Source organism: Pimephales promelas, chromosome 3 (assembly GCF_988280905.1).
Source record: "Pimephales promelas chromosome 3, fPimPro1.hap1.1, whole genome shotgun sequence".
NCBI classification, from domain to species: Eukaryota; Metazoa; Chordata; class Actinopteri; order Cypriniformes; family Leuciscidae; genus Pimephales; species Pimephales promelas.
Genome location: NC_142771.1, coordinates 17,244,070 through 17,388,248, shown reverse-complemented (window position 1 = coordinate 17,388,248; position 144,179 = coordinate 17,244,070). Strand labels below are relative to the sequence as shown.

The 144,179-nt window shown below is 38.9% G+C and overlaps 3 protein-coding genes across 5 annotated transcripts; all 3 read right to left on the bottom strand.

The window, feature by feature from the left end:
• Window positions 1–65,297: 65,297 nt before the first annotated feature.
• Window positions 65,298–107,008, bottom strand: rapgefl1 (Rap guanine nucleotide exchange factor (GEF)-like 1). The gene is made up of 15 exons (XM_039686809.2): window positions 105,919–107,008; window positions 89,323–89,401; window positions 86,229–86,379; window positions 84,902–84,999; window positions 84,114–84,226; window positions 81,956–82,123; window positions 81,655–81,752; window positions 80,699–80,821; window positions 79,431–79,609; window positions 78,664–78,754; window positions 78,245–78,295; window positions 77,094–77,181; window positions 74,008–74,072; window positions 72,340–72,394; window positions 65,298–67,392 (listed from the first exon to the last, which is right to left on the bottom strand). Exons 1-15 carry the CDS (start codon window positions 106,298–106,300, stop codon window positions 67,268–67,270), a joined length of 1,866 nt encoding a protein of 621 aa, XP_039542743.1. The 5' UTR covers window positions 106,301–107,008; the 3' UTR covers window positions 65,298–67,267.
• Window positions 107,009–120,779: 13,771 nt separating this feature from the next.
• Window positions 120,780–134,280, bottom strand: casc3 (casc3 exon junction complex subunit). 3 transcript variants are annotated; one of them, XM_039686546.2, is made up of 13 exons: window positions 134,072–134,280; window positions 133,223–133,247; window positions 132,962–133,017; window positions 131,202–131,396; window positions 130,415–130,560; window positions 130,137–130,313; window positions 127,537–128,366; window positions 127,377–127,438; window positions 126,555–126,663; window positions 126,298–126,414; window positions 122,255–122,460; window positions 121,434–121,595; window positions 120,780–121,072 (listed from the first exon to the last, which is right to left on the bottom strand). In XM_039686546.2, exons 1-13 carry the CDS (start codon window positions 134,255–134,257, stop codon window positions 121,034–121,036), a joined length of 2,310 nt encoding a protein of 769 aa, XP_039542480.2. In that variant the 5' UTR covers window positions 134,258–134,280; the 3' UTR covers window positions 120,780–121,033. The 3 variants fall into 3 exon arrangements, with proteins under 3 accessions (XP_039542480.2, XP_039542481.2, XP_039542483.2); XM_039686547.2 differs by having other exon boundaries at window positions 132,962–133,014; XM_039686549.2 differs by having other exon boundaries at window positions 120,893–121,072; window positions 121,473–121,595.
• A 2,790-nt stretch (window positions 134,281–137,070) lies between these two features.
• Window positions 137,071–142,696, bottom strand: msl1a (MSL complex subunit 1a). Its single transcript, XM_089128393.1, has 10 exons — window positions 141,556–142,696; window positions 141,213–141,333; window positions 139,868–140,607; window positions 139,498–139,697; window positions 138,919–139,163; window positions 138,760–138,824; window positions 138,111–138,178; window positions 137,892–138,016; window positions 137,728–137,800; window positions 137,071–137,619 (listed from the first exon to the last, which is right to left on the bottom strand). The coding sequence occupies exons 3-10, from the start codon at window positions 140,198–140,200 to the stop codon at window positions 137,529–137,531; spliced, it is 1,200 nt and encodes a 399-aa protein (XP_088984519.1). The 5' UTR covers window positions 140,201–140,607; window positions 141,213–141,333; window positions 141,556–142,696; the 3' UTR covers window positions 137,071–137,528.
• Between the last annotated feature and the right edge of the window lie 1,483 nt (window positions 142,697–144,179).

The following is a 144,179-nucleotide window of genomic DNA, read 5'->3' as shown; positions in this document are numbered from 1 at the left end:
TCTCAAAACTCTGGATTGTGATAGAGGGCCACAAGACTTTGACCTGAGTGCAAAAATGGAGGCTCTAGACCCTTCCAGAGCTGAGATATCGAAATTCAAAATTTCGACCCGAAAAAAAAACGACAGTGTTACCCCTTTCGTTTTTTTCCGTTTTCGGGCGAAAAATTAAGTTTCTCCAATCTTCTCAAAACTCTGGATTATGATAGAGGGCTGTGAGACTTTGACCTGAGTGCAAAAATGGAGGCTCTAGACCCTTCCAGAGCTGAGATATCGAAATTCAAAATTTCGACCCGAAAAAAAAAACGACAGTGTTACCCCTTTCGTTTTTTTCCGTTTTCGGGCGAAAAATTAAGTTTCTCCAATCTTCTCAAAACTCTGGATTCTGATAGAGGGCCACGAGACTTTGACCTGAGTGCAAAAATGGAGGCTCTAGACCCTTCCAGAGCTGAGATATCGAAATTCAAAATTTCGACCCGAAAAAAAAACGACAGTGTTACCCCTTTTGTTTTTTTTCGTTTTCGGGCGAAAAATTAAGTTTCTCCAATCTTCTCAAAACTCTGGATTCTGATAGAGGGCCACGAGACTTTGACCTGAGTGCAAAAATGGAGGCTCTAGACCCTTCCAGAGCTGAGATATCGAAATTCAAAATTTCGACCCGAAAAAAAAAACGACAGTGTTACCCCTTTCGTTTTTTTCCGTTTTCGGGCGAAAAATTAAGTTTCTCCAATCTTCTCAAAACTCTGGATTCTGATAGAGGGCCACGAGACTTTGACCTGAGTGCAAAAATGGAGGCTCTAGACCCTTCCAGAGCTGAGATATCGAAATTCAAAATTTCGACCCGAAAAAAAAACGACAGTGTTACCCCTTTTGTTTTTTTCCATTTTTGGGCGAAAAATTAAGTTTCTCCAATCTTCTCAAAACTCTGGATTCTGATAGAGGGCCACGAGACTTTGACCTGAGTGCAAAAATGGAGGCTCTAGACCCTTCCAGAGCTGAGATATCGAAATTCAAAATTTCGACCCGAAAAAAAAACGACAGTGTTACCCCTTTTGTTTTTTTCCATTTTTGGGCGAAAAATTAAGTTTCTCCAATCTTCTCAAAACTCTGGATTCTGATAGAGGGCCACGAGACTTTGACCTGAGTGCAAAAATGGAGGCTCTAGACCCTTCCAGAGCTGAGATATCGAAATTCAAAATTTCGACCCGAAAAAAAAAACGACAGTGTTACCCCTTTCGTTTTTTTCCGTTTTCGGGCGAAAAATTAAGTTTCTCCAATCTTCTCAAAACTCTGGATTCTGATAGAGGGCTGTGAGACTTTGACCTGAGTGCAAAAATGGAGGCTCTAGACCCTTCCAGAGCTGAGATATCGAAATTCAAAATTTCGACCCGAAAAAAAAACGACAGTGTTACCCCTTTTGTTTTTTTTCGTTTTCGGGCGAAAAATTAAGTTTCTCCAATCTTCTCAAAACTCTAGATTATGATAGAGGGCTGTGAGACTTTGACCTGAGTGCAAAAATGGAGGCTCTAGACCCTTCCAGAGCTGAGATATCGAAATTCAAAATTTCGACCCGAAAAAAAAACGACAGTGTTACCCCTTTTGTTTTTTTCCATTTTTGGGCGAAAAATTAAGTTTCTCCAATCTTCTCAAAACTCTGGATTCTGATAGAGGGCCACGAGACTTTGACCTGAGTGCAAAAATGGAGGCTCTAGACCCTTCCAGAGCTGAGATATCGAAATTCAAAATTTCGACCCGAAAAAAAAAACGACAGTGTTACCCCTTTCGTTTTTTTCCGTTTTCGGGCGAAAAATTAAGTTTCTCCAATCTTCTCAAAACTCTGGATTCTGATAGAGGGCCACGAGACTTTGACCTGAGTGCAAAAATGGAGGCTCTAGACCCTTCCAGAGCTGAGATATCGAAATTCAAAATTTCGACCCGAAAAAAAAAAACGACAGTGTTACCCCTTTCGTTTTTTTCCGTTTTCGGGCGAAAAATTAAGTTTCTCCAATCTTCTCAAAACTCTGGATTCTGATAGAGGGCCACGAGACTTTGACCTGAGTGCAAAAATGGAGGCTCTAGACCCTTCCAGAGCTGAGATATCGAAATTCAAAATTTCGACCCGAAAAAAAAAACGACAGTGTTACCCCTTTTGTTTTTTTCCATTTTTGGGCGAAAAATTAAGTTTCTCCAATCTTCTCAAAACTCTGGATTCTGATAGAGGGCCACGAGACTTTGACCTGAGTGCAAAAATGGAGGCTCTAGACCCTTCCAGAGCTGAGATATCGAAATTCAAAATTTCGACCCGAAAAAAAAACGACAGTGTTACCCCTTTTGTTTTTTTCCATTTTTGGGCGAAAAATTAAGTTTCTCCAATCTTCTCAAAACTCTGGATTCTGATAGAGGGCCACGAGACTTTGACCTGAGTGCAAAAATGGAGGCTCTAGACCCTTCCAGAGCTGAGATATCGAAATTCAAAATTTCGACCCGAAAAAAAAACGACAGTGTTACCCCTTTCGTTTTTTTCCGTTTTCGGGCGAAAAATTAAGTTTCTCCAATCTTCTCAAAACTCTGGATTCTGATAGAGGGCCACGAGACTTTGACCTGAGTGAAAAAATGGAGGCTCTAGACCCTTCCAGAGCTGAGATATCGAAATTCAAAATTTCGACCCGAAAAAAAAAACGACAGTGTTACCCCTTTCGTTTTTTTCCGTTTTCGGGCGAAAAATTAAGTTTCTCCAATCTTCTCAAAACTCTGGATTCTGATAGAGGGCCACGAGACTTTGACCTGAGTGCAAAAATGGAGGCTCTAGACCCTTCCAGAGCTGAGATATCGAAATTCAAAATTTCGACCCGAAAAAAAAACGACAGTGTTACCCCTTTTGTTTTTTTTCGTTTTCGGGCGAAAAATTAAGTTTCTCCAATCTTCTCAAAACTCTGGATTATGATAGAGGGCCGTGAGACTTTCACCTGAGTGCAAAAATGGAGGCTCTAGACCCTTCCAGAGCTGAGATATCAAAATTCAAAATTTCGACCCGAAAAAAAAACGACAGTGTTACCCCTTTCGTTTTTTTCCATTTTTGGGCGAAAAATTAAGTTTCTCCAATCTTCTCAAAACTCTGTATTATGATAGAGGGCTGTGAGACTTTGACCTGAGTGCAAAAATGGAGGCTCTAGACCCTTCCAGAGCTGAGATATCGAAATTCAAAATTTCGACCCGAAAAAAAAAACGACAGTGTTACCCCTTTCGTTTTTTTTCCGTTTTCGGGCGAAAAATTAAGTTTCTCCAATCTTCTCAAAACTCTGGATTGTGATAGAGGGCCACAAGACTTTGACCTGAGTGCAAAAATGGAGGCTCTAGACCCTTCCAGAGCTGAGATATCGAAATTCAAAATTTCGACCCGAAAAAAAAACGACAGTGTTACCCCTTTTGTTTTTTTTCGTTTTCGGGCGAAAAATTAAGTTTCTCCAATCTTCTCAAAACTCTGGATTATGATAGAGGGCTGTGAGACATTGACCTGAGTGCAAAAATGGAGGCTCTAGACCCTTCCAGAGCTGAGATATCGAAATTCAAAATTTCGACCCGAAAAAAAAACGACAGTGTTACCCCTTTTGTTTTTTTTCGTTTTCGGGCGAAAAATTAAGTTTCTCCAATCTTCTCAAAACTCTGGATTATGATAGAGGGCTGTGAGACTTTGACCTGAGTGCAAAAATGGAGGCTCTAGACCCTTCCAGAGCTGAGATATCGAAATTCAAAATTTCGACCCGAAAAAAAAACGACAGTGTTACCCCTTTCGTTTTTTTCCATTTTCGGGCGAAAAATTAAGTTTCTCAAATCTTCTCAAAACTCTGGATTATGATAGAGGGCTGTGAGACTTTGACCTGAGTGCAAAAATGGAGGCTCTAGACCCTTCCAGAGCTGAGATATCGAAATTCAAAATTTCGACCCGAAAAAAAAACGACAGTGTTACCCCTTTCGTTTTTTTCCATTTTTGGGCGAAAAATTAAGTTTCTCCAATCTTCTCAAAACTCTGGATTATGATAGAGGGCCGTGAGACTTTCACCTGAGTGCAAAAATGGAGGCTCTAGACCCTTCCAGAGCTGAGATATCAAAATTCAAAATTTCGACCCGAAAAAAAAACGACAGTGTTACCCCTTTCGTTTTTTTCCATTTTTGGGCGAAAAATTAAGTTTCTCCAATCTTCTCAAAACTCTGGATTCTGATAGAGGGCCACGAGACTTTGACCTGAGTGCAAAAATTGAGGCTCTAGACCCTTCCAGAGCTGAGATATCGAAATTCAAAATTTCGACCCGAAAAAAAAACGACAGTGTTACCCCTTTTGTTTTTTTTCGTTTTCGGGCGAAAAATTAAGTTTCTCCAATCTTCTCAAAACTCTGGATTATGATAGAGGGCTGTGAGACTTTGACCTGAGTGCAAAAATGGAGGCTCTAGACCCTTCCAGAGCTGAGATATCGAAATTCAAAATTTCGACCCGAAAAAAAAACGACAGTGTTACCCCTTTCGTTTTTTTCCATTTTTGGGCGAAAAATTAAGTTTCTCCAATCTTCTCAAAACTCTGGATTATGATAGAGGGCTGTGAGACTTTGACCTGAGTGCAAAAATGGAGGCTCTAGACCCTTCCAGAGCTGAGATATCGAAATTCAAAATTTCGACCCGAAAAAAAAACGACAGTGTTACCCCTTTCGTTTTTTTCCATTTTCGGGCGAAAAATTAAGTTTCTCCAATCTTCTCAAAACTCTGTATTATGATAGAGGGCCACGAGACTTTGACCTGAGTGCAAAAATGGAGGCTCTAGACCCTTCCAGAGCTGAGATATCGAAATTCAAAATTTCGACCCGAAAAAAAAAACGACAGTGTTACCCCTTTCGTTTTTTTCCGTTTTCGGGCGAAAAATTACGTTTCTCCAATCTTCTCAAAACTCCGGATTCTGATAGAGGGCCACGAGACTTTGACCTGAGTGCAAAAATGGAGGCTCTAGACCCTTCCAGAGCTGAGATATCGAAATTCAAAATTTCGACCCGAAAAAAAAAACGACAGGGTTACCCCTTTTGTTTTTTTTCGTTTTCGGGCGAAAAATTAAGTTTCTCCAATCTTCTCAAAACTCTGGATTCTGATAGAGGGCCACGAGACTTTGACCTGAGTGCAAAAATTGAGGCTCTAGACCCTTCCAGAGCTGAGATATCGAAATTCAAAATTTCGACCCGAAAAAAAAACGACAGTGTTACCCCTTTTGTTTTTTTTCGTTTTCGGGCGAAAAATTAAGTTTCTCCAATCTTCTCAAAACTCTGGATTATGATAGAGGGCTGTGAGACTTTGACCTGAGTGCAAAAATGGAGGCTCTAGACCCTTCCAGAGCTGAGATATCGAAATTCAAAATTTCGACCCGAAAAAAAAACGACAGTGTTACCCCTTTCGTTTTTTTCCATTTTTGGGCGAAAAATTAAGTTTCTCCAATCTTCTCAAAACTCTGGATTATGATAGAGGGCTGTGAGACTTTGACCTGAGTGCAAAAATGGAGGCTCTAGACCCTTCCAGAGCTGAGATATCGAAATTCAAAATTTCGACCCGAAAAAAAAACGACAGTGTTACCCCTTTCGTTTTTTTCCATTTTCGGGCGAAAAATTAAGTTTCTCCAATCTTCTCAAAACTCTGTATTATGATAGAGGGCCACGAGACTTTGACCTGAGTGCAAAAATGGAGGCTCTAGACCCTTCCAGAGCTGAGATATCGAAATTCAAAATTTCGACCCGAAAAAAAAAACGACAGTGTTACCCCTTTCGTTTTTTTCCGTTTTCGGGCGAAAAATTACGTTTCTCCAATCTTCTCAAAACTCCGGATTCTGATAGAGGGCCACGAGACTTTGACCTGAGTGCAAAAATGGAGGCTCTAGACCCTTCCAGAGCTGAGATATCGAAATTCAAAATTTCGACCCGAAAAAAAAACGACAGTGTTACCCCTTTTGTTTTTTTTCGTTTTCGGGTGAAAAATTAAGTTTCTCCAATCTTCTCAAAACTCTGGATTATGATAGAGGGCTGTGAGACTTTGACCTGAGTGCAAAAATGGAGGCTCTAGACCCTTCCAGAGCTGAGATATCGAAATTCAAAATTTCGACCCGAAAAAAAAAACGACAGTGTTACCCCTTTCGTTTTTTTCCATTTTCGGGCGAAAAATTAAGTTTCTCCAATCTTCTCAAAACTCAATATTATGATAGAGGGCTGTGAGACTTTGACCTGAGTGCAAAAATGGAGGATCTAGACCCTTCCAGAGCTGAGATATCAAAATTCAAAATTTCGACCCGAAAAAAAACGACAGTGTTACCCCTTTCGTTTTTTTTTCGTTTTCAGGCGAAAAATTAAGTTTCTCCAATCTTCTCAAAACTCTGGATTATGATAGAGGGCTGTGAGACTTTGACCTGAGTGCAAAAATGGATGATCTAGACCCTTCTAGAGCTGAGATATCAAAATTCAAAAATTCGACCCGAAAAAAAAAACGACAGTGTTACCCCTTTCGTTTTTTTCATTATTGGGCAAAAAATTAAGTTTCTCAAAACTCTGGATTCTGATAGAGGGCCACGAGACTTTGACCTGAGTGCAAAAATGGAGGCTCTAGACCCTTCCAGAGCTGAGATATCGAAATTCAAAATTTCGACCCGAAAAAAAAAACGACAGTGTTACCCCTTTTGTTTTTTTTCGTTTTCGGGCGAAAAATTAAGTTTCTCCAATCTTCTCAAAACTCTGGATTATGATAGAGGGCTGTGAGACTTTGACCTGAGTGCAAAAATGGAGGCTCTAGACCCTTCCAGAGCTGAGATATCGAAATTCAAAATTTCGACCCGAAAAAAAAACGACAGTGTTACCCCTTTCGTTTTTTTTCCATTTTTGGGCGAAAAATTAAGTTTCTCCAATCTTCTCAAAACTCTGGATTATGATAGAGGGCCGTGAGACTTTCACCTGAGTGCAAAAATGGAGGCTCTAGACCCTTCCAGAGCTGAGATATCAAAATTCAAAATTTCGACCCGAAAAAAAAACGACAGTGTTACCCCTTTCGTTTTTTTCCATTTTTGGGCGAAAATTTAAGTTTCTCCAATCTTCTCAAAACTCTGGATTATGATAGAGGGCCGTGAGACTTTCACCTGAGTGCAAAAATGGAGGCTCTAGACCCTTCCAGAGCTGAGATATCGAAATTCAAAATTTCGACCCGAAACAAAAAACGACAGTGTTACCCCTTTCGTTTTTTTCCGTTTTCGGGCGAAAAATTAAGTTTCTCCAATCTTCTCAAAACTCTGGATTGTGATAGAGGGCTGTGAGACTTTGACCTGAGTGCAAAAATGGAGGCTCTAGACCCTTCCAGAGCTGAAATATCGAAATTCAAAATTTCGACCCGAAAAAAAAACGACAGTGTTACCCCTTTCGTTTTTTTTCGTTTTCGGGCGAAAAATTAAGTTTCTCCAATCTTCTCAAAACTCTGGATTATGATAGAGGGCTGTGAGACTTTGACCTGAGTGCAAAAATGGAGGCTCTAGACCCTTCCAGAGCTGAGATATCGAAATTCAAAATTTCGACCCGAAAAAAAAAACGACAGTGTTACCCCTTTCGTTTTTTTCCATTTTCGGTCGAAAAATTAAGTTTCTCCTATCTTCTCAAAACTCTGGATTCTGATAGAGGGCCACGAGACTTTGACCTGAGTGCAAAAATGGAGGCTCTAGACCCTTCCAGAGCTGAGATATCGAAATTCAAAATTTCGACCCGAAAAAAAAAACGACAGTGTTACCCCTTTTGTTTTTTTTCGTTTTCGGGCGAAAAATTAAGTTTCTCCAATCTTCTCAAAACTCTGGATTATGATAGAGGGCTGTGAGACTTTGACCTGAGTGCAAAAATGGAGGCTCTAGACCCTTCCAGAGCTGAGATATCGAAATTCAAAATTTCGACCCGAAAAAAAAACGACAGTGTTACCCCTTTCGTTTTTTTCCATTTTCGGGCGAAAAATTAAGTTTCTCAAATCTTCTCAAAACTCTGGATTATGATAGAGGGCTGTGAGACTTTGACCTGAGTGCAAAAATGGAGGCTCTAGACCCTTCCAGAGCTGAGATATCAAAATTCAAAATTTCGACCCGAAAAAAAAACGACAGTGTTACCCCTTTCGTTTTTTTCCGTTTTCGGGCGAAAAATTAAGTTTCTCCAATCTTCTCAAAACTCTGGATTGTGATAGAGGGCCACAAGACTTTGACCTGAGTGCAAAAATGGAGGCTCTAGACCCTTCCAGAGCTGAGATATCGAAATTCAAAATTTCGACCCGAAAAAAAAACGACAGTGTTACCCCTTTCGTTTTTTTCCGTTTTCGGGCGAAAAATTAAGTTTCTCCAATCTTCTCAAAACTCTGGATTATGATAGAGGGCTGTGAGACTTTGACCTGAGTGCAAAAATGGAGGCTCTAGACCCTTCCAGAGCTGAGATATCGAAATTCAAAATTTCGACCCGAAAAAAAAAACGACAGTGTTACCCCTTTCGTTTTTTTCCGTTTTCGGGCGAAAAATTAAGTTTCTCCAATCTTCTCAAAACTCTGGATTATGATAGAGGGCCGTGAGACTTTCACCTGAGTGCAAAAATGGAGGCTCTAGACCCTTCCAGAGCTGAGATATCAAAATTCAAAATTTCGACCCGAAAAAAAAACGACAGTGTTACCCCTTTCGTTTTTTTCCATTTTTGGGCGACAAATTAAGTTTCTCCAATCTTCTCAAAACTCTGGATTCTGATAGAGGGCCACGAGACTTTGACCTGAGTGCAAAAATTGAGGCTCTAGACCCTTCCAGAGCTGAGATATCGAAATTCAAAATTTCGACCCGAAAAAAAAACGACAGTGTTACCCCTTTTGTTTTTTTTCGTTTTCGGGCGAAAAATTAAGTTTCTCCAATCTTCTCAAAACTCTGGATTATGATAGAGGGCTGTGAGACTTTGACCTGAGTGCAAAAATGGAGGCTCTAGACCCTTCCAGAGCTGAGATATCGAAATTCAAAATTTCGACCCGAAAAAAAAACGACAGTGTTACCCCTTTCGTTTTTTTCCATTTTTGGGCGAAAAATTAAGTTTCTCCAATCTTCTCAAAACTCTGGATTATGATAGAGGGCTGTGAGACTTTGACCTGAGTGCAAAAATGGAGGCTCTAGACCCTTCCAGAGCTGAGATATCGAAATTCAAAATTTCGACCCGAAAAAAAAACGACAGTGTTACCCCTTTCGTTTTTTTCCATTTTCGGGCGAAAAATTAAGTTTCTCCAATCTTCTCAAAACTCTGTATTATGATAGAGGGCCACGAGACTTTGACCTGAGTGCAAAAATGGAGGCTCTAGACCCTTCCAGAGCTGAGATATCGAAATTCAAAATTTCGACCCGAAAAAAAAAACGACAGTGTTACCCCTTTCGTTTTTTTCCGTTTTCGGGCGAAAAATTACGTTTCTCCAATCTTCTCAAAACTCCGGATTCTGATAGAGGGCCACGAGACTTTGACCTGAGTGCAAAAATGGAGGCTCTAGACCCTTCCAGAGCTGAGATATTGAAATTCAAAATTTCGACCCGAAAAAAAAACGACAGTGTTACCCCTTTTGTTTTTTTTCGTTTTCGGGTGAAAAATTAAGTTTCTCCAATCTTCTCAAAACTCTGGATTATGATAGAGGGCTGTGAGACTTTGACCTGAGTGCAAAAATGGAGGCTCTAGACCCTTCCAGAGCTGAGATATCGAAATTCAAAATTTCGACCCGAAAAAAAAACGACAGTGTTACCCCTTTCGTTTTTTTCCATTTTCGGGCGAAAAATTAAGTTTCTCCAATCTTCTCAAAACTCAATATTATGATAGAGGGCTGTGAGACTTTGACCTGAGTGCAAAAATGGAGGATCTAGACCCTTCCAGAGCTGAGATATCAAAATTCAAAATTTCGACCCGAAAAAAAACGACAGTGTTACCCCTTTCGTTTTTTTTTCGTTTTCAGGCGAAAAATTAAGTTTCTCCAATCTTCTCAAAACTCTGGATTATGATAGAGGGCTGTGAGACTTTGACCTGAGTGCAAAAATGGATGATCTAGACCCTTCTAGAGCTGAGATATCAAAATTCAAAAATTCGACCCGAAAAAAAAAACGACAGTGTTACCCCTTTCGTTTTTTTCATTTTTGGGCAAAAAATTAAGTTTCTCAAAACTCTGGATTCTGATAGAGGGCCACGAGACTTTGACCTGAGTGCAAAAATGGAGGCTCTAGACCCTTCCAGAGCTGAGATATCGAAATTCAAAATTTCGACCCGAAAAAAAAAACGACAGTGTTACCCCTTTTGTTTTTTTTCGTTTTCGGGCGAAAAATTAAGTTTCTCCAATCTTCTCAAAACTCTGGATTATGATAGAGGGCTGTGAGACTTTGACCTGAGTGCAAAAATGGAGGCTCTAGACCCTTCCAGAGCTGAGATATCGAAATTCAAAGTTTCGACCCGAAAAAAAACGACAGTGTTACCCCTTTCGTTTTTTTTCCATTTTTGGGCGAAAAATTAAGTTTCTCCAATCTTCTCAAAACTCTGGATTATGATAGAGGGCCGTGAGACTTTCACCTGAGTGCAAAAATGGAGGCTCTAGACCCTTCCAGAGCTGAGATATCAAAATTCAAAATTTCGACCCGAAAAAAAAACGACAGTGTTACCCCTTTCGTTTTTTTCCATTTTTGGGCGAAAAATTAAGTTTCTCCAATCTTCTCAAAACTCTGGATTATGATAGAGGGCCGTGAGACTTTCACCTGAGTGCAAAAATGGAGGCTCTAGACCCTTCCAGAGCTGAGATATCGAAATTCAAAATTTCGACCCGAAACAAAAAACGACAGTGTTACCCCTTTCGTTTTTTTCCGTTTTCGGGCGAAAAATTAAGTTTCTCCAATCTTCTCAAAACTCTGGATTGTGATAGAGGGCTGTGAGACTTTGACCTGAGTGCAAAAATGGAGGCTCTAGACCCTTCCAGAGCTGAAATATCGAAATTCAAAATTTCGACCCGAAAAAAAAACGACAGTGTTACCCCTTTCGTTTTTTTTCGTTTTCGGGCGAAAAATTAAGTTTCTCCAATCTTCTCAAAACTCTGGATTATGATAGAGGGCTGTGAGACTTTGACCTGAGTGCAAAAATGGAGGCTCTAGACCCTTCCAGAGCTGAGATATCGAAATTCAAAATTTCGACCCGAAAAAAAAAACGACAGTGTTACCCCTTTCGTTTTTTTCCATTTTCGGTCGAAAAATTAAGTTTCTCCTATCTTCTCAAAACTCTGGATTCTGATAGAGGGCCACGAGACTTTGACCTGAGTGCAAAAATGGAGGCTCTAGACCCTTCCAGAGCTGAGATATCGAAATTCAAAATTTCGACCCGAAAAAAAAAACGACAGTGTTACCCCTTTTGTTTTTTTTCGTTTTCGGGCGAAAAATTAAGTTTCTCCAATCTTCTCAAAACTCTGGATTATGATAGAGGGCTGTGAGACTTTGACCTGAGTGCAAAAATGGAGGCTCTAGACCCTTCCAGAGCTGAGATATCGAAATTCAAAATTTCGACCCGAAAAAAAAACGACAGTGTTACCCCTTTCGTTTTTTTCCATTTTCGGGCGAAAAATTAAGTTTCTCAAATCTTCTCAAAACTCTGGATTATGATAGAGGGCTGTGAGACTTTGACCTGAGTGCAAAAATGGAGGCTCTAGACCCTTCCAGAGCTGAGATATCAAAATTCAAAATTTCGACCCGAAAAAAAAACGACAGTGTTACCCCTTTCGTTTTTTTCCGTTTTCGGGCGAAAAATTAAGTTTCTCCAATCTTCTCAAAACTCTGGATTGTGATAGAGGGCCACAAGACTTTGACCTGAGTGCAAAAATGGAGGCTCTAGACCCTTCCAGAGCTGAGATATCGAAATTCAAAATTTCGACCCGAAAAAAAAACGACAGTGTTACCCCTTTCGTTTTTTTCCGTTTTCGGGCGAAAAATTAAGTTTCTCCAATCTTCTCAAAACTCTGGATTATGATAGAGGGCTGTGAGACTTTGACCTGAGTGCAAAAATGGAGGCTCTAGACCCTTCCAGAGCTGAGATATCGAAATTCAAAATTTCGACCCGAAAAAAAAAACGACAGTGTTACCCCTTTCGTTTTTTTCCGTTTTCGGGCGAAAAATTAAGTTTCTCCAATCTTCTCAAAACTCTGGATTCTGATAGAGGGCCACGAGACTTTGACCTGAGTGCAAAAATGGAGGCTCTAGACCCTTCCAGAGCTGAGATATCGAAATTCAAAATTTCGACCTGAAAAAAAAACGACAGTGTTACCCCTTTTGTTTTTTTTCGTTTTCGGGCGAAAAATTAAGTTTCTCCAATCTTCTCAAAACTCTGGATTCTGATAGAGGGCCACGAGACTTTGACCTGAGTGCAAAAATGGAGGCTCTAGACCCTTCCAGAGCTGAGATATCGAAATTCAAAATTTCGACCCGAAAAAAAAAAACGACAGTGTTACCCCTTTCGTTTTTTTCCGTTTTCGGGCGAAAAATTAAGTTTCTCCAATCTTCTCAAAACTCTGGATTCTGATAGAGGGCCACGAGACTTTGACCTGAGTGCAAAAATGGAGGCTCTAGACCCTTCCAGAGCTGAGATATCGAAATTCAAAATTTCGACCCGAAAAAAAAACGACAGTGTTACCCCTTTTGTTTTTTTCCATTTTTGGGCGAAAAATTAAGTTTCTCCAATCTTCTCAAAACTCTGGATTCTGATAGAGGGCCACGAGACTTTGACCTGAGTGCAAAAATGGAGGCTCTAGACCCTTCCAGAGCTGAGATATCGAAATTCAAAATTTCGACCCGAAAAAAAAACGACAGTGTTACCCCTTTTGTTTTTTTCCATTTTTGGGCGAAAAATTAAGTTTCTCCAATCTTCTCAAAACTCTGGATTCTGATAGAGGGCCACGAGACTTTGACCTTAGTGCAAAAATGGAGGCTCTAGACCCTTCCAGAGCTGAGATATCGAAATTCAAAATTTCGACCCGAAAAAAAAAACGACAGTGTTACCCCTTTCGTTTTTTTCCGTTTTCGGGCGAAAAATTAAGTTTCTCCAATCTTCTCAAAACTCTGGATTCTGATAGAGGGCCACGAGACTTTGACCTGAGTGCAAAAATGGAGGCTCTAGACCCTTCCAGAGCTGAGATATCGAAATTCAAAATTTCGACCCGAAAAAAAAACGACAGTGTTACCCCTTTTGTTTTTTTTCGTTTTCGGGCGAAAAAGTAAGTTTCTCCAATCTTCTCAAAACTCTGGATTATGATAGAGGGCTGTGAGACTTTGACCTGAGTGCAAAAATGGAGGCTCTAGACCCTTCCAGAGCTGAGATATCGAAATTCAAAATTTCGACCCGAAAAAAAAACGACAGTGTTACCCCTTTTGTTTTTTTTCGTTTTCGGGCGAAAAATTAAGTTTCTCCAATCTTCTCAAAACTCTGGATTATGATAGAGGGCTGTGAGACTTTGACCTGAGTGCAAAAATGGAGGCTCTAGACCCTTCCAAAGCTGAGATATCGAAATTCAAAATTTCGACCCGAAAAAAAAACGACAGTGTTACCCCTTTTGTTTTTTTCCATTTTTGGGCGAAAAATTAAGTTTCTCCAATCTTCTCAAAACTCTGGATTCTGATAGAGGGCCACGAGACTTTGACCTGAGTGCAAAAATGGAGGCTCTAGACCCTTCCAGAGCTGAGATATCGAAATTCAAAATTTCGACCCGAAAAAAAAAACGACAGTGTTACCCCTTTCGTTTTTTTCCGTTTTCGGGCGAAAAATTAAGTTTCTCCAATCTTCTCAAAACTCTGGATTCTGATAGAGGGCCACGAGACTTTGACCTGAGTGCAAAAATGGAGGCTCTAGACCCTTCCAGAGCTGAGATATCGAAATTCAAAATTTCGACCCGAAAAAAAAAAACGACAGTGTTACCCCTTTCGTTTTTTTCCGTTTTCGGGCGAAAAATTAAGTTTCTCCAATCTTCTCAAAACTCTGGATTCTGATAGAGGGCCACGAGACTTTGACCTGAGTGCAAAAATGGAGGCTCTAGACCCTTCCAGAGCTGAGATATCGAAATTCAAAATTTCGACCCGAAAAAAAAAACGACAGTGTTACCCCTTTTGTTTTTTTCCATTTTTGGGCGAAAAATTAAGTTTCTCCAATCTTCTCAAAACTCTGGATTCTGATAGAGGGCCACGAGACTTTGACCTGAGTGCAAAAATGGAGGCTCTAGACCCTTCCAGAGCTGAGATATCGAAATTCAAAATTTCGACCCGAAAAAAAAACGACAGTGTTACCCCTTTTGTTTTTTTCCATTTTTGGGCGAAAAATTAAGTTTCTCCAATCTTCTCAAAACTCTGGATTCTGATAGAGGGCCACGAGACTTTGACCTGAGTGCAAAAATGGAGGCTCTAGACCCTTCCAGAGCTGAGATATCGAAATTCAAAATTTCGACCCGAAAAAAAAAACGACAGTGTTACCCCTTTCGTTTTTTTCCGTTTTCGGGCGAAAAATTAAGTTTCTCCAATCTTCTCAAAACTCTGGATTCTGATAGAGGGCCACGAGACTTTGACCTGAGTGCAAAAATGGAGGCTCTAGACCCTTCCAGAGCTGAGATATCGAAATTCAAAATTTCGACCCGAAAAAAAAAACGACAGTGTTACCCCTTTCGTTTTTTTCCGTTTTCGGGCGAAAAATTAAGTTTCTCCAATCTTCTCAAAACTCTGGATTCTGATAGAGGGCCACGAGACTTTGACCTGAGTGCAAAAATGGAGGCTCTAGACCCTTCCAGAGCTGAGATATCGAAATTCAAAATTTCGACCCGAAAAAAAAACGACAGTGTTACCCCTTTTGTTTTTTTTCGTTTTCGGGCGAAAAATTAAGTTTCTCCAATCTTCTCAAAACTCTGGATTATGATAGAGGGCCGTGAGACTTTCACCTGAGTGCAAAAATGGAGGCTCTAGACCCTTCCAGAGCTGAGATATCAAAATTCAAAATTTCGACCCGAAAAAAAAACGACAGTGTTACCCCTTTCGTTTTTTTCCATTTTTGGGCGAAAAATTAAGTTTCTCCAATCTTCTCAAAACTCTGTATTATGATAGAGGGCTGTGAGACTTTGACCTGAGTGCAAAAATGGAGGCTCTAGACCCTTCCAGAGCTGAGATATCGAAATTCAAAATTTCGACCCGAAAAAAAAACGACAGTGTTACCCCTTTCGTTTTTTTCCATTTTTGGGCGAAAAATTAAGTTTCTCCAATCTTCTCAAAACTCTGGATTATGATAGAGGGCCGTGAGACTTTCACCTGAGTGCAAAAATGGAGGCTCTAGACCCTTCCAGAGCTGAGATATCAAAATTCAAAATTTCGACCCGAAAAAAAAACGACAGTGTTACCCCTTTCGTTTTTTTCCATTTTTGGGCGAAAAATTAAGTTTCTCCAATCTTCTCAAAACTCTGTATTATGATAGAGGGCTGTGAGACTTTGACCTGAGTGCAAAAATGGAGGCTCTAGACCCTTCCAGAGCTGAGATATCGAAATTCAAAATTTCGACCCGAAAAAAAAACGACAGTGTTACCCCTTTCGTTTTTTTCCATTTTTGGGCGAAAAATTAAGTTTCTCCAATCTTCTCAAAACTCTGTATTATGATAGAGGGCTGTGAGACTTTGACCTGAGTGCAAAAATGGAGGCTCTAGACCCTTCCAGAGCTGAGATATCGAAATTCAAAATTTCGACCCGAAAAAAAAAACGACAGTGTTACCCCTTTCGTTTTTTTCCGTTTTCGGGCAAAAAATTAAGTTTCTCCAATCTTCTCAAAACTCTGGATTGTGATAGAGGGCCACAAGACTTTGACCTGAGTGCAAAAATGGAGGCTCTAGACCCTTCCAGAGCTGAGATATCGAAATTCAAAATTTCGACCCGAAAAAAAAAACGACAGTGTTACCCCTTTCGTTTTTTTCCGTTTTCGGGCGAAAAATTAAGTTTCTCCAATCTTCTCAAAACTCTGGATTCTGATAGAGGGCCACGAGACTTTGACCTGAGTGCAAAAATGGAGGCTCTAGACCCTTCCAGAGCTGAGATATCGAAATTCAAAATTTCGACCCGAAAAAAAAACGACAGTGTTACCCCTTTTGTTTTTTTTCGTTTTCGGGCGAAAAATTAAGTTTCTCCAATCTTCTCAAAACTCTGGATTATGATAGAGGGCTGTGAGACATTGACCTGAGTGCAAAAATGGAGGCTCTAGACCCTTCCAGAGCTGAGATATCGAAATTCAAAATTTCGACCCGAAAAAAAAACGACAGTGTTACCCCTTTTGTTTTTTTTCGTTTTCGGGCGAAAAATTAAGTTTCTCCAATCTTCTCAAAACTCTGGATTATGATAGAGGGCTGTGAGACTTTGACCTGAGTGCAAAAATGGAGGCTCTAGACCCTTCCAGAGCTGAGATATCGAAATTCAAAATTTCGACCCGAAAAAAAAACGACAGTGTTACCCCTTTCGTTTTTTTCCATTTTCGGGCGAAAAATTAAGTTTCTCAAATCTTCTCAAAACTCTGGATTATGATAGAGGGCTGTGAGACTTTGACCTGAGTGCAAAAATGGAGGCTCTAGACCCTTCCAGAGCTGAGATATCGAAATTCAAAATTTCGACCCGAAAAAAAAACGACAGTGTTACCCCTTTTGTTTTTTTTCGTTTTCGGGCGAAAAATTAAGTTTCTCCAATCTTCTCAAAACTCTGGATTATGATAGAGGGCTGTGAGACTTTGACCTGAGTGCAAAAATGGAGGCTCTAGACCCTTCCAGAGCTGAGATATCGAAATTCAAAATTTCGACCCGAAAAAAAAACGACAGTGTTACCCCTTTCGTTTTTTTCCATTTTCGGGCGAAAAATTAAGTTTCTCAAATCTTCTCAAAACTCTGGATTATGATAGAGGGCTGTGAGACTTTGACCTGAGTGCAAAAATGGAGGCTCTAGACCCTTCCAGAGCTGAGATATCGAAATTCAAAATTTCGACCCGAAAAAAAAACGACAGTGTTACCCCTTTCGTTTTTTTCCATTTTTGGGCGAAAAATTAAGTTTCTCCAATCTTCTCAAAACTCTGGATTATGATAGAGGGCCGTGAGACTTTCACCTGAGTGCAAAAATGGAGGCTCTAGACCCTTCCAGAGCTGAGATATCAAAATTCAAAATTTCGACCCGAAAAAAAAAACGACAGTGTTACCCCTTTCGTTTTTTTCCATTTTTGGGCGAAAAATTAAGTTTCTCCAATCTTCTCAAAACTCTGGATTCTGATAGAGGGCCACGAGACTTTGACCTGAGTGCAAAAATTGAGGCTCTAGACCCTTCCAGAGCTGAGATATCGAAATTCAAAATTTCGACCCGAAAAAAAAACGACAGTGTTACCCCTTTTGTTTTTTTTCGTTTTCGGGCGAAAAATTAAGTTTCTCCAATCTTCTCAAAACTCTGGATTATGATAGAGGGCTGTGAGACTTTGACCTGAGTGCAAAAATGGAGGCTCTAGACCCTTCCAGAGCTGAGATATCGAAATTCAAAATTTCGACCCGAAAAAAAAACGACAGTGTTACCCCTTTCGTTTTTTTCCATTTTTGGGCGAAAAATTAAGTTTCTCCAATCTTCTCAAAACTCTGGATTATGATAGAGGGCTGTGAGACTTTGACCTGAGTGCAAAAATGGAGGCTCTAGACCCTTCCAGAGCTGAGATATCGAAATTCAAAATTTCGACCCGAAAAAAAAACGACAGTGTTACCCCTTTCGTTTTTTTCCATTTTCGGGCGAAAAATTAAGTTTCTCCAATCTTCTCAAAACTCTGTATTATGATAGAGGGCCACGAGACTTTGACCTGAGTGCAAAAATGGAGGCTCTAGACCCTTCCAGAGCTGAGATATCGAAATTCAAAATTTCGACCCGAAAAAAAAAACGACAGTGTTACCCCTTTCGTTTTTTTCCGTTTTCGGGCGAAAAATTACGTTTCTCCAATCTTCTCAAAACTCCGGATTCTGATAGAGGGCCACGAGACTTTGACCTGAGTGCAAAAATGGAGGCTCTAGACCCTTCCAGAGCTGAGATATCGAAATTCAAAATTTCGACCCGAAAAAAAAACGACAGTGTTACCCCTTTTGTTTTTTTTCGTTTTCGGGTGAAAAATTAAGTTTCTCCAATCTTCTCAAAACTCTGGATTATGATAGAGGGCTGTGAGACTTTGACCTGAGTGCAAAAATGGAGGCTCTAGACCCTTCCAGAGCTGAGATATCGAAATTCAAAATTTCGACCCGAAAAAAAAAACGACAGTGTTACCCCTTTCGTTTTTTTCCATTTTCGGGCGAAAAATTAAGTTTCTCCAATCTTCTCAAAACTCAATATTATGATAGAGGGCTGTGAGACTTTGACCTGAGTGCAAAAATGGAGGATCTAGACCCTTCCAGAGCTGAGATATCAAAATTCAAAATTTCGACCCGAAAAAAAACGACAGTGTTACCCCTTTCGTTTTTTTTTTCGTTTTCAGGCGAAAAATTAAGTTTCTCCAATCTTCTCAAAACTCTGGATTATGATAGAGGGCTGTGAGACTTTGACCTGAGTGCAAAAATGGATGATCTAGACCCTTCTAGAGCTGAGATATCAAAATTCAAAAATTCGACCCGAAAAAAAAAACGACAGTGTTACCCCTTTCGTTTTTTTCATTTTTGGGCAAAAAATTAAGTTTCTCAAAACTCTGGATTCTGATAGAGGGCCACGAGACTTTGACCTGAGTGCAAAAATGGAGGCTCTAGACCCTTCCAGAGCTGAGATATCGAAATTCAAAATTTCGACCCGAAAAAAAAACGACAGTGTTACCCCTTTTGTTTTTTTTTCGTTTTCGGGCGAAAAATTAAGTTTCTCCAATCTTCTCAAAACTCTGGATTATGATAGAGGGCTGTGAGACTTTGACCTGAGTGCAAAAATGGAGGCTCTAGACCCTTCCAGAGCTGAGATATCGAAATTCAAAATTTCGACCCGAAAAAAAAACGACAGTGTTACCCCTTTCGTTTTTTTTCCATTTTTGGGCGAAAAATTAAGTTTCTCCAATCTTCTCAAAACTCTGGATTATGATAGAGGGCCGTGAGACTTTCACCTGAGTGCAAAAATGGAGGCTCTAGACCCTTCCAGAGCTGAGATATCAAAATTCAAAATTTCGACCCGAAAAAAAAACGACAGTGTTACCCCTTTCGTTTTTTTCCATTTTTGGGCGAAAAATTAAGTTTCTCCAATCTTCTCAAAACTCTGGATTATGATAGAGGGCCGTGAGACTTTCACCTGAGTGCAAAAATGGAGGCTCTAGACCCTTCCAGAGCTGAGATATCGAAATTCAAAATTTCGACCCGAAACAAAAAACGACAGTGTTACCCCTTTCGTTTTTTTCCGTTTTCGGGCGAAAAATTAAGTTTCTCCAATCTTCTCAAAACTCTGGATTGTGATAGAGGGCTGTGAGACTTTGACCTGAGTGCAAAAATGGAGGCTCTAGACCCTTCCAGAGCTGAGATATCGAAATTCAAAATTTCGACCCGAAAAAAAAAACGACAGTGTTACCCCTTTCGTTTTTTTCCATTTTCGGTCGAAAAATTAAGTTTCTCCTATCTTCTCAAAACTCTGGATTCTGATAGAGGGCCACGAGACTTTGACCTGAGTGCAAAAATGGAGGCTCTAGACCCTTCCAGAGCTGAGATATCGAAATTCAAAATTTCGACCCGAAAAAAAAAACGACAGTGTTACCCCTTTTGTTTTTTTTCGTTTTCGGGCGAAAAATTAAGTTTCTCCAATCTTCTCAAAACTCTGGATTATGATAGAGGGCTGTGAGACTTTGACCTGAGTGCAAAAATGGAGGCTCTAGACCCTTCCAGAGCTGAGATATCGAAATTCAAAATTTCGACCCGAAAAAAAAACGACAGTGTTACCCCTTTCGTTTTTTTCCATTTTCGGGCGAAAAATTAAGTTTCTCAAATCTTCTCAAAACTCTGGATTATGATAGAGGGCTGTGAGACTTTGACCTGAGTGCAAAAATGGAGGCTCTAGACCCTTCCAGAGCTGAGATATCAAAATTCAAAATTTCGACCCGAAAAAAAAACGACAGTGTTACCCCTTTCGTTTTTTTCCGTTTTCGGGCGAAAAATTAAGTTTCTCCAATCTTCTCAAAACTCTGGATTGTGATAGAGGGCCACAAGACTTTGACCTGAGTGCAAAAATGGAGGCTCTAGACCCTTCCAGAGCTGAGATATCGAAATTCAAAATTTCGACCCGAAAAAAAAACGACAGTGTTACCCCTTTCGTTTTTTTTCGTTTTCGGGCGAAAAATTAAGTTTCTCCAATCTTCTCAAAACTCTGGATTATGATAGAGGGCTGTGAGACTTTGACCTGAGTGCAAAAATGGAGGCTCTAGACCCTTCCAGAGCTGAGATATCGAAATTCAAAATTTCGACCCGAAAAAAAAACGACAGTGTTACCCCTTTCGTTTTTTTCCATTTTCGGGCGAAAAATTAAGTTTCTCCTATCTTCTCAAAACTCTGGATTCTGATAGAGGGCCACGAGACTTTGACCTGAGTGCAAAAATGGAGGCTCTAGACCCTTCCAGAGCTGAGATATCAAAATTCAAAATTTCGACCCGAAAAAAAAACGACAGTGTTACCCCTTTCGTTTTTTTCCGTTTTCGGGCGAAAAATTAAGTTTCTCAAATCTTCTCAAAACTCTGGATTATGATAGAGGGCTGTGAGACTTTGACCTGAGTGCAAAAATGGAGGCTCTAGACCCTTCCAGAGCTGAGATATCGAAATTCAAAATTTCGACCCGAAAAAAAAACGACAGTGTTACCCCTTTCGTTTTTTTCCATTTTTGGGCGAAAAATTAAGTTTCTCCAATCTTCTCAAAACTCTGGATTATGATAGAGGTCCGTGAGACTTTCACCTGAGTGCAAAAATGGAGGCTCTAGACCCTTCCAGAGCTGAGATATCAAAATTCAAAATTTCGACCCGAAAAAAAAACGACAGTGTTACCCCTTTTGTTTTTTTTCGTTTTCGGGCGAAAAATTAAGTTTCTCCAATCTTCTCAAAACTCTGGATTATGATAGAGGGTCGTGAGACTTTGACCTGAGTGCAAAAATGGAGGCTCTAGACCCTTCCAGAGCTGAGATATCGAAATTCAAAATTTCGACCCGAAAAAAAAACGACAGTGTTACCCCTTTCGTTTTTTTCCATTTTTGGGCGAAAAATTAAGTTTCTCCAATCTTCTCAAAACTCTGGATTATGATAGAGGGCCGTGAGACTTTCACCTGAGTGCAAAAATGGAGGCTCTAGACCCTTCCAGAGCTGAGATATCAAAATTCAAAATTTCGACCCGAAAAAAAAAACGACAGTGTTACCCCTTTCGTTTTTTTCCATTTTTGGGCGAAAAATTAAGTTTCTCCAATCTTCTCAAAACTCTGGATTATGATAGAGGGCTGTGAGACTTTGACCTGAGTGCAAAAATGGAGGCTCTAGACCCTTCCAGAGCTGAGATATCGAAATTCAAAATTTCGACCCGAAAAAAAAACGACAGTGTTACCCCTTTCGTTTTTTTCCATTTTTGGGCGAAAAATTAAGTTTCTCCAATCTTCTCAAAACTCTGGATTATGATAGAGGGCCGTGAGACTTTCACCTGAGTGCAAAAATGGAGGCTCTAGACCCTTCCAGAGCTGAGATATCAAAATTCAAAATTTCGACCCGAAAAAAAAAACGACAGTGTTACCCCTTTCGTTTTTTTCCATTTTTGGGCGAAAAATTAAGTTTCTCCAATCTTCTCAAAACTCTGGATTATGATAGAGGGCTGTGAGACTTTGACCTGAGTGCAAAAATGGAGGCTCTAGACCCTTCCAGAGCTGAGATATCGAAATTCAAAATTTCGACCCGAAAAAAAAACGACAGTGTTACCCCTTTCGTTTTTTTCCATTTTTGGGCGAAAAATTAAGTTTCTCCAATCTTCTCAAAACTCTGGATTATGATAGAGGGCCGTGAGACTTTCACCTGAGTGCAAAAATGGAGGCTCTAGACCCTTCCAGAGCTGAGATATCAAAATTCAAAATTTCGACCCGAAAAAAAAAACGACAGTGTTACCCCTTTCGTTTTTTTCCATTTTTGGGCGAAAAATTAAGTTTCTCCAATCTTCTCAAAACTCTGGATTATGATAGAGGGCTGTGAGACTTTGACCTGAGTGCAAAAATGGAGGCTCTAGACCCTTCCAGAGCTGAGATATCGAAATTCAAAATTTCGACCCGAAAAAAAAACGACAGTGTTACCCCTTTCGTTTTTTTCCATTTTTGGGCGAAAAATTAAGTTTCTCCAATCTTCTCAAAACTCTGGATTATGATAGAGGGCCGTGAGACTTTCACCTGAGTGCAAAAATGGAGGCTCTAGACCCTTCCAGAGCTGAGATATCAAAATTCAAAATTTCGACCCGAAAAAAAAACGACAGTGTTACCCCTTTAGTTTTTTTCCATTTTTGGGCGAAAAATTAAGTTTCTCCAATCTTCTCAAAACTCTGTATTATGATAGAGGGCTGTGAGACTTTGACCTGAGTGCAAAAATGGAGGCTCTAGACCCTTCCAGAGCTGAGATATCGAAATTCAAAATTTCGACCCGAAAAAAAAAACGACAGTGTTACCCCTTTCGTTTTTTTCCGTTTTCGGGCGAAAAATTAAGTTTCTCCAATCTTCTCAAAACTCTGGATTCTGATAGAGGGCCACAAGACTTTGACCTGAGTGCAAAAATGGAGGCTCTAGACCCTTCCAGAGCTGAGACATCGAAATTCAAAATTTCGACCCGAAAAAAAAACGATAGTGTTACCCCTTTCGTTTTTTTTCGTTTTCGGGCGAAAAATTAAGTTTCTCCAATCTTCTCAAAACTCTGGATTATGATAGAGGGCTGTGAGACTTTGACCTGAGTGCAAAAATGGAGGCTCTAGACCCTTCCAGAGCTGAGATATCGAAATTCAAAATTTCGACCCGAAAAAAAAAACGACAGTGTTACCCCTTTCGTTTTTTTCCGTTTTCGGGCGAAAAATTAAGTTTCTCCAATCTTCTCAAAACTCTGGATTCTGATAGAGGGCCACGAGACTTTGACCTGAGTGCAAAAATGGAGGCTCTAGACCCTTCCAGAGCTGAGATATCGAAATTCAAAATTTCGACCCGAAAAAAAAAACGACAGTGTTACCCCTTTCGTTTTTTTCCGTTTTCGGGCGAAAAATTAAGTTTCTCAAATCTTCTCAAAACTCTGGATTATGATAGAGGGCTGTGAGACTTTGACCTGAGTGCAAAAATGGAGGCTCTAGACCCTTCCAGAGCTGAGATATCGAAATTCAAAATTTCGACCCGAAAAAAAAACGACAGTGTTACCCCTTTCGTTTTTTTCCATTTTTGGGCGAAAAATTAAGTTTCTCCAATCTTCTCAAAACTCTGGATTATGATAGAGGGCCGTGAGACTTTCACCTGAGTGCAAAAATGGAGGCTCTAGACCCTTCCAGAGCTGAGATATCAAAATTCAAAATTTCGACCCGAAAAAAAAACGACAGTGTTACCCCTTTCGTTTTTTTCCATTTTTGGGCGAAAAATTAAGTTTCTCCAATCTTCTCAAAACTCTGGATTCTGATAGAGGGCCACGAGACTTTGACCTGAGTGCAAAAATGGAGGCTCTAGACCCTTCCAGAGCTGAGATATCGAAATTCAAAATTTCGACCCGAAAAAAAAAACGACAGTGTTACCCCTTTTGTTTTTTTTCGTTTTCGGGCGAAAAATTAAGTTTCTCCAATCTTCTCAAAACTCTGGATTATGATAGAGGGCTGTGAGACTTTGACCTGAGTGCAAAAATGGAGGCTCTAGACCCTTCCAGAGCTGAGATATCGAAATTCAAAATTTCGACCCGAAAAAAAAAACGACAGTGTTACCCCTTTCGTTTTTTTCCATTTTTGGGCGAAAAATTAAGTTTCTCCAATCTTCTCAAAACTCTGGATTATGATAGAGGGCCGTGAGACTTTCACCTGAGTGCAAAAATGGAGGCTCTAGACCCTTCCAGAGCTGAGATATCAAAATTCAAAATTTCGACCCGAAAAAAAAACGACAGTGTTACCCCTTTCGTTTTTTTCCATTTTTGGGCGAAAAATTAAGTTTCTCCAATCTTCTCAAAACTCTGGATTATGATAGAGGGCTGTGAGACTTTGACCTGAGTGCAAAAATGGAGGCTCTAGACCCTTCCAGAGCTGAGATATCGAAATTCAAAATTTCGACCCGAAAAAAAAACGACAGTGTTACCCCTTTCGTTTTTTTTCGTTTTCGGGCGAAAAATTAAGTTTCTCCAATCTTCTCAAAACTCTGGATTATGATAGAGGGCTGTGAGACTTTGACCTGAGTGCAAAAATGGAGGCTCTAGACCCTTCCAGAGCTGAGATATCGAAATTCAAAATTTCGACCCGAAAAAAAAACGACAGTGTTACCCCTTTTGTTTTTTTCCATTTTTGGGCGAAAAATTAAGTTTCTCCAATCTTCTCAAAACTCTGGATTCTGATAGAGGGCCACGAGACTTTGACCTTAGTGCAAAAATGGAGGCTCTAGACCCTTCCAGAGCTGAGATATCGAAATTCAAAATTTCGACCCGAAAAAAAAAACGACAGTGTTACCCCTTTCGTTTTTTTCCGTTTTCGGGCGAAAAATTAAGTTTCTCCAATCTTCTCAAAACTCTGGATTCTGATAGAGGGCCACGAGACTTTGACCTGAGTGCAAAAATGGAGGCTCTAGACCCTTCCAGAGCTGAGATATCGAAATTCAAAATTTCGACCCGAAAAAAAAACGACAGTGTTACCCCTTTTGTTTTTTTTCGTTTTCGGGCGAAAAAGTAAGTTTCTCCAATCTTCTCAAAACTCTGGATTATGATAGAGGGCTGTGAGACTTTGACCTGAGTGCAAAAATGGAGGCTCTAGACCCTTCCAGAGCTGAGATATCGAAATTCAAAATTTCGACCCGAAAAAAAAACGACAGTGTTACCCCTTTTGTTTTTTTTCGTTTTCGGGCGAAAAATTAAGTTTCTCCAATCTTCTCAAAACTCTGGATTATGATAGAGGGCTGTGAGACTTTGACCTGAGTGCAAAAATGGAGGCTCTAGACCCTTCCAAAGCTGAGATATCGAAATTCAAAATTTCGACCCGAAAAAAAAACGACAGTGTTACCCCTTTTGTTTTTTTCCATTTTTGGGCGAAAAATTAAGTTTCTCCAATCTTCTCAAAACTCTGGATTCTGATAGAGGGCCACGAGACTTTGACCTGAGTGCAAAAATGGAGGCTCTAGACCCTTCCAGAGCTGAGATATCGAAATTCAAAATTTCGACCCGAAAAAAAAAACGACAGTGTTACCCCTTTCGTTTTTTTCCGTTTTCGGGCGAAAAATTAAGTTTCTCCAATCTTCTCAAAACTCTGGATTCTGATAGAGGGCCACGAGACTTTGACCTGAGTGCAAAAATGGAGGCTCTAGACCCTTCCAGAGCTGAGATATCGAAATTCAAAATTTCGACCCGAAAAAAAAAAACGACAGTGTTACCCCTTTCGTTTTTTTCCGTTTTCGGGCGAAAAATTAAGTTTCTCCAATCTTCTCAAAACTCTGGATTCTGATAGAGGGCCACGAGACTTTGACCTGAGTGCAAAAATGGAGGCTCTAGACCCTTCCAGAGCTGAGATATCGAAATTCAAAATTTCGACCCGAAAAAAAAAACGACAGTGTTACCCCTTTTGTTTTTTTCCATTTTTGGGCGAAAAATTAAGTTTCTCCAATCTTCTCAAAACTCTGGATTCTGATAGAGGGCCACGAGACTTTGACCTGAGTGCAAAAATGGAGGCTCTAGACCCTTCCAGAGCTGAGATATCGAAATTCAAAATTTCGACCCGAAAAAAAAACGACAGTGTTACCCCTTTTGTTTTTTTCCATTTTTGGGCGAAAAATTAAGTTTCTCCAATCTTCTCAAAACTCTGGATTCTGATAGAGGGCCACGAGACTTTGACCTGAGTGCAAAAATGGAGGCTCTAGACCCTTCCAGAGCTGAGATATCGAAATTCAAAATTTCGACCCGAAAAAAAAAACGACAGTGTTACCCCTTTCGTTTTTTTCCGTTTTCGGGCGAAAAATTAAGTTTCTCCAATCTTCTCAAAACTCTGGATTCTGATAGAGGGCCACGAGACTTTGACCTGAGTGCAAAAATGGAGGCTCTAGACCCTTCCAGAGCTGAGATATCGAAATTCAAAATTTCGACCCGAAAAAAAAAACGACAGTGTTACCCCTTTCGTTTTTTTCCGTTTTCGGGCGAAAAATTAAGTTTCTCCAATCTTCTCAAAACTCTGGATTCTGATAGAGGGCCACGAGACTTTGACCTGAGTGCAAAAATGGAGGCTCTAGACCCTTCCAGAGCTGAGATATCGAAATTCAAAATTTCGACCCGAAAAAAAAACGACAGTGTTACCCCTTTTGTTTTTTTTCGTTTTCGGGCGAAAAATTAAGTTTCTCCAATCTTCTCAAAACTCTGGATTATGATAGAGGGCCGTGAGACTTTCACCTGAGTGCAAAAATGGAGGCTCTAGACCCTTCCAGAGCTGAGATATCAAAATTCAAAATTTCGACCCGAAAAAAAAACGACAGTGTTACCCCTTTCGTTTTTTTCCATTTTTGGGCGAAAAATTAAGTTTCTCCAATCTTCTCAAAACTCTGTATTATGATAGAGGGCTGTGAGACTTTGACCTGAGTGCAAAAATGGAGGCTCTAGACCCTTCCAGAGCTGAGATATCGAAATTCAAAATTTCGACCCGAAAAAAAAACGACAGTGTTACCCCTTTCGTTTTTTTCCATTTTTGGGCGAAAAATTAAGTTTCTCCAATCTTCTCAAAACTCTGGATTATGATAGAGGGCCGTGAGACTTTCACCTGAGTGCAAAAATGGAGGCTCTAGACCCTTCCAGAGCTGAGATATCAAAATTCAAAATTTCGACCCGAAAAAAAAACGACAGTGTTACCCCTTTCGTTTTTTTCCATTTTTGGGCGAAAAATTAAGTTTCTCCAATCTTCTCAAAACTCTGTATTATGATAGAGGGCTGTGAGACTTTGACCTGAGTGCAAAAATGGAGGCTCTAGACCCTTCCAGAGCTGAGATATCGAAATTCAAAATTTCGACCCGAAAAAAAAACGACAGTGTTACCCCTTTCGTTTTTTTCCATTTTTGGGCGAAAAATTAAGTTTCTCCAATCTTCTCAAAACTCTGTATTATGATAGAGGGCTGTGAGACTTTGACCTGAGTGCAAAAATGGAGGCTCTAGACCCTTCCAGAGCTGAGATATCGAAATTCAAAATTTCGACCCGAAAAAAAAAACGACAGTGTTACCCCTTTCGTTTTTTTCCGTTTTCGGGCAAAAAATTAAGTTTCTCCAATCTTCTCAAAACTCTGGATTGTGATAGAGGGCCACAAGACTTTGACCTGAGTGCAAAAATGGAGGCTCTAGACCCTTCCAGAGCTGAGATATCGAAATTCAAAATTTCGACCCGAAAAAAAAAACGACAGTGTTACCCCTTTCGTTTTTTTCCGTTTTCGGGCGAAAAATTAAGTTTCTCCAATCTTCTCAAAACTCTGGATTCTGATAGAGGGCCACGAGACTTTGACCTGAGTGCAAAAATGGAGGCTCTAGACCCTTCCAGAGCTGAGATATCGAAATTCAAAATTTCGACCCGAAAAAAAAACGACAGTGTTACCCCTTTTGTTTTTTTTCGTTTTCGGGCGAAAAATTAAGTTTCTCCAATCTTCTCAAAACTCTGGATTATGATAGAGGGCTGTGAGACATTGACCTGAGTGCAAAAATGGAGGCTCTAGACCCTTCCAGAGCTGAGATATCGAAATTCAAAATTTCGACCCGAAAAAAAAACGACAGTGTTACCCCTTTTGTTTTTTTTCGTTTTCGGGCGAAAAATTAAGTTTCTCCAATCTTCTCAAAACTCTGGATTATGATAGAGGGCTGTGAGACTTTGACCTGAGTGCAAAAATGGAGGCTCTAGACCCTTCCAGAGCTGAGATATCGAAATTCAAAATTTCGACCCGAAAAAAAAACGACAGTGTTACCCCTTTCGTTTTTTTCCATTTTCGGGCGAAAAATTAAGTTTCTCAAATCTTCTCAAAACTCTGGATTATGATAGAGGGCTGTGAGACTTTGACCTGAGTGCAAAAATGGAGGCTCTAGACCCTTCCAGAGCTGAGATATCGAAATTCAAAATTTCGACCCGAAAAAAAAACGACAGTGTTACCCCTTTTGTTTTTTTTCGTTTTCGGGCGAAAAATTAAGTTTCTCCAATCTTCTCAAAACTCTGGATTATGATAGAGGGCTGTGAGACTTTGACCTGAGTGCAAAAATGGAGGCTCTAGACCCTTCCAGAGCTGAGATATCGAAATTCAAAATTTCGACCCGAAAAAAAAACGACAGTGTTACCCCTTTCGTTTTTTTCCATTTTCGGGCGAAAAATTAAGTTTCTCAAATCTTCTCAAAACTCTGGATTATGATAGAGGGCTGTGAGACTTTGACCTGAGTGCAAAAATGGAGGCTCTAGACCCTTCCAGAGCTGAGATATCGAAATTCAAAATTTCGACCCGAAAAAAAAACGACAGTGTTACCCCTTTCGTTTTTTTCCATTTTTGGGCGAAAAATTAAGTTTCTCCAATCTTCTCAAAACTCTGGATTATGATAGAGGGCCGTGAGACTTTCACCTGAGTGCAAAAATGGAGGCTCTAGACCCTTCCAGAGCTGAGATATCAAAATTCAAAATTTCGACCCGAAAAAAAAAACGACAGTGTTACCCCTTTCGTTTTTTTCCATTTTTGGGCGAAAAATTAAGTTTCTCCAATCTTCTCAAAACTCTGGATTCTGATAGAGGGCCACGAGACTTTGACCTGAGTGCAAAAATTGAGGCTCTAGACCCTTCCAGAGCTGAGATATCGAAATTCAAAATTTCGACCCGAAAAAAAAACGACAGTGTTACCCCTTTTGTTTTTTTTCGTTTTCGGGCGAAAAATTAAGTTTCTCCAATCTTCTCAAAACTCTGGATTATGATAGAGGGCTGTGAGACTTTGACCTGAGTGCAAAAATGGAGGCTCTAGACCCTTCCAGAGCTGAGATATCGAAATTCAAAATTTCGACCCGAAAAAAAAACGACAGTGTTACCCCTTTCGTTTTTTTCCATTTTTGGGCGAAAAATTAAGTTTCTCCAATCTTCTCAAAACTCTGGATTATGATAGAGGGCTGTGAGACTTTGACCTGAGTGCAAAAATGGAGGCTCTAGACCCTTCCAGAGCTGAGATATCGAAATTCAAAATTTCGACCCGAAAAAAAAACGACAGTGTTACCCCTTTCGTTTTTTTCCATTTTCGGGCGAAAAATTAAGTTTCTCCAATCTTCTCAAAACTCTGTATTATGATAGAGGGCCACGAGACTTTGACCTGAGTGCAAAAATGGAGGCTCTAGACCCTTCCAGAGCTGAGATATCGAAATTCAAAATTTCGACCCGAAAAAAAAAACGACAGTGTTACCCCTTTCGTTTTTTTCCGTTTTCGGGCGAAAAATTACGTTTCTCCAATCTTCTCAAAACTCCGGATTCTGATAGAGGGCCACGAGACTTTGACCTGAGTGCAAAAATGGAGGCTCTAGACCCTTCCAGAGCTGAGATATCGAAATTCAAAATTTCGACCCGAAAAAAAAACGACAGTGTTACCCCTTTTGTTTTTTTTCGTTTTCGGGTGAAAAATTAAGTTTCTCCAATCTTCTCAAAACTCTGGATTATGATAGAGGGCTGTGAGACTTTGACCTGAGTGCAAAAATGGAGGCTCTAGACCCTTCCAGAGCTGAGATATCGAAATTCAAAATTTCGACCCGAAAAAAAAAACGACAGTGTTACCCCTTTCGTTTTTTTCCATTTTCGGGCGAAAAATTAAGTTTCTCCAATCTTCTCAAAACTCAATATTATGATAGAGGGCTGTGAGACTTTGACCTGAGTGCAAAAATGGAGGATCTAGACCCTTCCAGAGCTGAGATATCAAAATTCAAAATTTCGACCCGAAAAAAAACGACAGTGTTACCCCTTTCGTTTTTTTTTTCGTTTTCAGGCGAAAAATTAAGTTTCTCCAATCTTCTCAAAACTCTGGATTATGATAGAGGGCTGTGAGACTTTGACCTGAGTGCAAAAATGGATGATCTAGACCCTTCTAGAGCTGAGATATCAAAATTCAAAAATTCGACCCGAAAAAAAAAACGACAGTGTTACCCCTTTCGTTTTTTTCATTTTTGGGCAAAAAATTAAGTTTCTCAAAACTCTGGATTCTGATAGAGGGCCACGAGACTTTGACCTGAGTGCAAAAATGGAGGCTCTAGACCCTTCCAGAGCTGAGATATCGAAATTCAAAATTTCGACCCGAAAAAAAAACGACAGTGTTACCCCTTTTGTTTTTTTTTCGTTTTCGGGCGAAAAATTAAGTTTCTCCAATCTTCTCAAAACTCTGGATTATGATAGAGGGCTGTGAGACTTTGACCTGAGTGCAAAAATGGAGGCTCTAGACCCTTCCAGAGCTGAGATATCGAAATTCAAAATTTCGACCCGAAAAAAAAACGACAGTGTTACCCCTTTCGTTTTTTTTCCATTTTTGGGCGAAAAATTAAGTTTCTCCAATCTTCTCAAAACTCTGGATTATGATAGAGGGCCGTGAGACTTTCACCTGAGTGCAAAAATGGAGGCTCTAGACCCTTCCAGAGCTGAGATATCAAAATTCAAAATTTCGACCCGAAAAAAAAACGACAGTGTTACCCCTTTCGTTTTTTTCCATTTTTGGGCGAAAAATTAAGTTTCTCCAATCTTCTCAAAACTCTGGATTATGATAGAGGGCCGTGAGACTTTCACCTGAGTGCAAAAATGGAGGCTCTAGACCCTTCCAGAGCTGAGATATCGAAATTCAAAATTTCGACCCGAAACAAAAAACGACAGTGTTACCCCTTTCGTTTTTTTCCGTTTTCGGGCGAAAAATTAAGTTTCTCCAATCTTCTCAAAACTCTGGATTGTGATAGAGGGCTGTGAGACTTTGACCTGAGTGCAAAAATGGAGGCTCTAGACCCTTCCAGAGCTGAGATATCGAAATTCAAAATTTCGACCCGAAAAAAAAAACGACAGTGTTACCCCTTTCGTTTTTTTCCATTTTCGGTCGAAAAATTAAGTTTCTCCTATCTTCTCAAAACTCTGGATTCTGATAGAGGGCCACGAGACTTTGACCTGAGTGCAAAAATGGAGGCTCTAGACCCTTCCAGAGCTGAGATATCGAAATTCAAAATTTCGACCCGAAAAAAAAAACGACAGTGTTACCCCTTTTGTTTTTTTTCGTTTTCGGGCGAAAAATTAAGTTTCTCCAATCTTCTCAAAACTCTGGATTATGATAGAGGGCTGTGAGACTTTGACCTGAGTGCAAAAATGGAGGCTCTAGACCCTTCCAGAGCTGAGATATCGAAATTCAAAATTTCGACCCGAAAAAAAAACGACAGTGTTACCCCTTTCGTTTTTTTCCATTTTCGGGCGAAAAATTAAGTTTCTCAAATCTTCTCAAAACTCTGGATTATGATAGAGGGCTGTGAGACTTTGACCTGAGTGCAAAAATGGAGGCTCTAGACCCTTCCAGAGCTGAGATATCAAAATTCAAAATTTCGACCCGAAAAAAAAACGACAGTGTTACCCCTTTCGTTTTTTTCCGTTTTCGGGCGAAAAATTAAGTTTCTCCAATCTTCTCAAAACTCTGGATTGTGATAGAGGGCCACAAGACTTTGACCTGAGTGCAAAAATGGAGGCTCTAGACCCTTCCAGAGCTGAGATATCGAAATTCAAAATTTCGACCCGAAAAAAAAACGACAGTGTTACCCCTTTCGTTTTTTTTCGTTTTCGGGCGAAAAATTAAGTTTCTCCAATCTTCTCAAAACTCTGGATTATGATAGAGGGCTGTGAGACTTTGACCTGAGTGCAAAAATGGAGGCTCTAGACCCTTCCAGAGCTGAGATATCGAAATTCAAAATTTCGACCCGAAAAAAAAACGACAGTGTTACCCCTTTCGTTTTTTTCCATTTTCGGGCGAAAAATTAAGTTTCTCCTATCTTCTCAAAACTCTGGATTCTGATAGAGGGCCACGAGACTTTGACCTGAGTGCAAAAATGGAGGCTCTAGACCCTTCCAGAGCTGAGATATCAAAATTCAAAATTTCGACCCGAAAAAAAAACGACAGTGTTACCCCTTTCGTTTTTTTCCGTTTTCGGGCGAAAAATTAAGTTTCTCAAATCTTCTCAAAACTCTGGATTATGATAGAGGGCTGTGAGACTTTGACCTGAGTGCAAAAATGGAGGCTCTAGACCCTTCCAGAGCTGAGATATCGAAATTCAAAATTTCGACCCGAAAAAAAAACGACAGTGTTACCCCTTTCGTTTTTTTCCATTTTTGGGCGAAAAATTAAGTTTCTCCAATCTTCTCAAAACTCTGGATTATGATAGAGGTCCGTGAGACTTTCACCTGAGTGCAAAAATGGAGGCTCTAGACCCTTCCAGAGCTGAGATATCAAAATTCAAAATTTCGACCCGAAAAAAAAACGACAGTGTTACCCCTTTTGTTTTTTTTCGTTTTCGGGCGAAAAATTAAGTTTCTCCAATCTTCTCAAAACTCTGGATTATGATAGAGGGTCGTGAGACTTTGACCTGAGTGCAAAAATGGAGGCTCTAGACCCTTCCAGAGCTGAGATATCGAAATTCAAAATTTCGACCCGAAAAAAAAACGACAGTGTTACCCCTTTCGTTTTTTTCCATTTTTGGGCGAAAAATTAAGTTTCTCCAATCTTCTCAAAACTCTGGATTATGATAGAGGGCCGTGAGACTTTCACCTGAGTGCAAAAATGGAGGCTCTAGACCCTTCCAGAGCTGAGATATCAAAATTCAAAATTTCGACCCGAAAAAAAAAACGACAGTGTTACCCCTTTCGTTTTTTTCCATTTTTGGGCGAAAAATTAAGTTTCTCCAATCTTCTCAAAACTCTGGATTATGATAGAGGGCTGTGAGACTTTGACCTGAGTGCAAAAATGGAGGCTCTAGACCCTTCCAGAGCTGAGATATCGAAATTCAAAATTTCGACCCGAAAAAAAAACGACAGTGTTACCCCTTTCGTTTTTTTCCATTTTTGGGCGAAAAATTAAGTTTCTCCAATCTTCTCAAAACTCTGGATTATGATAGAGGGCCGTGAGACTTTCACCTGAGTGCAAAAATGGAGGCTCTAGACCCTTCCAGAGCTGAGATATCAAAATTCAAAATTTCGACCCGAAAAAAAAAACGACAGTGTTACCCCTTTCGTTTTTTTCCATTTTTGGGCGAAAAATTAAGTTTCTCCAATCTTCTCAAAACTCTGGATTATGATAGAGGGCTGTGAGACTTTGACCTGAGTGCAAAAATGGAGGCTCTAGACCCTTCCAGAGCTGAGATATCGAAATTCAAAATTTCGACCCGAAAAAAAAACGACAGTGTTACCCCTTTCGTTTTTTTCCATTTTTGGGCGAAAAATTAAGTTTCTCCAATCTTCTCAAAACTCTGGATTATGATAGAGGGCCGTGAGACTTTCACCTGAGTGCAAAAATGGAGGCTCTAGACCCTTCCAGAGCTGAGATATCAAAATTCAAAATTTCGACCCGAAAAAAAAAACGACAGTGTTACCCCTTTCGTTTTTTTCCATTTTTGGGCGAAAAATTAAGTTTCTCCAATCTTCTCAAAACTCTGGATTATGATAGAGGGCTGTGAGACTTTGACCTGAGTGCAAAAATGGAGGCTCTAGACCCTTCCAGAGCTGAGATATCGAAATTCAAAATTTCGACCCGAAAAAAAAACGACAGTGTTACCCCTTTCGTTTTTTTCCATTTTTGGGCGAAAAATTAAGTTTCTCCAATCTTCTCAAAACTCTGGATTATGATAGAGGGCCGTGAGACTTTCACCTGAGTGCAAAAATGGAGGCTCTAGACCCTTCCAGAGCTGAGATATCAAAATTCAAAATTTCGACCCGAAAAAAAAACGACAGTGTTACCCCTTTAGTTTTTTTCCATTTTTGGGCGAAAAATTAAGTTTCTCCAATCTTCTCAAAACTCTGTATTATGATAGAGGGCTGTGAGACTTTGACCTGAGTGCAAAAATGGAGGCTCTAGACCCTTCCAGAGCTGAGATATCGAAATTCAAAATTTCGACCCGAAAAAAAAAACGACAGTGTTACCCCTTTCGTTTTTTTCCGTTTTCGGGCGAAAAATTAAGTTTCTCCAATCTTCTCAAAACTCTGGATTCTGATAGAGGGCCACAAGACTTTGACCTGAGTGCAAAAATGGAGGCTCTAGACCCTTCCAGAGCTGAGACATCGAAATTCAAAATTTCGACCCGAAAAAAAAACGATAGTGTTACCCCTTTCGTTTTTTTTCGTTTTCGGGCGAAAAATTAAGTTTCTCCAATCTTCTCAAAACTCTGGATTATGATAGAGGGCTGTGAGACTTTGACCTGAGTGCAAAAATGGAGGCTCTAGACCCTTCCAGAGCTGAGATATCGAAATTCAAAATTTCGACCCGAAAAAAAAAACGACAGTGTTACCCCTTTCGTTTTTTTCCGTTTTCGGGCGAAAAATTAAGTTTCTCCAATCTTCTCAAAACTCTGGATTCTGATAGAGGGCCACGAGACTTTGACCTGAGTGCAAAAATGGAGGCTCTAGACCCTTCCAGAGCTGAGATATCGAAATTCAAAATTTCGACCCGAAAAAAAAAACGACAGTGTTACCCCTTTCGTTTTTTTCCGTTTTCGGGCGAAAAATTAAGTTTCTCAAATCTTCTCAAAACTCTGGATTATGATAGAGGGCTGTGAGACTTTGACCTGAGTGCAAAAATGGAGGCTCTAGACCCTTCCAGAGCTGAGATATCGAAATTCAAAATTTCGACCCGAAAAAAAAAACGACAGTGTTACCCCTTTCGTTTTTTTCCATTTTTGGGCGAAAAATTAAGTTTCTCCAATCTTCTCAAAACTCTGGATTATGATAGAGGGCCGTGAGACTTTCACCTGAGTGCAAAAATGGAGGCTCTAGACCCTTCCAGAGCTGAGATATCAAAATTCAAAATTTCGACCCGAAAAAAAAACGACAGTGTTACCCCTTTCGTTTTTTTCCATTTTTGGGCGAAAAATTAAGTTTCTCCAATCTTCTCAAAACTCTGGATTATGATAGAGGGCTGTGAGACTTTGACCTGAGTGCAAAAATGGAGGCTCTAGACCCTTCCAGAGCTGAGATATCGAAATTCAAAATTTCGACCCGAAAAAAAAACGACAGTGTTACCCCTTTCGTTTTTTTTCGTTTTCGGGCGAAAAATTAAGTTTCTCCAATCTTCTCAAAACTCTGGATTATGATAGAGGGCTGTGAGACTTTGACCTGAGTGCAAAAATGGAGGCTCTAGACCCTTCCAGAGCTGAGATATCGAAATTCAAAATTTCGACCCGAAAAAAAAACGACAGTGTTACCCCTTTTGTTTTTTTTCGTTTTCGGGCGAAAAATTAAGTTTCTCCAATCTTCTCAAAACTCTGGATTCTGATAGAGGGCCACGAGACTTTGACCTGAGTGCAAAAATGGAGGCTCTAGACCCTTCCAGAGCTGAGATATCGAAATTCAAAATTTCGACCCGAAAAAAAAACGACAGTGTTACCCCTTTTGTTTTTTTTTCGTTTTCGGGCGAAAAATTAAGTTTCTCCAATCTTCTCAAAACTCTAGATTATGATAGAGGGCTGTGAGACTTTGACCTGAGTGCAAAAATGGAGGCTCTAGACCCTTCCAGAGCTGAGATATCGAAATTCAAAATTTCGACCCGAAAAAAAAAACGACAGTGTTACCCCTTTCGTTTTTTTCCATTTTCGGTCGAAAAATTAAGTTTCTCCTATCTTCTCAAAACTCTGGATTCTGATAGAGGGCCACGAGACTTTGACCTGAGTGCAAAAATGGAGGCTCTAGACCCTTCCAGAGCTGAGATATCGAAATTCAAAATTTCGACCCGAAAAAAAAACGACAGTGTTACCCCTTTCGTTTTTTTCCATTTTCGGGCGAAAAATTAAGTTTCTCCTATCTTCTCAAAACTCTGGATTCTGATAGAGGGCCACGAGACTTTGACCTGAGTGCAAAAATGGAGGCTCTAGACCCTTCCAGAGCTGAGATATCAAAATTCAAAATTTCGACCCGAAAAAAAAACGACAGTGTTACCCCTTTCGTTTTTTTCCGTTTTCGGGCGAAAAATTAAGTTTCTCAAATCTTCTCAAAACTCTGGATTATGATAGAGGGCTGTGAGACTTTGACCTGAGTGCAAAAATGGAGGCTCTAGACCCTTCCAGAGCTGAGATATCGAAATTCAAAATTTCGACCCGAAAAAAAAACGACAGTGTTACCCCTTTCGTTTTTTTCCGTTTTCGGGCGAAAAATTAAGTTTCTCAAATCTTCTCAAAACTCTGGATTATGATAGAGGGCTGTGAGACTTTGACCTGAGTGCAAAAATGGAGGCTCTAGACCCTTCCAGAGCTGAGATATCGAAATTCAAAATTTCGACCCGAAAAAAAAACGACAGTGTTACCCCTTTCGTTTTTTTCCATTTTTGGGCGAAAAATTAAGTTTCTCCAATCTTCTCAAAACTCTGGATTATGATAGAGGGCCGTGAGACTTTCACCTGAGTGCAAAAATGGAGGCTCTAGACCCTTCCAGAGCTGAGATATCAAAATTCAAAATTTCGACCCGAAAAAAAAACGACAGTGTTACCCCTTTTGTTTTTTTTCGTTTTCGGGCGAAAAATTAAGTTTCTCCAATCTTCTCAAAACTCTGGATTATGATAGAGGGCCGTGAGACTTTGACCTGAGTGCAAAAATGGAGGCTCTAGACCCTTCCAGAGCTGAGATATCGAAATTCAAAATTTCGACCCGAAAAAAAAACGACAGTGTTACCCCTTTCGTTTTTTTCCATTTTTGGGCGAAAAATTAAGTTTCTCCAATCTTCTCAAAACTCTGGATTATGATAGAGGGCCGTGAGACTTTCACCTGAGTGCAAAAATGGAGGCTCTAGACCCTTCCAGAGCTGAGATATCAAAATTCAAAATTTCGACCCGAAAAAAAAACGACAGTGTTACCCCTTTCGTTTTTTTCCATTTTTGGGCGAAAAATTAAGTTTCTCCAATCTTCTCAAAACTCTGTATTATGATAGAGGGCTGTGAGACTTTGACCTGAGTGCAAAAATGGAGGCTCTAGACCCTTCCAGAGCTGAGATATCGAAATTCAAAATTTCGACCCGAAAAAAAAAACGACAGTGTTACCCCTTTCGTTTTTTTCCGTTTTCGGGCGAAAAATTAAGTTTCTCCAATCTTCTCAAAACTCTGGATTGTGATAGAGGGCCACAAGACTTTGACCTGAGTGCAAAAATGGAGGCTCTAGACCCTTCCAGAGCTGAGATATCGAAATTCAAAATTTCGACCCGAAAAAAAAACGATAGTGTTACCCCTTTCGTTTTTTTTCGTTTTCGGGCGAAAAATTAAGTTTCTCCAATCTTCTCAAAACTCTGGATTATGATAGAGGGCTGTGAGACTTTGACCTGAGTGCAAAAATGGAGGCTCTAGACCCTTCCAGAGCTGAGATATCGAAATTCAAAATTTCGACCCGAAAAAAAAAAACGACAGTGTTACCCCTTTCGTTTTTTTCCGTTTTCGGGCGAAAAATTAAGTTTCTCCAATCTTCTCAAAACTCTGGATTCTGATAGAGGGCCACGAGACTTTGACCTGAGTGCAAAAATGGAGGCTCTAGACCCTTCCAGAGCTGAGATATCGAAATTCAAAATTTCGACCCGAAAAAAAAACGACAGTGTTACCCCTTTTGTTTTTTTTCGTTTTCGGGCGAAAAATTAAGTTTCTCCAATCTTCTCAAAACTCTGGATTATGATAGAGGGCTGTGAGACATTGACCTGAGTGCAAAAATGGAGGCTCTAGACCCTTCCAGAGCTGAGATATCGAAATTCAAAATTTCGACCCGAAAAAAAAACGACAGTGTTACCCCTTTTGTTTTTTTTCGTTTTCGGGCGAAAAATTAAGTTTCTCCAATCTTCTCAAAACTCTGGATTATGATAGAGGGCTGTGAGACTTTGACCTGAGTGCAAAAATGGAGGCTCTAGACCCTTCCAGAGCTGAGATATCGAAATTCAAAATTTCGACCCGAAAAAAAAACGACAGTGTTACCCCTTTCGTTTTTTTCCATTTTCGGGCGAAAAATTAAGTTTCTCAAATCTTCTCAAAACTCTGGATTATGATAGAGGGCTGTGAGACTTTGACCTGAGTGCAAAAATGGAGGCTCTAGACCCTTCCAGAGCTGAGATATCGAAATTCAAAATTTCGACCCGAAAAAAAAACGACAGTGTTACCCCTTTCGTTTTTTTCCATTTTTGGGCGAAAAATTAAGTTTCTCCAATCTTCTCAAAACTCTGGATTATGATAGAGGGCCGTGAGACTTTCACCTGAGTGCAAAAATGGAGGCTCTAGACCCTTCCAGAGCTGAGATATCAAAATTCAAAATTTCGACCCGAAAAAAAAACGACAGTGTTACCCCTTTCGTTTTTTTCCATTTTTGGGCGAAAAATTAAGTTTCTCCAATCTTCTCAAAACTCTGTATTATGATAGAGGGCTGTGAGACTTTGACCTGAGTGCAAAAATGGAGGCTCTAGACCCTTCCAGAGCTGAGATATCGAAATTCAAAATTTCGACCCGAAAAAAAAACGACAGTGTTACCCCTTTTGTTTTTTTTCGTTTTCGGGCGAAAAATTAAGTTTCTCCAATCTTCTCAAAACTCTGGATTATGATAGAGGGCTGTGAGACTTTGACCTGAGTGCAAAAATGGAGGCTCTAGACCCTTCCAGAGCTGAGATATCGAAATTCAAAATTTCGACCCGAAAAAAAAACGACAGTGTTACCCCTTTCGTTTTTTTCCATTTTCGGGCGAAAAATTAAGTTTCTCAAATCTTCTCAAAACTCTGGATTATGATAGAGGGCTGTGAGACTTTGACCTGAGTGCAAAAATGGAGGCTCTAGACCCTTCCAGAGCTGAGATATCGAAATTCAAAATTTCGACCCGAAAAAAAAACGACAGTGTTACCCCTTTCGTTTTTTTCCATTTTTGGGCGAAAAATTAAGTTTCTCCAATCTTCTCAAAACTCTGGATTATGATAGAGGGCCGTGAGACTTTCACCTGAGTGCAAAAATGGAGGCTCTAGACCCTTCCAGAGCTGAGATATCAAAATTCAAAATTTCGACCCGAAAAAAAAAACGACAGTGTTACCCCTTTCGTTTTTTTCCATTTTTGGGCGAAAAATTAAGTTTCTCCAATCTTCTCAAAACTCTGGATTCTGATAGAGGGCCACGAGACTTTGACCTGAGTGCAAAAATTGAGGCTCTAGACCCTTCCAGAGCTGAGATATCGAAATTCAAAATTTCGACCCGAAAAAAAAACGACAGTGTTACCCCTTTTGTTTTTTTTCGTTTTCGGGCGAAAAATTAAGTTTCTCCAATCTTCTCAAAACTCTGGATTATGATAGAGGGCTGTGAGACTTTGACCTGAGTGCAAAAATGGAGGCTCTAGACCCTTCCAGAGCTGAGATATCGAAATTCAAAATTTCGACCCGAAAAAAAAACGACAGTGTTACCCCTTTCGTTTTTTTCCATTTTTGGGCGAAAAATTAAGTTTCTCCAATCTTCTCAAAACTCTGGATTATGATAGAGGGCTGTGAGACTTTGACCTGAGTGCAAAAATGGAGGCTCTAGACCCTTCCAGAGCTGAGATATCGAAATTCAAAATTTCGACCCGAAAAAAAAACGACAGTGTTACCCCTTTCGTTTTTTTCCATTTTCGGGCGAAAAATTAAGTTTCTCCAATCTTCTCAAAACTCTGTATTATGATAGAGGGCCACGAGACTTTGACCTGAGTGCAAAAATGGAGGCTCTAGACCCTTCCAGAGCTGAGATATCGAAATTCAAAATTTCGACCCGAAAAAAAAAACGACAGTGTTACCCCTTTCGTTTTTTTCCGTTTTCGGGCGAAAAATTACGTTTCTCCAATCTTCTCAAAACTCCGGATTCTGATAGAGGGCCACGAGACTTTGACCTGAGTGCAAAAATGGAGGCTCTAGACCCTTCCAGAGCTGAGATATCGAAATTCAAAATTTCGACCCGAAAAAAAAACGACAGTGTTACCCCTTTTGTTTTTTTTCGTTTTCGGGTGAAAAATTAAGTTTCTCCAATCTTCTCAAAACTCTGGATTATGATAGAGGGCTGTGAGACTTTGACCTGAGTGCAAAAATGGAGGCTCTAGACCCTTCCAGAGCTGAGATATCGAAATTCAAAATTTCGACCCGAAAAAAAAAACGACAGTGTTACCCCTTTCGTTTTTTTCCATTTTCGGGCGAAAAATTAAGTTTCTCCAATCTTCTCAAAACTCAATATTATGATAGAGGGCTGTGAGACTTTGACCTGAGTGCAAAAATGGAGGATCTAGACCCTTCCAGAGCTGAGATATCAAAATTCAAAATTTCGACCCGAAAAAAAACGACAGTGTTACCCCTTTCGTTTTTTTTTTCGTTTTCAGGCGAAAAATTAAGTTTCTCCAATCTTCTCAAAACTCTGGATTATGATAGAGGGCTGTGAGACTTTGACCTGAGTGCAAAAATGGATGATCTAGACCCTTCTAGAGCTGAGATATCAAAATTCAAAAATTCGACCCGAAAAAAAAAACGACAGTGTTACCCCTTTCGTTTTTTTCGTTTTTGGGCAAAAAATTAAGTTTCTCAAAACTCTGGATTCTGATAGAGGGCCACGAGACTTTGACCTGAGTGCAAAAATGGAGGCTCTAGACCCTTCCAGAGCTGAGATATCGAAATTCAAAATTTCGACCCGAAAAAAAAACGACAGTGTTACCCCTTTTGTTTTTTTTCGTTTTCGGGCGAAAAATTAAGTTTCTCCAATCTTCTCAAAACTCTGGATTATGATAGAGGGCTGTGAGACTTTGACCTGAGTGCAAAAATGGAGGCTCTAGACCCTTCCAGAGCTGAGATATCGAAATTAAAAATTTCGACCCGAAAAAAAAACGACAGTGTTACCCCTTTCGTTTTTTTTCCATTTTTGGGCGAAAAATTAAGTTTCTCCAATCTTCTCAAAACTCTGGATTATGATAGAGGGCCGTGAGACTTTCACCTGAGTGCAAAAATGGAGGCTCTAGACCCTTCCAGAGCTGAGATATCAAAATTCAAAATTTCGACCCGAAAAAAAAACGACAGTGTTACCCCTTTCGTTTTTTTCCATTTTTGGGCGAAAAATTAAGTTTCTCCAATCTTCTCAAAACTCTGGATTATGATAGAGGGCCGTGAGACTTTCACCTGAGTGCAAAAATGGAGGCTCTAGACCCTTCCAGAGCTGAGATATCGAAATTCAAAATTTCGACCCGAAACAAAAAACGACAGTGTTACCCCTTTCGTTTTTTTCCGTTTTCGGGCGAAAAATTAAGTTTCTCCAATCTTCTCAAAACTCTGGATTGTGATAGAGGGCTGTGAGACTTTGACCTGAGTGCAAAAATGGAGGCTCTAGACCCTTCCAGAGCTGAGATATCGAAATTCAAAATTTCGACCCGAAAAAAAAAACGACAGTGTTACCCCTTTCGTTTTTTTCCATTTTCGGTCGAAAAATTAAGTTTCTCCTATCTTCTCAAAACTCTGGATTCTGATAGAGGGCCACGAGACTTTGACCTGAGTGCAAAAATGGAGGCTCTAGACCCTTCCAGAGCTGAGATATCGAAATTCAAAATTTCGACCCGAAAAAAAAAACGACAGTGTTACCCCTTTTGTTTTTTTTCGTTTTCGGGCGAAAAATTAAGTTTCTCCAATCTTCTCAAAACTCTGGATTATGATAGAGGGCTGTGAGACTTTGACCTGAGTGCAAAAATGGAGGCTCTAGACCCTTCCAGAGCTGAGATATCGAAATTCAAAATTTCGACCCGAAAAAAAAACGACAGTGTTACCCCTTTCGTTTTTTTCCATTTTCGGGCGAAAAATTAAGTTTCTCAAATCTTCTCAAAACTCTGGATTATGATAGAGGGCTGTGAGACTTTGACCTGAGTGCAAAAATGGAGGCTCTAGACCCTTCCAGAGCTGAGATATCAAAATTCAAAATTTCGACCCGAAAAAAAAACGACAGTGTTACCCCTTTCGTTTTTTTCCGTTTTCGGGCGAAAAATTAAGTTTCTCCAATCTTCTCAAAACTCTGGATTGTGATAGAGGGCCACAAGACTTTGACCTGAGTGCAAAAATGGAGGCTCTAGACCCTTCCAGAGCTGAGATATCGAAATTCAAAATTTCGACCCGAAAAAAAAACGACAGTGTTACCCCTTTCGTTTTTTTTCGTTTTCGGGCGAAAAATTAAGTTTCTCCAATCTTCTCAAAACTCTGGATTATGATAGAGGGCTGTGAGACTTTGACCTGAGTGCAAAAATGGAGGCTCTAGACCCTTCCAGAGCTGAGATATCGAAATTCAAAATTTCGACCCGAAAAAAAAACGACAGTGTTACCCCTTTCGTTTTTTTCCATTTTCGGGCGAAAAATTAAGTTTCTCCTATCTTCTCAAAACTCTGGATTCTGATAGAGGGCCACGAGACTTTGACCTGAGTGCAAAAATGGAGGCTCTAGACCCTTCCAGAGCTGAGATATCAAAATTCAAAATTTCGACCCGAAAAAAAAACGACAGTGTTACCCCTTTCGTTTTTTTCCGTTTTCGGGCGAAAAATTAAGTTTCTCAAATCTTCTCAAAACTCTGGATTATGATAGAGGGCTGTGAGACTTTGACCTGAGTGCAAAAATGGAGGCTCTAGACCCTTCCAGAGCTGAGATATCGAAATTCAAAATTTCGACCCGAAAAAAAAACGACAGTGTTACCCCTTTCGTTTTTTTCCATTTTTGGGCGAAAAATTAAGTTTCTCCAATCTTCTCAAAACTCTGGATTATGATAGAGGGCCGTGAGACTTTCACCTGAGTGCAAAAATGGAGGCTCTAGACCCTTCCAGAGCTGAGATATCAAAATTCAAAATTTCGACCCGAAAAAAAAACGACAGTGTTACCCCTTTTGTTTTTTTTTCGTTTTCGGGCGAAAAATTAAGTTTCTCCAATCTTCTCAAAACTCTGGATTATGATAGAGGGCCGTGAGACTTTGACCTGAGTGCAAAAATGGAGGCTCTAGACCCTTCCAGAGCTGAGATATCGAAATTCAAAATTTCGACCCGAAAAAAAAACGACAGTGTTACCCCTTTCGTTTTTTTCCATTTTTGGGCGAAAAATTAAGTTTCTCCAATCTTCTCAAAACTCTGGATTATGATAGAGGGCCGTGAGACTTTCACCTGAGTGCAAAAATGGAGGCTCTAGAGCCTTCCAGAGCTGAGATATCAAAATTCAAAATTTCGACCCGAAAAAAAAAACGACAGTGTTACCCCTTTCGTTTTTTTCCATTTTTGGGCGAAAAATTAAGTTTCTCCAATCTTCTCAAAACTCTGGATTATGATAGAGGGCTGTGAGACTTTGACCTGAGTGCAAAAATGGAGGCTCTAGACCCTTCCAGAGCTGAGATATCGAAATTCAAAATTTCGACCCGAAAAAAAAACGACAGTGTTACCCCTTTCGTTTTTTTCCATTTTTGGGCGAAAAATTAAGTTTCTCCAATCTTCTCAAAACTCTGGATTATGATAGAGGGCCGTGAGACTTTCACCTGAGTGCAAAAATGGAGGCTCTAGACCCTTCCAGAGCTGAGATATCAAAATTCAAAATTTCGACCCGAAAAAAAAAACGACAGTGTTACCCCTTTCGTTTTTTTCCATTTTTGGGCGAAAAATTAAGTTTCTCCAATCTTCTCAAAACTCTGGATTATGATAGAGGGCTGTGAGACTTTGACCTGAGTGCAAAAATGGAGGCTCTAGACCCTTCCAGAGCTGAGATATCGAAATTCAAAATTTCGACCCGAAAAAAAAACGACAGTGTTACCCCTTTCGTTTTTTTCCATTTTTGGGCGAAAAATTAAGTTTCTCCAATCTTCTCAAAACTCTGGATTATGATAGAGGGCCGTGAGACTTTCACCTGAGTGCAAAAATGGAGGCTCTAGACCCTTCCAGAGCTGAGATATCAAAATTCAAAATTTCGACCCGAAAAAAAAACGACAGTGTTACCCCTTTAGTTTTTTTCCATTTTTGGGCGAAAAATTAAGTTTCTCCAATCTTCTCAAAACTCTGTATTATGATAGAGGGCTGTGAGACTTTGACCTGAGTGCAAAAATGGAGGCTCTAGACCCTTCCAGAGCTGAGATATCGAAATTCAAAATTTCGACCCGAAAAAAAAAACGACAGTGTTACCCCTTTCGTTTTTTTCCGTTTTCGGGCGAAAAATTAAGTTTCTCCAATCTTCTCAAAACTCTGGATTCTGATAGAGGGCCACAAGACTTTGACCTGAGTGCAAAAATGGAGGCTCTAGACCCTTCCAGAGCTGAGATATCGAAATTCAAAATTTCGACCCGAAAAAAAAACGATAGTGTTACCCCTTTCGTTTTTTTTCGTTTTCGGGCGAAAAATTAAGTTTCTCCAATCTTCTCAAAACTCTGGATTATGATAGAGGGCTGTGAGACTTTGACCTGAGTGCAAAAATGGAGGCTCTAGACCCTTCCAGAGCTGAGATATCGAAATTCAAAATTTCGACCCGAAAAAAAAAACGACAGTGTTACCCCTTTCGTTTTTTTCCGTTTTCGGGCGAAAAATTAAGTTTCTCCAATCTTCTCAAAACTCTGGATTCTGATAGAGGGCCACGAGACTTTGACCTGAGTGCAAAAATGGAGGCTCTAGACCCTTCCAGAGCTGAGATATCGAAATTCAAAATTTCGACCCGAAAAAAAAAACGACAGTGTTACCCCTTTCGTTTTTTTCCGTTTTCGGGCGAAAAATTAAGTTTCTCAAATCTTCTCAAAACTCTGGATTATGATAGAGGGCTGTGAGACTTTGACCTGAGTGCAAAAATGGAGGCTCTAGACCCTTCCAGAGCTGAGATATCGAAATTCAAAATTTCGACCCGAAAAAAAAACGACAGTGTTACCCCTTTCGTTTTTTTCCATTTTTGGGCGAAAAATTAAGTTTCTCCAATCTTCTCAAAACTCTGGATTATGATAGAGGGCCGTGAGACTTTCACCTGAGTGCAAAAATGGAGGCTCTAGACCCTTCCAGAGCTGAGATATCAAAATTCAAAATTTCGACCCGAAAAAAAAACGACAGTGTTACCCCTTTCGTTTTTTTCCATTTTTGGGCGAAAAATTAAGTTTCTCCAATCTTCTCAAAACTCTGGATTCTGATAGAGGGCCACGAGACTTTGACCTGAGTGCAAAAATGGAGGCTCTAGACCCTTCCAGAGCTGAGATATCGAAATTCAAAATTTCGACCCGAAAAAAAAAACGACAGTGTTACCCCTTTTGTTTTTTTTCGTTTTCGGGCGAAAAATTAAGTTTCTCCAATCTTCTCAAAACTCTGGATTATGATAGAGGGCTGTGAGACTTTGACCTGAGTGCAAAAATGGAGGCTCTAGACCCTTCCAGAGCTGAGATATCGAAATTCAAAATTTCGACCCGAAAAAAAAAACGACAGTGTTACCCCTTTCGTTTTTTTCCATTTTTGGGCAAAAAATTAAGTTTCTCCAATCTTCTCAAAACTCTGGATTATGATAGAGGGCCGTGAGACTTTCACCTGAGTGCAAAAATGGAGGCTCTAGACCCTTCCAGAGCTGAGATATCAAAATTCAAAATTTCGACCCGAAAAAAAAACGACAGTGTTACCCCTTTCGTTTTTTTCCATTTTTGGGCGAAAAATTAAGTTTCTCCAATCTTCTCAAAACTCTGGATTATGATAGAGGGCTGTGAGACTTTGACCTGAGTGCAAAAATGGAGGCTCTAGACCCTTCCAGAGCTGAGATATCGAAATTCAAAATTTCGACCCGAAAAAAAAACGACAGTGTTACCCCTTTCGTTTTTTTTCGTTTTCGGGCGAAAAATTAAGTTTCTCCAATCTTCTCAAAACTCTGGATTCTGATAGAGGGCCACGAGACTTTGACCTGAGTGCAAAAATGGAGGCTCTAGACCCTTCCAGAGCTGAGATATCGAAATTCAAAATTTCGACCCGAAAAAAAAACGACAGTGTTACCCCTTTTGTTTTTTTTTCGTTTTCGGGCGAAAAATTAAGTTTCTCCAATCTTCTCAAAACTCTAGATTATGATAGAGGGCTGTGAGACTTTGACCTGAGTGCAAAAATGGAGGCACTAGACCCTTCCAGAGCTGAGATATCGAAATTCAAAATTTCGACCCGAAAAAAAAACGACAGTGTTACCCCTTTCGTTTTTTTCCATTTTTGGGCGAAAAATTAAGTTTCTCCAATCTTCTCAAAACTCTGGATTATGATAGAGGGCCGTGAGACTTTCACCTGAGTGCAAAAATGGAGGCTCTAGACCCTTCCAGAGCTGAGATATCAAAATTCAAAATTTCGACCCGAAAAAAAAACGACAGTGTTACCCCTTTCGTTTTTTTCCATTTTTGGGCGAAAAATTAAGTTTCTCCAATCTTCTCAAAACTCTGTATTATGATAGAGGGCTGTGAGACTTTGACCTGAGTGCAAAAATGGAGGCTCTAGACCCTTCCAGAGCTGAGATATCGAAATTCAAAATTTCGACCCGAAAAAAAAAACGACAGTGTTACCCCTTTCGTTTTTTTTCCGTTTTCGGGCGAAAAATTAAGTTTCTCCAATCTTCTCAAAACTCTGGATTATGATAGAGGGCTGTGAGACTTTGACCTGAGTGCAAAAATGGAGGCTCTAGACCCTTCCAGAGCTGAGATATCGAAATTCAAAATTTCGACCCGAAAAAAAAAACGACAGTGTTACCCCTTTCGTTTTTTTCCATTTTCGGTCGAAAAATTAAGTTTCTCCTATCTTCTCAAAACTCTGGATTCTGATAGAGGGCCACGAGACTTTGACCTGAGTGCAAAAATGGAGGCTCTAGACCCTTCCAGAGCTGAGATATCGAAATTCAAAATTTCGACCCGAAAAAAAAAACGACAGTGTTACCCCTTTTGTTTTTTTTCGTTTTCGGGCGAAAAATTAAGTTTCTCCAATCTTCTCAAAACTCTGGATTATGATAGAGGGCTGTGAGACTTTGACCTGAGTGCAAAAATGGAGGCTCTAGACCCTTCCAGAGCTGAGATATCGAAATTCAAAATTTCGACCCGAAAAAAAAACGACAGTGTTACCCCTTTCGTTTTTTTCCATTTTCGGGCGAAAAATTAAGTTTCTCAAATCTTCTCAAAACTCTGGATTATGATAGAGGGCTGTGAGACTTTGACCTGAGTGCAAAAATGGAGGCTCTAGACCCTTCCAGAGCTGAGATATCGAAATTCAAAATTTCGACCCGAAAAAAAAACGACAGTGTTACCCCTTTCGTTTTTTTCCATTTTTGGGTGAAAAATTAAGTTTCTCCAATCTTCTCAAAACTCTGGATTCTGATAGAGGGCCACGAGACTTTGACCTGAGTGCAAAAATGGAGGCTCTAGACCCTTCCAGAGCTGAGATATCGAAATTCAAAATTTCGACCCGAAAAAAAAAACGACAGTGTTACCCCTTTTGTTTTTTTTCGTTTTCGGGCGAAAAATTAAGTTTCTCCAATCTTCTCAAAACTCTGGATTATGATAGAGGGCTGTGAGACTTTGACCTGAGTGCAAAAATGGAGGCTCTAGACCCTTCCAGAGCTGAGATATCGAAATTCAAAATTTCGACCCGAAAAAAAAACGACAGTGTTACCCCTTTCGTTTTTTTCCATTTTCGGGCGAAAAATTAAGTTTCTCAAATCTTCTCAAAACTCTGGATTATGATAGAGGGCTGTGAGACTTTGACCTGAGTGCAAAAATGGAGGCTCTAGACCCTTCCAGAGCTGAGATATCAAAATTCAAAATTTCGACCCGAAAAAAAAACGACAGTGTTACCCCTTTCGTTTTTTTCCGTTTTCGGGCGAAAAATTAAGTTTCTCCAATCTTCTCAAAACTCTGGATTGTGATAGAGGGCCACAAGACTTTGACCTGAGTGCAAAAATGGAGGCTCTAGACCCTTCCAGAGCTGAGATATCGAAATTCAAAATTTCGACCCGAAAAAAAAACGACAGTGTTACCCCTTTCGTTTTTTTTCGTTTTCGGGCGAAAAATTAAGTTTCTCCAATCTTCTCAAAACTCTGGATTATGATAGAGGGCTGTGAGACTTTGACCTGAGTGCAAAAATGGAGGCTCTAGACCCTTCCAGAGCTGAGATATCGAAATTCAAAATTTCGACCCGAAAAAAAAACGACAGTGTTACCCCTTTCGTTTTTTTCCATTTTCGGGCGAAAAATTAAGTTTCTCCTATCTTCTCAAAACTCTGGATTCTGATAGAGGGCCACGAGACTTTGACCTGAGTGCAAAAATGGAGGCTCTAGACCCTTCCAGAGCTGAGATATCAAAATTCAAAATTTCGACCCGAAAAAAAAACGACAGTGTTACCCCTTTCGTTTTTTTCCGTTTTCGGGCGAAAAATTAAGTTTCTCAAATCTTCTCAAAACTCTGGATTCTGATAGAGGGCTGTGAGACTTTGACCTGAGTGCAAAAATGGAGGCTCTAGACCCTTCCAGAGCTGAGATATCGAAATTCAAAATTTCGACCCGAAAAAAAAACGACAGTGTTACCCCTTTCGTTTTTTTCCATTTTTGGGCGAAAAATTAAGTTTCTCCAATCTTCTCAAAACTCTGGATTATGATAGAGGGCCGTGAGACTTTCACCTGAGTGCAAAAATGGAGGCTCTAGACCCTTCCAGAGCTGAGATATCAAAATTCAAAATTTCGACCCGAAAAAAAACGACAGTGTTACCCCTTTTGTTTTTTTTCGTTTTCGGGCGAAAAATTAAGTTTCTCCAATCTTCTCAAAACTCTGGATTATGATAGAGGGCCGTGAGACTTTGACCTGAGTGCAAAAATGGAGGCTCTAGACCCTTCCAGAGCTGAGATATCGAAATTCAAAATTTCGACCCGAAAAAAAAACGACAGTGTTACCCCTTTCGTTTTTTTCCATTTTTGGGCGAAAAATTAAGTTTCTCCAATCTTCTCAAAACTCTGGATTATGATAGAGGGCCGTGAGACTTTCACCTGAGTGCAAAAATGGAGGCTCTAGACCCTTCCAGAGCTGAGATATCAAAATTCAAAATTTCGACCCGAAAAAAAAAACGACAGTGTTACCCCTTTCGTTTTTTTCCATTTTTGGGCGAAAAATTAAGTTTCTCCAATCTTCTCAAAACTCTGGATTATGATAGAGGGCTGTGAGACTTTGACCTGAGTGCAAAAATGGAGGCTCTAGACCCTTCCAGAGCTGAGATATCGAAATTCAAAATTTCGACCCGAAAAAAAAACGACAGTGTTACCCCTTTCGTTTTTTTCCATTTTTGGGCGAAAAATTAAGTTTCTCCAATCTTCTCAAAACTCTGGATTATGATAGAGGGCCGTGAGACTTTCACCTGAGTGCAAAAATGGAGGCTCTAGACCCTTCCAGAGCTGAGATATCAAAATTCAAAATTTCGACCCGAAAAAAAAAACGACAGTGTTACCCCTTTCGTTTTTTTCCATTTTTGGGCGAAAAATTAAGTTTCTCCAATCTTCTCAAAACTCTGGATTATGATAGAGGGCTGTGAGACTTTGACCTGAGTGCAAAAATGGAGGCTCTAGACCCTTCCAGAGCTGAGATATCGAAATTCAAAATTTCGACCCGAAAAAAAAACGACAGTGTTACCCCTTTCGTTTTTTTCCATTTTTGGGCGAAAAATTAAGTTTCTCCAATCTTCTCAAAACTCTGGATTATGATAGAGGGCCGTGAGACTTTCACCTGAGTGCAAAAATGGAGGCTCTAGACCCTTCCAGAGCTGAGATATCAAAATTCAAAATTTCGACCCGAAAAAAAAAACGACAGTGTTACCCCTTTCGTTTTTTTCCATTTTTGGGCGAAAAATTAAGTTTCTCCAATCTTCTCAAAACTCTGGATTATGATAGAGGGCTGTGAGACTTTGACCTGAGTGCAAAAATGGAGGCTCTAGACCCTTCCAGAGCTGAGATATCGAAATTCAAAATTTCGACCCGAAAAAAAAACGACAGTGTTACCCCTTTCGTTTTTTTCCATTTTTGGGCGAAAAATTAAGTTTCTCCAATCTTCTCAAAACTCTGGATTATGATAGAGGGCCGTGAGACTTTCACCTGAGTGCAAAAATGGAGGCTCTAGACCCTTCCAGAGCTGAGATATCAAAATTCAAAATTTCGACCCGAAAAAAAAACGACAGTGTTACCCCTTTAGTTTTTTTCCATTTTTGGGCGAAAAATTAAGTTTCTCCAATCTTCTCAAAACTCTGTATTATGATAGAGGGCTGTGAGACTTTGACCTGAGTGCAAAAATGGAGGCTCTAGACCCTTCCAGAGCTGAGATATCGAAATTCAAAATTTCGACCCGAAAAAAAAAACGACAGTGTTACCCCTTTCGTTTTTTTCCGTTTTCGGGCGAAAAATTAAGTTTCTCCAATCTTCTCAAAACTCTGGATTCTGATAGAGGGCCACAAGACTTTGACCTGAGTGCAAAAATGGAGGCTCTAGACCCTTCCAGAGCTGAGATATCGAAATTCAAAATTTCGACCCGAAAAAAAAACGATAGTGTTACCCCTTTCGTTTTTTTTCGTTTTCGGGCGAAAAATTAAGTTTCTCCAATCTTCTCAAAACTCTGGATTATGATAGAGGGCTGTGAGACTTTGACCTGAGTGCAAAAATGGAGGCTCTAGACCCTTCCAGAGCTGAGATATCGAAATTCAAAATTTCGACCCGAAAAAAAAAACGACAGTGTTACCCCTTTCGTTTTTTTCCGTTTTCGGGCGAAAAATTAAGTTTCTCCAATCTTCTCAAAACTCTGGATTCTGATAGAGGGCCACGAGACTTTGACCTGAGTGCAAAAATGGAGGCTCTAGACCCTTCCAGAGCTGAGATATCGAAATTCAAAATTTCGACCCGAAAAAAAAAACGACAGTGTTACCCCTTTCGTTTTTTTCCGTTTTCGGGCGAAAAATTAAGTTTCTCAAATCTTCTCAAAACTCTGGATTATGATAGAGGGCTGTGAGACTTTGACCTGAGTGCAAAAATGGAGGCTCTAGACCCTTCCAGAGCTGAGATATCGAAATTCAAAATTTCGACCCGAAAAAAAAACGACAGTGTTACCCCTTTCGTTTTTTTCCATTTTTGGGCGAAAAATTAAGTTTCTCCAATCTTCTCAAAACTCTGGATTATGATAGAGGGCCGTGAGACTTTCACCTGAGTGCAAAAATGGAGGCTCTAGACCCTTCCAGAGCTGAGATATCAAAATTCAAAATTTCGACCCGAAAAAAAAACGACAGTGTTACCCCTTTCGTTTTTTTCCATTTTTGGGCGAAAAATTAAGTTTCTCCAATCTTCTCAAAACTCTGGATTCTGATAGAGGGCCACGAGACTTTGACCTGAGTGCAAAAATGGAGGCTCTAGACCCTTCCAGAGCTGAGATATCGAAATTCAAAATTTCGACCCGAAAAAAAAAACGACAGTGTTACCCCTTTTGTTTTTTTTCGTTTTCGGGCGAAAAATTAAGTTTCTCCAATCTTCTCAAAACTCTGGATTATGATAGAGGGCTGTGAGACTTTGACCTGAGTGCAAAAATGGAGGCTCTAGACCCTTCCAGAGCTGAGATATCGAAATTCAAAATTTCGACCCGAAAAAAAAAACGACAGTGTTACCCCTTTCGTTTTTTTCCATTTTTGGGCGAAAAATTAAGTTTCTCCAATCTTCTCAAAACTCTGGATTATGATAGAGGGCCGTGAGACTTTCACCTGAGTGCAAAAATGGAGGCTCTAGACCCTTCCAGAGCTGAGATATCAAAATTCAAAATTTCGACCCGAAAAAAAAACGACAGTGTTACCCCTTTCGTTTTTTTCCATTTTTGGGCGAAAAATTAAGTTTCTCCAATCTTCTCAAAACTCTGGATTATGATAGAGGGCTGTGAGACTTTGACCTGAGTGCAAAAATGGAGGCTCTAGACCCTTCCAGAGCTGAGATATCGAAATTCAAAATTTCGACCCGAAAAAAAAACGACAGTGTTACCCCTTTCGTTTTTTTTCGTTTTCGGGCGAAAAATTAAGTTTCTCCAATCTTCTCAAAACTCTGGATTCTGATAGAGGGCCACGAGACTTTGACCTGAGTGCAAAAATGGAGGCTCTAGACCCTTCCAGAGCTGAGATATCGAAATTCAAAATTTCGACCCGAAAAAAAAACGACAGTGTTACCCCTTTTGTTTTTTTTCGTTTTCGGGCGAAAAATTAAGTTTCTCCAATCTTCTCAAAACTCTGGATTCTGATAGAGGGCCACGAGACTTTGACCTGAGTGCAAAAATGGAGGCTCTAGACCCTTCCAGAGCTGAGATATCGAAATTCAAAATTTCGACCCGAAAAAAAAACGACAGTGTTACCCCTTTTGTTTTTTTTTCGTTTTCGGGCGAAAAATTAAGTTTCTCCAATCTTCTCAAAACTCTAGATTATGATAGAGGGCTGTGAGACTTTGACCTGAGTGCAAAAATGGAGGCACTAGACCCTTCCAGAGCTGAGATATCGAAATTCAAAATTTCGACCCGAAAAAAAAACGACAGTGTTACCCCTTTCGTTTTTTTCCATTTTTGGGCGAAAAATTAAGTTTCTCCAATCTTCTCAAAACTCTGGATTATGATAGAGGGCCGTGAGACTTTCACCTGAGTGCAAAAATGGAGGCTCTAGACCCTTCCAGAGCTGAGATATCAAAATTCAAAATTTCGACCCGAAAAAAAAACGACAGTGTTACCCCTTTCGTTTTTTTCCATTTTTGGGCGAAAAATTAAGTTTCTCCAATCTTCTCAAAACTCTGTATTATGATAGAGGGCTGTGAGACTTTGACCTGAGTGCAAAAATGGAGGCTCTAGACCCTTCCAGAGCTGAGATATCGAAATTCAAAATTTCGACCCGAAAAAAAAAACGACAGTGTTACCCCTTTCGTTTTTTTTCCGTTTTCGGGCGAAAAATTAAGTTTCTCCAATCTTCTCAAAACTCTGGATTATGATAGAGGGCTGTGAGACTTTGACCTGAGTGCAAAAATGGAGGCTCTAGACCCTTCCAGAGCTGAGATATCGAAATTCAAAATTTCGACCCGAAAAAAAAAACGACAGTGTTACCCCTTTCGTTTTTTTCCATTTTCGGTCGAAAAATTAAGTTTCTCCTATCTTCTCAAAACTCTGGATTCTGATAGAGGGCCACGAGACTTTGACCTGAGTGCAAAAATGGAGGCTCTAGACCCTTCCAGAGCTGAGATATCGAAATTCAAAATTTCGACCCGAAAAAAAAAACGACAGTGTTACCCCTTTTGTTTTTTTTCGTTTTCGGGCGAAAAATTAAGTTTCTCCAATCTTCTCAAAACTCTGGATTATGATAGAGGGCTGTGAGACTTTGACCTGAGTGCAAAAATGGAGGCTCTAGACCCTTCCAGAGCTGAGATATCGAAATTCAAAATTTCGACCCGAAAAAAAAACGACAGTGTTACCCCTTTCGTTTTTTTCCATTTTCGGGCGAAAAATTAAGTTTCTCAAATCTTCTCAAAACTCTGGATTATGATAGAGGGCTGTGAGACTTTGACCTGAGTGCAAAAATGGAGGCTCTAGACCCTTCCAGAGCTGAGATATCGAAATTCAAAATTTCGACCCGAAAAAAAAACGACAGTGTTACCCCTTTCGTTTTTTTCCATTTTTGGGTGAAAAATTAAGTTTCTCCAATCTTCTCAAAACTCTGGATTATGATAGAGGGCCGTGAGACTTTCACCTGAGTGCAAAAATGGAGGCTCTAGACCCTTCCAGAGCTGAGATATCAAAATTCAAAATTTCGACCCGAAAAAAAAACGACAGTGTTACCCCTTTCGTTTTTTTCCGTTTTCGGGCGAAAAATTAAGTTTCTCCAATCTTCTCAAAACTCTGGATTGTGATAGAGGGCCACAAGACTTTGACCTGAGTGCAAAAATGGAGGCTCTAGACCCTTCCAGAGCTGAGATATCGAAATTCAAAATTTCGACCCGAAAAAAAAACGACAGTGTTACCCCTTTCGTTTTTTTTCGTTTTCGGGCGAAAAATTAAGTTTCTCCAATCTTCTCAAAACTCTGGATTATGATAGAGGGCTGTGAGACTTTGACCTGAGTGCAAAAATGGAGGCTCTAGACCCTTCCAGAGCTGAGATATCGAAATTCAAAATTTCGACCCGAAAAAAAAACGACAGTGTTACCCCTTTCGTTTTTTTCCATTTTCGGGCGAAAAATTAAGTTTCTCCTATCTTCTCAAAACTCTGGATTCTGATAGAGGGCCACGAGACTTTGACCTGAGTGCAAAAATGGAGGCTCTAGACCCTTCCAGAGCTGAGATATCAAAATTCAAAATTTCGACCCGAAAAAAAAACGACAGTGTTACCCCTTTCGTTTTTTTCCGTTTTCGGGCGAAAAATTAAGTTTCTCAAATCTTCTCAAAACTCTGGATTATGATAGAGGGCTGTGAGACTTTGACCTGAGTGCAAAAATGGAGGCTCTAGACCCTTCCAGAGCTGAGATATCGAAATTCAAAATTTCGACCCGAAAAAAAAACGACAGTGTTACCCCTTTCGTTTTTTTCCATTTTTGGGCGAAAAATTAAGTTTCTCCAATCTTCTCAAAACTCTGGATTATGATAGAGGGCCGTGAGACTTTCACCTGAGTGCAAAAATGGAGGCTCTAGACCCTTCCAGAGCTGAGATATCAAAATTCAAAATTTCGACCCGAAAAAAAAACGACAGTGTTACCCCTTTTGTTTTTTTTCGTTTTCGGGCGAAAAATTAAGTTTCTCCAATCTTCTCAAAACTCTGGATTATGATAGAGGGCCGTGAGACTTTGACCTGAGTGCAAAAATGGAGGCTCTAGACCCTTCCAGAGCTGAGATATCGAAATTCAAAATTTCGACCCGAAAAAAAAACGACAGTGTTACCCCTTTCGTTTTTTTCCATTTTTGGGCGAAAAATTAAGTTTCTCCAATCTTCTCAAAACTCTGGATTATGATAGAGGGCCGTGAGACTTTCACCTGAGTGCAAAAATGGAGGCTCTAGACCCTTCCAGAGCTGAGATATCAAAATTCAAAATTTCGACCCGAAAAAAAAAACGACAGTGTTACCCCTTTCGTTTTTTTCCATTTTTGGGCGAAAAATTAAGTTTCTCCAATCTTCTCAAAACTCTGGATTATGATAGAGGGCTGTGAGACTTTAACCTGAGTGCAAAAATGGAGGCTCTAGACCCTTCCAGAGCTGAGATATCGAAATTCAAAATTTCGACCCGAAAAAAAAACGACAGTGTTACCCCTTTCGTTTTTTTCCATTTTTGGGCGAAAAATTAAGTTTCTCCAATCTTCTCAAAACTCTGGATTATGATAGAGGGCCGTGAGACTTTCACCTGAGTGCAAAAATGGAGGCTCTAGACCCTTCCAGAGCTGAGATATCAAAATTCAAAATTTCGACCCAAAAAAAACGACAGTGTTACCCCTTTCGTTTTTTTCCATTTTTGGGCGAAAAATTAAGTTTCTCCAATCTTCTCAAAACTCTGTATTATGATAGAGGGCTGTGAGACTTTGACCTGAGTGCAAAAATGGAGGCTCTAGACCCTTCCAGAGCTGAGATATCGAAATTCAAAATTTCGACCCGAAAAAAAAAACGACAGTGTTACCCCTTTCGTTTTTTTCCGTTTTCGGGCGAAAAATTAAGTTTCTCCAATCTTCTCAAAACTCTGGATTGTGATAGAGGGCCACAAGACTTTGACCTGAGTGCAAAAATGGAGGCTCTAGACCCTTCCAGAGCTGAGATATCGAAATTCAAAATTTCGACCCGAAAAAAAAACGATAGTGTTACCCCTTTCGTTTTTTTTCGTTTTCGGGCGAAAAATTAAGTTTCTCCAATCTTCTCAAAACTCTGGATTATGATAGAGGGCTGTGAGACTTTGACCTGAGTGCAAAAATGGAGGCTCTAGACCCTTCCAGAGCTGAGATATCGAAATTCAAAATTTCGACCCGAAAAAAAAAACGACAGTGTTACCCCTTTCGTTTTTTTCCGTTTTCGGGCGAAAAATTAAGTTTCTCCAATCTTCTCAAAACTCTGGATTCTGATAGAGGGCCACGAGACTTTGACCTGAGTGCAAAAATGGAGGCTCTAGACCCTTCCAGAGCTGAGATATCGAAATTCAAAATTTCGACCCGAAAAAAAACGACAGTGTTACCCCTTTTGTTTTTTTTCGTTTTCGGGCGAAAAATTAAGTTTCTCCAATCTTCTCAAAACTCTGGATTCTGATAGAGGGCCACGAGACTTTGACCTGAGTGCAAAAATGGAGGCTCTAGACCCTTCCAGAGCTGAGATATCGAAATTCAAAATTTCGACCCGAAAAAAAAACGACAGTGTTACCCCTTTTGTTTTTTTTCGTTTTCGGGCGAAAAATTAAGTTTCTCCAATCTTCTCAAAACTCTGGATTATGATAGAGGGCTGTGAGACTTTGACCTGAGTGCAAAAATGGAGGCTCTAGACCCTTCCAGAGCTGAGATATCAAAATTCAAAATTTCGACCCGAAAAAAAAACGACAGTGTTACCCCTTTCGTTTTTTTCCATTTTTGGGCGAAAAATTAAGTTTCTCCAATCTTCTCAAAACTCTATATTATGATAGAGGGCTGTGAGACTTTGACCTGAGTGCAAAAATGGAGGCTCTAGACCCTTCCAGAGCTGAGATATCGAAATTCAAAATTTCGACCCGAAAAAAAAACGACAGTGTTACCCCTTTCGTTTTTTTCCATTTTTGGGCGAAAAATTAAGTTTCTCCAATCTTCTCAAAACTCTGGATTATGATAGAGGGCCGTGAGACTTTCACCTGAGTGCAAAAATGGAGGCTCTAGACCCTTCCAGAGCTGAGATATCAAAATTCAAAATTTCGACCCGAAAAAAAAACGACAGTGTTACCCCTTTCGTTTTTTTCCATTTTTGGGCGAAAAATTAAGTTTCTCCAATCTTCTCAAAACTCTGTATTATGATAGAGGGCTGTGAGACTTTGACCTGAGTGCAAAAATGGAGGCTCTAGACCCTTCCAGAGCTGAGATATCGAAATTCAAAATTTCGACCCGAAAAAAAAAACGACAGTGTTACCCCTTTCGTTTTTTTCCGTTTTCGGGCGAAAAATTAAGTTTCTCCAATCTTCTCAAAACTCTGGATTTTGATAGAGGGCCACAAGACTTTGATCTGAGTGCAAAAATGGAGGCTCTAGACCCTTCCAGAGCTGAGATATCGAAATTCAAAATTTCGACCCGAAAAAAAAACGACAGTGTTACCCCTTTCGTTTTTTTTCGTTTTCGGGCGAAAAATTAAGTTTCTCCAATCTTCTCAAAACTCTGGATTATGATAGAGGGCTGTGAGACTTTGACCTGAGTGCAAAAATGGAGGCTCTAGACCCTTCCAGAGCTGAGATATCGAAATTCAAAATTTCGACCCGAAAAAAAAAACGACAGTGTTACCCCTTTCGTTTTTTTCCGTTTTCGGGCGAAAAATTAAGTTTCTCCAATCTTCTCAAAACTCTGGATTCTGATAGAGGGCCACGAGACTTTGACCTGAGTGCAAAAATGGAGGCTCTAGACCCTTCCAGAGCTGAGATATCGAAATTCAAAATTTCGACCCGAAAAAAAAACGACAGTGTTACCCCTTTCGTTTTTTTCCGTTTTCGGGCGAAAAATTAAGTTGCTCCAATCTTCTCAAAACTCTGGATTCTGATAGACGGCCACGAGACTTTGACCTGAGTGCAAAAATGGAGGCTCTAGACCCTTCCAGAGCTGAGATATCGAAATTCAAAATTTCGACCCGAAAAAAAAAACGACAGTGTTACCCCTTTCGTTTTTTTCCGTTTTCGGGCGAAAAATTAAGTTTCTCCAATCTTCTCAAAACTCTGGATTCTGATAGAGGGCCACGAGACTTTGACCTGAGTGCAAAAATGGAGGCTCTAGACCCTTCCAGAGCTGAGATATCGAAATTCAAAATTTCGACCCGAAAAAAAAACGACAGTGTTACCCCTTTTGTTTTTTTCCGTTTTCGGGCGAAAAATTAAGTTTCTCCAATCTTCTCAAAACTCTGGATTCTGATAGAGGGCCACGAGACTTTGACCTGAGTGCAAAAATGGAGGCTCTAGACCCTTCCAGAGCTGAGATATCGAAATTCAAAATTTCGACCCGAAAAAAAAACGACAGTGTTACCCCTTTTGTTTTTTTTCGTTTTCGGGCGAAAAATTAAGTTTCTCCAATCTTCTCAAAACTCTGGATTATGATAGAGGGCTGTGAGACTTTGACCTGAGTGCAAAAATGGAGGCTCTAGACCCTTCCAGAGCTGAGATATCGAAATTCAAAATTTCGACCCGAAAAAAAAACGACAGTGTTACCCCTTTCGTTTTTTTCCGTTTTCGGGCGAAAAATTAAGTTTCTCCAATCTTCTCAAAACTCTGGATTGTGATAGAGGGCCACAAGACTTTGACCTGAGTGCAAAAATGGAGGCTCTAGACCCTTCCAGAGCTGAGATATCGAAATTCAAAATTTCGACCCGAAAAAAAAACGACCGTGTTACCCCTTTCGTTTTTTTTCGTTTTCGGGCGAAAAATTAAGTTTCTCCAATCTTCTCAAAACTCTGGATTATGATAGAGGGCTGTGAGACTTTGACCTGAGTGCAAAAATGGAGGCTCTAGACCCTTCCAGAGCTGAGATATCGAAATTCAAAATTTCGACCCGAAAAAAAAACGACAGTGTTACCCCTTTCGTTTTTTTCCATTTTCGGGCGAAAAATTAAGTTTCTCCTATCTTCTCAAAACTCTGGATTCTGATAGAGGGCCACGAGACTTTGACCTGAGTGCAAAAATGGAGGCTCTAGACCCTTCCAGAGCTGAGATATCAAAATTCAAAATTTCGACCCGAAAAAAAAACGACAGTGTTACCCCTTTCGTTTTTTTCCGTTTTCGGGCGAAAAATTAAGTTTCTCAAATCTTCTCAAAACTCTGGATTATGATAGAGGGCTGTGAGACTTTGACCTGAGTGCAAAAATGGAGGCTCTAGACCCTTCCAGAGCTGAGATATCGAAATTCAAAATTTCGACCCGAAAAAAAAACGACAGTGTTACCCCTTTCGTTTTTTTCCATTTTTGGGCGAAAAATTAAGTTTCTCCAATCTTCTCAAAACTCTGGATTATGATAGAGGGCCGTGAGACTTTCACCTGAGTGCAAAAATGGAGGCTCTAGACCCTTCCAGAGCTGAGATATCAAAATTCAAAATTTCGACCCGAAAAAAAAACGACAGTGTTACCCCTTTTGTTTTTTTTCGTTTTCGGGCGAAAAATTAAGTTTCTCCAATCTTCTCAAAACTCTGGATTATGATAGAGGGCCGTGAGACTTTGACCTGAGTGCAAAAATGGAGGCTCTAGACCCTTCCAGAGCTGAGATATCGAAATTCAAAATTTCGACCCGAAAAAAAAACGACAGTGTTACCCCTTTCGTTTTTTTCCATTTTTGGGCGAAAAATTAAGTTTCTCCAATCTTCTCAAAACTCTGGATTATGATAGAGGGCCGTGAGACTTTCACCTGAGTGCAAAAATGGAGGCTCTAGACCCTTCCAGAGCTGAGATATCAAAATTCAAAATTTCGACCCGAAAAAAAAACGACAGTGTTACCCCTTTCGTTTTTTTCCATTTTTGGGCGAAAAATTAAGTTTCTCCAATCTTCTCAAAACTCTGGATTATGATAGAGGGCTGTGAGACTTTGACCTGAGTGCAAAAATGGAGGCTCTAGACCCTTCCAGAGCTGAGATATCGAAATTCAAAATTTCGACCCGAAAAAAAAACGACAGTGTTACCCCTTTCGTTTTTTTCCATTTTTGGGCGAAAAATTAAGTTTCTCCAATCTTCTCAAAACTCTGTATTATGATAGAGGGCTGTGAGACTTTGACCTGAGTGCAAAAATGGAGGCTATAGACCCTTCCAGAGCTGAGATATCGAAATTCAAAATTTCGACCCGAAAAAAAAAACGACAGTGTTACCCCTTTCGTTTTTTTCCGTTTTCGGGCGAAAAATTAAGTTTCTCCAATCTTCTCAAAACTCTGGATTGTGATAGAGGGCCACAAGACTTTGACCTGAGTGCAAAAATGGAGGCTCTAGACCCTTCCAGAGCTGAGATATCGAAATTCAAAATTTCGACTCGAAAAAAAAACGATAGTGTTACCCCTTTCGTTTTTTTTCGTTTTCGGGCGAAAAATTAAGTTTCTCCAATCTTCTCAAAACTCTGGATTATGATAGAGGGCCACGAGACTTTGACCTGAGTGCAAAAATGGAGGCTCTAGACCCTTCCAGAGCTGAGATATCGAAATTCAAAATTTCGACCCGAAAAAAAAAACGACAGTGTTACCCCTTTCGTTTTTTTCCGTTTTCGGGCGAAAAATTAAGTTTCTCCAATCTTCTCAAAACTCTGGATTCTGATAGAGGGCCACGAGACTTTGACCTGAGTGCAAAAATGGAGGCTCTAGACCCTTCCAGAGCTGAGATATCGAAATTCAAAATTTCGACCCGAAAAAAAAAACGACAGTGTTACCCCTTTCGTTTTTTTCCGTTTTCGGGCGAAAAATTAAGTTTCTCAAATCTTCTCAAAACTCTGGATTATGATAGAGGGCTGTGAGACTTTGACCTGAGTGCAAAAATGGAGGCTCTAGACCCTTCCAGAGCTGAGATATCGAAATTCAAAATTTCGACCCGAAAAAAAAACGACAGTGTTACCCCTTTCGTTTTTTTCCATTTTTGGGCGAAAAATTAAGTTTCTCCAATCTTCTCAAAACTCTGGATTATGATAGAGGGCCGTGAGACTTTCACCTGAGTGCAAAAATGGAGGCTCTAGACCCTTCCAGAGCTGAGATATCAAAATTCAAAATTTCGACCCGAAAAAAAAAACGACAGTGTTACCCCTTTCGTTTTTTTCCATTTTTGGGCGAAAAATTAAGTTTCTCCAATCTTCTCAAAACTCTGGATTCTGATAGAGGGCCACGAGACTTTGACCTGAGTGCAAAAATGGAGGCTCTAGACCCTTCCAGAGCTGAGATATCGAAATTCAAAATTTCGACCCGAAAAAAAAAACGACAGTGTTACCCCTTTTGTTTTTTTTCGTTTTCGGGCGAAAAATTAAGTTTCTCCAATCTTCTCAAAACTCTGGATTATGATAGAGGGCTGTGAGACTTTGACCTGAGTGCAAAAATGGAGGCTCTAGACCCTTCCAGAGCTGAGATATCGAAATTCAAAATTTCGACCCGAAAAAAAAACGACAGTGTTACCCCTTTCGTTTTTTTCCATTTTTGGGCGAAAAATTAAGTTTCTCCAATCTTCTCAAAACTCTGGATTATGATAGAGGGCCGTGAGACTTTCACCTGAGTGCAAAAATGGAGGCTCTAGACCCTTCAAGAGCTGAGATATCAAAATTCAAAATTTCGACCCGAAAAAAAAACGACAGTGTTACCCCTTTCGTTTTTTTTCCATTTTTGGGCGAAAAATTAAGTTTCTCCAATCTTCTCAAAACTCTGGATTATGATAGAGGGCTGTGAGACTTTGACCTGAGTGCAAAAATGGAGGCTCTAGACCCTTCCAGAGCTGAGATATCGAAATTCAAAATTTCGACCCGAAAAAAAAAACGACAGTGTTACCCCTTTCGTTTTTTTTCGTTTTCGGGCGAAAAATTAAGTTTCTCCAATCTTCTCAAAACTCTGGATTATGATAGAGGGCTGTGAGACTTTGACCTGAGTGCAAAAATGGAGGCTCTAGACCCTTCCAGAGCTGAGATATCGAAATTCAAAATTTCGACCCGAAAAAAAAACGACAGTGTTACCCCTTTTGTTTTTTTTCGTTTTCGGGCGAAAAATTAAGTTTCTCCAATCTTCTCAAAACTCTGGATTCTGATAGAGGGCCACGAGACTTTGACCTGAGTGCAAAAATGGAGGCTCTAGACCCTTCCAGAGCTGAGATATCGAAATTCAAAATTTCGACCCGAAAAAAAAACGACAGTGTTACCCCTTTTGTTTTTTTTCGTTTTCGGGCGAAAAATTAAGTTTCTCCAATCTTCTCAAAACTCTAGATTATGATAGAGGGCTGTGAGACTTTGACCTGAGTGCAAAAATGGAGGCTCTAGACCCTTCCAGAGCTGAGATATCGAAATTCAAAATTTCGACCCGAAAAAAAAACGACAGTGTTACCCCTTTCGTTTTTTTCCATTTTTGGGCGAAAAATTAAGTTTCTCCAATCTTCTCAAAACTCTGGATTATGATAGAGGGCCGTGAGACTTTCACCTGAGTGCAAAAATGGAGGCTCTAGACCCTTCCAGAGCTGAGATATCAAAATTCAAAATTTCGACCCGAAAAAAAAACGACAGTGTTACCCCTTTCGTTTTTTTCCATTTTTGGGCGAAAAATTAAGTTTCTCCAATCTTCTCAAAACTCTGTATTATGATAGAGGGCTGTGAGACTTTGACCTGAGTGCAAAAATGGAGGCTCTAGACCCTTCCAGAGCTGAGATATCAAAATTCAAAATTTCGACCCGAAAAAAAAACGACAGTGTTACCCCTTTCGTTTTTTTTCGTTTTCGGGCGAAAAATTAAGTTTCTCCAATCTTCTCAAAACTCTGGATTATGATAGAGGGCTGTGAGACTTTGACCTGAGTGCAAAAATGGAGGCTCTAGACCCTTCCAGAGCTGAGATATCGAAATTCAAAATTTCGACCCGAAAAAAAAACGACAGTGTTACCCCTTTCGTTTTTTTCCGTTTTCGGGCGAAAAATTAAGTTTCTCCAATCTTCTCAAAACTCTGGATTCTGATAGAGGGCCACGAGACTTTGACCTGAGTGCAAAAATGGAGGCTCTAGACCCTTCCAGAGCTGAGATATCGAAATTCAAAATTTCGACCCGAAAAAAAAACGACAGTGTTACCCCTTTCGTTTTTTTCCGTTTTCGGGCGAAAAATTAAGTTGCTCCAATCTTCTCAAAACTCTGGATTCTGATAGAGGGCCACGAGACTTTGACCTGAGTGCAAAAATGGAGGCTCTAGACCCTTCCAGAGCTGAGATATCGAAATTCAAAATTTCGACCCGAAAAAAAAAACGACAGTGTTACCCCTTTCGTTTTTTTCCGTTTTCGGGCGAAAAATTAAGTTTCTCCAATCTTCTCAAAACTCTGGATTCTGATAGAGGGCCACGAGACTTTGACCTGAGTGCAAAAATGGAGGCTCTAGACCCTTCCAGAGCTGAGATATCGAAATTCAAAATTTCGACCCGAAAAAAAAACGACAGTGTTACCCCTTTTGTTTTTTTTCGTTTTCGGGCGAAAAATTAAGTTTCTCCAATCTTCTCAAAACTCTGGATTATGATAGAGGGCTGTGAGACTTTGACCTGAGTGCAAAAATGGAGGCTCTAGACCCTTCCAGAGCTGAGATATCGAAATTCAAAATTTCGACCCGAAAAAAAAACGACAGTGTTACCCCTTTCGTTTTTTTCCATTTTTGGGCGAAAAATTAAGTTTCTCCAATCTTCTCAAAACTCCGGATTCTGATAGAGGGCCACGAGACTTTGATCTGAGTGCAAAAATGGAGGCTCTAGACCCTTCCAGAGCTGAGATATCGAAATTCAAAATTTCGACCCGAAAAAAAACGACAGTGTTACCCCTTTCGTTTTTTTCCATTTTCGGGCGAAAAATTAAGTTTCTCCAATCTTCTCAAAACTCTGGATTCTGATAGAGGGCCACGAGACTTTGACCTGAGTGCAAAAATGGAGGCTCTAGACCCTTCCAGAGCTGAGATATTGAAATTCAAAATTTCGACCCGAAAAAAAACGACAGTGTTACCCCTTTCGTTTTTTTTTTTTCATTTTTGGGCGAAAAATTAAGTTTCTCCAATCTTCTCAAAACTCTGGATTATGATAGAGGGCTGTGAGACTTTGACCTGAGTGCAAAAATGGAGGCTCTAGACCCTTCCAGAGCTGAGATATCGAAATTCAAAATTTCGACCTGAAAAAAAAACGACAGTGTTACCCCTTTCGTTTTTTTTCATTTTCGGGCAAAAAATATAGTTTCTCCAATCTTCTCAAAACTCTGTATTATGATAGAGGGCCATGAGACTTAGACCTGAGTGCAAAAATGGAGGCTCTAGACCCTTCCTGAGCTGAGATGTTGCGATCCCACGTAGCATTTATCCCATTATAAACCACTATTTTTATAATGGGATAAACGCTACGCGGGATGTTCATATCTCAGCTCTGGAACGGTCTAGAGCCTCAATTTTTGCACTCGGGTCTAAGTCTCATGGCCCTCTATCAGAATCCAGAGTTTCAAGAAGATCAGAGAAACTCAAAATTTCGATCCCCCCAAAAAAACGACAGTGTTGTCCCTTTCGTCTTTTTGGGGGGGGGGTCGAAATTTTGAGTTTCTCTGATCTTCTTGAAACTCTGGATTCTGATAGAGGGCCATGAGACTTAGACCTGAGTGCAAAAATGGAGGCTCTAGACCCTTCCAGAGCTGAGATATTGCGATCCCACGTAGCATTTATCCCATTATAACCCACTATTTTCATAATGGGATAAATGCTATGCGGGATGTCCACATCTCAGATCTGGAAGGGTCTAGAGCCTCCATTTTTGCACTAAGGTGACTCAAAATGATTCAAGAACCGAGAGTAGGCTAGTAATAATACTCGAAGTTTGATAGTGCTGAATGATGATTCATAATTTAATGTCAATGTTTGAGAATCGTCATTTTAAAATCCCTATCTGTTGGCTACTTTGTAACATTTGCTCCCCAGAAAGCTTTTGTGGTTTTAAGCAATATAAAACTCAACATCATTATTGCACCAAATAAACACTGAGGCAGCGTCTCGAGTGCTCATCACAAGAGGCTTTATTTTAGATGCATCTTTGACGTATGTCAAGAAAAGGGGGCGGGGCAGTCTCTCCTGCCCCGCCCTCCGTGTTTTTCATTGGACATGTCTGAGTTTCAGAGAAATCGCACTGTAAACACGGACTTCTGTACAAAACCAAAAAACAACAAGATAATACCCGCTTTAAAAATATCAAATAAAAACAAAATGAGAAACTTTTACCAAATAAAAACAGCAAAATTCAACTAAACCACCTACATGCTGTACAATTCATCCATTTCAGACAGACAACGCAACAAAAAAAACTATGCAACCAAAACAGAGGATATGTACAAGTCATCTGTAATGGATAAGAAATGATATCAAACCGAAACAACAAAACCAGCCAATATGCTATACAATTCTTTCATCGCAAACCACAGACTCTGTCTGGGTCGTCCCTTTTAAACTGTACACATACTTTTTTTTTTTTCCTTAGATTTACAAAACAAATATTCTTCTTGAGAGTCCATCTCATAGCTCTTACATAAAATAGAATCATATTCATATTTATTTTGCTATTTACATGACATATGTACAGTGCAGCCTTACAGGCCGTCCCTTATATGACCTCAGGAGGAGATCCTGAGAGAGTCCAATCCAAGACAAGTCATCCAGACGGTACAGAGCCCATTTTGACTGATTAGCTTGGGATCGTTCAGGAGAAAACTTGGGTGCAAGTAAACACTTTTCTGGTCATGAGAATTAACCATTCCATTGGCCCTTTCAACATAATTCAGAGGCATATTGAAAACAAGTGCTTGACCAAGTAAAGCTCAACTTGAAACGAAGCAGGGCCATCAGGAACTACTAATATTGTGTCCAAACATCAGATAAAATACTGCATTTGGTCTTTTTTCTTTTTGGTCTGTTATTAATTGCTAATAAATTAACAGCAGTGAAAGTTAAATTTGGCTTCAAGACCACAACAAAATAATTATCAGTATTTTTGCTTGTTTTTCAGAACTAATATCTAAACATCCTTAAAACCATATACATTCAAATTTAATTTGAAAAGCAAAATTGCATAAGATATTCAAATTTCTTTACAAACAATAGTTTTCTCTTGTTTTACGTATAAATCTAACATAATGTAGTGTTCTTTATATATAATATTTAAAATATATATTAGATATATTACAATTGTTCAAATATTAAATGTATTATTATTATGCAATTTTGTTTAAAAAAAAGACGATTTAAAAAAAAAAAAAAAAAACAAGACAGAAATATCGATATAATACATTTTTGCAGTAAACGAGCTCCTGTACATTCACTTTAATGTCCAGTTAAAGCCAATTTCTTCTGTATTATGACTTCATCATTTACATTATTCAAGTTATTTATGAAAACATCCTGTACTTTGGAGCTGGTCTTGGATTCGGGACTCATTTGATGGCTGGGGATCCATATTGTTCAGAACACTAAGGTCTAATGACTGCAGCCAAGTTACACAGGGTTGCAGAAAGTGCCAATGTTGGCCGGGGAAGAGGGAAGACCAGAGGTCAGAGTTCAAGAGGTCAGATTGTCTCATGTATTTTAGGGTGATGAATAGTCAAAATGTAGTCTGTTTCTCAGAAGGCCCGGATGAAAAGCTTATTTCGGTTTGGTTCAGTTCAACTGATGGCAGTGCAATCAGGACAGGTTTCCCTTCAGTCGTGAACAGCCAATAACAAAGTAAAAGCAGAAATGAATCCAGATCTCTATGTGTGGTCATATTAACATTGACACAGAATCACTCGAAAGCACAAATCACACCATTTTCATGAGCAAATTTCCTCGCTCAGTGATTCGGAGGCGCAGCCTGAGATGATTGACAGACCAGCTGGGTTGATCTGTGACGATGGAGAATGAAGGATTGGGTGTCTGGATTTATTGGAGGGAACAAGAGGTTTTGTGGATATGGCTTGTAGGTACCCTTGGTCCCTTCACATGTCTTTTGGCTCCAGCTTGCTGGACATCTCAAAAAGCAGGTTCTGATTGTCGATGACCTGCAGCTGCCGAACATACGCTTTCGTCTGGAGGTGAGAGGGGGACGGCTCGACCTCCATTGCTGTGAGGAGGAAAGAAAGAAAGACAAAAACAAATCAATTAAAGTCACTGGAAGAAAGAAATCCAAAGAAATGGACATGTTTAGTCTCTTATGCTCACCGTGGCTGAATTTATTTGATCAAAAATACAGTAAAAACAGAAATATGAGAACATGCATGAGAACAGGGATGCACAAAGTTAAACTAGTAAACAGCATCAAGCTGCTCTTTTTATTATCTATATTGATAATGGGGTAATACTGTGACTGACCACATGGTGGCGTCGTAGAGCTGAGATCCCGGCCAGCACGTGCTCAGCTCACAAACGCTCATGTGCAGCTGACCTGACCTTACACACAGCATCCGTTGCTAAGACACTTTTTAAAAAGAAAGTGAGCGGAATAAAATTCCAAGAACAGAGACAGAGAGAGAGAGAAAGAAAAGGAAAGTAGCCTAGCTCTACTTTCAGCTAGCTGCACTTTGTCCTCTCTGATCAAGAAAAAAACAGTCACTCTGACTCTGCATCAGATTCTTTGAAAGGCGTTTTCTGCCTCAATGAAAAATAAAAACTGTATGCAAAATATGTGCCAAAATTGAGGCAAATGTGAAAAAAACTGCAGTAATATTTTTTTCTTTTACCAATAAGCTTACAATGTCCTACTCTCATGTGTAAAAGTAGCCTACATGACTGTCTCTTTCAGAAGGTTGTCCACTCACAAATATATATGTATTAGCATAAGTTTCAAAATATTAAATTTTTTCTGTACATTTTTTATTAAATAAATGCAGCCTTGGTCAGTATGAGACAAAAAAAATAAAAATCTTATAGTAGTGTTAGGCTACGTTATTATGTTGAGAATGTTAAAATATTCTTTGTACAAGACTGACTAACAATTTTGCAATATCTTGAAAAAACTTTTCATAGCTCAGGAAATTTAATGTTTAATTTATCACTGCAAAAAGTGATTAGTTAACTTAAAAAAAATTAGTAAACCCAGTGCCTTAAAATTATTCATGAACTTGACAGTTCAACATTACTTAAGTTTTTTGATTAAGAAGTTTATTTACTTAATAATTTTAAAGCATCAAGTTTCCTCAATTTTTTTAAGTTAAGTCAACTGATCACTTTTTATGGTGATGCAACTCAGGTTTCATCAAGGAACTCGATATAAACAAATATTAAATGTACATAGCAAAGCCCAAATAATGTGCTCTTGGACAATTTTACAGGCTATAAAATTTCACATTGAAATATGAGCATTCAGTTGAGCGTATCATTAATGACTTGGAGCAGCATTTGAGATTCTGAAATCATTTTCTTGGTGATTTTTTTTTTCTTTTTTTTTCCCTAACAGTGAAACCAGATGACAGAACTGATCTGAGATCATCAGCTTTGGGCTGCAGCATCCTTACTTTGACACGTTGACAGCAGGAGAGCATTAGAGACAATTACAGAGTCATTAAGTCTCACATCCGAGCAGCTCCCCCAAAGTTCAAACCCGCTCTAAGGGAAATGGAGTTGTGCATGGTCTTACAAATGTCAATGGCTGCAATTTGTCCATAGAAATTGCTGCCCCCTGGCCTCGGCACGTCACCCAAATGAGCCTCAGCCACCCTATAGAAATGTCATTGCAAATGGGGTCCGGTTGCAAGGGCGACAGATGGAATGTCACGTAACACCAGCATGAATTAACAGCGTCTGATGAGATATTATCTCTCAATGCAGTTTTTAATATGAATGTGCGCCGATAAAAATAATGGGCTGCTGTTTTTGGCGCTTCTAAATGCTGCACATAGAGAGAAAAATTGATTGTTTTTTTAAAAAAAAAAAATACTGAAAAAGTGGTGTGCGCCTGGCTGGGTTTCAATCCCTCTAATGGGAATGGATGAGGGCAATTCACTCAGGTAGATGGAGGGAGAATGAGCCCTGATAATTACAGAGGAAGAGTCAGAGAAATAAGTGACGCACAAGACCTGCTGCTCGACTTCAATAGGCTGACATCATAGCCTGACAAACTCCAGACATTGTACAGCGAGTACAGAAGAGAACAAAGCCCTGGTAAAAGAATAATACTAACATAATAGCTGAAAATACGGCTTATTTTTCTTAGTTATTCATTTCAAAAACCGAGCTGACTCACTTATAGTGCTGCTAAACTATAGTGCAACATTAACAAAAGCCCTTTAAGGTAAGTCGAAGCGACCCCAAGACTATATTGGCAATAAATAGCCTACACTTCCATTTAAAAGATTGGGGTTGGTAAGATTTTTTTTATTTGTGGGGGATAAAACGTCTCTTATGCTCACAAGGACTGCATTTGTTTGATTAAAAAAAATACAATAAAACAGTAATGTTGTGAATAACTACAATTTAGAACAACTGTTTTCTATTTGTATATATTCTAAAATGTAATTTATTTCAGAATTTTTTGCATCAATACTCTATTCTTCAGTCACTATTCTCATTCTAATATGCTGATTTTACGCTCATTTGTCCCTGTGATGGTAAAGCTGAATTTATTTGATGGTCAACATCTGATTTGAAGGCTTTGATGGCCTTTTCAAGATTCTTTGATGTACACTAGTGGAAAAAACTATACCAAAATGTATTTAAAAATAAATGTATTTCACACTAAGTATACTACAAAACCATGAACATATGAAGAGTTCAGATGCAAAAGCCTCTAAATGCCATTTGAAAATTTCTTCTAGAATGGTCATTTTTATCAAGCTTGTAGTCAGTAATTTCACTTAAATGGCAATTAATAGGTAATCTTCATTGCCATTCAAGTGAAATTACTGAACTTAAATATACAAGCTTGATAAAAATGATCATTTTAGAAGAAAATTTCAAATGGCACTTAGAGGCTTTTGCATCTGAACTCTTCATATTTACTGACATGTCGCTTGAGACTTACTGATATAAATATTATAATTAAAGATTATTTGGGGTGCTTCTTTATTGCACAAGAATTCAGCCTAAAATGTGTTTAAATATATGAACTTCTGAAGTTTTAAAGATTTAATATCATTATAAGTAAGGATAGTATGATTTCTGTATAATATCAGTCACTAAATGCAAGGAATTTAAAGTATACTTATAAAAGTTCCACTATATCTTTAAGTATATGAAGTATATCTTTAGTTGGACCTCTCTGCACTATTTCTGGATAACTAGAGTGCATGAAAATAGAAAATTTGTAAAAGTATATAAATTTGGTACACCAACAGTGCAATTGCAGGGTACTTATATTATGTACATAAATATGTAAATGTATTTGTAGTATATTTAGCATAAAATAAATGTATTTCAAATAGATTTTGGACAAAAAGAACAGCATTTGCATTTATTTTTTGCAACAATGTAAAGTTTTACCTGTAACAAAGTCTTTCCGGTCAGATTTGATCAATTTAAGACATCCTTGCTGAATTAAACCATTCATTTATTTTTAACAAAAATATCTTTCTGACCCCAAACTTTCAAACACTAGTGTTAACAAGTAGAATACAAGTAATACTTCAATAGAAACCGAAATCTAGTCAAGAAGTCTAGATTATTTCGATAACAGTCACAACAAAGGTATCATCGCTTTTCCCGCTATCTTCAACTGGTAAGGCTATTGTGTATTCTAGAGAAATATATTTAAATATAAATCGCTTTCTCCTCATAATATCTCTGACATTTACAAGAACTGCAGATCAAATGTAGAAGTTTTGATATATATTATAAGCTAGTATGCAATTGACAGACAAAAAAAAAGTTATATCAGATGAAAGTCAGAACAGGTCGTGTCTTGCACATCTGGCCCGTTCTTGTCATGATTCCGCCAGTTGGTCTATTGAGTTAAAAAGACCAAATATAAAAAACTATTCACTACTATTATAAAAATTCAATCACTATTATTTTTATGAAATTAAAAACATTATATAGAGGTCTCGATCCAAATCTCTTTTTAAATAATAAATCGTCTTTGAGGCCCTTACCAACCACATCTGTTTGTTTGTGTGATGATCATAGAAATGGTGGTTTGAAATGATCGAAACAATTATGCATGACAACCTCAAAACAAACAGTCACATATTAGAGAGGAAGGGGAAGAGAAATGTTTTGCAGTGCGTGATGGTGCAGGCGCTCTTTATGATGCAGCATGACACCAATCGAAAGCTGTGTGGGTGCGTACGGATTCACGACTTCTCAACCTCGCGCAACGTCATGCTTACCATGGAAACCGTGTTTTGTTTGTGTGATTGTTAAGATTTGAATCTGGGGAGTCAAGATTCCAAGGCAGTGAATCTCCTAAAAATAATTATAAAACAGAAACTGACATTCAACTAATCTGAGCTTCAAGAAAGCCCCAAGAGTAAAAGAGCTCAAAAAGCAGACTTAAGTTCAGCACAAAAAGGTACCTAGAGCATGATACCCAATGAAAGCAGCAAATAAAGCAGCCAGGGTTACTAAAGTTCATTCAAACTGAGGTTACGCTTGCACGACAACGATGTACTAAAAACGGTTTTAAAAAGGTTTTCCTTTGCGTTTTTCGTCTACAGACGAGAACGTTTTCAGAATGATTCACGTGGATAAAAATGACAAAAAGCACACAACAAAATTGTGAAAAATTTTAAAACACTAAATGTAAGATGAATAATAAAAACCTATAATAGTATAAATTACTACTCATAATGCACATGCAAACACATGTACAACAGCAAATCGTACTGTCTGTGATCATAAATACTTTGAAGTGCTATCCAGCTGTTGCATGTGTTTGTGTATACACACAGTGTGGGCATGGGCATGTGCCTTTGTGCTTGTGTGTGTGTTTGAAGTGGTGCCCTGTGGCTCGTGGCCCCGAGGGTTGTGCTGTCCTAGACAGATGGGCTGTGGCAGGGTGGAGCAGCAGTCTCCTAGAAATAATCCACTCAGACAGGTGTGTGTGTGTGTGTGTGTGTGTGCGCAGAAATACACATACCTAGTTGAGTGCTCCTGTACCGCCTGATGCTTCGTACCATCTCAGCCACTTTGTGCTTGGTAGAGAAAACGAGACAGAGATTTGATTGACACTCATTGATTAATGATATACAATGACAAAATAATGTAAAATAATTGATCAGGGCTTCATATAGTTTATTAGATTCATTTTTAACGATTTTTTTTTGTCATTTGGTGTATGTTGGGGGGATTACACAACAATTTGACAGCATGGTAACCATAGTCTCATGTGATTGGTAACCACTGTTTTGACAAAAGTAATAATACACGACCAAATACTCGTTATGTTTTGCAATTTTAACTAAACCACCGTTCACAGTAGTTTATTTGAAAAATATATGTGGCAACAGTTTTTGCAGTTGCATTGCATCGTACACATTTCGCAAAGTGAAATGTCCAATGAGTTTTTTTTCACGGGACAGATGGACGTAAATATGGCAATGTTTTATTACGTTGGAGTTTATATGTATCACAGCAGTTCTGAATTGAAATGTATGTTAAATGGTACTAAGAGCTTAATGCACACCAACGCTAGGGTTAACAAAAGCAGATGTGACACAAAAACGCAATCTAAATGCATTGCATTTTAGCTTGTTCTTCAAACTCGTCTTTGAGCTCTTATATCGCGTCTCGTCTTTCACTGGATTCGTACCCGAACTCTCCACAAGTACCAAGCTGAGCTGCCGAGCAAGCTTAGTATGTCAGTAAAACCAAACATATGGAGTTGGTTAAGTGATGCAAACTCCAAAATAAAGTATATTTGTTTAAAATCATGCGCTATGGTAAAAAGTGTTTTGAGGTCATAATATATTGTGCAAGGAGTCATGTGAAAACAAGTCATTAATCCATAATCTGGCCCCTGTGATCATAATTGTGTGTGAGAACGATTGAAAGCGCTGTTTTACTTCCTCTAAGGTTTGTTTCTGTTTGAGACTGCAGTGATATGTACATATTGGTACGTATTTTGTATTTTGCAAAAATGTTGCCACTGATAAGCTTACGTGCGAGCCCAATGAGCCTGTGTTGGTTTACAAAGGCATCATGTTTTGTTTCTGTTTGTCAGGGCTCTCAAAGTGTTGCCATTACCACTTATTCTAAGCGTGTTTGGGTCGATTCATAAAGCGATCAAGTTTATGAGGATAAAAAAGTGGGGAGATGTGGGTCATGATATTTTTTGTCTTTTCAATATATTGAGATTTATCTTGGTTTATTATGGGCTTGTTCATGTTCACTGTTTTTTCTAGCAAAATCTGGCAACACGAATGATTCAAAGCTCTTTCCCATGTGACTTTCTTGCACCGCACACATACAGAAGAGTGAAACAATTCTGACAGACATAAAACCATGATGTCAGAAATGTTTTTTTTATTTTTTTTTTATTTTAATGGAACCAGTTTAGTTCTCAATTCATAACCTTACTCTTAAATAATGCAAATGTCTCTCTTTTATTGTAAAATATTAAGATTTTTAAAATAGTTCCTTTCAGCAAAAGGGTTGAGGTTTGAGCAAGTCTGTAGAAAATAATTAGTAATAACTTTTCTTCAATCAGAACAGAATTCTGTGGTATGCCCTCGTTTAGGTAGCTAGGCAAATATGTGTGTGCATTAATGTAAGCACATCATTACTTCCATTATATGTGCCAACTCACCATCTTTTCAAAATTAACCAGCTCCCCATGGAAAGACTTACAGCTCTCATGAAGGAAGGTCAGATCTGCAGAGAGAGAGAGAGAGAGAGAGAGAGAGAGAGAGAGAGAGAGAGAGAGTGAATGCATAATAAAGGGAACTGTTATGTAATGACATGCCATCATGCCATCACTCCTTCAGCCAGGCGTCTTCTTTCTGGCTGAGCTGAACTGAAGCTTGGCGCTCACACGCAAGAAAAGATAAAGAGAGAAAACGCAGGAAGGAGAAATGAACAGTCATCATGTCATGATGGGTGATCTGTCAGTACAGGTCTGGTGAAAAGAGAGAGAGAGAGAGAGACAGCAAACATGAGAGAAAAGGAGAATGTTAGAGACGCTACATGCTGACAGGATGAGTGTATTGAATACAGATGTTTGAGTAAAGAGAGAGAGAGGCCGGGCGCCAACGTATCAGCCAATAGAAGTTGAATCAATCATTGAAACGAATCAGTTCAAAAGAGTTATTTGAATGAGACATCACTAATGTGAAGCAGGACAATCTACAGTAAGAAACTTAGATTGGTGTTTTCCTTCCGATTATTTATTAGCATGTTCCTGACTGCAATCCTTTTTGAAATGAATTCAGAATGCAGTATATTATAAAGTAACACGTTTTCAGTAAGTTTGTTTTTTTTAATGCATTTGTAATACAAAGATTACTGATCATATTGGCAGTATAGAACCAGTTAATTGCTCATGCATTGTTGTCTGAGTCCAAACATTTAGAAATGTCTTGTAAATTCTTTTTTTAAGGTTTGATGCTCATAGCTTGGCTTCATCTGTAGTCTGACAGATTTGAACACTGTGTTTCCTCGATGGTCCGCAAGGAGCTGTGAAAGTGTAAATTGTCATGTGTCTGCTGGGATAAAGATGTAAGTAGGCTTAGTTGACAGACAGTGTTATTTGTGTTAAGAAATGTTGTCTAATCTGAAACCCTTTCATTGTGAATACAGCAGGAGTTGTATATATGTGCATGTGTAATATAAATTAGGTTATGCTCATTATGCTGTATGCCTGAGGACAGTAGCCACGTTTTATCTTCATCATAAATTTAGATAATATGTTAAAAAAGAAATTCTAAAATGATTTGGGTGATATTCCAGAGTCGACTACACAAGAGATAAAATTGTGACCTTGTTTAGAAAGCTGGAGAGGTCGTTTGGGATGTTTGTTTGTGATGGCAGGGCGAAATGTGACACGTGTTGCATTTTTAATGTTTGGCTTTTTGTTAAAACCGCCTCAGAGAAGCAGGTCAGGAGGTGAAGCGTGATGAACTCCTACTCCTCTTTCGCTTCTTCTCTCTTTCTTAAGATTTTAGAAGCTACTTTTTCCTTTTTAATCAAAAAAAGGACAATGATTATAATAATTCATGTTGTATACAATTTTTGGAATAATAATAATAATAAACTGAGCAGTTCTAATAGGGTCCTCAGGCAATAATAATACAAATATTGGTTTATTTCCCCAGTTGAAATATACAAAATGTACTAATTAATTTGTATTTGACAGTCAAAATAAGTCAATGTATTGTAATATTATTTATATACTATTTAATAATATTTTGAATTTGCTTTTATTCAGTTTTCAGTTTTAATAAGTTGATTTTGTGCTTTTGTCTTTTTTATATACATATTTTATTTTATAGATTTACTTCATTTTAATTTTTAAAGTTTTAGTAATTTTAGTACTTTTGATCAATTTGCCAAATCTCGATTGAATATTAAATTGTTGCGAGGGAACTTTTGAGAACACTTCATTATTTTATTAAACATATTAGTGTTTTGCTCCAAATTAATTCAAATTACTGGTCCCGTGTTCATTGTTCTTGTTCAGCCTGTTTTTTTCTAACTGTATTCTGTTACAGTTTTGCATTCTTCAGCCTGTGTGTGTCGTGATAGAGATGAGTGTGTCAGACTGAAACGCAGAGCAACACTCAGCAAAGACTTTGATGCTCAATTGATCCTGACAGGCTTGAGTCATGAGCACCTACAGGGAAGGAGACAGAGAGTGAAAAGACATGGAGAGAGACTACAGACATGAGAGAGGACAGATGGGACAGTGTGTGTGCATGCGTGCGTTAGTGGGCGTGCGTGTGTAAGAACCCTTACGAAAGTACAATAAGTCGTAGGAAAGTACTGAAAGGAAAGCAAATTAGGTCATTTTATATTATGTAAGTGACAATAAAGACTTGGGCATTGCTATAAAATGAATCCTGAAAAAAGGACCCATGGTTTCAACCAAAAAATAAGAAAAAATTAAATGTTTCTAGAGCATCAAATGATTTCTGAAGGATCATGAGAGGCTGAAGACTGAAGTAATGATGCTCAAAATGCTAAATGCTTTTTTGTCATCACTGGAATAAATTACATTATTAAAAAGAAAACGGAAAAAGAAAATGTTCACAATATTTCTATTTTTACTGTATTTTTGATCAAATGAATGATGTAAGAACGTACGAGAAACGTAGTATAAGATGCAAAAATGTGTCGAAACTTTTCCTGTTTTAGCCGTTACTGTTTGAGAAAATGTCCATATAACAATTTGTGCATATAATGAAACTTTAATGAATCACAGCAACAAAGTGTGGGTCAGGTTTTGCATTTAGCATGGTAAAATGACACAAATCCGACATTGTGGGTCAACAAGGAAACCCATAAAAGGAGCTAAATAATGTCTTAATGGTAATCTAAAAATGCAACATAGTTTCTGTAAGGGTGATGTTTAGGGTTAGAGAAGAGAAAATAGAAAATATCATTAGCTTAATATAGTAAAAACAACAGAAGTCCCGTCATAAATACACATGTTTGTGTGTAGGCGTATCACTAATGTGTTTGCATGCATGCTGATCCCTGCTGTATGTTTGTCTGCAGGGGGTCTGCAATCCTGCATGTAAAGATCTGCACAACAGAGGGGCGATAATTAATGAGGCGGGGCCTTTCAAATCACAGAGGCAGCCGCGGCAGGAGGCCACTTTATAGGAACACATATGGACAGCAGCTGAAGGAAGAGACGAGAGCACACAGGCGCTACTGTACATGTGGCGGACTCACCCTTTAGCAGCAGTGGAGTGAAGGGGATGAGTGGGGCTCTCAGGCTTGCTAGAAGGTCTCGGTAGGACTTGTGGTTCCTCGAAGGGTCCTGTGGCAAAAATAAACAACATCATCATTACAAATGCTGTCAAATAATGTCACACCAGCTTTCAGAGTGGCGAAATTATGTATTGACTTCATGGAGTTGACAGTTATGCTGCATTCAAGCGCTGACTTAGAAATAAAGTATTTATTTAAAGTCATACAAGTATTTATGTTATTATAAGTACTGAGTAGAATACAAGGATGCAAACAGATCAAAAGTGACAGTAAAGTTTTGTACATTTCAACACATGAAATTTGGTAACACTAGCCTTTATGTATAGTGCATTATAAAAGTATTCATAATGTATGTTTTAATGCATTATACCTTTTCATAAAAATTGTAACCAAAGTTCAAATGCATTATAAAATGTGCAGATTCATTGTTACAGTTACAGTTGTTTGTCATGTTTTTTAATGCATTTTACTTTGTAAAGGTGTGTTGACAAGTATTAATGGCATAATTAACAAGGCAATACTTTATACTTTTATAATGACTTGTAATAAAGTGTTACCAACATTTATATTTCAAATAAATGCTGTTCTTATAGCTATTTTCTATTCATCAAAGAGTCCTGACAAAATGTATCACAGTTTCCACAAACCATTAAGCAGCACAACTGTTTTCAATTTAATAATAAGAAAAAATATTTATTGAGCAGCAAATCATCCTATTAGAATGATTTTTGAAGGGTTATGTGACACTGAAGACCTCCAGTGATGCTGATATTTCAGCTTTGATCACAGGAATAAATTACATTTAAAATAGATTAAAAGAGAAATTAGCTATTTTAAATATTGTAAGAATATTTTAACATATACTAATGGTTTTACTGAGAAGTCAATGAGAAACATTTGAGCTCTAACTTTTGATCTTTGCAAATCTAAGCACAGTTCAAGACATTATTAAGATCTGTTCTGAAACTAGTCTAGAGGACTCTTTTTTCCACCAAGAGAAAGCAGGAGACCGGAGTAAAAGTCAATGTTTGCTCTCCATTTAATCTCATTGCTGTCTAGGAGAGACAATTGAGATATTAAAGACATTGCATTTGTGATTTTTCTTCGCTTACCGCAAGGCTCTCAAACTGCTGAAACTGCTTCCGGAACTTTCCTGGCAAACCCTGCCAAAACACACATACATATGCAATTAGTAACCAACACATTTCAATTGGCAATTGGATCTCTATTAGGAATCGGATGGATGAAAACCAACACATATGAAACACAAACATAAGCCACACAAAAAAAAAAAAAGTTCAAAGCATTAAAGCATGATCGAGGACAGTGGACATGGAAGTATTTCCTTCAGAACGGCAGAAGCTAATTCAGTTCCGTTGCCATGGTAACTGTTAATAGCCTCCTGCCAAGAATAACACTCAGTGGTTCTTGGGAACGAGAGTAGGCAGAGGTGCTAAAAGACTGTGTGTGAGTGTGAGAGAGAAAGAGAAGTGAAAAAGAAAGCGAGAGATTATCAAACAAATGCACTCACTTCCCAGGTCAGACGTAGGCGGCTGACTGCAGGATTGTCCAGTCCCAGAACCAGCGCCAGGAACGACAGCAGATCCTGCTGCTGTTTACATCTAAAACACACACAGTAGCACTGATTACATACACACACACCTGAGAAAGAGTGGGGAAGAGTTGTTATTGTTATCTAAATCTAAAGCTGTTCCAAATCAGAAGTCAATAGTATTAAAATCAGCATTAAAAATGATTAAACTGACATTAAAAAAACAAGTTGAAGCAATGTAGAAGTGGTAAACCATTAAAAAGGGTATTAATAATGACAAGGCACATAACAAAATGACTAAAACTTTTTTTAATTTAATCCAAAATATTAATAAGGACTTTAATAGTAAATAAAAAATCCTTCAATACCACTAGAATGTGAATAAGAGGTGAACAAACTTGAATAAAAAGCAAGTCCACTTGAGGGAAATTTTATTTCACCAATTAATTCACATATTAATTTAATTTTTAGCATCTTTCTGAACCCTTAAAATTAAGCAGATGTTTATTTGCTACTGCACCTTTAAGGCTATATGCAAAGTAACTCTGCTACGATTGGGTATCCTCTTTGTATGTGCAATCATTGCTCGCGCCCCCTTCAAGTTGCTGAATACTGAGCAGGTGCTGATATATGTGGGTGGTCACATGTTAACATGTTCACGGTTCTTACGATTTCTGAATAATTCATTTTTGACACCTTCATAAGCGGATTTAGCTTGTACTCTGCACAAACACATATACACTCACAAGGCTGCAATCTTTATGAACTTTCGCAGTAGCTGTATCCTCTTTGGAAGCGACTGGCACTGCAGGATCTCTGTGGCGACCCAGTGCTGCACCTCACTGCATCGCTGCAGGATCAGCTCCAGGTTAAGGGGGCGCCAGCGAGCCTGTTCCCCATGGAACACGTAACACACAAACTCCACCTGTTCAAACAACGCAAACAGAAATCAAACCAGAACAGGAACTAAGACACTGGGAAACAGAGAAAACATTGCATAACGTGCCATAAAGTTTTGTTGTTTTTGCTTGAACTTTGCTATGCGACTAGCCTTGAACTTAAAGACAGTTTCCTAAGGCACACATTTGATTGCAATGGAAAACTACAAAGTGGGCATTGTAGCTCTCTAGACAAGCCTTGGTCAGACTTTGTAGCAACCCAGCCTGTAGGAATAGAAGTATATACCCACCCATTAAAAATATGCATACTGACAAATAACGATATATTGTTGACCATTTTAGAACAGTGTTATTTCAGAATTATTTATTTATTATTATAGCATTTATGGATATTTTAAAAATATTTAAATTTCTTCTAATACAAATATTTATTTTAATAAACAAATCTTTGAAAAATATTAATAATTTCTTATTTTTATATTTTCGTTTTTTTATGGGCTTTTGTAATTTTTATTAGTTTTTTGTTTTATATATTGCTATATAGCTTTAAATAATCTATTTCTGTTTAGTGATTTCAGTACTTCAACTACAACAACATTTCTAATTTTCAAGTTTTTTTTACTTTTGTTTAAGTTTAACTTTTGGTCAAGGTTAAGTTTATGTATTATTTATATTTTTTTACATTGCAGCTTTATTTCAACTCTCGAAAAAACATTTTTAATAGTTTTATTTTTAGGTAACAATAACAACACTGTTTTAGAAATGTATTTGTGCAAAAACCTAAAAAGTAAATAAATTAATGTAACTAATTTAAAAATGAATGAGATATGTATAATGCTCAACTGGATGAGCATTATACTGGAAAAAAGAGTCGTGACTCGTGAGTTTGGTTTACACATTCAAATCAAATTTACCTTGAATGTAAGTACTGCACTGTAACTGCTGCCATGCACAATAATAACCAGGTTAATGCACAGGATGCAAGGAATTTATCCATTAAAATAGCTGGAAGCATGAAATATTTTGATATTATAATGTGCACAATGCAATGCAATAGCTGTCTGCAGGACTGTCAGTGTGTCGTGAAGCAGTGCTGAATGCTGTAGTGTCCTGACCTCGTGCACACAGCTGAAGAGTTCCCAGTCGAACACCACCAGCTGATTGGCCACCTCCTCTGCACTCATGTCATGGAGTTTGCTGTCGCCTGGTGACCAGTGGATCTCCTCAGGGAGAGGTATCTGACCAACAAAGAAATGTGGATGAGAACCAGAGTCACCAAAAGACACTGAGGGGGACAAGTCAATATGGGTTTTTAATAACATCATACATTTTGTGCCCCCAAATCTTGAATATTTGCTCACATCCTTGTGTTTCTAAGTGCATTTTCTCTCACACAGCGAAGCTGAAATACAAAGTTCTGTCATGAAACTCTAGATGGTGCTTGCTCAATCTGCTTGCAATCACATTATTCTTTATTAGTTGCAGCTGATTGGTTCCTGCTGTATCAGTAGCCAATCAGCTCGCTGATCAACCCTTAAATCCACCTTCCCCAGCTCCACCTGTATAGATCTGCTACGGCTAATTCACGCACGCTATATTGTTCAGCAGCGGCATGTCTGTCTTGCTCACAGCAGCGTGTTGTGTATGTGTTTGCAGTAGCAAATCCTGCACTTCCTCTGCAGCAGCAACAGTGCAGCAGATCTATTCCGCCAAACACATCAACACTGTCATTACCCATTCTCATGCCAAACACCCAAAGAGTTTTCATGACAGAACTACAATTTCAGATTTGAAATCACTGTGACACTGTGATACTACTTTCAATTTGTGTTTGCATAAAAAGAGATTTTGATGGCAATCGAATGCCTTTAATAATTTCTAAACCACTGAATAAAGTCCTCGACACTATTGTGGATAACACCTTCACTGAATATTATAATTCATGGTGTTTGACACATGATAATCATAAGTGAGCATTCCAGTGTTGGCATTAATGGTTGCTATTTATGAAGGCCTCCATGGCAACACCACTCCCCCCACCCAACGTGAATGTCTCGCCCACGGTTCTCACCAAGCTCTCGAGCTCTGAGGCCTCGCAGGCGAACAGGTGGGTGTTGACCCCCAGGGTGGTGAAAACGGCCTCGTCGCTGGGACGGAACACGGCCTTCTCTGAACAAACACAGATTAGATTGTGATGTTAAAGCAGATGATCGAAAACATTCTGAAAAATGTTGTGTCCCCAAGCAGTGAATCAAGGTCTGGATCATTATAAACTTGGCCATTTTGTACCCAAATGATGCTGTGTTTGAGGTTTTAGTTCAGTCTTGGTATGTTTGCATGGTGTTTATGGGTACAAACTGTAATGCTCTTACCTCCAGCTGAGGTGACAGCCACCAGTATAAGGTTGGCAGGTTGGGTAGGCTGGTCCTCGCTATACTGGAGCTTCTCTTTCACCAGAGCCAAGATCTCCCCGACCCGGCATGAAAGACGGCTCCGAATGGTCACGTACGAGTGATCTGGTGTGTAAACCCTGCAGAAGACTAAACAAGGACCAAACAGTCAATCCTGCTATCCAACACAAAGTCAACAGAGATCTCAGGCAACAGAATCACACGCTTTTATAACAATAATAATAAAATATTTTATTTATTAACCACCAGGAGCCGGTTGCACCAACAGGGCTTTACTAAGCCTGGTCCTAACTGCTAAGTAGGTCTTAGTTAAGACCAGTCTTTAGAGTTGACCTAACGTCAGTTGCACCAACCAGGCTTAAGCCAAGGCTTAACTACGCCTGGTCTTAGCGATGCGTGTTCATGTGAATGGCCATGGAACTCTAGCGGTTGCCTAGCAGCGTGCGTTGCTGGGTTACGCTGTAAACGATCTTCCGCTGTTTTGTTAACTTGTAGCCGTATTAATGGAGGATCAAAGAAAAAGGAAAGGAAATTTCACTGACATTGAGATATTAAAGTTAATAGAGCTGTACAGTCAGCACGTGACAATTCGCTTCATTCGCGGAAGCATTACGTCTGTCTCCTGCACGCGAGAGGAGAGGTAGAAGAACGTTGGTAATAAATGTCAGTTCAATTGTAAGTTCATTCTTTATGTGCTTAGGAGTGTACGCTATGTATCGTCTATGATGATATTGTAATCATTGTTTTAACTATGGACGAGGCACTGCGAGCTGATTTGTTTTGCGTGCTTGTTTTCACTGCTTGATGCGTAACTGCAGTTATAGGTATGTCCCCAAATAAGTTTTTGTCTTATATTTATATCATATTATGTTATTAAAATGTTATTATTTTATACAACAGTTAAATTAACAATAAGTTAACATTATGAGTTACTTTTTAGACACAATATTGTGAATATTGTTTGTTTCCCCTTTATTCCGCTGACGAGAATTTCAAAATGAAACCGTAGCAGTCTCCATGCAATAGACAGTGAAGATTTGACCATTATTAACAAATAATTTTAACGATTCATTATCTGTCGGAAAACGGATAGGCCTATTAAAGCTATTATATGCCTAGAATTTGACTTTACGCCTGCTACTGACTAGGCGTAAGATTTACGCTCGGTCTTAGTGAGAAGAGGGCTTAAGCCTGGATGGTGCAACAGTCGTAACTATTAGGTCGGACTTAGAATGCTGAGTTAAGACCTACTTACCTTAAGACCAGGCCTAAGCCCTGTTGGTGCAACTGGCCCCAGGTTATTATTTGTCAAAAATAGGTTTAGGTAGCTCAACACATTTGTTCATTACATATAGATAAGATAATATATTATAAATACTATAATAATAGTAATAATAATGGAATTTTCAGCATCATTACTCCAATATGAAACCTGCTCAAGAAAGATTTCTTATTATTATCAATGTTGAAAACAGTTGTTCTGCTTAATATTTTTGTGGAAACCATGGGTCTTTCTTTAGGATTCTTTGATAAACAGTAAGTTCAAAACGAACAGCATTTATAGAATAAAGATAATAGAGATCTTTTGTAATTTCCATACCGTCTTGTGTATACATACAAGTGTATATATTTCAGACTTTCCAGATAGCAGTATCAGCATCACCCATTTTATCATGAGTTAAATATATCATCCAAAACTTTGAATAGTCTTAAGTAAGTACAGTATTGACTTCCTCTCCATTCGCCAGTCACAGCTGAGACAAAAGCAGAAACTGGGTCACTAGAGGCTTCAGGGTAGCAGCGTTTTGTACTGTCAGATTGCCCATTGATTAAGGTCTGGGAAATCACTTAGCTTGGCTTGAGCCACTGGCCCTACAAAGAGTCCCATTCCATCAGATGAGCTCATTGCATCTATAAAACTTGGCAAACACTACCCCTTGACCCGATTTGTCATCCTGGTTTGAATGAAGTGGAAGCAGACTGGCACTTTTACAGAAAAGGATGAATACGATGATTCACTAACGGTATTCTCATGGGTGTTATTGCACAGCTAAGCAAACGCAAAGTTATTAAACTGTGGTCAGTCTGTGCAATATTTATGCATTCTATTAAAACGTACTCTCGTCTGAGCCACGGAAAGCCTCTCGGGGCTGCAGGCAGGCGTCGATACGTCTGAAGTGTCGGAAGAGCGGGCGGACTTGCTTCTTGCGACTTTCCTTGTCTTCCTCGGCTCTGTCGGATATGAGGGAAAAACAAGTCAGGTAGCTATTCAAGTGTAAATAACTAAATAAGTTATTTGTCTCCAAAAGACAAATATCAACCTAAAATTAGTTTGGTAATGGCATCAGGGATGGAAAATGCTCTATGCATGGGCAAGATATTTGAGGACGAGTCATGGCAGGCTCTTAAACTATTTGTTATGACTGGACTGCAAGAAATTTTAAACTCCAATATGCCAAAACAGTGGAAATTACATTATGTTTACATGGCATCTTTATAGTTTAAAGAAGCAGAAAGACCAAACATGCCATTGCCACTTTAATGTCAACCAGATAATATATAGACCTATTTTTATAAAATGGGATACAGAAATAAATTGTTTAAGGTTTTAGGAAAAGACTGCTGCCCCGTCGAGAGGCTTTTAATGACACAATCGAAATTGAACACAACACATTAAAGTATTAATCTCTGCACATTAATTCTTCATCTGCTTCTAAAGCTCTTAATGGGCAACTACATACGCCTCATTTAATACTTTACAACTCATGATGTGCGTAAACTCAGAGGCTCTGTTTCTTCATGTATTAAATGATTTTCATGTTCCAGCCATTATAGCTCATAAAAAAACAAACATTTATAGCTTAAATGAAAATTCCACTATGAGGATGAAGAGGATTTGATGCTTACGGGCTGTGTAATATCTCAGTCCAGCGCTGAAGTTTCAAGACGTCTTCCACCAGTTCGGGAAAGCGACTGAGCTCCTGAACGGCACGCAAATACAGCTCCTGAAACCATAGGTTGCATTATTATTAAAACCAGGAGTGAATAAAGAGGAAGCAACTGATGATTATGAAAAGTTAACCTCTTTATAATATATACCACAGATGTTAAAGGGATAGTTCACCCAAAAATGAAGTCATTAATTACTCACCCCCATGCTGTACGACCTTCGTTCGTATTCGGAACACAAATTAAGATATTTTTGATTAAATTTCAGAGGTGGATCACTTCTACATAGGCTCCTAAGGGATTGAAACTTGACGGCCCAGAAAGTCATTGAAGAAAATTGTTAAATATTCCATGTGACTACTAGGGTTGGGTATCGAGAATCGAGTATCGATTGGAACCGGGACTAACTTTTCGTTTTTCCCGGAATCGTTCAAAAGTTAAAATTTCGATTCCTAGTTTTGATATTCACAGTCCGCCGAGCAGAAGAAGAAACCGCTGAACAACACCAACGAAGAAGCGTCTACCGGAAGCGTTGGCATAACCGCGCGAGTCGAACATGAGTAGCTTACGTCGGCGTCTTCACTTTTCTAAAAATAACGAAATCTCGGCAAAATGCAAAATTTGTGACAAAAGGAGTATTTATGACAGAAGGAGTATTTCCTTCAGAAAGACCGTTGGTTAGCAAGGTTAGCTGAAGTTTTTTGACCCTGCCTCTTAAAAGAATCGGAATCGAGAATCGTTAGGAACCGGAATCGAAACAAGGAATCGGAATTGGAATCAGAATCGTTCAAATTCAAACGATACCCAATCCTAGTGACTACAGTGGCTCAACTTTAAGTTTGTCGAACGACGAGAATACTTTTTGTGTGAAAAAACAAAAACAAAAATAACGACTTTATTCGACTATTCCTTTTCTTCCTTGTAGGCCTGAAACGAGACTTCAAAAGATTTCCACGACGCAAGCGTGAGAACTGAACAAGAAGTAGTAGAAGAGGAACGTCCTCTTCTCAGTTCTCGCGCATGTGTCAATCAAAAATATCTTCATTTGTGTTCTGAAGAGAAGCGAAGGTCTTACGGGGTTGGTACAGCATGGGGGTGAGTAATTATTGACTTAATTTTAATTTTTGGGTGAACTATCCCTTTAAACTGTTTTAGTATTTTAATAATACTGAAATGGCAATGTGAAAACAAAAAGTTGTAGTTTATGGTCCGACACTGATTTCTGTGTGTTAGAAAAAACACTTTTGAGCATTCCTTTGAGGTTTCTGACACACGTGTGCGGTACCTTTGGGAAGGTGTTGGAGCGATCTCCCTCCTCCTGCAGTAAGTCTCTGTATGTGTCCAGATAGCGGAAGGCCACAGTCAGAACTGCAAGTTTCCGCTCAGCTCCCTCCCAGCCGGGCCAGCCCTCACCCTCCTTACCCTCTGAGCTGAATCTGAGCCAGGAGTTAAGAAACAACACACTCACGAGCCAACACATACACACCTGCGCTCACTAAATACAGTGAATACAAATGCACACACATCTGAACCTGTACAGACAGGCAGACAGGCAGACAAACAGATAGAAATAGATAGACATATGGACATATAGACATATAGACAAACAGACAGACAGACAGACAGATAATAGATAGATAGATAGATAGATAGATAGATAGATAGATAGATAGATAGATAGATAGATAGATAGATAGATAGATAGATAGATAGATAGATAGATAGATAGATAGATAGATAGATAGATAGATAGATAGATAGATAGATAGATAGATAGATAGATAGATAGATAGATAGATAGATAGATAAATTGTGGCCTACATAATCTACAGCTGGTGATTTTCAGCACATATATTGTGGGTTTGTGGAGTGCATGCGGATAAACACATACTCAGACAGCCGCTATCCGATCACCTGACACAGATGCCGCACTGGAAAAACAAAATCTATGCCTCTGTGGCCAGACAGCCAGAATAATTACAACCTTTGAAAAGTATTGAGGGCGATGGAACACACCCATCACACCCACACACACTCACATACACACACACACACACGCTACAACACACTACTACACACGGAACAAATTTTTTCGTTACTCACACACTTACATAAGTCAAGTTGGTGAAGTAACACATAAGCATTTTAGCATGTTTTCAGCAGGTAAAAATGACCTAAAAATCTCCCTGTCCCCAATTGTACACTCATATGCGCAAGAAACCTGAAAAGTGGACTAAATTTAAACTGGAGTATCCTTGAGCCTCTCTGCCTATAATTAAAGAGTCCCCGACACCCTGTCTAAAATTGACTCGACTATTCCCGTACATAAAAAGGCCCAAGAGGTGCTTCTCCAAATGGCATCCCAGATCTAGTAAATCTATATCCAGAGCCGTCACCTCTGCTTGGGTGCACAAAAAACAGCAGCCGTCTGAGCCGCTGGGCAGCTGCAAAAGATGAACTCTGTTCCCCTGCACGAGTCCTGGATCGCGGTTTGGAGCCCAGCCAGGCCGAGTCCGCCGGGAGTGTGTGTGTCAACGTGTGAAGGGCTGAAAGCACTATCAGTCCTGAATGAAAAGGAATCATCCTGCTTTCAAATCTTTTTCTTAAACCCCTTAAATGAGCCCTGACTAGTGGGAAGTGTAGGAGACGGGTCTTTTCTAAGCAGGAAGCAGACATGTTGCCACAACAAAAAGGATGGATTAGGTCAAGAAAAAAGGTGTGGAAACTAGAAAGATAAATGTCTCAGGAGGAGGGAGAGGAAAGAGAAAGAGAGGAGTGGTGGCGAGGTGGTGACGGAAGATTAGCGAGGGTCACTGATTCCCGCAGAAGATCCGCAGCAGACACGCTGCATTAGGAGCGCTGAGGCATGCAGACGGGCCTCCCCAGGAATACCTTTGTGCTCAAAGTCTCCAGACAAGCCCCTCAGACGCCATTATGGTCTGGATAGGGGGGGCTATGGCACTCACAGAAGGAATGTAGGTCACCAAATAAGGGGACTTATGGAGAGAGAAAGAGAGAGAGAGGGGTGTCCTCTGCACACACACACACACACGCATACACTTATACACACTCTGCCTAAAGCTAACAAAACAAACACATTCCCCACATTGCACTCTTCTTATCTGAATTTCGGAAACCTTGATGGATGGACGGTGGCGTGGGGGGGCGGGGGGTCTATAATGCAGAGACTGATAGAGGTAGGTTAGCATTGCGGCTAATTGGTAAATCATTTTGACCCAAATCCTAAGCAGCATGTGCGACTACTCTTAGCCCCCTGCGGTAGACAGACGCTGGGATTCTCGGCTATGTTTGTTGGCTGTTTTTAGCAGATAATTCGGTTTGTTTTGGGAGTGTTTTGAAGGCTGAAAAGTTTTTATGGAGTGTTACAAAGTAAACAAACTGATTGGAGAACATGTTGTGCACTAGCATAGCTGTCGTTGTCACATAGCTGTTCAATCTCAAACACAGTAACATAAACAAAAAAAACGTAATAATAATAAAGTTTTAACGTTTATTGTTGCACCACGAAATTTCACCAGAAATGCAATTAGACGTGATTTAACTAGTTCTGGGTCGAGATGGTAACCTTTGGACTGGAAAACCATAAAGCATGGTCATGCTAGGCTTTGGGTATGTGAAATGTCTTCTGATAAAAATAACAGGTTATGATATCACACTATATTACAGAGCCACTAAGGGGACATAATGATGAAAAAAATGAAATGGGAGGAGAAATTATAATGCAATGCATTTGTGTTTAGTCACCTCTACAAAAGTATCGCATTCACAAAGAAACTTTGCATTCGCTTGCAAAAGCACTGACTGAAATATAGTTTCTCCTCCAATATTAAAAGTTTTGCGAGTGAATGTAAAGCTTCTCAGGGGAACGCAAAACTTTTTGCAAACAAATGCCAAAAGAATTGAAAAATAATGTTGACTCCTTTGATCTTACTTTTTTTCCCATCACCATGTCTCTCTATACTTTAGGACTTTTGTTTTTTAATAATTAATCAAATACAAAGAACAAATTATATAATCAAAATGAATTCAGTTCAAAGTTCAATATAATAACTTTTATTAAACAGTATAATAATTTTTCCGCAAGAGAGGGCAACATTGCGTTGACCCTAAAGCAAGATTCCCAACATAAATGGTAGGCTAACCCTTTTTCCTAATGCTAATGCTAACCAAAATGATTGATGAGACCATTATCCTAGCCCGCCCCCCATAAAAATAACTGGCTAATAGAAGCATTGATCCAAAGATGATGATCCAGGTCCATGTTCTAGTTTGATATATAAATCACCTTATGATAGGTTTAGAAGAGTTTCAGAATTGAAGAGGTTGACACTTATGGTTCTGGCGAGAAGAAAGGATACTGCTGAAGCAAGACCTGCTGGAACTTGTCTGAGGCCAGGAAGATTGGGTGTGTCAGCATGAAGTCATCCAGGAGTATTTCTGCAAAGAGAGAAAGAACAACACAACCTCATTAGTGACTTCACAACTGAACAAAATGTTCATGTTTGACAGTTGCAGAGATTGAAAGAGAAGGAAACTGATATCTTTAGTGCAGACTTCGTCATAGCTGTTCGGCAGGTTGTGAACACTCGTTCAGGGAGTAGGAAGTTGAAACTGACGGCACAAGCCGTCACCTCTGCTAGCTCATCTCAAGGACATGCAGTGGGTTTGTGGGTGGAATAAATCACGGTGCTTTCTGGCCCACTTTGGATCACAGACACTCCCAAAGGCTGCAGTGATGTACTGAACAAACATGTCTGCCTCTCTATAATATGAGCCTGAACAGTAGCAGACGAAAGTAAAGAGCGTAAAAAAAAAACAGTGAAAAGGGAATCGTAAGCAAGACTTTTGAAAAACTCAAATGCTCAAAAAAAAGAATAGAAACGTGTATCATATCTTTCGATCTGGGGCACATCTTGACAGTGAGGTTTTCGGGGACTGATTTGAGGACATGATGCTGATTATGTATCTGGGTTATATCAATGTGGAGCACATAAATCATTGATACCTAACTATTTAAAACGTGATCGCCTAGAGGAACGAGAAAAGAGTCAGTAGCACAACATGAATATGTCGGTTCAGTTCAAAATGCTAAAGAGTTCGCGTGCCATGGAAAGCAATTAACACATTCCCTTTTCAGAGCAGTAGCTTAGACACAGAATCAACTTGTATCACTGGTTCAGTGAGACGATGAGTTTAATTAAGATGAATTGTCAGTTGAATTTCCTTAGTTGAATGAATCTTCTGAACAGAAAAATTCCCACAATCATCCTCTGCTTCACCTACTGATTTGCAGGCAACAACTAATCACCGATTGGTGCAGACGTGCTTGTTTCTAACTGTGATTATCGAAAAATGACGCACACGTCCTCCTGCCATCACGGTGTACTCAAGGCGTTCTAATGTGCATATTAGAAACATGCTCAGACCTGCATACTTCACACCTCTGTACATGTTTTTGTGAAGTCGCACCTCTTTTGAGAGTCACAGGTGAGGCATAATGAAAGCTTGGGGAAGATAAGGTCACATGCACACCTCTCTCTCTCTATATATCTATATATATGTTTGTGTGTGTGCAAGTTAAAAGGTGGGCATGCGAGTTAGTTCCCTTCCACATCTTTGGAGCTGCAGATCTCTTGCGGTTGCCACGGCAACGCTGACTTTAGAGGCTGCATGTTGAGTAAGGAGGAAATAAAATAGATGAGAGACAGAGAGCGAGACACACAGACAGATGTACGCACACAGACAGATGCAAAAATAATCAAGGTAAAACCCACAAAAAAGCAAATGGGATGCAAAGCCAGAAACTACGGCAAGGCAGGCACAGGCAGCCAGGTGAGGCGAGTTAGTGAGGAAAAACAGGAATGGAATAACTGGAGGGGGAGTCAACTGGGTTAATTACCACCTCTGATAGCTGCAACCGAACCGAACAGAAGACACGCGACGGACAACCTCTACTGAAGTCGAGGAGGAATTTATGAGGTGTTGTGTCAGAGGATATTAAAGCAACTTGAATTGTAGTCACCATATGAGCGTGTGCAATTGTGAGGGCTGACGGGAACACTTTTGGCCCCCCTCTGGTCAGATGTATGTAAGCATTACTTTCTAGGGCAAAGACCATCTCTCCTCATTAGAATTTGTCATGGCTGTTGAGATTACATTAGGGTGGGAGTTTATAATTCTCGATAACTTGTACTGCAGCCGTAATTGAGCCATGTGTTATGTCAGTGTGTGGGTCTGTTTGCCTCCCTCAGGCTTAGCAGAGAGCATCGAAACGGCTCCTGAATCACTAAATTCCTGAATCACGTGAACAATCAGAGCATCACGCGTATTTAATGGATCCAGCTGTCCTTACTCAGCACTTTTAGATCCGACTTTACATCTTTGAGCCAAATTTAAGAGTTTTATGATAATAAAATTACCACATCAAGGTAAATCAAAGGAATAATGGGAAACTGCACCTTGCAAAAGCAGAAACCACAGAAACCTGTTAAATATTTCCAGTCATTACGACTTTACATAACTGCGACTTTATATCCTACAACTTCAACTCATAATTGCAACTTTATATCTCTCAGTTGTGACTATCATGTAAGTTGGACTTTATATCTTATGGCTGCAACTTTATTTCTTATTTTTGCGACTTTATATCTTATATCTTTCAATTGTGACTTAATATCACACAAAACTTTCTTTCTTATAATTGTGACTTTATATCTTTAAATTGTGACTTTCCGTCTTACAACTGCAACTTTATATTTGACTTTATTTCTTATTTTAAACTTTATGTCCTGTACCCATTACCTGTTTTAGGTGGAAACAGGCTTCCATGAGAAGCTGTCAAAGCAGCTTAACCATGTAAATGTTTGATATCCACATTTAGTGGTAAATTAGTCAGTGCTGGTGTTAGCTTGGAAATATAAATCAGCATGAAGATGAGGCACAGAAGACGCAAATATGACACCTATCCGCCTCGCATGCTTTTTCTACATTTAATCCCTTCTTTCACTGACGGCCCCCACATTCTCCAGTGTTCTTTCATCCATTTTCCTCTTTCGACTCACTAGTTTATATTATGACAGAGCTAAAAGTGTAGCAAATCTCCTGCCCAGATTGGTACAAAACACATCTCTTTAAATGACAAGAGTGGGAATAGAGTAAAATCCAACACCCACCCAGATACCCACACAAGCACACACACACACACACACACACACTCATTGTCAAATATAGAAACTGCACATGTATTCTCCACAGCAGCACATGCTCTCGCACTGTGAGAACCAAACTGAGCAGATGCAGCAGGGAGTTCAGACGGACACCCATCACACGTACAGAACACCCATCGTTCAGGCAAGTGAAAATCACTCCCTTTCTTTTCATCTTAAGGTCAAGAGAAGCTACTGCCAAAAGAAAACACCATAACCCTGCTGTCTTTAGACGAAGGGAGGTAACGGGGAGTGTGCAACTGAAGGCCGTCTCAAAGAATTTCAGTTTCTGCAAAAACAACCTTGATGAGACCATTTCTTATGTAATATCATCAAGTTTCAGAAGAGTTCTCATTCTCAACCATATTTTAAACTGTGCTCACAATTTCCAAGATGCCAAGTTTGCAATCAAAAGTCAGTGAAAAGTCACTTTTCAATCAATCAATCATTCCAAACTTTTATTAAATACTCAGGGTCCAATTTTTAAAACACACCCAACATATAACACATAACAACAAATATGTTTCTAATGCCTCTGTTTCTAAGAATAAATAGATATAAATAAGATGCATATAAATAACATTTATAAGCTATTTTCTGTGAATGTCCGAGACTTCCGGTTCATTAGCACTATATAGGTTAATAACAAAGTGCAGTATTTTTTGATTATAATAATAAATACTAGTTTGCAATATTAAGCAGCATAACAGACTGTTTTCGGTCAGCTAAATGAACTGGACACCTGAAGCCTCGCACATTCAAGTTAAAAATGGCCGAACTCACTCTTACTTTAAAAATACGGTAGAGAGAGTATCATATTAATGCATTTACATACTTTGTAAACTTCATAAAAGAGAGTTTCAAAAATTATAATTGGTCGACCCCTATAGACTGTCAGGGGTTGCGGACCCCCAGCTGCTTTTTAACAATTGACATAATACTTAAATGAAGCATAACCAAAAACTCATCTAGGTTGAAAGAGCAACATTTGAGCAATTTCATTTTCCTCTGTGCCTATATATAAATGTTTTTAGGCATGGGGACACCTCAAGGTTAGGAGTCACGGAAGTTCACGCTCAATAAACCGCTGTCGGTAAAAACGGGCTAAGAATTCAAGCTGCACGGATGTGGTCAATCTATAGACTGTAATCAGCTGTAGATCGGAGATTGGGATTTCAGGAGAGCGTAATGGAGAGGACCAGGGTGGCATTACATAAACCACGATAGACATTCCGTTACCATGGAGGCCTTATCACATCTAAAACCCCCACTACCCACGCATGCTCTCCTTTCTCTTCCTCGCGCCGTCTTTTCTTCATCTCTCCCTCGCTCACGTTGGTGCCTTTTGGCATGACGCACCGTGTGTGTGCATTGGTGTGTGTGTTTTGAATGTCTCTGTTCATTCTCTGAGGCTGTATGCGCTTGTTCTTCGTATCTGCTCTATCTCGACCCCCCCTGCACAAAACTCTTCCATTCTGGGAGGCATTTCACCCTTCAACTCCCATCTTTTCTTTGGATCGTAACACAAAACACCATCATTCACATGCAAATCTACTTTGGCGGGCCGCCAATTATAATACGCGAACGCCACTGGAGGACCGCCGCTATTCTCAAAACAGTCCTTTGAAATGAATGCTCATGGTAAAAACTTCCCATACAGTTTGGAAGGAAGAAAGCAGGTGCAAATGAAAATACATACGCTATGCGTCTTTCAAAAGCTTACAAAAGCAAGAAAGAGTCTATGTTAAGCCACCAGTCTAGAGAAACTCGAAAAAGAAAAAAAAAACACCTTACGGCCTTTAAACTAAAACAGAGCTTGCTGAATTTAGAAGCATGCCACTTTTTTTTAGGTCTAACCCAGTTCAAACTGGCACCAGGAGAGATTGTTCCTAGAGCAGGACTCACAAAAAGCATTTTTAAAGCCTGCACTCTGGTCAACCGGGAGAAATGATTTGAAACCTCTGCGACTGGTATTACATAACATGAAAATGAGATGTTTTAACGGGCGAACAACATCAGTCGAAGATGTGCCCACATGAAAGCACGACACAACTGAACTCCACAATAGCAGAGAACAGAACACCCGTGCAAACAAATCCAAACCCACAGCAGAGTTAATGGATTCATTTTGCACCCATTTGTTTGCCAAGCGTGTGCACGAACTTTGAACCCGGCCCTGAAATTATGCATCACCGCTGCAGGCAGTGTGTTGATGCTGCTGTTACTCTGGGCATTTTGCACATTTTCTTGCAACATCGAACTCAAATATGTGCAGTTTTATCACATACTTTCTTTAAAGACGGTGTTCTCTAAGGGTTTAATGGTTCTCGCCATTTCCGCAGGAACCAGGGGTGCTGAAATGGAATTTAAGATGACGAAATAAAGTCTCGTAGCCTACTTCAATATGTATTAAATTTTCCACCTTTATTCATAAAATTACTCCAAAGATTCAATCGTTTTTATATCGAATGTAGTTTGTGACTTTGAGAACTCAATGTGTATTTCAACAGCCGATCTCGCACGGTCTGAGTGATGTGACTACGCTGGTTGTGGAGCAGCAGAACTCATCATGTTCACCCAGACATTAAAAGCATTGAAGCATTCGTCAACATTACTCATGAGTGCTAAACTACATTTGACAATAATAACAGCTCCTGTGTAGGGAAATATACCGAGTTTTTAACATTTATTGAATCATGAGTTCGGAACGTTCTTATGTAACTCTGTCCTGATTTATTTGTATATTAATCTGTAAGTCTTGTTTGGGCGGTTTGATTTTAGGATTTTTGCTGTCGAATCACTCTCGCGTTATTTTGATGTCATACACCGATCGATCTGAACAGCGTTCAAGTCAAACACACCTCAAATCTGCAGTGGTCAGGTGGTACGGTGGCCAAGTGGCGGTACTCACTATTCGATTTTAAATCGAAATCGACCGAAATTAATTCACAATCTTGAACTTCGAATTAAAAAATGAAATCGTCGATGCTGTCACGCCCCCATGTCACGTGTGTTAAAAACAAGTGTGTTGAAGTGCTGCGAGTGGTCAACCTCCTCTAACTTAGCTACAATCATTCAAAAGATAGGATGGCAACTGCAGATGCAGGAAACCCATCGACAGAACTTGAACCCCCTCCTCTTTCATTGAAGTTGCAGGTGTGGAAGTTTTTTGGATTTCCAGTGATTATGTTGACAACGTTCGCACTTCAAATAGCCACAGTTTGCAGACATCACAAGTCACGCTGAAGTCGAGAAACGAAACGAAAGGTGACCTTAGAATCGAAAATGTAAACGAATCGAGTATTTGGAGAATCGTGACACCTCTAGAACACACACACACAAAAATTAGGATAAGCTACACCTCATTACATACCGGCCAACTTTGAGCACTGCTCTTGACTGAATAACTTTTGTAATTTTAATATTAAGGATGAATCTTTATTTAATTTATACAGTGAAGATTATAGGCAGTGTTCTTTTACATTTGAATACTTTCTTCGATTTCTGTACCTAAAAACTACTGTTAGATCAACCTAAAAAACTTAACCTTTATTTTATTTATTTTCATTTGACAGTAGTCCTTTTTTGCCTGAACATAGCACATACCGAACCATACCGCAACCAAGATACAAACTGAATCTAGAGTAACTTGAACCGTCACACCCCAAGTGTGCACATATATTCCGACTATAATGTGTATACGGTATATAACTGTCACTATATGATTTCTGAAGGATCGTGTGACACTGATGAAGTCGAAAATTCAGTTTAATTAAAAAAATATATATATTTCCTAATGTGTGCTCATGAACAATAAAACCATTGACTAAGAAAGTAAATGTGGTGAAATTGCACTACCAGTTGCTTTTAAAAGTGTTTCACACCTATGTAAATAGTAAAAGATTTCCTCAAGCAAGCTTGTGTTTGTAATACTGCATACGCATAAACTTCCTTGTGAAAAATATGTCACAGTTTCCCACAGGCGAAGAGAGATGAACAGACCCAGCCCATCGTCACAGCGAGAATGGCCCCAATACTTCAAAATAACATCTTCTAACACATGTTTGATTACGATGATAAAAAGATCATCATAGCTAAAAGCTCCTTTATGGCTCTTTTTCTAAACAGTTCTGTATATAATCATCACCCTCCTCCACTAAAGTCAAAGAACTTCATCCCCATTACAGTACACAGAGATTAATATAACTCATTGCTACGTTTATCACTCTATGCCAGTGGTCTAAAAGCATGAATAGCTGTTTGAAGGCTCTCTATCTTCTTTGGTAAGCTGTTTCGGAAGGAGGCTTTCCGTGTGCAACTGCTTCTTGGTGGGAGTGATCACTGTGTGCTAATCACATCCTTCTCTCTAGCAAGCAGGAGGCTGTTTTCAGGCTGTTATTAGGGCTGTCGGTCAAGCCTCTGATCCGGGAGCTCCAGGCCATCTGTGTGTGTGTGTATGTGTGTGTGTGGACGCGTGTGTTTGAGTGTGCAAACTGCGTGGTAAAAAAGAGCAACCTCTGCTGTCACTTCAAAGGGGCGTCACGTGGCGCATTTGCTATGGTTTGATTCAAGGCACTGACTCGCAGTGACTGCAATGCTGTTTTTGTGATGCAGAATGAAAAGAGCGCAGAGAGAGAGAGAGAGAGATCGCTTCAGAAGTGCCGCCTTATAATCGCTTTCAAAAATTGTGTCTACATAGCCTAAGTGTGATTTTCTCCACTAACATCAGGGCATGAATTATAGGGGTTTGCGAAGGGAATATAATGCCCAAAATAAGGCATGATTTCCTCCGCCTCAATGAAGTCATTTTAAATATAAGTATCTGTTTCTAAACATGGTTTTCAACATCACACGTTATTCAAGCACAAATTTTTGACCTTGCGGTAAATAGATGTTCGCGACCAGAATAGTGTTTATCTGATGAGGTAACCAGAACAACAGGCTACTTGTGCTCTTTACTTGGGTTCGGATTGAACTTTGGATATAATATTTTATATATTATATCACTGATTCTTGAAACTTTGGCAAAAACATGTCCCACTAAAAAAAGTGCTAATTCTGTTGGAAATTAATAACATTTTCATGAATGAAAAGAATCAAGTTTATAATCAGGGGGTCCTTTGCACATATGTAAGGTTCTTTTATAGGTTTATTTTTCATTTTTATTATTTTAATGATTATATGCTGGCCCATTGCCTACAAAATCAGCTGTCCTCGGATAGGAGATAATCATTTCAACTTGATTAAAAAAACAAAAAGGAATAATTGAATTGAATAATATATTTACCACACAAAAGAGCACATTGTAATATGTATTAAAAACTACAAACAGTGAGTTTTGAACAATATTTACTATTATTTTGTGGTTGTTCAAAATGTGTCCCACATATTCGTCACCACCGTCAGATATTTATAAAAAGCAATAAAATCAGGCAACTACAAGGTCAACTACATTCCTCCATACCCCATTTTCAAACCTTCAGCTTTACAGCATGCTTCAAGATCACTCAAGCTCCCGTAATTTTGCTATTTTCTCTTAAACTTGTTCATATATTTGGGCACTGCTACTGTCACAACCATAACATGTCAACACCGTCTCTTTTGTATAGAAAATATTAAATTAGATTATGACATAATTGTATACTTTTTAAGAAGAGGTCTGAAGTAGCTAGCAACAGAGGGGAAACAAGATGGCTATAATGTGAACATCTCATGCATATCATGTGAAAGAGTAGGTTTTGTCACCACCGTCAGGTTTTCTATCTGACGGTGGTGACATACCGTGTGACGGTGGTGACAAAACCCCCCAAATGGTCTATAACAGAGGCTAGAATATAATTGTTGATCACAATAAATACCAATATATTATCTGTAATGTTCCATTCACCTCTTTAATATTTTTATTTATTTAATTCCCCCCATATTTCTTCCATACAGGCTTACACTGCATGCTACTATTAGCGCGAGTGAGAGTGAGGATGTTTCCTGATATCCTCACGGCTGTGGTTCAGCTGCAGGAATACAGCAGTTCTAATCTGAACACGTTTGATGCGATTAAATTGTGTTTCATGACGTTCATTTAGATTTTTGCCCACACTAAAAATTTGTTAAAGCCTAGCATGGATAGGAGCAGCAATAACCCCCTTGGGGTAAACAGAACAGAACCAACATGAATGTTTTGCATATTATTTCAAAATTTAAAGTACAATATAATTCGAGAATTTATTCAGATTCTTGGGGAATCAGAATGTCAAGTCCTGACTGACGAGTGGAGCTGGGGAGGGAGGAGGGTAATGAGCTCCTGAGAAACGTGATAGCTGCTGATAATACTGAAGGAGCTTATATATGTGTACAGTGATAGGCGTCATATTCCTATAGGGGGAGGTGGATCAGCTAATAGTCGGCTGATGCGAGCTTGACTAACGTGTACTTGATATTTAGACAGATTTTTTGAACAATTTTTGAGAGAAATAGGCTTTTTGTGTACATGGAAAAAGTCCTAGATCTTTGAGTTCAACTCATGAAAAATGGGGGCAAAAACAAGTGTTGCATTTATAATTTTGTTCAGTGTACATATTTATGAATTATACCATCAGCCTATCGTCCAATAGGGGATAAGGTGTGCCTTCCCTCTCTCTCAATCCACTATTATGCCATGCTCATTTGGCTTATGTCATTTGGGATGCACATAGTGCAGCTACTGCCTACCTACACAGCACATAGTATGCACTATCCATTCCAGGCTATGCATCTCCAATGACTAAAGCCAAATGAAAATGGCATGACATCATTTAAACAAATCTAACATTCGCTGTAATTACCCCCAATTTCATAGTCATTACACTCAACTTTGACTTTATGTATTTTAGAAAGTTATGGCTAGGCAGCAGCTATCTGTAGAGGAGAGAAGGAGAAGAAACAGGGAATACCAAAAAAAAGCTGAGAGAGAAAATACACAGTGAGGCAGAGTTAAATGAGGAATACCTCATAAAAGGAAAAAAATGTTTATCACAGTGCTCAAGATTGTTATTTTTTGGACCAAAGAGTTAAATGAAGTTGTTAAGCAAGAATTGATTGACTTGAGTGGTATACATTGTGGAATTGTATGTTGTAAAGAGGCCACAGTCACCACCGTCAGATTAATGTCACCACCGTCAGTTCTAAAGTCACCACCGTCAGAGGGAGTTTTATTTGTTTTAAATGAATATACTTGAAATATGATTCTTCAGTGCTGTTGAGTTATTAAAGTAATAGTCTCTTTTAATACAAAAATATGTTTGTTAAATAAAACAAACTAAATTTTTCTATTTAGGCTTAAAGTAAATGTTGTATGATGTTATATCTTTTAAAGGAGTACACGCAAATCAGTATAAAAAATGAACAAAAGTGAATATTCAACATTTAACAGCATATATGTGTACCAAGAATGCCAGATAATGATTTAAAAACTCTAAATACATATTAGACCAAACAAATAAAAAATTATTTGCTATTTATTTTGTCTGACGGTGTTGACAAAAACAAAGTGATAACTGGAGAAACGCCTATTTTATGAAAAAAATACAAAATCAGGAGGTTGCACCAGTGCATTGCTGAACAGCCAAGACCTTGCTTTATAATGATATACCTTCAGATTTTGTAATTTAACTAACTTTTTATTTTCAAAATTAAAACCTGTTTTATCCAAATTCCCAAGAATCACATATATATATATTTTTACTTCAAATAAACTCTGTTTTAAACTTTCTATTTATCAAAGAATCCTGATGATTAAGCGACACAACTGTTTTTAACATTGATAATTATCAGATATGTTTTTGGAGCATCAAATAATCATATTAGACTGATTTCTGAAGGACCACTTCTGGACACTGAAGAAGTAATGAAGCTGAAATTTGCATCTTTGCATCACAGGAATAAATGGCATTTTAAAAATTTTAAATATTCGAATAAAAAACTGCTATTTAAAATTTCACAATTTTACAGTTTTTACTGTATCTTGATCAAATAAATGATAAAAGCCTTGGTTGAGCATGAGACGTTTTGGATGCTGATCCCAAACTTTTAAATGGTAGTGTATATGAAGAGTTCAGATGCAAAAGTCTCTAAATGCCATTTGAAACTTTCTTCTAAAATGACCATTTTTATCAAGCTTGTATATTTAAGTTCAGTAATTTCACTTAAATGACAATTAATAGGTAATCTTCATTGCCATTTAAGTGAAATTACTGAACTTAAATATACAAGCTTGATAAAAATGATCATTTTAGAAGAAAATTTCAAATGGCACTTAGAGGCTTTTGCATCTGAACTCTTCATATACATATAGACGATACAAATTTATAACAAAAACTTTTTAAAACAGTATTAAAGTAACAGTAAAAAGTACTTAAGAGTTGGTTAACATTTGTCTTATTCTACTAGTGACAATTTAGCTTGTGCTCATCTGATTTCTGATATAAATACCAAGAAAGATGCATTCAAGGTTATTGTATTCTAACACTTGCTTTCCACTTAACCCACAGTTCTAGCCGCCTTCCATTTGCCTCATCCTCTTCACCTTCACCTGATCTGAAAGCGGCAGTTGCCATGTGAACAGGTGTTGAGTCTAATAGAGGCTCCTTCTTCACATTGGAGCATATATTTTCTATTTATATATATATATGTATATATAAATATACGTATATATAGGCCCAATTCTAAGGCAGCACTACTCGTTTGCCGGCAATACCAGAATGCACTGTACCGAGCAAAAGAGGAAAAAAAAAATAATCCAAGATGGCGGATTCCAATTATATTCCCACACAGCAAAGCACTGATAAAAATAATTTAGTAAAATTTAAAAGAACTATTTTTCCTGTAGCTCAGAGTATGAGCACTACAACAAAGTCACAGGTTTAATCCACTTTTGCATCTGCCAAATGGATAAATACAACAATTTTGTTAAGCTTATTAGAGAATTCCATTATTAGTTAATCCCAAACTCTACTGGAATCAGCTGTGGGCGCTATTTGCATATAGAGTGTCGAGTTGTTGCAGTTATTTTCTAAGTTGCCTATATGCAGGAACGGTGCAAATGAGTCACAAATATCACACAATAACACAAACACTTGAAAATACCCTGCTGTATATTGGCACCCACTCCACACATTAATATTGCAGCACTAACATACATCAAAATGCATATTCAAAAGGCACAGTCGAGGTGGACACCGTAGATGCTTTCAGCAGAGTGGGCATAACCATTAAGGATCAAGGAGAAGGGGGGCGAGAGGGTGACAACCACACAGAAAGAGAGAGATGTCTCGCTTTTCCTCACGATGTTATGTAAAGCCCTGCAATGGGAGGCCAGTGAGTGGGCAGTCATTCCACTCTAATCCCTCACTCTTTTCAAAAGAAAAAAATGCTAGCATTCCTCCTACACAAACACACTCTCTCCGATTGCACTTCTTTCTCTCCCCTCCTTGCATTTATTTCTTTCTCCACACTGCAGAAGATTCTTTAAAACACCCTCAGGACAGTTTCAGCCCACAGGAAAGCAGCACATGGAGACTGGTGTGGTCCTCCTTATACAACCAGAGACTGTCTACACCTCTAGTTACCTTCATCAGAAGGGGCTATGACTACTGAAGTTTATCTGAGCTGTGAATGCCATCACTCTGTAACCACAGGAAAATTACATCATGACGATGCTGACTGGCACCACAACAAAACACCTTTACTATAGCAAAAGTCTTGACATGTGATATACTTTAATAGTATGGCTGGGAACCAAGAACAAGTTTTCATTCATTATTTTTAAACACTGGAAACAAATGACACTCGGTTTTCGTTTGCATACCGGATGAACAAAAACTACCGTAACTGTGAAACTTAAATCAGTGAACTCAGGGACTGGTTGATACGACAGCTTGTAGTTTAAGATTCACTTAAGCAGTATTTGATCAAAAGAAATAATTCAGGCCCTTTTTAATAATATATGTAAAGAACAACTGTTACATTGCCTTTGTCACTAATAAAACGCCTGTGAAAAGACATTAAAAACCCTTTTTGCAATTTTTTTAAATGTATTTATTTATTATTCCCATTCATATTGAAGAGCCATATATATATATACACGGTATATATGGGGAGAAAAAAATGTACTCAAAGATCAACCAAAGAGTATTGCTGAATCATAAAAAATGATTTTCGCAATGATATAGATGTATTAAAACTGAAAAAAACATTTCAGTAAAACAATTAAGCTTAAAGTCCCAAGCCACTCCCCTCCCTCGGCATGTAAGACTGGAGGACGTTTTCACAAAATTGGCAACTAACGAATCATATGGCCGTTGCACTGCTCTTGCTCTGCCCTCTGGGACTTTGTCCTGACACGCCAACCAACAGAACTACTTTTGCCTAGGGCTCACAACTGGAAGGGTTACAGGTAAACAAAGTTATGTAATGATCAACTCGCTAATCTTGGTTCGATGAGCCCTACCAAATCACTCCAATACACACTACCAGTTATTGCACACACTCAGGAGGTGTCCATACACATTCCAGAGATAAAGCGGTTTCATGGGCGTGTTGTGTTGTCTTGGAACAGAGCTAAATATGGTTTCAGGGAATTCTGGATTCCACATAGAAAACTCAAGAGATCAAGGTACATACATAGTAGTTTACCAGAAACGTAGAAACATATACAAAGTGCATCTGTCTACAGTTACTCGTTCGGTCAACAGCTGGGCTGTGCGTCTTCTTAACGCTGATGACTTGACTGCATGCAGTGTCTTATTTCAGTGTGTTACCTCTTGACCCTGGATCAGTGGACTTCCCTCGGTCCATAATCCACAGTCACTCTACGGACAACAACAGTAGATGAGATGAACTGCAAACCCATTGTTGGCTAATCCAGGATTAGTGGCACATTTTCAAAAAAATTTCCCGGGCCTCGATAATGACAAATTGTAGAGAAAATGTCAGTCTTACCAAGAGCAAAGGCATCCCCATTTACATGAAAAAGGAGTAAAACAGGTTGAGAATAAGACCAACTGTCTCAGTAGTACGTGACAAAAAACTGAACTCTCTCTGATCTGTTCTATATAGAGCGGAGGTTCAAGATAAATTGTATTCAATCACCTCCAAAGGAGAAAAAGCGAGCCGTCAAGCACACTAAACGGATGAAAGTTTAGCTCATGCCATCATTTTATAGGTTAGCAAGAGATAGAATGTGTTTTGAAAAGAAATTATTAAATTGAATGAACTTTTGATTTTGAATGATTAATGCAAAGTTTCAAGTCGACTTAAAGACTTCAAATTCTTCAACAGAAACAAAAATGAAGAGAGATTTATTCAAATTAATTAAGCCTAAATTCAATCAGTTCATCATATAAATTGATCGTGTCTCTTTAGAAAATTTTGACTAGGGCGCTCAATTCATATGGATAAGTTTTACGATCTTTTTATGAACTTTTTGAAGCATCAAATTGCTAGTTGCACAGACTGACAATGGAGGGACAGAAATCTCTCAGATTTCGTTAAAAACATCGTCATTTGTGTTTTGAAGATGAGCGAAAGTCTTACAGGTTTGGAACGACGTGATGGTGAGTAATTGACGGCAGAATTTTAATTTTTCGGGTGAACTATCATTTTAAACATACAATCTACCTCAAGCACATAAACCTTTCCTCGCCTTTCTATACTGTTCAAAACAGTCGAATGAAAAATAACAAAACTTGCCAATCCGTCGTCATAATTTACCGTCTAAGGGACATTTTATTGGTTACCATACATCCTATAAACGCATTGAACCATGGCAAACAGCCCGTCTGCATATTGATTTCACATCAAGCATAATTCTCTCTTTATGCACCGGCATACTCTAGAAATCCCTGCAGTTTCCATGGTTACCACACAAAAACACTCTAATGCACATGTGCGTGCAAACCGCTGCACTATGGCTGCAAAGCATCACTGCGAATAAATGTGTGGGAGAGCCATTCTTCATAAAAGTCCTGGAACTTACAGGTAACATGTATGCACTTGTTACAGACAACCCATTCCCATCACAACTCAACACAATTCGTCATTTCCCTGTAAAAAGTCCTTTGTCTGAGACCAAAATAGAAATCCCCTCACTTCACACATGCATGAATTGATTGGCTGGTGGTGTTTTCTACATACAGGTGCTCAGTGATGATGTATGTGGGTGTCAGGTCAGGTGTGGGTGGTAGCTGCTTGTGCGATCATGAAACATCCATAACAACAATTTGAGGAAAAACACACAGGAAAGCACCATGGAAACATTTAATAATTTCATTCGATTGCCATAAGCTTCCCCACAGTCGAGGAAATGCCCTAGCACCACATCTACTTAAAGATAGGCTATTCCCCATTTAGATCCTCATTTAGTGAGGATCTGTTATTGACAAATGTGAAAGCACTTTGTTTTATGACATCACTCTCTGTGACCTTTTGATGTGACCTTTTAAATGTTGCCAGTGCTCAATATAATCTCAAGGTTTATGACTAGCCTGACTGCCTTCCTAAAATATGGTGGTCCACTGTCATGCCACATCTCTGTGAAACAGAGTTGCTCAGTCTAAAAAAATGTCCTTGTTTACCCAAATTAATATGGCACATACAATGACATTAATACAACCATTTATAGAAGCGGCCCATGATCAAATTATTCTCGGAATAGCGGTGATGAACAACATCTGTAATCATAGAGAGATAGCAAGCGACTAGAGTAAATAAAAGAATGGCTACTGCATTATATGAGGTATCTGACATAGTTGTCCAGTCATAGTTGACCCGTATTTTGGGTCAAATATGGACAAATCCAGCCATTGGGTTACATTTTTAAATAACATTTTTAGCCCAATGTTCGAGTTTGTCCATATTTGATACAAAATTGAGTTAAAACAACCCAACCCAATTACTTTTTTTAGAGAGTAATTTACACAGCACAGGTTTTCCGGAAAATGCAGTCTTGAGGCAAGAAAATTTAAGGGAGCCAGTTTGGTTATTTAAACCATACGGTCTGGCTCTATCCTGGTACAACAACCAATTTTCATGATTTAATCAATTCCTGATAAAATTAAGTCCTGCCCTACAAATTTACTCAGAAATATATCATTCTCAAAGTAAAATGTTTTGCAAATTCTCTTTTATGTTGTTTTTTTTTTTCATGTTTTTAAGTTAATTATGTTGTCTTAAAAACAAAGTTCTCATGGAATGACACAAAAAGACAAAAAAAAAATATTTATATATTTGAAAAATGGCAAGACGACAAAACAATTTAAACGTATAGGCCTATAAAGGTTATTGATAGCAAGACATGACAAAACGCCCAACAATTTAAACTTCTTGTATAAAAGTTATTGAGGAGCTCAATATCGGAGTGCGATGCGATCATGGCAATTTATTTTTACAATTCATTTTCATAAATAAATAGTGTTATTGTTTATTCTCCTTATTGTGCCTGCACTAAATAAAATTCATAACCACACAACGGATAAAAAATATTTGCCATTACGCGAAAATTAACATAAAGTGAAAGTGCACGATGATTATTGCACAAAACAAAAATATCGATAAATTGGTAATCCTACTGGAAACGATTAGCCTATGTATTGTAGGCTAACCCACAACACAGGCGTGCATGCATAAACGGTCATCATAGTTGTAAACAGTCTGCTCTTCAAAGATCCACCAATAATATCTGTCAGTGGAGCATGAACGGTAGGAAAAGGGACTCACCTGTGCAGTTGCCGTACCGCTTTCCCGCCACACTATCCAGCAGCGCCAGCGCTAGATTGTCAGGAGTGTCCGCGGGAAGCGGGGTCCAGTTCGTGTCCAGGCTCGCCTCTGAGCTCTGCTCATCACTGGACAGCGACGGGCTCCTGATGTCCGCAGTGGCGGATGGCCAGCACGGCGCTTCTTCGGTCTCCGGGCTGAACACCTCTCTCGCCGGGCCGCTTTCGGGAGATGTCTCCCTGAAGAACGGCACCACACGGGACAGGCTGGCCCGCCGCCTGGATGCCCCTGTGCCGGTGGCCTTCTCCCCAAAACCACCCGCCCGGGTGAGTGCGTTGGTCTGCTTCTTCAAGAATTTTTCAAGAGGCTTCATTCCAGCCGGCATTTTGATGACAGAAATCAAAAGAAGGCCCTGGTTTGATTCTAATTAATACTCGATAATGAATACTGATGATAACCGTAGACGTGCGCGTGTAGGCTACATCATAGCTGGATAATGCTGGAACCCAACTCTGATTGGAAAATGCCTGAAGAATATCTTCCTCGCTGCGTTAAGGTGTCAAGAATTAAATACGGCCATTTTCAATGTTCCTTTTACACAAATGGGTGCTGATAATCGAGTCCTTACTAGGCTAACCTCAGATTAATAATAATTAAAAAAAAATCAAAACGTATCCCAGGGAAACCCGTCCTGCACTGCAGTCCTTCAGATGGAGAAGAAGGCTATGTAGGCTACTGTCATTGCTACTGTCAATGAAGCCTGGATCGATGAGTCAATTAGACGAATACTCAGACACACAAAAAATGAAAATAGGAGCAGGTAGCGCTTAATAATGCATGTATAAATCAGTCTCTGCCAAGATGCTGGACCAATTGAATCGTTTACCGCAGCAGGTCTGATGGAAACGGGCTTTCGTCGCAGGCGAGACCAGCGACTCGATACTGAAGATTATTCCGTGTCTGTAGATCCCCCTGGTTCGGTGGTATATCCGTATTTATTTTTCTCTCACGGTACCGAATGTCTCTGCGTCTCTGAGTCCGCACAAACACTGCGCTCCGTCGCTCTCACGTACAGTACAGACTACACACCCACCCTCACCCTCACTCTCTCTCTCTCTCTCTCTCTCTCTCTCTCTCTCTCTCTCTCTCTCTCTCTCTCTCTCTCTCTCTCTCTCTCTCTCTCTCTCTCTCTCTCTCTCTCTCTCTCTCTCTCTCTCCACCCGCCTTCTCTGCAGCTGAGTGCGTGTTATTGGTGGTGTGAAGAGGAGATATTGCTCAATTGCTTTGAATCGCAGCAATTGCAGTCACAAGCTCATATTTTAACGCCGAAGAACCCACGTGTGCGCCAAAGGCTGAACATTTGGATAGGCTTTTACATTTGTTTCTAATCATGCACGCCAAAATGTAACATTTACGTGGTATCGAATTATTGAACTGTTAATTCAACGTGCACGTGGCAATTAGAAGCATTAATTACCACCATTTTTATGCTGTTTCAACGTTTATAATACTCGGATATTTGAATGTTAAAATGTGTCCTAAACGGTTCAAATTAATGTAAAGTAAATTTTTCATTCTTGCTTTTTTGTGTGATAATCATACAGTTTTTTATTGAATTCCAGCACTTGTTACATTTTTAATATTGTAATAAATGATTACAAAAGAAATCAATATACACTCACCGGCCACTTTATTAGGTACCCCATGCTAGTAAAGGGTTGGACCCCCTTTTGCCTTCAGAACTGCCTCAATTCTTCGTGGCATAGATTCAACAAGGTGCTTGAAGCAAGCATTCCTCAGGGAGTTTGGTCCATATTGACATGATGGCATCACACAGTTGCCGCAGATTTGTCGGCTGCATTGTGGGTACATTTTGGGTACATTGTGGTCATAAAGGGATGGACATGGTCAGCAACAATACTCAGGTAGGCTGTGACGTTGCAACGATGCTCAATTGGTACCAAGGGGCTCAAAGAGTGCCAAGAAAATATTCCCCACACCATGACACCACCACCACCAGCCTGAACCGTTGATACAAGGCAGGATGGATCCATGCTTTCATGTTGTAGACGCCAAATTCTGACCCTACCATCCGAATGTCGCAACAGAAATCGAGACTCATCAGACCAGGCAACGTTTTTCCAATCTTCTATTGTCCAATTTCGATGAGCTTGTGCAAATTGTAGCCTCAGTTTCCTGTTCTTAGCTGAAAGGAGTGGCACCCGGTGTGGTCTTCTGCTGCTGTAGCCCATCTGCCTCAAAGTTCGACGTACTGTGCGTTCAGAGATTCTCTTCTGCCCACCTTGGTTGTAACGGGTGGTTATTTGAGTCACTGTTGCCCTTCTATCAGCTCGAACCAGTCTGGCCATTCTCCTCTGACCTCTGGCATCAACAAGGCATTTCGGCCCACAGAACTGCCGCTCACTGGATGTTTTTTCTTTTTCGGACCATTCTCTGTAAACCCTAGAGATGGTTGTGCGTGAAAATCCCAGTAGATTAGCAGTTTCTGAAATACTCAGACCAGCCCTTCTGGCACCAACAATCATGCCACGTTCAAAGTCACTCAAATCACCTTTCTTCCCAATACTGATGCTCGGTTTGAACTGCAGGAGATTGTCTTGACCATGTCTACATGCCTAAATGCACTGAGTTGCCGCCATGTGATTGGCTGCTTAGAAATTAAGTGTTAACGAGTGTATGAATACATAAAACAAATTCGTATGGTATTGGTGACTATACTATGGTATTTCAACTTATATAGCCTTACTACTAGCATTCATGGTTATGTTTTCCTTATAGTGGAAAAAAGATCCTTCAGGTCATCAAATTATTATTCACACTAAGCAAAGAAGAAGAATACGTTATATTAAGAACTGTTGGCTGAAAGGTTCTTTGGAGAACCCACAATGGTTCTTCTATGACACTGCCGAAACCTCTTTTTAGAACCTTGGATTGACAAAGAACATTACATTTATTTAGCGTTTCCATTAACTCTATAATAGTAGAAATAGTGTTAAAGTAAAAGACAAAGTAAAAGTAAAAGAAAGTAAAGGGCAAAGTAAAAGAAAAAGAAAAAAACATCTATTTTACATGGATTTTTGTCTATCTTTCAAAGCGTAAAAATAACAGCAGTGACATTCATTAATGAAGAACCTGACTGTAAGACTAAAGTTCTGTGCTGTATCAATTACATTTGGCATGCGTCTTGTTCTCCGTAAGGTCTAGTTAGCCAGCTGTATGGTTTCAAATTGCCCAGCTGGAAAGCACAAAAGGGGTTATCTCTTTCACAACCACTTCATGAACACACACACTGCATTTAAGTGTCTTCTTCATCAAAGGCACTTATTAGTAGACACATGCCGAGACCATCAGACCTCAGGCAGGCCTGCTTGGTCGAGGTACGAGTGGCTTATATTGTGAGCCATAGAGTAAGCAACTTCATCATCGGTATTAAGTTACATTTGGCAGGCCATACATGGTGTCTTGTTCAAACGTCTGTCAGGAAACAGTATCCCAAGACACCTATGAGGGGTAAATATGGGATCCGGTGACCATCGGTGACCGCACTATATGCTAGGCACTTAATTGAATAGAGAATTGTAAAACATGGGAATAGATACCAATTAATTTGCTCAAAAGTAAAATGCTTGAAAAATGAATGAGGTCTATATGGTTTACTATTACGTCAAACTATGACCTTACTTTCATTTATAAAACTTACAAATCAAATAACATATTGCATAAAATTAATTTTTATGCTAGGCAGAAAAAAGGTTTAATGGGTTCTATATAGAACTCTAGGGTTCTTGACTCAATTTTAAAGAACCCTGTATGCCATAAAGGTTCTAAATTGGCAGAAATGTCTTTAATTATTGCATATTGTTTTCATAACGGGTTTTTTTTTTCTAGTGACAGTCTTTTTATGTTTTCAAATTTAAACTAAATCCATAAAATTATCCCATGATGGGAATATATGAAGCGCCTGATAGCATTTAAGGTTCTAAATAGAACTTTTTCTTCTAAGAGTATATGTTGTACAGCAGTAATATCTACAAAAGCATATTTCTGCATTTATTTTTTTCTATTGTGGCAATGGTCCCTGATCAACAGAAGAGGGAATCGTCTGCCTGATAAGATGAACTCATTCAACTGTGGTTAGAGCTTCCTCCGCACGTCACATGGGCTGTCAAAACCTCAGAATGGGAATTTCCTCCCTCTGTGACATCACAAAAACAAAACATGTTCAAGGCTGGCCTGGGTGTAATGCACCTCAGATACATCCTACATGATCCTGTTGAATTTTGAGCATTGTGTGTGTGACTTCACTTAGCCATGTCCGCAAGCTCAAAACTGCAGGCGGGAAAACGTATAAATTTAGCTCTGCGTCAGTAGAGGTCCTCGTTGTCACCATGGAAATGAGAGTGAAACCTTGCTGCAGAGAGGGGGAAATCACACATGGGTGAACCACTGCAGTCATCCGCTGGTCACAGAACACACTCACACTCTCCACCGTTATAAGCTTAGTGGCTTCCCCCGTTTATCTCACGGCAGGTCGTCCCTCATTTTATCCCACATCCACCTCTGTGGTTTCTGTGGTCCCTTGATGCATAGCCATGCATTAGGGCCGTGGTGTGGTCAGATGTGGATGTATGACATAGTCAAGTGTTTGTCATACCATTTAGTCATATGACCTTCTCTGAGGATGACTGACATGATGTCAACATGCAGTCTATGACTTCATCACAAGAACCCCCATAACACCATTAGACTTGCTATCAAACTGCTGTAAATGGCTGCATAATGTTTTCTGCTCTCTCAACAACAGAATTTAAGGGGTAATGAACCCATAAATAAATTCACTCTAAAGCCAGATGAGGTCCTGCAACTGGGAATGACATAATGAATGTCAAAATTAGAAATGTACAGACATAGAAACAATGGTCGATACAGTGAGGAATGTATCGTTGGTCGGAACAGAAACATTGGTCTATACTTGTGAATGATAACTGATTATATTGTATGTGTATGTATGTATTTAATGTTTTATATTTTTCAGCTGACGCTGAAGTAAAAATAATCTGGTAAAAAAAAACAGTAAACTACTGGCAGCTGTGGTTGCCAGCATCATACCGTAAAAATACAGTGTGTTACTGTTTTTGAAATTAACAGCTAACAATAATTATCCGTATTATCAGCTACAGTTCAAAACTTTAATTGAACTGCAATATGCTCTAACACAAAAACAGTAACACACTTATATATGTATATGTGTATAAGATACATATATACTATATATATATATATATACAATCATACACACAAATATATTTTTAAGCATACATACTAGTATACTAAAAGTCTGATCTTTAAAAAGTATGCAAAATAGAACACATTTAATATTCTATTTAAAATATAATAAAAATAAAATACAATTAAAATTATTTACAAATTATATATACAGCATTGTGTATAATAGAGAGAGAGTGTGTGTGCCTGTCTACACTATAGATTATTTCTGTAAAGTTCAACAGAACATAATGTAAAAATTTATAATAACTTTTTAGCACTTTTGAAACCTGGCATAGAAAAAGTTGGTGAAATAAGTCCTAATATTATCAGCTTCAAATATCAGTGTTTTCAGATTTATGCTAAAAAAAGAATAATAATAAAAAAGAAAATGGTTGATATTGGCCAATATAGAGCTACAATTTGTTTAGCCCTACTCATAAAACCTTTTGTGTATGCTTGTTTATATTAGTTTCCTCCAAGAAATCCAACAAAAACAGCAGTATTTCCACAAAAGCGAAAGAAGCCATTACCATGGTAATTCCATAAGCACATTTGTCTTTGTAATGAACGTGATTCTCTAATATGTTTGCCTGGCAGTGGAGCCCACCAGCCCTCATATGAATACACCCACCCACCCACACACACACACACACACACACACACACTCAGATGATGGATGACCTCAGGAGCCTAACGCACTTGCCCTGGAGTGAGGAGAACAGAGCTCACATCTGCGATGACTCATTTAATACATCCCCCCCATCACCCCTCCCTCCTGACACAACACCATCCTTATGACATATCATTATCGTACACCACGCAAACACACAAGCTCAAGTACACATGCTCTCTATGTTGTCATTCTCCTTCGTAAAAAGTACTGTAATGTACGGGCGAATAAACACAACAAAACGCCAATGTCCTTAGTCAGAATACTAAGACAGAGCCTTTTATTTTCACGATAAACAATAGATCCATCATGTCCAACACTTTACTAAACTGGGAACCCCTTTAAATCTAGACAGAAGCCTTTCATGTGGAAACACACTCACTCTTTCATACACGCATACACACACAGAAACTAAAATGAATATTGCAGGATTATTGTGTATGTGTGTGTCTGTGTGCAATTTGTGCCGTAAGGAGATTATCTTCAACTCATTAAACTGACACACTTTTAAGCACTATGATATACAAAAACCCCTACTTATCACACATCCAAACACATAATTGAATGAGGAGAGCCGTTTGTCTTACCCCAGCGCAGACGCCCTCCACTCAGTCAGTCTGGCAGATTAAGATGGTAATGTGCCCCCTGAAAAACATAATTTTATGGGACTATTATTTCACTGTGATCATATAGCTACATATATAATACAGGCATATTGACTTATCTTAACAACTCTTTTGAATTTGTGAAATATTTGAAAAACAGAAAAGCAATTGGGTTGCAAAATGCTGTGATCAACTTCAATAAAGTTGCACTTTATTTTACAGTCCTGTTCTCGGTGTATATGTACTTATTATAGTAATAACTGGATAAATATCTACCTTAACCCATGTTGTTACCTTATATTAACCAGTACTTCCTAAGGTAAGTATACACTGTAAGTGCACAAGCTAAAATCGAGTGCAACCCTTAAAATAGAAATTATCCCATCATTTACTAACCCTCAGGCCATAGGTGTATATGACTTTCTTCTTTCAGCCAAACAATCAGAGTTATAGCCTATTTAAAAAAAAAAAAAGAAAGAAAAGAAAAAGAAATCCTGGTTCTTCCCAGCTCTGTAATGGCAATGAATAGTGCCTGAGTTTTTGTATACGTCGTCAGGTCCTTTCCAGAACTCGACTCTCTATGCAAGTACGGCCATTAACGAAAAACAGTGATTATAGTTTATACAGTTTTAAATGTGGATATTTTACCTAAAAAAAAATAAAAAAAAACACTTCTTTGCTTAAGGCATTTATCAACCCAATGGAGTCATATGGATGGATGGATGGATGGATGGACCTTTTGGAGCTTCAAAAACTCAGGCAATATTCAATGACATTATAAATTTGTGAAGAGATAGGATATTATTTAACATAACTCACACAATTGCTTAATTGAAATAAGAAAGTCATACACTTTGGATGGCTTGCCTTGTGGCGAGTAAATTGTGAGATAATCAAAATTTTGTTTGTTGTTCGTTTGTTTGCGAATCGGCCTTCACTGGTAGCACTGCATTTATCAGATACACTAAAAAATTCTGATTGGCTGTCAGTGTTTTTATCGTTCGTCTGAAGGAAAAAAATAACTGAACGTGATTCTAACTGTAGCTATGGTTTCTCTGTGCCGTTATAGTTATGCTGTGGAGTCTGGTAGCGTCGCAAGAGTCATTTGTGCAAAACTCGCAATAGTCTTGCTGTACGCGTTTCATTCATAATAGAAAGGACTAATAAAAAGAATTCGCCTATGAATCTGATTGTACTTATCGCACTAGTAATATAGGAAACACTCTTTTACAGTATTTTAGTGTTCAGTCTGCATTGGCGCAAAATGGACATGCGCAAACTTAACGGAATCGAATGTCATTAAAAAACATTCAGTCCTGGAAGGGAAACAGCTTCTTAAAAAGGGGGGGAGGGGGTAACAGCTTCTTATTTCATGACACTGTTTTTATTTTGGGGTGAGAGAGAAGGTGTGAGGGAAGAGAGAAAGAGATGTTTTCTAAGGTGAGACTTGCGTCTCAAATGGTAATGCTATAACTTCATGAAGGAGAGAGAGCTCAAATATTATTTCCTTTGTTTCTCAGAGAGTTTCCCTCTCTTCCAGAGGTACTCCTTTAAAAAGAGTACTCCTTTAATAAACACGGATTAAATATAAAAAGAACATTTTTTTTTAATGTAGCCTCTCTTTGAAAGAAAGAAGCAAAAAGGAGAGAGAGAACCGTTGTGAACTTTCTCACACAACAATTGTGGAGAACAAGGGCACATTAGACACACTCTCTCTATGCATTCACTAGGGATGCATGCAGGTTAAAGCAATTTCCTTGGCTGTGATATCACACCTCTGTGCTGCTCTCAGCTGTGAAGAGAATGTGAGAAAAAGACATCATGAACAAAGAAAGTGAGGAAAACGAAAAGAGAGAAAATCAATCAGAAATGACAGCGTGTATGGGTTTCAGATGCCTGAGTCACTTTTGATGAGTTTGTGTGAGTGAGCATCTTTACTTGAGCGTTATACAAATACACAACCACTTCTCATTTCACATGCACATAATTTGTCTGAATGCATGGATGCTCCCTAACTGCTCCCATGAATCATGTGAAATCTTAATGACACCCACATAAACACACTCTGTCCTGGTCCTTTCTGGGGGATGGGGACCCAACATGACATCATCGCCCTGAGAGACAGAGGGCTTTGTTTGGTTACTGTCACTCCACAAGAGCCAGAGGGGGAGACCCCACCTCGGCCATGTGCATCTCTACTATAAAACAAAGGATGAGAGGAGAGACACGTTAAATATGCAGAGTCCGCCAACTTAAAGCATTAAAAATGCATTGGTGACAAAAGCTCTAAAAGAAGGTTTGCTAATTGTGCAGACTTCATGAGTTTTAAATGTGTGTCAGATTTTGGGCAATTCTACTTTTCAGTTTGTCTGGATCTTTGAAAGTCTGGGTTCAGTTTAGGGTCGTTTTTTCTAGTTTATAAAGATTCATCCATGGCTAAGTTCTTCCATAAATACTAATAGGAAAGGTTTGTGCAGAAAATAAAATGCTATTGTAATTTATTCACCCTCATGTAGTTCTAAAACAACGTTTTCATCTATCTATGTATCTAACGTATCTATCTGTCTATGTATATCTATGTATGTATCTATCTATGTATCTATCTGTCTGTCTGTCTGTCTGTCTGTACACATACATTTACATACACACACCTAAACACGCATACACACACATACACAAATACACACATATACTGCACACACACACACATATTATATATACTGAATATATATATATATATATATATATATATATATATATACACACACAGATATAATATATATTGTATCTATAATACACATATACAGTGTGTATATATATATATATATATATATAGAGAGAGAGAGAGAGAGAGAGAGAGAGTACATAATACATATACACAACAAACTTAATTTGAATCATTCAGTACATTTCCAAAAATAATAATTAAAAATCTGTAAAGTTTTGATCTGTAGAAAAATAATAACATATTTAAGCAAATATGGTCCTGCTTAATGTTTACCCCACGACAACTTGGAATGTGTTTTGGCTTGTGACTCTAAAAGAATCTGTGACGTGTGTCAGGTTTCTGCAGGTCATCTGCGGCCTGAAGCCAAAATCAGGCCATGTTTCAGTGAACTCAGATGCAGCGTACAAACAAATTCAGCCACGTGATCAGCATCTTTCCTGTGCTGTGGGAAAGCATTGCTGACAGTGGAATGTATTTGTAAACACTGCATCAGTCTGAGAGGAAAAATATCAAGGCATATTGTTTAGCAAATATATATATATATATATATATATATATAAAGGGAGCCTGTTTGGCTAGTCTGTGCATGTCACTGCTGACAGAATGAGAGAGATTCATAACAGATGAGAATAGACAAGGTCAGTCAGAGAAGACATGTGGGTCGCTGTCAATGAAAGAGGGAAACAGGAGGAGAGGGATTAAAAAATAACTTTAATAGTAATAATCTTAAATATTTTGATCTCTATATGGCTCGGGTCTATCCTTCAATGCGTGAAAAAAGACAAAAAAGAGCAACCTGATTTCTGGTATCACTGTCTTTTATAGTTAACACTTATTACTGGTTTAAAACAAATCCTCATTCTATAATATAAGAAAAACAAGTAATACGTGCCTTAGTATGCTTTACTCATACATGCACCTTGGTAAATTGAGAAAAATGGAAACTCAAAACCCTTGACTTCCTGTTTCACCCTTTCAGCAGTGACACATGACGGTCACTCAGCAGTTCACATGTTGCGCAACATGAACCCATGGTCCAAGTTCAACCCAGAATTCATCACAAAAGAGTGAATGCAGTCTAAACACTTCTATAAGTAGGTCAGTAAGACGTTCACTGTTCCTTTCAACTGCTGTGCATAATAATCACATTATGATTATTCACAAGGCAGAAGAGGGCATTTTCTACTGGGGTGTTACAGTCAAGATGATGCAGCAGCCATTGTTTCAACCAGTCGGATCATCACGATTTAATATAACTGTTGCCACAAATTGAGTCCCTTTGCAAGTGTGATTTGGTTTAGTGAGGCAGTTGATGGTTTCAGAAAGCAGAGTGTGAATACAGAAGCTCTTTGTGAGGTTGACACTCTGGTAAAGGCCACGGGTTATTCAGAAATTAGACTATTTATAGACTTCCAGTGAAGCTGAATCTTTTCAGATAATTTTCATGTAGAGTACAAGTCAAAGGCTCAAACCTACTCAGTTTTTCGGACATAGCCTACACCTTGCAGAATCTGCTAAATGTTAATTATGTTAACAAAATAAGAGGGATCATACAAAATGCATGTTTTTAGTGGCCAAGCACTGAAAGTGCGTAGTAATCGCTGGCGTTCTTATTTATTTATTTTTTTTCTTACGTTTCTTCTTCTTCTTCCACCATGGAAGTCTATGGAATTTGGCACTCTGGTACAGTCTGAACAAGATTCTCTAATTCAATCCCTTTAGCGCCACCAACTGTCCAAATTTGCACACATTTATGCTAACTTAGCATAAACTAACTGTGAGGGCTAGAAACAAAAATCTTGTTTCCTCTGATTCCTTAGCTCAAGACGATTCGATTCCTCTGGCTCCTTAGCTCAAGCCATATAATGTTATGAATAATTTTCCACCATTTTGAAAAACCTATTTCTTCGAACTCGTCCAAGACGGTTGCTCTGATTTTCATGAAAATTAACCCAAATCATCTTCAGACCATGCCGACAAAAAGTTATAGAATTCAAGTTGATTACTCAAACCGTTCACGAAAACGGTTAGTGCTGGTTAGTTAGTTCAAACGGTTAGTAGTAACGGTTATTTTCATTCATTACCTACTTTTCCAAACCCCTAGACTGTTTGTCCAATTTCCACCAAAATTGAATCGTATCATCTCCAGACCGTGTCGACTATAAGTTATGGATTTTGTGTTGATGGATAAAACCGTTTTCGTATACCGCAGCAGTAAAGCATTTCATAACTGCACCACTGAATGTGATAATCCATTAAATCATATTTATTACTTATTGTATGTATGATTTTCAGCCATTTTGCCTAAAATCATCTTTAAATGTTTTATTGCTCATTGGTGCAGTTGGTCTGACACTCCCATCCATGATAGCATGTCTTATTGTCTTTTTTATGCTTGGTCCCGATAATTGCTGCTTGCAGCTATATATATATATATATTTAGTACTGTCCTGAATGAGATAATTTGCTCAAAAGATGTAGTTAGTTACATATAGTACACGAGACAAAATAATAGCTGAACTTTTAAAGTTTGAAAGTTTACATAGCCTACCCTTGATTCTTAATACGGTGTAGTTACCTGGATGATCCATGACTGTTTTTGATGGTTCTTCTTGAGTCCCTTGTTGGGCCTGAGCAGTTAAACTGCCCAATGTTCTTCAGAAAAATCCTTCAGGTCCTGCAAATTCTTCAGTTTTCCAGCAGTTGAGATCCATCTTTTCCTACTGAGGACAACTGAGGGACTCAAACACAACTATTAAAAAAGTTCAAACATTCAATGATGCTCCAGAAGGAAACATGATGCATTAAGGGAGATGAAAACTATACACACACACATATATATATATATATATATATATATATATATATATATATATATATATATATATATATATACAAACGTTCAGCTATACCACAGTATTTATTATAGGCCTGAAGACTGAGTGCGGTTTGTGTGGAAAAGTGTGAAAGATCAGCACTGAAGAATAAAGCCACTAGTTCCCTCAAGTGGACATTCTGAAGCACTGACAACGACGCCACTAAACTTTTTCTGTGCCGAATAAAACTTTTGGTTTGGTTTCACATTGCTGAAATGGTCTACGATCAAGTCTTTCTCGTATATTTAAAAAAGGCAATGCATGTTTACTGTAGAAAACAGTCTCTAAGCCGTATGATTTTGCACAGGCGTAGTTACGGCCTGTGGAAAACAGAAGTTTTATTTTTATTTCTCTAAATAACAGTTGCAAACGCAACAAGTTAAACACAATAAATCCAAAGGAAAACGTCAAATTACCTCCAACGAATATTAAAATCCCAGTGCGACTACGGCGCTCGTGCTGGCTGAAGTGTAGCTTTGAGGCGCGTTGTTCCGGCGGCATCACTCTCTCACTCTTCTCTTGGCAGGGTTTGATACGGCAGAAGGCAGAATTCGCTTTTGGCAAAGTCTGAGTTTAGCACACAACCACAGGCAGCAACGTAGACAAACGCAGGGTCCACCATTCTCTGCATTTACTAACTAGAATACCACTAATAATATTGCTTATATTTGATTTTGGTTACACTCCATTTTAGGGCGTCACTGTTACAATGTACATATTTAAGTACCGAGTAATTTTAATTTACTACATGTACTAATATAGGGTTAGGGTTTGGTTGAGGAATAGTTGCATGTAATTATGCTTAATTTACTGTTACTTAGGTGAGTGGTACTAAAATAATGTATTACCTGGATTTTTAAATGTCTTTGAAAATTTAATGCAAAATGGAAGTAACAACTAGGCAAACCTATGTACATTGATATTTATGGACAAAACAAATAAATGGCTGATATAAAAATTGTAAAATGATTGTCCAAATAAAACAAATTAACTTGTAATACTTACAAATTATTGGTTCTAATAGGACTGTCAAATGATTAATCGCATCCAAAATAAAAGTTTGTTTACATAATATATGTGGGTGCACTGTGTATAATTATATATATATATATATATATATATATATATATACACACACACGCTTGAATAGATTTAAGAAATACTTTCATGTATATAGATTTATATTGTATATAAATATTTTATCTATAAATAATATTTTTTTCTTAAATATAGATGCATGTGTGTGTATTTATATACACAAAATAATTAATACACAGTGCACCCACATATATTACGCAAAGACAAACTTTTATTTTGGATGCGATTACTCGCAATTAATCGTTTGACAGCCCTAGATTCTAGTCATTTTCAAATGCTACATGTGGATTTAAGTATAATACAATTTCAGACACTGCATAAATTAAACCCTAAAAAAAGCTTATATGGTATACAATAAAAACAAGTGCATCGAGTAACAAAAAAAAAAAAAAATTCATGATTAACAAGCCACATAGCCGGGACAAGTTGAATGATATATTTAGTTCTTGTTTAATTTCATCTCCTGACATTGCTCCACAAAACAAATTGGAAAAAAAAAATGAAACACTTAATATTATTCAAACATCTATGAAACATACAAGCCCTCACAGTGTTGTCAGGTCTAATCAAACAAAAACAGATATGTCAAACCAATGAACTCTTTAAGGCATAGAAAGTAATACAACATCTTCTAATAGTCTTTACAAGCCAGGTCTAAACAACGCAGGGAACAACGACATCTCAGTTATACTGTTAGGTTTAATTTGGGAAACAATCATAAAGGGAACCATTGAAAAAGATGCATTCATAGCACTCCCACAGTGGGGCAAAGAATAACAGCTCACAGCCAAAGTCACCATCTAGAATTGCTTTCACAAAGAAATATATCTATAAAACCATGCATGCCTGTACAGTGTGCCTCAAAAGAAACAATTGCAAACGTAACTATTTATAAAAAAAGAAAAAACAAACGAATAACTGCATATTAATTTTTAAAAAATGAATTCAAAGTCAAAGAGGCGTGGCTAGGTTTCCCTGCTTGCTTTGTTCATATTGACAGCATTTCGTAAATGATTAGTTCTTAGTATTATTCGTTAAACCACTGGCTTTAATATACTTTAATATGTACACTTACAATAGAAAGCTAATCAAGCGAGTTCCACTGTCAAGTAGGTCAGTATCTGGCAAGATCCAAAGTTCGCTTCGATAGAATTACAGTAATGAATTCAACAGTACAATGTTAGAGATACAAGGGACAGCCAGACCGACGGGGAAAGACGAGGTTTGAGGGGTTCAGGACCACTTTGAAGTGGGACTAGCACCATCACGCCAAGTTACGCAGTCAGAATGATACAGCGGTCTCAAACTGACAAGACACGTGAAAAGGAATTCATTTGACCCAAAAAGGTCTTTGATTTGTGCATTTGAAGGTATACGACAGATGTTCGCTGGCTGATTTCAGACTCTTAACCGCTCGTTCACAATTAAAAATGCAGGTCCATCTTTACACATACTGAAGTTTGTTGTGGTGCTTTTCTCCTTTTTTAATTAAACACAGCAAAAGGCAATTTAAAAGAAAGAGAACCAACTAAACCACTCGATGTCCAGCCGCCTAATTTCAATTAGTCCGTCAGCATCAGGAATACAGGAGCTAATGAAAAATCAAATGTCTCGCTGTTTTAAGACTGCATATTTCATTCCTAGCTGAACAATGCTAAAACACTTCGCTTGTTATGAATGGAAGTACAACAGGAAGGAACCACCTGCAAACAGAACCTTGGATGAAGACAGTGAAACTAAGCAAGGGGGAAAAATAATAATAAAACAACTAAAAGGCAAAACCTAAATGATGAATTCAATTTATACAAAAGCGGTGCTGGTCCGGACACGTTGCCTCCTCGCCCCCTGGCAGCTAGGAGTGGATTTCCTCAGTGGGATTTCTGCTCTGGTCCTGATGGATGGAACATCAGCTGTTAATATAACACTCTACAGAAATGCAATGTAAACTGTGGCAACCCATTCTATCACACTTATAAAAAAACGATTAGTTATTAATTAGTAAATATAAATGTATATATAAAATCGTTATATATATATATATATATATATATATTCCTTTTTAGTAGTAGTTTATCTTGGTGCAAGCAAGCACAATTGTATTTTGTGACTGAAATTTGCGTTATGAAAAACATATTCATTTTAGGTCGTCTAAGCAGAGAAAATGATCATTAATAAAATATTCAATACCGAACAAACAATAGTACATACAGCAGGCAACCAATATGGTAGCAATGTGCATCTTTAGAAATCACCTGATTGAGCTCTCCTTGCTGAATGTAATATGCTGTTACCTCAGGAGGGGGAGGTCTGACTGTAACAGGATGAGAGGAACGTCGCGGCGGGGAACGTTTGGGTTGAGCTTGCTGCTGCATCGTGTCGTAGTACGTCACACCACCGTAGACCTGTGACTGTGCCTGAAGAGAGTGACACCGCACAGAAGGAAGTCAAGCATGCAGAGGTGTACAAAAATCTAGATAGTCCACTAGGAGTATAACAGGCAGTGCTGGGTAGTGACTAATTATATGGAATCAGATTACAAAAGAAAATAGTTGTAATTAGTCTAAGTTTTAAAATGATCATAAGACTAGTTACTTTTTATTGTAATAATACTTACAAATTGAAGTAAATTATTCATAAATGATTTTATCCCCCACATTTTTCCTTTATAAAAAAAGTCTATAGCTTAGGCTATATTTCCAGATAAGCCTATATTTAAGTTTGAAATGGCACACACAGGCCGGCTCTAGTCAGACAGCTATAATTACACAATTGAGAATCCACAGGATAAGTAAAATATTTCATACTTTTAGTAAAGCATTTTATTTTGATTTATCATTTAAGACTTACAAACATTTACAAACCCCATGCAGTTCCTTCAGAAAAGTCAGTTTGGGAAACCCTGAAATAATATTGTTTTAATACACAGCATGTCAATAAACAATGGAATAAATGTTCTGTCAGTAATTTAAGCATTTCACCCAGCACTGATCACAGGAAGCAACTATTTATAGTCTATTTAAGTATATTAAATATTTAAGTATCAAAACACTTATTTATAGACAAACAGGCTCACCTGGGGGTTGGGGTACATTGGAGGTAGCGTAGCTCCGGCTGGGTACGGGTAGTTGGTGTTCCCAAAGGTCATGACACCTGGTGGAGGGTAGAAGGGTGGGGGTAGCAGCTGCTGTGGAGGCGGTTGCCCAGGTGACATAGAAACGGGTGGGGCAGCATAAAGAGCTGGGTTGGGAATGGGCCCTCCCGACTGGTGCGGATGCAAGCCTGAAACAGAAAAAAATTTGAAACATTAATGTTGAAATGACATCAAAGCCTCCTTTTGGAGTATTAACAACACAAATGAGGAATCATACACAAGCGACAGAGACAGACAGATCTAAATTTACGGGCTTGGTTCTATCCGTTGGTTGTTTGGATGAAGGCAGATCTGATTGCGAGCATGCTGTTCGATTATAAGAAAGGGGCAGGGTTTAAGCAGACAAAATTATTTGAGAACTCCTGTACACATCCCCAGAGAGAAATCAGTCAGTATCCACAAGTTTCCTACGCCCCATGAGGCCTTGCGTCAAAAGTGGGCGCGACTTCCGGTTTGAAGTAAACAATGCGCTACTTGACATGCTTGACACTCGTTCATTCAACAGTTGAGACAGTCATTCAAGTTATAGCGATCCAAACTAGCTAACGATGTGGGAACACAACCTCAACGAAATTCAAAAGGGTGAAATAACAGTACCTTTACCCTCCGCAGTAGTTGATTGGGAGTATTATAATAACATTATTAATAATCAATACTGATCAAGGCATGTTGACAGACAGTTGTGCGAGCTGACAAACAATTAAAATAAAAAAATACACACTTAGTCATTGTGCTTTGGAGTTTATTCAAAATTATAAATGAATGTGCTACTTGAATACATTAACTGGCACATTTGGTATTCTGTCAACACAGGCTTTGATCCTGAGTTTAGGTGTAACATCAGTAGCGAACAGCCAATCACATGCTGATAGAGTTTATAGAATATTAAGAATTTAAACAAATGTACACGGGATGATTCGTTGTCTTTTGGGAGGTGATGGAAACTTCAGTCATTGGCAGGATCACTGTGATTTCGTTTTCAGCTTATGTTCAAAACAATCACGTTTAAGCCACTAAATTAGTTTAGTCCGGTTATACATACAACCGCGAACAGCGCATGTTGTCCCTGAGCTCCGTAACGACATCTCTCATAAAGATTTGCGTCTTTAAATAGTAAAATAATTCTCAGAAAAACAGCTAGCCTCTTCGCTAACTAACACACAAAATACCATTGGAATGCTACTTCCGCCGCGTCACCGGAAGTTTCACCCACTTTATTTTTTACAGGAGCGCCCCTCGGAAACTTGTGGATAAGATCAGGCTAGGGCTGAACGATTTTGGAAAATAATCTAATTGCGATTTTTTCAACCAATATTGCGATTTAATATGCGATTTAAAAAAAAAGTTATTTACCTTCTGTATTAGTCGACAAAGACAAGCAATAAATCATTGTACAGTATGGATGGGAATCTTTAGATAGCTCATGATCCGATCTACTTTTTTTCTTATTAATTAATCTTCATAACTCTTAAAATATGTATTCAATTACATGTGTAAAAACACATACTTTAAAAAAATAAATATAAAAAAACATTTAATTAAAGCAATTACATGGTAAGAATTTTAAATAGGCTATATAAAATAATATAGCTTCAAAATATAAAAGCTAGTAAATAAAGAGAAACAAAAAAAAAAAACATTACAAGCAATAAAGAAAGAGTGGTCTCTGTATTTAAAAGTAGGCTGTCTGAATGTTTTTCATTCAAGAGCTGGAGTGATTTCCCCTCAGTTTAGATACGATAAGCTGCATTCACACTAATGCATATATCTCTTTTGAAATTGTAAATGTGGTTTGTCCTGTTGGTTTAAGATATAACTGACCGTGTTTACATTAATTTCGCGTCATAAAAGCATTTTGACATGCAAGTACATTTACCAATGAGTCGCTCACGGCCGCATGCACGAGCGTTCTTCACAAAGCACGCGTTAGTATTTTAAAATGAAAGCAGCCTTCTTAGTGATTTTCATGGTTTTAATATATAAGCCAACTGCATTCCAAAATACATAAATAATGCTGAAGCATTTGTAAGGAAAATTCCCGCGGGAGAGAACGCGCACTGCAAGTGTAACGTTATGACATCAAGCAAAGCGGCAAAACCTGTTCAATGAAGCCCGCGAATGTCCTTGTAATTCGGTTCAATCCCGAACTTTATGAAATAACGTTACTATGTTTTGGAAGGTTCGAGCGGTGTCGTGTGTGTGAGTGAGGAAGAGAGAGAGAGCGAGAAAATAGAAGCAAGCAGATTCAGAATCAGATTCGTCATCACGCGTGTGTTTAAAAACTAAGCTCATACTCGATTCTGAAATTCTCTGAATCGATCCAGGATTGTTGAGGAGAGAATAAATAACACAATAAACTGTTCTTTTCTGAATGCCAGACCATGTAGCATGGCAAGTTGATGCTTTATCTTGCAGACTGCTTTTCTCTCGCGTGTCAAGTGACCAGTATAATCGCAGCTCTTGCGATTACAAAATCGCGTTTCATCTAGGGCTGGGCGATATGGCCAAAAAATCATATCTCGATATTTTTTGGTCAAATGGCGATATACGATATATATCTCGGTACTTTCTACGTTTTGTATTTAGATAAAGAAAATCTTTATATTTAAAAAAAAAAAAAAAAATATATATATATATATATATATATATATATATATATATATATATATATATATATATATATATATATTCACATTCGGCCCAATGATATCCTACAAACAATGTTGATATTGAAGGATATGGAAACAAATATAATATAGGCTATGCAATATATTATGTGCAAAAAGCTTTTGTTTTTATATTGACTAAAAGCTAAACTAAAAATGAAAATAAAAACAAAAACAAACGCACAAACTAATTATATTAGCCTGCATTTGATTACCCCATTATAATCACTTTCACTTTCATTAAAAATATATACTTGTAGGTTTAAAATTCCACATATGGCACATTTATTTTCTCCAACAACAAATATTTTAGCAATATGTTTATTTTAGTCAGAATTATTGCGTACTACGTAGTACTATTCACGCGCATGCGTGCGCCGGCGCTCGTTCAAGGAAGCATGAATTTTAGCGGAGATTCACTTGCAGAAGCTCGTCCTCTTCTGACATGGACATATTTGTTGTGAAATGGACATATTTGCTTTACTTTCTAACATTTACAGTTGGAGAATATACCTGTGAAATGTAAGTTGAGCACTGAGGAAAGCACCACATCTCAAATGCATTAAACAGCGCAAGTATATCTGTCAGTCAGCAACAGTGTCTGTCAGAGCATTTGACAGGGCGGCAAGCTGCCTTAAACTTGTTAACTATATCAAAGTGATTTTGACGCAATTAATATAAGCTTGTGTCATGTTTAGGACAAATTGTACTACGTAGCCTAGCTACTTTCACTGCAGCAGCTCACACTGCAACCTCCGGTATTTTTCAGATGTGCTCATATCAAACTACTGTATCGATATAAACGGTATTGCCTCATTCCATATCGTTTCAAAAAATATAACGATACATCGTACATACTCGATATATCGCCCAGCCCTAGTTTCATCATATCGCGATTTTATCGCAAATGCAATTAATCGTTCAGCCCTAGATCAGGCAGCTCCCTTCTAACAATCAGCATCCGTAGAAACGCTTTGAACAACTCATCTTCAGTTCAGTTCAGTTCAGTTCAACTGTTCATTGAACAACAGTTCATCATAACATATTATAGATAATGCACCCGCTAAAGCCCGCCCGTGCATTGACGTGATAGGCGCAAGGGCTTAGGAAAGGAGAAAGCAGCACAGCCAAGCATTCCACTCGTTTTTAGACGTGATATGTGAAAAGACCAAGGGCGATGCACGTGCAATTTAATGAAAATAGAACGCTACATTGAATTTTTATATATATCTCGTTACCAACAATGGTGTACCGGCGATAGCAAAGAGTCAACTTCAAGCAGTTGTTCACATCTCTCACCTGGGTGTCCGGGGTGGGTGGGGTGTGGCAGGTGCATTTCAGGTTGAACAAGCATGCCTTGAGGGGGCAGGGCTGCTGGACTGTCCCCATGCGTATAAATTGGTCCCTGGAAAGACACTGCACGAAGACATGATAGTTATCTTTCATGCATGATTTTATAAAAATATATCATGAATAATTACTACATTCAGTACGTGAATTTAGGACATGTATGTGACTCAACTCCCTCTACAGACAAAGAGGAGTACTGCACTCACTAGGTTCATAATAATGGCCCTCCATGACTCCTATGTGCATGGGCGCAGGCTCAGGAACTGGCCTCTGGCGCTGTGATGAATACCGCTTAGCCCGGCCACCACCAACACCCTGAGAACAAGAAATAACTGATGAAATGCAAGGCTGTAATGTATCTCTAATCAGCATCCATTTTTATTTTATAAAAATTATATTTTGATGAAACCCTACATGCCACATGCATAGTGTGCATTCACCCTGCATCATTCTTTTAATTGTACTCTATAATTGAGTTCCTTTGTACATTACAGCAGTGCATTGATCTAGGTGAGAATCATTTTCATGTAATTTGACATTTTTTGCTGAATTGGCCTTTACTGAGGAACATATGATCAGTGTTAAAGTGGTGATGAAATGAAAACCGAGACCCATCTTTTCTTCCGTATTGTGACGTTCATTTGAGTGCAACAGACATTTTAAAAAAGATTTTGAGATGTAGGCGTTGCACTCAAAATGGACCCAGACAAACGCGAGCTTGCAGCTGTGTGGTACCTTTACAAACATTATAAACACAAATTGTGAGTTCCCCTCACTCCACAGCAAATCCTTTAAATTTAACAGAATTCAGAACTGATAATTCTGTTCAAAACCTTGATACATTTATTTGCATGTATGCAAAGCGCACAGTTGGATGTTTCATTTTTGCATACTTGACATGAATTATATTATTTGCAATGCAAGTTGCAGTACCTTTAAATGCAACTTTTATCGCAGTAAATATGGTGCATGGATTTTTAATTCTATTTAGACTTTGTAGGGAATTATTGCTGGACCAGCTAACTCACTAGATCCTCCATGTTTCCGTACTGTGGAGGGCCTCCTGCCATGTGCATGGATCCACGGATGCCTGTTAGGGACAAAAATGCAAGATATATAGAACCACTTTTAAAAAATGGTTTAAGATTCTTAAAAATGGTTTATAATTATAGAAAAAGAAATGATGACCTCTCATCTCAGCCTGCAGGTATGAGGGTGGGCTCTGGGCCCAGTTCTGCCCTCCCAGACTAAGGCGGGCCAGGTCCTGGTCGAGCCCTGTTAATCCACCTTGTGTTCCTGCTTCACTTTGCTCTTGCCACGACTCGCTCTTCGCTGGGGTTTGCTGGACCGTGGGCGAAGAGTCATCCAACGACGCCTGCTTACTGAGATCAGACGGTCGAGTTCGCGTAGCCCTCCGCCCGAGAGAGTACGATTTCTTCTCCACCGGCCTCTCCTGAGGTGGAGACGATTCTCGCACCTGACCGGCTGCATTGCCCCCGTCCATCACTGGGCCTGGATCTTGCTTTCGTGGTGACGGAACCCTTTCTCTCTCCGTCTTGTAGTGGTGAGCGGTGTATGTAGTCGTGGCTGTTGGAATCTCACCCTCTTCTTCCTCTTCCTCACTGCGGATGTCCTCCACCACCACGGCTGGGCTACGGTCAGGATGAACAGCATGTGAGCCACGGCCTCTGAGCCTCGGACCCCTTTCACCCTCCCCAGGCTGTGGCCGCACACCTCGAGGTGGCGGGCCGTCTAGACTAGGCTTTGGGTATCCTCGACCTTCTGTCCTGTGGGGGGCCGACGAGGGTCGACTGCCCTGGAAGCTGCGCTGCGGAGGTTGAGTCGAGGGTCGCCCAGAGGATTTGGGTGCTGCAGGGGGAGCAGGAGGTGGACCTGACTGTAGGGTAACAGATTGAGGGCTATTGCGGTGGCCAGGTGGAGGCCCCTGCCATGTTGTACGCAAAGACTTCTCTCCGTCACGGTGGCGCCTAGGCTCCCGACTGGGTGAACCAGAATATCTGCAATGAAACATGAAAAAAAAAATAATAATAATTGAGAAAATTATAATAAAAAAAAAAAAACTGTTTTTGTATACATTTTAAAATGTAATGATATCACAGATCAATTTTCAGCATCATTACTCTTCAGTGTTACATGATCCATCAGAAATCATTCTAATATTCAGAATTTTTTTTTGATTTTTTTTTTTAAACACTGATACTTTTTAGAACAGAATAGCCAACAGAATAGCCCCTTCTGCCCTGCCCAGCCCTGGCCCATTAGGGGCTTTTGCATCGGATAGTTCTAGGAACTGGCCACCAGGGTGGTTCCCCGAGAACTAATGGTTCCCCTATGAACGTTTTCCTGTTGCATTCGCAATGCCAGTAGGAACTTTGAAGTGACGCAAACACCACTCGCTGTTGTGACTTATTTTGATGGCACTAAAAACGCCACAGCAAACAAACAGTGCTTGTGTTCTCCGTGTTCATTAAGTTTACAATCTGTCTAATAAGTCATTAGATTAAACTGTTATACATTAAGTAGACCGTATATGAAAAGTTATAAGCGTGTGCCATGTGGTTTATGCCCAGTGTCACTAACTGAGCAGAAATACATGATCATGTTCAGCTTGATCACCCTAAAGTTGAGGTTTCTCCACAGCGTCAAGGTTAAGACGAGGCTCATCTATCACTGTTTTCCCAAATTCATATTTTTAGTTTCTGGAGTAAACATATAGGCTACAATCCGTGTTTACATAGCTTTTTTAAAAATGGCTTTGTGTGCCTTAGGTCAATCCACGTATAACGTCACAGATAGTTCCTATAGAGCTGGTTTAGTCCCTACTCTGAAGTAAGAGCTAAATTACTTCCTCAAATCATTCCTAGTTCCCAGGGTGCGAACGCGTGACATCCAGGTACTTTTACCAATAGTTCCAGGAACTATGAAAAGATTCCTTTGGTGCGAAAGCCCCAATAGTTGAGGTTGACCTCACTTATATCACAAAACAAATTTTTCCTCCTTGAGATTTTATAAAATATGTGCACAAGACAAAAACATGTTTTAGCCAAACCGCGCTTTAGAACTTTCGATAAGAAACAAAAATGTTTTAAACAAAAACATTTTCAAATCATGTAAATTTATCACGAAATTCAACCAAATGGCGTTTTGACGCTCTTAAATATGGCATGACAGATCACTACATCGGCAACTCAGTTTAAGCAGCAGCGCGAGCGAACACGATCGCTTCCTAATAAAAATTTATGTACATTTGAAGGCATGTTGAAAGATACGGTACAACTTACTGAAACATATTACATCTTGTGTATTCGCTCAGTGTTTCAACTGCGGAAAGACATCAGTAAAAACAGCTTGTAAACAATATCCCACTGTAGAATTATATTTAGCCTACCTCTGGCAACTCATTCAGTGTCCACAGCTTGTTATTCAGGCAGAGAAATGAACTCTTTCGCTAAATATGCACTATTAGCCTAAATATTTAAAATATCTCAAATGACAGCCTGGGTGTAAACGATTATATTTCAACAATGAATTGGAGTAAAAACAAAATTGAGTTTCAAAAATGCAAAAACTGCCATATGTGCAGTTTACATACAATTTGTTATTTGAGTGTTTAATTCATCTAAAAATAAATAGCAACTGAAGCAAGTAAAGGCTCTCTATGAAGTTTATAGCATTAACAGATAGTTGTTGTTTTTTTTATCAGAGACACAATTTGTTCCGTAAACCACGGTTTAATAATAACGGCAAAGAAATAAACATGACCTCACCTGGGTTTTCGGGAGCGGTACGATCGTCCATCACTCTGCCCTGCGCCGTTGCGGATGTCATAACCATAAAGAGCGATAAGCTCTTCGCGGGATTTTGGCGCCTGCTCCTCTTCACGGAACTTGTCGTGTTCCCATCGGCCCTCATCCTTCCACAACTTCCTGTGTCTGCCTTTAGGCCTGGTGACATGAGTGCATAGAAAAATTCAACACTTGAAACTCATCTTAAACTAATTCTATTCATTATAATATGATTTTAGAGTAGCTTATAGTCCTCTCACCTCTCCTCCTCGGTAGCCTGGCCTCTCACATCATGCTCAAAGAAAAGGCCTTTTCGGGGGATGTAAGCTGGATTCTTCCGGTCCTCATCATCATCCAGCTTCTGGCCTTTACTTCCTGATTTATTCTCAGGGTCCTCTGTGCTTTCCTGTAATCATTTAGGAGTCTTAACTTTTGGCTTAAAATAATTTACAATTAAGAACATCAGTGTGGCAGTTTTATTTATTTGTTTCAAACTAAAGGTTCTTGGTAATACAGAGTTTAAATGGCCTTCCATGGATTTTAAAGCTGAAGTTATAATTACTAAATTACAATTGAAACTAAAAAACAAAAGCACAGACTAAAACGTTAACAGGTAAAAGGAATACATTAACTAATGTGAGTTTAAGATTATTAGCCTGCATTTCATTACCCTATTACATTAGTTACTTTACAGTTACTGCCGTCATAAAAATACACTTACTTGTAGGTTTACAATTCTACATGGCACATTTAATGTCTGACAACAAATATGGTGCTCGTTTACTAAAGTCTGTGAAGTTTAGTGGAGACTTCAACATTTACAGATGGAGAATCTACCAGTGAAATGCAAGGTATGCACTGAGGAAAACACCACATCTCAAACGCATAGCACATAAGAATCTATACACATACTATATCCAACAAGTTATTTTGGAGGCCATCGCAGCAGCTCACCGTGTCCTTCGCTAGGCTACTGTATATTAACAAACTGTATTGGCTCATCATAAATCGTTTATAAAAAAAATGCAATGCTCTGTTCTTCCATACCTGTCCATCCCCACTCTGTCGCTCCCCGGCTAGATTCTCCTTCTCATCCGTTTTAACTTCCTTGACAACTTTCTCTCTCTCTTCCGCTTCAACAAGCTCTTCTGTCGGAGCATCTGCAGCGGGCTTTGGTTCTGCAGCAGGACGTGAGGCTTCGTCGTCACTAAAATGCTCTCCTTCCTCCTCATCCTCTCCTCCCTGAGAGGAACACAAACACCAAATTCCCAGGTCAGGAAAGACAAACCAAAAATGTTCACACAATTTTTAGAACCACAAAACTACAACAACAAATGGTAACGCTTTATTTTACAGTGTGCTTGTTACATGTTACATGTACTTGCAAGAGAAACGAAAGTAAACTATGCATAATTGCAAGCAAATAACCCTAAAAAGAACACATTGACAATTAATATTACTCTGTACTAAGTGTGATTACTCTACGACAAGGGCAACCTTAAAATATGAAAAATATCCGCATATTCAAACCAGGGAAAAAAATACAAAAAAAAAATCCATTAGAAAAATGAAAACCTATTTTAAAATAATTTTTTTTGGTCATTTAACAAGGATGGAAAAAAAATATATAAATATGAAAAACTCAATTAGAAATGTTGCCCAAGTGAAATATGTTTTAAGTACCCAAATTACTAAAGCTGGAATAAAAATGGAAATAGAAAATGACAAAAGCACATAAATATATAAAAGCTAAATCTAATAAATAATATTTGTTTTTTTGTTGTTGTTTTTAGAGAAGTACTATAATCAATTGATTTCACTGAATCAGAAATAGGGGTGTACAAGATATATATACACACACATTTTTATTTTTCAGGAATTTAGTAAATTGAATACTTAACAAAACATTCTTGATCTCATGTGTTTATTTTCACTGTTTATATAGTATCTGCACCACAAGACATGGTATACCACATGTTATTACAAAACAAAATCATTCCCAGCTTAATAAATACACATTTTTCATGGCTGTTCCCTTTTTTTGAAATCTCCCCTAAACACAGCGTTCGGAAAACCCTGAGCAGTCTGTGTTTGTCTGCAGTGAATGAAAGCCAGCTTTACGTAGGTCTGTCTGAACGATCAGGTTGCTAGGACACCAAACAAAGTGGAGTGAACATCAGCATCCAAGACTGAACCGGGTGAGCTGAGATCTACAACCCTCATCCAAGTCCACTTGCCAGGTGCCACAACCAATTATCCCGAGCGCTCTCTAATATGCCTAAATTACCTAATGACAAGTCCTGCAATTATCAAAATGCTACTTGCATAAGGATGAAGAGTAGCAAAAAGTGTGGACGGTGCACCATTCCAGGTCTACTAAAATTAGACGAGGACTACAGATGCACTAACAGCATGGGGCTCGGCATTGGCAGTACTCATAATGCCCTGAGAGAGGAGCAAACCACATTTATGCTTACGAAAATCTCTCCCAGCCGAGTCTCTTCTAAATCAGTTCTTTCTGGATCATAAATTAGGCAGGTCCATTCCAGCTTCACATTTAAAACAACTAAATTAAACCATAATCACACTCTCAAATCCAAATTCTCCACAAAAAAATGGTAGTGCTCTCACAATGACTGAGCAAAAACCCAAATTGCCTGTAACGGAGACATTCTGTACCCCCACACACACCCCAGCAAGCGATCTGACAGCCCCGTCTGGATCTGTGTGGATTCATCACGCCATTGTCTTTAACAGAACTGATCGAGTGAGTCCTCCCCCCAAACTGTGTTGCCATAGAGACTTACCTCCGTGTGCGATCCATTCTCCTCCAGATCAGCACTGTCATAGTCTGATAGCACTGCTGAAGAAAAGAAGTCAGCCATTTCAGCAAGTCTGTTCATTTCTGAGAGCAAATAACATGACTAGAGAACTAGTCATCAAGAGTGACAGTTAATAACATGAAATCACAGGTCCACAAAGTGGCAGCAGTTCATAATTTGAAAGCAGATACTTGCTAGCTTGTTGTCACACACACAAAAAAAAAGAAGTGAAAGATATACACTCACCTTCACCAACGCCATCTTCACTTTCCTTAATAGAAAGAGATCAGAATCAAACATCCAGACAAACAAAGCACACTTAATCAACAAAAGCCTTGTCTACATCTCCAACCCAAGAATTACCAACAATGGTAAACTTGATGGTTCATAACATCCAGTTTAAAAACCATGCTGAACTTCCTCTTCATGGTCAGCAGATCTTGCTCCTCATTGCGGAACAACAAAGCCAGAGACAGACCAGATCAGAAGCCAAATATCTAGGATTCACAAATGTCATCTGATTTGCTTATCAAAAACTTAAATGACTTATGCAGCATCTTCAAGCCAACCAGATGTACTTGCCATTACACGCAAGAATTAAATATCAGGTTAGATCAGTGTTTCTCAGCTCTACTCCTGGCGGTCCTAGACGTCTCAGTGGTCTCCTTAACAGTGAGCCTACTGAGCTGATGAGTTAAGTTAGGGGTGTAAGATAGAGGAGAGACATCTAAAACATGAAGGGCATGGGGAACCTCCGGGACCAGGATGGAGAACAACTGGGTTAAATGATGGAACGCTAGTCATTTTAAGGTCAAAGGAGATAAGCACTAAATTTACATTAAACAGTAGGCTACCATAGACACATCATTGATTGTACAGGACCCCTGCAAAAGGGCTAGGAATAGGCGACTGTTAACGTCGTTAGACACTTGAACATCTATCAAAGGCTGGAGACGAAAACCCCACATCATCGTCTACGTTTATATCACGTCTTAACCCACATTTAAAAGTGTTTAGAGCGATTGAAACACTTACAGCCCGAACACACTCAGATCGGCCCTGATTATAAAAGCAGATTTATAGCCACACACTCACACACTCCGACTCATCGTCTCTTTTAGTGGCGACGCGCTCCACTGGCACTTCGACAGGCTCGGGATCTCTTCCGCGAGGCTTCCGGCTGGCCGAGGAAGATCTCCCGCTCTCGGAGCCCGAGGCGGACTCGTCCTCCTCCTCGCTGTCCTGAGAGGCGCGCCGTCTCCGTCGCCGCCGGTCCGCCATCTTAACTCTCAAGGAAAGGAAAGCGGATCTGCGCGGGGAATTGTGGGGGCTCGTAAATTCGTCATATCCTCTTGTGCGTCAGAGGAGGAGACGCGCGCCAGTGGGTAGTTTTTATGTATTTATTTATTTTTATTTACTAAAAATTTATTTACATAATACAAAAGTAAAAAGCTTTAAATCACAAACAAGAACCAGAGGTTCAAGGATTGATGCATATTACATCACATTGGAATTCAAAGAGAAAGACAAAAAAATTATAATAAAAATAACTTAAACAGAAAATCAGAAAATTAAAAAAGAGGAAGTTTCATGTAAAAAATGTAAAAACTATACTCCCCACAAAAAAATTAAAAAATAAATAAATAACTAAAATTAAAATAAATAGAAAAAAAAATTCTGAGTATACATTCAAAGTCTTAGTAGCCTTTTTTACAAGAGGTAAGGTTCTGATATAAATCTTAACATCTTCTTGAAAGTGAGAAAAATTGGGGGTAACTCTCATAGTTTTACATTTGTGGATAAAATATTTTGGAAGCAAAATAATTAAGTTGCGCCAGTGGGTAGTTCCAGCATGGGTAGTTCAGTCAGTGACGTGACGACGAATGAGAAATTAATTTCTGCGCGGTTTCGTTTCTGTGAATCCACGGGCTACAATAACCTGGTTGGTAACAAACACAATGCGGTCTAAAACCATATTACATCACTGGTTTCCTTTTGTTGTGAAATATGCATTCATTCATTTCGGGGTTTTTTTAGGCAAGTACATGATAATAGTAAAGTATGATTTATTTTCAGTATCAGTATCAAGGTAAAAAAGTGATAATTCAATACATTTTTTGAGGCAAAAAAATAAATAAAAAATAAACAAACAAAATAGACCACGCGGCACTGCCTTGACATATAGTTCAGTACGAAACACATTTTAAGTATCATTGTAACCAGTTTTAATATATGAAGAGTTCAGATGCAAATGCCTCTAAGTACCATTTGAAATTTTCTTCTAGAATGATCATTTTTATCAAGCTTGCAGTGGCGGCTGGTGAAAAATATTTGAGGGGGGGCTGAATAAGAGGGGGGTCTGGGACTCCCCCCCCCCAGAAAATTTTGAATTTAGTAGATGTGATTTCCTGCATTCTGGTGCATTTTAGGCCTTAGGCCATGCCCTTACCTATACCAATAAAATAACTTAAACCAGTCAATACCAATGGTCAAATAATACAATAATAATAATAACAGTTTGACAGTTAATGATAATGAACAAGTTGCATGTTTATTATGCTCTGTGTGCTGACAAAAAACGCATAATATTGCTAAATTATAATATAGGTAATACAAAAAATAATAGGTAATACAACAATCTAGTTTAATCAATCCCCAGCTGTAGACTACATATTTTTGACAAATTGACAATTGGATAATGGATAACAATGTGTTGATACTACAGAAAGAGAGAGAGAAAAGGCTCTGAAAGAGAGGGTGGGGCAACATTCTTGAGGGTGACACCCAAGTATGAGAAGAAAGTTGATTTTAACTAGTATGAAACACAGTAATCTAGCTCAGAACTTAAAAACATCAAAAAACAAAGCAAACACACAGGTATTAATATTGCTTTACTATTTTAATATCAAATGTGTGTGAAACAGTGTTTATGTGTGTGTGAGTGAGTGACAGAGACAGACAGGTCAATTCCCACGACTAACTTTACATTATTTCCACTCGACGTCACTGGTGCTGCCATTCTGCTCTCATCTGAGGTAAAAAAATGTCCCGTGGTGCGCGTGCACGGTGCGCGCTAATCCCTAATCTGATACTGTGGGCGATATTTTCAGCGCCCCCAAACCATAAAATTTGACGACGCTGATTGGCGAAATATAAACTTTTTTGCATAGCAACCGGGGAACCATTGGCTTAAATTCCAGCACTGTGGGGCTGAGCGAACTGGCGCCCTGAGAAGACACCAACATGATAAAAGTAACGAAAGTGAATGCAAATATCATTCTGGTGAGTTCAAAACACTTGAATAAAACCATTATTAGCCATATAATTAACACAGATTATTTTTCAAAATGATAAATTATAATATATATTAAAAAAACAGACAGACAGGTCGGAGGGAGGGCAGCGCCCCAGTGCCCTCTATGGGCGAGCCGCCCCTGCAAGCTTGTATATTTTACTTCAGTGATTTCACTTAAATGGCAATGATAATTACCTATTAATTGTTATTTAAGTGAAATTACTGAACTTAAATATACAAGTTTGATAAAAATCATCATTAAAGAAGAAAATTTCAAATGGCATTTAGAGGCTTTTGCATCTAAACTCTTCATATATATATATTGTTTTGGAAAGGTGCCGTTGTGCTCTTTGAAGTTCAATGGAGCACCACAGTACACAAATATGGTGTGTATTTAGTAAGGTATATTTTACTATGCATCATGGCGGTACTATTTGTTTTTTACATTTACAGAACTTGCCGCAGTTCTTTTTGTTATGAAAAACGTACCTCTTATTTCACACATTTCTCACACACGGTATAGGTTAATACTTTTAAAACTAATGACTGCAGTGATTTGATTTGTTTGCATCAATTTTGAACCAAGACACTGCAGCTGAGCATATGAGATTTATGGAAGAAAAAAAACGAGGAAACTGCATTGCACCCCTTCTGATCTCATTCCACTGGCTTCCAGTTGCATCCCATTCCAGTACACTTTGTTCTAGCAAAACATAAAGGTCCATTAGAATTCTGTAATTTAGCAATCAGAACAATGAGTCATTAAAAACAAAAGACATGAAGACACAGCACATCCATATCCATAATATGACATTTTAATATTTGAAATAATTTCTTTAGCTACAAGTATCTTACACATTTTCTTTGAACAAAACCTTATATTACAACAGAGACTTCAGTTAACCAGTTGCATTCCCTTTATGGGACTGAGAGAACTCACACACAATCAACAAAAATGCAGCATAGTTTTGATATATATATATATATATATATATATATTTTTTACGGCAGCTCTTGATGTGTTAGGGTAAGCTTTGGTCGTGAAAGTGAAATTCAGCATTATGATCATGGGAGTGTGGTTGGGAGAGCTTGTTTCTTAGGCATTATAGAGCAAAACACATTTTCTTATGGATGCCAAGCAGGGGATTTTAGGGAGCCCCCCACAATCTAGGTGAGTATGAGAGATAAGAACACAAGGGCAAGATTTTGCTTCAGCGCATAGGACGGTACGAAAGAAGCAACTTCCTTACGATGGTTTCATTTGCGACATGTCCGATGAGGCGTCCGTTTCTTGGTCATCTCTGCTCGACATCGACTACGCTCATCCAACCAGGGCAAGTCAAAGTTTCTGTTGAAATACAGACAAATAATTACTTTTAAATTTTGCAATTAAAAATCAAGATATCAAAATAAACATTATAAGCATTGTGCAAAACAAAAAGTATTTTTAAATTACTGCTGTTTCAGGTTGGGAAGAGGTCTTCCAAAAGCCACCACTGGCAAAAAGGGTGTCACCATAACAGACTCAACTGAGGAAATACACAAAAAATAAGCACATTAAAAGAGAGGACCAAATACTTTCAAGGCACATGGGGGGGGGGAATCCATCCGCTTACATACCATCTTCAAGGTCTGGATAGAAGGAGAGCAGCTCTGGTTCGCTTTCCTGAATGACCTTTCTCCGGTTCATCCTCTGCTGCAGGCGCTGAAACATCCTCTGCTCCCGAATACGCTGGATATCCCACCTGGAAAAGGTGACGAGATTAGAGAAATAGATTCACAATGCTCTTGTCTACTGGACACTACACACAAGAAAAGAAAAAAATAAACAAGCATCACCTCTTCCTCCTCTTCTCATCAAGTTCAAGCTTTGAATGTCTCTTCAGAAAGACGTTATCATCCAGACACTGCACAGAAGAAAGGTATTTAGATGCATTACTAGGGCTGAATGATTCACTGAAAAAAAAGAAAACAATATGGCTATTATCAATTCACAAAAGCTGCAATGTAATTAAATGCACATTTATGCAGCACAAGCAGTTCATGATTTGGTGTTTTCAGTGGATCATTTCGCAGAAAATACAGCTCCATTTTCATCTGCTCTGAGTTTGGGTTGCTTATAATGTGCATTTGGGAACACAGTGCCACGAACCAACTCAAGTGAAAACATCAACACACTGGAGAGCTGCTTTATAGTAGAAAATTAAGTTGTACTTCTTATCAAATGAGACACTGACAGACACTGATTAAAATCAAGCTGCTTTACCATATTAAACATGAAAAACAATCTATTGTATAAAGTGCTATATAAATAAACATGGCCGAATTGCAGAGCTCGTGCAACATATCCATGTTGCTATGATCAGCTATGATAATTTTTTTTTTTTGGGGAGGAGGGGGAATTAGATTCCCCCCTGCCCAATTTGTGCGGCCCTATCCATCACTGAATGAAACACTGCATATTGGGATGCTCACAGTTCTTACTAACCTCAGGGATGTCTGATGACTCTTTCTGTCCTAAAGGCTCTAAGATACTCTCCCGCCAGGATGGAACTACATACAGAGAACAATGATAAATCTGAACATCTTTATACTTCAATATATAATTCAAATCATTAACAGAGAGATTACATAAATGTCTCCCCACCTGCAACTGTGTCCTCATGTACAGGTGAAGATTCTTGCCACGGCGATGGTGGCGGCTGATGCCAGCAGCAGAGGTACATCTCTGTGGTGGCCAGATAGGGCAGTTCCTCCGAACGAGACAATTCAAGCCCAATCTCTTCCTGGGGTTCCTCTTTCAGATCTGGGCCCTCCCGTGATGGTGGTTGTGGTGACCTGGGCTGCCCACGTCGTGACCTATCCATCCGAGAGTCTTGGAAAAGAAACCTCCTTCAAGAGGGGGAAAAATTAGGGTGCATTTAGTTGTATCAATTAAATGCTAAGAACTTCATTAGGTAGAGCACATTAGTTTGAACAAATGTTAAAGGAATAGTTCACCCAAAAATGAAAATTCTGTCATCATTTACTCACCCTCATGTAAAATAAGATATTTTGAGTAATATCTCAGTGTTTTTTTGTCCATACAATTGAAGTCAATGGTACCCAAAACTGTTTGGTTACCAATATTCCTCAAAATATCTTCTTTTGTGTTCTGCAGAAGAAAGAAGGTCATACAGGTTTGGAACTTAGTAAAATATTTCAACAAAAAAAATCATGATCATACCTTTTCAGGCTCTTCCCTCCTCTTCCAAAGTGCATTTGCTTTGGGGTTTGGACCCGCCCCTCAGGATGCTGGACGTCGTCTGAGGCAGTGGCCTCGGCCTCAGGTTCCCTACGACGATGAGTCTGAGAAGGACGGGATTCTGCTCCATCTTTTTTCACCATCTGCAGACGGCGCTCCATGCGTATGATTCGTGCCATTAGCTACAAACACACACCTGTGTTAGGCTATGTCTTAAGCATTGGGTTTAGGTGAACAAGTGAAACAAGTGTTACGAAATAAGAAAAGTGGGAAACTATGAACATGCCCACTTTAACACTTGATTTAAGCGTTTCATAAAAGGAGAAGAAAAAGTGCAATACTATTAGCATACCATCTCTTTTTCAGCTTTAAGGTCATCAATCTCTTTGCTCTTGTTGTGCAGTTGCTTCTGCTGCTGTTCAATCAATTCCAGTTGCAGCAGCAGGATCTGTCGGATGCAGCTGGTCTGAGTGTCCACAAGGCCTGAGCCTTTCCTCACATTCCTACGTTTCATCCCATCGGGACTGTTCTCTGGTGAGGGGACCCCCACGATCGCCCCCACTAGCCCTGCATCTCTCCGCTGATTGCTGCCATTTGATTCCACAGGATCCATATTCCCCACGTGGTTGTGTTTGGCCGGACAAAACAGTGATTTGCTTTTGACCGGGGAACCTTCGGCCCCCATCTACTTGGTTGACGGGAGTGTCAAGGTCTCCGGCTTCTCCCAGTTCTCCCCCTGCCCGAGGTTCCCAGCTGGAGATTGGTCAGGACAGCTCAACACGCTCTGATGACTAATCTTTGCTTGGCTGTGTAGGTGATGCTTTTTGATTCAATGTTGTGGATTGTGCTCAGCACATTTGTGGCAATGTTGCAGCTTTCCTTGTTCAGGCCAGCCAAGGATTCATAGACTCCAGCTGGTTTCTTGCTGAGGCTTGTGTCCAGTCTGTGTCCTCCACTTGTGAACACAGTGGATTGCATAGTCTTTTCGACTTGCTCCAGTTGGAGATATTTTACCAACACCCGCCTCTACAGATGAGGAGGATTTGTGACAGGCTGGATATGTGTCTTTGAGATTACTTTTCTATAACCATTCTAGGAGGAAATAACAAAATAAGGTATTTTATTGCAGAGTTTGACCACACATTTTACTCAACAAAGTAAGACATCTAATCTTAAATTGGATAACACAAATAGGCTGCAAAGCAAAAATGGAAATATAGGCATACAATGACTGATAAGGGGCTGATGTATTGCTTGAATCTGATTAAATGGTTCTGATAGCTAGACATCCAAGAATAGGAATGTAATTTAAAGAAAAAATATGTCTGATCACATTTCCAAAAAAATAATGCATATAAGCTACTCTGCTGCACCATCTCTTAAATGTGCATTGGTGTCTATAATAAATACATCCCATGCATTATGTTTACTGTTTCGGGGAGGGCATTTTTTCCAGACTCATGCATGAGCAATTATTTGGGCACAGGCACTCTCCATCAATTTAGATCTAACGTTAGAGCAAAACAAATTCAGCAGTTCCCTTCGTCTGCTCATGAGCGACAATGACGCCATTTTATATCATGCAATCATGCCACATATTTAAATATAGGGAGCATATCGCTACCACCGACCAAATAGTTCCTTATCATTTTGCATAAATGTTATTTAAATTGTCCCCCGAACCCGCCCAAACTCACCTATCGCCTTCCTTTAGCCCACTTTCCGATTTAGTTTGAATGTGCGCACGCAGCGCATGCGCGGTGCATTTGGAATCTGATTGGACGCCGGAAAACAACATTTCATGGCGCGCGAGTCGGGCTGGGTTTGAGATTGAGAGGGGTTTGCATTATGACATCATGCAGAGATGCACTGCAGATTTACAAGACAGTTGCGAAATTACGGCAAATATGAGTGAAAGTATGAACCGAGAGATTATAATGAATTCACAGACAAAATACAACACATGTTTGTTTATAAGCTCAATGTTAAAAATTCAAACAGTTTTAAAAAATTAATAAATATACAGTACTAGCCTACTACCTGATTAAATGAATACTGGTGAGTTCTGGTGGTTGATTAGCTGACAATACATTCTGGCAAACAGTCATGCTAAATAGAAATACACTGTTGGGTGTTAAGTTACATTGTGTATACATGCATTAATATGAATCACATGCATACTTTTGTAAAACTTACAAATATTGTAAAAAAATACTGAAATATTCAATACTATAACAGACGAAATCTGTGTGTGATAAGAATACTGTGAAAATATTTTTTAAACAAAAATCAACAACCTTGCAAGCCTAAATGCATCATTAAAATGTCTGTAATAAATAAATGTAGCTAACTAAAACAACATTCTCTTCAAATAAGTCTTATTTTCTTATAATATTTAATCAATGTTTTTCACTTTTTTTCTTTCAGGTCAGTCAGTTTGTGCCTCTTCAGACTGCACATCTGCTGAGGAGGGAGGGGAAAATCAAAACATTCATAAATGTACATATTTTACCTCACTTAATAACAATAAGTAGACTTGAGCAGATCACAACACAAACCTCGTTTCGTTTCATACAATAAAAGAAGGGCTATTAATTAGCCTAAAATCCTACTGACTTCAAACTTTTGAACGGTAGTGCATGAATATAATGGTCAGATCTTAATGAAAATACTTATTTTACCACACTCGCGAGAGAATGGAAAACAAGACTATTAGAGAATATTCACCTCTTGTATAATTTAAGTAATCAATTAAGTGGCATGCTTTGGTTTTCATGCCCTCGTGTATGCCTTTACAGACTGTTGATATAGTCATTTGCTCGGTGACATTAACAGAATCTTCCGCTGATGTAGGGACAAAACTTCTCTCATCTGCGTTATAGTGGCCGATGACAATATCATCCAGCATAATAACTGCAGTAAACTCTGGGAGCGGGATTGAACTGTCTTCAGTCAAAAATGTAGCAAAGACCCATAGCAAATGTGACCCTGTGATGACCAGACTGATAAGAGGGTGAACTGGGAATTATAGACTTTATGGGAATAAATGGAAATTATGTCTATAATGTGAATACAGTATGAACTGGGAGTTTGAGATCTTGATGACAAAATAGAACTGTAATTATTATTATTCTCCACTAGATCGCACTCTTTGCCAGGTTAATGCTATTGTCATTCACAATAGGACTACATCAAGTTCAGCACTGAACCTCACTCAAGTAGGACTCTTTAATATCGTGTAAACAGCAAGATTATGATTCATTAGTGTAAAGATTTGTAAAAATTTTGATCAACAAGGTGTTTTTGCTTTATAGGACAATGTTTTTTTGTAACTAACTTCCCACAGGGTAATTAAGTAGTGGATAAGAAATCCCCGGAATAACAGCCAACAATTTATCATGATAAGACTTATCAATATTATAAAGGTGTATGCAAAACATTAAATGTCAGGGCCATGTGAGTTGATATATCTGACCTTTTTGAACTACACAGAATATTATAATAATAATATTTATAGAATACTATTCAGAATTTGATTTCTAAATGTTTGATTTATACTAAAATTAATCTCTTATGTCCTCACTCTCTACTCCTTTTCCAGCTTTACAGCACACATCAAAACCAGTTTCCACGTCCTTCAGTTACTGGATTTTTTTTATGACTTTTTAAATGTAGTTTTTAACCCTTTGTTGTTGTTGTATAGCCTCCACAGTAAATAAAGCTAGCTTAAATAGTAGAGCCTCTTAAATGTGATGAACAAGACCACGATTATCATCATTTATAGGCCTACGTTTAACCAGTCATAAATTACCGAGACCACATATGTCGAACAAATGAGGAAAATCGTGCAGCTGAGCAACTATTGAGTTGTAAAGAAAGGCAACAGGGAAATTCATAGTAGTATGCCAAGTCAAATTTTACAATTCAACATGTGATTCAATAGGCTACTTGTTGACAATAGCATGCCCACGAGTATGCCTAATAAAAACATATTTGGGGAAAAATGTTCTAGAGATTATTTTAAAAAGTCAAATTATGTCTATAAGCCTACTATACCGTATCGTGTCTGTATGAATGCACGTTCAAATAGATTGTTTACCTCAGACCGCTGCTGAGATGTTCACATGAATGACCCTGACCATAGACCCTGACCCAGGCTACTCACTTTCCAAGAAAACAGAGCGCCGGTGTTCCCAGTTTACTGTTCCACTAGTCGTAACATCACCCCCACACGTGGACCAGCCTGGTGACCGCGCGCATCCGCAGCAGTACATTCGGTGACGACACACCCCATCACGCTCCTGTGCGTGCAGCACTGTCCTAATTGCGGGACAACTCACATGGCACACGGGGACACTGCGACTGCAACGAGCAGAAAAACAGGGAAGCATGTCTCTATGCGCATCGATGCATTGAAGATGTTTCGAATATCGTTTTTTAGACATTTGCTTGTGGATTGAACGGTCCAGCGCGAGCGTTTCCATCGTAAAGCCCGGGCACATGCAAGAGAAGACTGGCGAAACTAATTATTTACCAGTCGTTTGTTTTTTAGTTAAGAGATAAGTTAAATGTAGTTACTGTTTGAAGACGTTCCTGTGGCAATTTAACTACTAAAAGCCGTTTAAAGTAGGACTTTTAAAAATGATGTTTTCGTAAATGAAAAT

Bases quoted from the DNA above. Each gene is read 5' to 3' on its own strand.
- rapgefl1 (XM_039686809.2), bottom strand. From the start codon at position 106,300: ATGCCGGCTGGAATGAAGCCTCTTGAAAAATTCTTGAAGAAGCAGACC. The intron at 78,755-79,430 runs GTGAGTGTATAT...TGTGTGTTTTAG, and splicing joins TTCATAAAGATTGCAGCCTT to ATGTAAACAGCAGCAGGATC. The intron at 77,182-78,244 runs GTAAGCGAAGAA...TTTTTGCCACAG, and splicing joins AGCAGTTTGAGAGCCTTGCG to GACCCTTCGAGGAACCACAA.
- casc3 (XM_039686546.2), bottom strand. From the start codon at position 134,257: ATGGCGGACCGGCGGCGACGGAGACGGCGCGCCTCTCAGGACAGCGAG. The intron at 133,248-134,071 runs GTGAGTGTGTGG...CTTTCTATTAAG, and splicing joins GAGACGATGAGTCGGAGTGT to GAAAGTGAAGATGGCGTTGG. The intron at 130,314-130,414 runs GTGAGAGGACTA...TCATGTCACCAG, and splicing joins CAGGCTACCGAGGAGGAGAG to GCCTAAAGGCAGACACAGGA.
- msl1a (XM_089128393.1), bottom strand. From the start codon at position 140,200: ATGGGGGCCGAAGGTTCCCCGGTCAAAAGCAAATCACTGTTTTGTCCG. The intron at 138,017-138,110 runs GTGATGCTTGTT...CACCTTTTCCAG, and splicing joins GATGAGAAGAGGAGGAAGAG to GTGGGATATCCAGCGTATTC. The intron at 137,620-137,727 runs GTAATTTAAAAA...GTATTTCAACAG, and splicing joins CTTCCCAACCTGAAACAGCA to AAACTTTGACTTGCCCTGGT.